This window comes from Brassica napus, chromosome C8 (assembly GCF_020379485.1).
Source record: "Brassica napus cultivar Da-Ae chromosome C8, Da-Ae, whole genome shotgun sequence".
Taxonomy (NCBI): Eukaryota; Viridiplantae; Streptophyta; class Magnoliopsida; order Brassicales; family Brassicaceae; genus Brassica; species Brassica napus.
Genome location: NC_063451.1, coordinates 26638659 through 26760554, shown reverse-complemented (window position 1 = coordinate 26760554; position 121896 = coordinate 26638659). Strand labels below are relative to the sequence as shown.

Here is a 121896-nt window from a genome sequence, read left to right as displayed (position 1 = left end):
TTCAATCATAAAAATCTATAAATTTAGATGCCAAAACTATGAAAATAACACATAATAAGTGTTTAGTATAGTATTAGATCGCAACCGTTCAAATATAACAACTCATTAAAATATTTATGTATGCATATCATTGTTTTCATAACATCTCATCTTAACATTATGTACTTATACAATCATATTTATATAAGCTTACACTACAAAAAATATTGTTGTGTAAAATCGTGTTATAAAACATTTTTATTGTTAAATCTTTATGCAAATACTATATATATTATCAAAGGTTTGGATTTTGCATTTAGAAACTTGAAAAGAACACCCTAAACACTAAGTCGTCGGAATTCCGTCGGAATATACCGACGGAATGTGTCCGTCGGAAAATACTGACGGACACGTTCCGTCGGAATTTCAATTAGCCCGGGAGAACCAAACCGCTTGAAAATTTTCGCGAATCGGCATTTGGTATATTTTAAATATACCGACGGAATACCGACGAACCCGTGTCCGTCGGAATCCACGGAAATAAAAACCCTTCTCCTTTCTTCTTCGTTATCTCCGCGGCCTCTCTCTCTCTCAAAACTCTCCGGCGATTTCGGCGATTTCGGCGACTCTCCGGCGATTCCGGCCTCTCTTCACCGGCGAATCCTCTCCTCACCCTCCTATCTCTTCCCCAAACCCCAAATCATGTAAGAATCATCCCAAACCTTTTTTTTTTCAATTGTTTAGGGTTTTGGAAGTTGATCTCGGATTTTAGGTTGTTTGATTGAACATTTTAGGATTGAATGGATAGTTTAGGATATATAAGTTAGGATTGTTGTTTTAGTTTTTTTTGGAACATTTTTTGATTTTTAAAAACGTTTTTTGATTTTTTAAAACGTTTTTTTTTTTTTAAAAACGTTTTTTGATTTTTAAAAACGTTTTTTGATTTTTAAAAACGTTTTTTGATTTTTAAAAAAGTTTTTTGATTTTTAAAAACGTTTTTTTTGAAAAAAATATAAATATTTAACACCATTTTTCTTCATTTATAAATTTTAACAACATTTTTCTATATTTATAAATTTTTTATAATTTTGTATACATATATATATATATGTAAATCATGTATAGTAAAAATTTTAAAATTTTAAAATTTTTATATTTTTTTTTAAGTTTCCACTAATAAATATTTAACAACATTTTTTTTTTAAAATATAAATATTTAACAACATTTTTCTTCATTTATAAATTTTTAACAACATTTTTCTATATTTATAAATTTTTTATAATTTTGTATACATATATATATATATATATATAAAAGGTTTAATAGTTTTTTTTAAAACGTTTATAAAACCTTTTGTAAATATATAAATGAAAATATGTTTGATGGGTTAATTTTTTTTTTTTAGGGCCGAGGATGAAGCCCGCCCCGCAGCCCGTCTTCGACGTAGTTCGGTGAGCGGTTCCCGTGCATCGGTATCGTCTCATGACTCGGTTCCCGCATATATTCCCGCTCCAGCTCCCTCTGCCCCTCACGCTGCCCCTCACGCTGCTGCTCAACAGGATCCGGGGGTCATGCCGGTTCATCTATTGGTTCAACAACCAGGTCGAGAGCATCTCCCGTTTCTCCAACTCAACCCACGACGAGGCCATAGCACTTGGTTAGTATTTTTTTTTATTTGTACCGTTATATTTTTTGCTTTAATTAACTTGCTAACTTGTATTTTTTTTTAAAGGTTCACCAAGTCGAAAAATGGCATTAGCCGGAGCATCAACCAGATGATGTACTCCATGCTCCGTTTTGGATATCCAAAGTGGAGTGTGATCCCTTCCGACGAACGAGAGTTGTGGTTTCGTCAGTTTGCGGTATAGTAACCCTTCATTTTTTTTAAGTTTTTACATTTTTTTACATATATTTACTTATTAAATTGTGTTTGTTTTGTAGCAAGAGTTCAACTGGCACTCCGATCTTACGGAAACAGTCCGTAAGAAATTCAACGAAAAGGCCATGGACTCTTACACAAAGCAGATAAACGCGTGGAAGACAGTTTGGCAGAAGAACAAGAAGCCACGGTTCATCAACGGGGGGGTGTGGGAGCAGTTGATAGCTCATTGGGAGAGGGAAGACACTGCAGAGACGTCTTCTAGGAACTCCAGGAACCGGAAGAGCGATCGTGGCGGGAAAGGTATGTATGTGCACAACCTCGGCGCTTGCTCCATGTCTACTAAGGAGGATGAACTTGTAAGTTTTTTATTATTATTTATCTTTATATTTTTTAAATAAATATTTTATATATTTTTTGGCTAATAATGGCGGTTTTTTTAGATCGAAGCAAATGACGGTAATCCCGTTGATCGTCTCCAACTCATTAAGGTGGCTCACACTAACAAGACGACGGGTCAAATTCAGGACCCCGTGATCAGAGGTGTAGTTGATTTGGTGGAAGCTGAGATAGTTTCTCAATCTCAGCCTCTCTCTGATGACGGCGACTCCACGGGAGCTTCAACCAACCTGTCTCTATTGCAAATAAATGAGATGGTTGAAAAGGTAATTTTTTTTATTAATATATTTTTTTTATAATGTCGATTACTTACTTGTCCATATTTACTTACTTTAAATATTTTTGTAGGCGGTTCCTAAAAGGAAAGGAGGCCGTTTAGTTGGGTTGGCCCGTCGTGCTTCTTCGTATCCGGCATCTTCTTCGCAAGCTCCGTATGCCGATCCCATGATTCTCGAGGAGCTACATGACAAAGATGAACGGATTGGGGCATTGGAGGAGCAGAACACCACTATCCTTTCGGAGAATGCCACTATCCGTTCGGAGAATGCCACTATCCTTGCTGAGTTGGCATCCCAGAAGAAGTTCAACACCGAGATTATGCAGAAGCTAGATCGTTTGATGTCTTCGAGTTCATCTTAGTTTATTTCGGCTTTATAAAACTTTCGGAATGTTTTTTTTTTCTATTTCGGTTTGTATGAATTTTAAACTTTATGAATGTTTTTTTCCTATTTCGGTTTTTATGAATTTAAATTTTATAATATTATTAGTTTTAAATTTCCAATTTTTTAAATTTATTAATATCAAAAAATATATAAAAATGCAAAATTAATTTGTAAAAAAAAAAGGGTATATACCGACGGACAACGGTCGTCGGAATATACCGACGGACATATATCCGTCGGAATTTACCGACAAACTCATTTCCGTCGGAATATACCGACGAACGTGGTTCGTCGGTATATTCCGACGACCGATGTCCGTCGGTAAATTCCGACGCCCAAAGTTCGTCGGAATAAACCGAGGAACCACGTTCGTCGGAATTGTAGTTTTCCGATGAACTCTGGTCTCGTGTAGCCGCATCGTAATATCGTCGGAAGTTCGTCAGAATGATGTTTCTCGGTATTCGTCAGAAAGTCGTCGGAATTTCTGACGAAATTCCGACGAATTTTTTTTTTCCGACGAAACGATACCGACGGACGGGTTCGTCGGAAATTCGTCGGAATAGACCGATTCCGACGAATTTCCGACGATTTCGGCCATCAGAATCCCCCTGTTTTCTTGTAGTGAAATGTGGTTGAAAAGTATAGTACGATACACAGTTGTTAATAAAACATACTCCTTCCGTTTCAAAAATATACATATTTTAAATTTTTCGCGCATATTAAGAAAACACATTAAAATTTGATTAAATGCATTGTTTTTATGAATAACATTTTTCATAATTTTTAGCTAATAGAAATACAATAAACACTATTAAATTTTTCGAAATTTACAAATTTTTATTAAATAATGCATTGAAAATATAAAAAATGTATCTTTTGAAACAAATTTTTTTTTCCAGAATATGGATCTTTACGTACGGAGTAATTAGTACACCTTGACCAACGAAGAGTTACTGTGAGTCTGTGACTAAAGTTAAATGATTAAAAAGAATAAATTGCATGATGAGCTCTTTCCAGAATTTTTTTTTTTGTCAACAAAGTCCAAATATCCTTTGTTGGTTTAATAGAAAAGTATACAAAATCTTATAAAGTAAGATGTGTGTTGATCGGTTTTACATTCTTTAAAAAATGGTGTCGATCTATGATGTTATTTATTTCATGAAATAGTTTTTTTCATGAAAAATAGTTTAGAAAATGGTTATAGCAGATAAACTTCCCTGGCATGACAATTTTAGCTTTGTTTTAGCCGCCTTTTAAGAAAATTAGTTTGGAAGAAAATAAAAAACCAGTTTAGATGCAGTAAAACATAACATATATACTAATACTGTATGTTTTTAACTTATGGTATTAAGGATAATTGATTTATGTATGGAAAGCTATGTTTCCAATTAAAAATTAATCTACTTTAAAAAAAATTAGTTTTTTACGTGCTAAGGGCAAAATAGATATTTTGACTTTTACTCGTCTCTTCCTTTTAAGCTTTTTTATTATCTTGTAAATAAAAAATAGACAATTTCGGTGAGTAGACACGGCAAAACCCCTTTATATAACAGCTCCTCAAAGCCAAGTAGCAGAACGATACACACTCGACAAAGAGAGAAAGAGAGTGAAGAGTCGTCAAGAAACATTCATATTCTCTTCCTTTTAGTAAATAAAATATAATTTCCAGGAATGGGTTCGGAAGCTGCCGTCACCGCCGTGGACAACCTCCAGCAACCATTACTTGAGCCAACGAAGTCGGAAGTTGACTTCAGGATGGAGAGTGTGTTAACAGACACTCATTTGCCTTATCTCCGGCGGCTATATTTCGCGGCGTTGATCGAGCTGAAATTTCTCTTCAACCTGGCGGCTCCAGCGATCTTTGTCTACGTCATTAATAATGGCATGTCTATGCTCACTCGTATCTTCGCCGGTCGTATTGGAAGTATGCAACTCGCCGCCGCTTCTCTAGGAAACAGCGGTTTCAATATGTTCACATTTGGTCTCATGGTAATTAATTACTACTTACGTTTTCTCTTTAAAACTAAACTCAAACTGTAAAGAAAAAAACTCAGCAAACAGAAACTAAGGGAAGTAACATGAAACCAGAGAGAAAAAAACATGAAACCGGAAAGTATATATATATTTACAAATAATTAATCTAATAACTTTGAATTTTATGTAGTATTTGTAAACGTTAAATACAATAAGCGACATTAAAAAATCAATATAAACCTTCAATCCAATAAGCTTTTTAAGTTTAGAGAAACAAACTAAAAGTTGAAACTAATATTTTTTTATCACTTTTAGTTGTTTGATAATTTTTTTGTTGTAAGTGAAAAAATCTTCTTGGTCCTTAAGAATATTAATTTTCTTCTCTTCATGGTGACACAGCTTGGAATGGGAAGTGCAGTGGAAACATTATGTGGACAAGCGCACGGAGCTCACAGATACGAGATGCTCGGAGTCTACCTACAAAGATCAACGGTGGTTCTATTCCTCACCGGACTTCCGATGACACTACTCTTTATCTTCTCCAAACCTCTCCTCACTTCACTCGGCGAGCCAGCTGATGTGGCATCAATGGCTTCCATATTCGTCTACGGTATGATCCCAATGATCTTCGCTTACGCCGTCAACTTCCCCATACAAAAGTTCCTCCAGTCACAGAGCATCGTCACGCCAAGCGCTTACATCTCAGCCGCCACGCTCGTCATCCACATATTCCTATCTTGGCTGGCCGTTTTCAAGCTCGGGTGGGGCTTACTTGGCCTCTCAGTGATTCACAGTCTCTCGTGGTGGATCATTGTTCTTGCTCAAGTTTTGTATATTAAGGTGAGTCCAAGATGTCGCCGGACTTGGACCGGGTTTAGCTGGAAAGCTTTTGATGGTCTTTGGGACTTTTTCCGGTTATCGGCGGCTTCTGCCGTCATGCTCTGCCTTGAGTCTTGGTACGCTCAGATTCTTGTTCTACTCGCTGGACTTCTCAAGAACCCTGAACTCGCCTTGGATTCTCTAGCTATCTGGTAAGTGGATCAAAACCTTTGATCTGCATTAAAATTTACCTTTAATTTTAATATAAAAATGAAAAAATGAATCATTTATATAATATTAATGAAGACTGAAGAACAATATGAATCTGAACACAGGATAATATTTTATGCTATAGTTTTAGTTTTTGACCTTATGAAACAAAGAATACTAATTACCGATAAACAAGGGCAAATCTCCAAAATAGCACATTTCTAAGTTTATATCACAAAAATAGCACTCAAAAACTAAAATGACCAAAATAGCACCTTTCTGAGTTTATCTTTTGAAAATTTTAATTTTTTTATTTTTCAAAATTTGAAATCTTATCCCCAAAACTTCATTTCTCAACTCTAAACCCTAAACCATAAATCCTAAACTCTAAATCCTAAACCCTAAACTCTAAACCCTAAACCCTAAAATCTAAACCCTAAACTCTAAACCCTAAACCCTAAATACTAAACCTCACCCTTTAACTCTAAACCCTAAGTTTGTGACTTTTGATAAAACATTAAGTGCTATTTTTGTGACTTTTGACCTTGAATGCTAGTTTGGAAACATAAACTTGATTTAGTGCTATTTTTGTCTTTTTCTCGATAAACAATTCTTTAGTATATACTTCCAAAACTCTTAGGATCCATCCATGAAATGTATTAACTGATAGTGAGAGTTGAGAACATTGAATCTGAACATATGATTAAATAATTGGTACGAATAGAAATACAATCAATATGACTGATCAAACTATTGAACTTTTTGTGGTTTCTGTAAAATAATAATTATTTATTTTTTTGGCTACTCTCTCCGTAATCACCTTTTTGAGAAACGCAAGTCACGTTAGTCTACTCAGAATGTAATGAGTGTTGTCGTATTATGGACTAGTAATAGCAATTAGAGTTCGCCACGTGTAGTTATCTTTTCCGTTAAAGTCTAATCTCAGCGTTTTTTTAACGTTTCTTGTGAGCCTAAACCGCGTGTCGTTTCCTTTGGTAAACAAACGGCATGCTTTCTTTTGGCGGAAAAAGGTGTTGATTACTCAACTCAACAAGTGTTGAATACTAAATTTTTTTTTTTTTTTTTTGGCAGCATGTCAATTTCTGCTATCTCTTTCATGGTCTCCGTTGGATTCAACGCAGCTGCAAGGTTGGTCAAAAATGATTTGACAATTTTAGTTATTTATGGAATTGTTTTCGTGCAAATGGTAACACATAAACGTAATATTTTAATTAATATCTGTCTTTTTTAATTACAGCGTGAGAGTTAGTAATGAATTAGGAGCTGGAAATCCAAGATCAGCAGCATTTTCAACCGCAGTAACTACAGGAGTGTCGTTTTTACTATCACTGTTTGAAGCCGTACTGATCCTCTCGTGGCGCAATGTCATCAGCTACCTTTTTACAGACAGCCCAGCTGTTGCTGAAGCTGTAGCCGAGCTCACTCCTTACTTGGCTATTACCATAGTTCTCAATGGAGTTCAACCTGTTTTATCTGGTATAATAAAGTAGATATATTATATCAAAACACCAAATAAATGAACTATTTGAAAAGTTATTAACAACAAAGGTAACTAAAACAGGCGTTGCCGTTGGATGTGGATGGCAAGCATTTGTGGCGTACGTTAACATAGGATGTTATTACATTGTGGGGATCCCTATTGGTTATGTTCTTGGTTTCACCTATGACATGGGAGCTAAGGTAAAATTTCTTTGATTGAAAGAATCTACATTCTAATCGACGATTAATGATTGATCGATGTAAAGTGAAAATATAATTAATTGGTTAATGATTTGCTGCAGGGAATATGGACAGGAATGATTGCGGGTACGCTCATGCAAACTATCATCTTACTCATTGTCACTTTCCGAACTGATTGGGATAAAGAGGTATATTACTCATTATCAATTTTAATAGTTACAACTTACAACACACACATATAGGAAGTATATCTTTGGCTAAAATTCATGTTTTTAATATTTTTAATGTCAGGTGGAGAAGGCTTCAAGACGATTGGACCAGTGGGAAGATACACAAGCGCCGCTTCTTAAGCAGTAAACAAAAATGATATTTTTAAAAAGAAAAATTATATTGGGGGAGATTTAGAGGTCAATTAAATACATTTTTTTCTTCTGGTCTTCTCCAAATTGATTTAAAAGGGATTAAAACCTCATTAGTTAATCAAGAGATCTGTTGATTAATGAATTGGAAAACCAATAGTTTTCTGAGGGGTTAGAGTGAAGAGAAGGGAGTCAATGTATATTTTTTTGTGAGATGAGTTTTTTTTTTGTCAAGTAAGATGAGTTAATATTGAGAAGTGAGAATGAAATGTTGAAATAAAAGATGATGTCTTGCGTGTAAAAGCGACTTTGTTGTAACCGTTTATTGAATGGGGGCAAATCAAGTAATGAATCATTGGTTATATGGTACACAACATTTTCCTTGGCCATCCTTCAAGATTTACAAGTTATAAGTTTACGAATTTACAGTTCATTAAACTTCAACGAATGATGTAATAGTTTGTAAAATACGACTCAACCTTTAGGTCAACAAATTGAAGAAGTAGCAACACTAACACCTTATGTGATAACGGTGTTTCCACTTAAACCACTCCAGATAAATAAATGCTAAGTGTGACTTATCAAGCTCAAGACCAAACAGATTCTTCAGCTTTTTCTTCACCCCCATAAGCTTCTTCTTCACCACCTGTTTCTTCAACACCTCTAGCAACTTGAGTAGCTAGGTAAAGCCTCAACAATAGGTAACACGATGGTAGAAGCATGTGTAACACAACATTAGCTGCTACAACAATTGCCTCGGCAGGTGCAATTGTTGTAGCAGCTAATGTTGTGTTACAGGCTGCTACAAAAAATTATAAACACGTAATGATGTGACCTCACAAACACTTCTCGCTTTAAACAATACTCTTTTGTAAAAGGAATAATAAAATGAAATAAAAAGGATGTATTGTAAGTGAATTTGTTGTAGCCGTTTCTTGTATGAAATAAAATCAAATAATGAATCATTGGTTTTATGGTATATAGCATTTTTTGGCTGAGAAATTTATAAATAAATTTATATCTTCACGGTTCATTTTGAACCGTATATATAATTGATTGTTCGGTAATATATCTGCTCATTTATTAACATACAAAATATGTTTTTTTTGTGTGGTGTGAATGTGTTTTTGCATGTAAAGTTAAGGTTAAATGAAAGATGTAATATTAAAATAATTGAACGAATGATATACTTGGTAAAGTAAAGTCAAAATTTTATTGTCTTTTTTTTTTTTTACGAATATCATTTTAGTGAACTAAATTTGTAACGGCCCGATCCCCCGGCGCCCGACCGGGGTTATCGAAAGGACGTTATGGACACGTGTCTACTCATTTAGACAACCCTACGTGTTCCGTTACTGGTCCCAAGAGTCAACAGACGCATAACTTTCTTTGAAATACCGTCACACCCACACCCATATACTTCTACTTACAGTCCTGCGCACAAGGAAATGGAAGAGAGGGATGAGCAACAAGTTACTCAGTGAAGTGACTCTAGACCAGCCTGCCCGCATGACACTCTATACTACTCTATGCGGGAATTAGGACTGACTAGCCACTACAATAAGTTAATGCAACTTAACATTTCATACCATCGTCATTACCAATTATTCACAATTCTCTACATTTCTAACAACCTAACGATCAACCAGTGCAATGATCTCACTCATTGCCCCACACATCAAACCATAGACTTAACCGACTCGACATACAAGACTGACTCCACCTTATGACACCTTTAACACCCAAACGTTTTTATATTCCGCCTCTCGCGGTTGGCACACTTTTTATATCCCGTCTCTCGCGGCTGGCTCTTCTTTCTTGCCCCGTAGGTAGCTCTCGCTAGACCACTACCCCATATTTCCTGTGGGTGCCCCAACGGGACACTACCCCACAATTCCTATAGGTGCCCAGCGTAGAGTTATTACCCAGCGGCTTATATAACCTAGACTCTAGACGCCCAGCCGTTCTCGGTGGCCCAAACAGGACTTCAAACAGGTTCATTGACACGTTCACCTTCTCATTCACCTTCTCATTCTCATTCTCTTTCACTTTCACATTCACTTAGACTCTTACTCATACACGTTCACTAGACGCCACCCGTTATCGGTGTCTCACACAATACACATCGCACTCAAGTTCTACTTACAATAACATTAACAATCAATACTCATCAATCATCTTAGCATTCGCTTCTTCTATCATCCTAGCTTTATTCACAATCAACCCATGGGACTACACATCCAATCATACAAGCATCATTCATCATCCAATCATCATCACAACAACATAAACCAGTTCATTAAGTCCCATTTATCAGTATGAGTGTTCTTATGCATCATGATCCATTCATCTATCATCCTAACAATAACATGTTCTATCAACCTAGCTCTCAAACATGGACTACTCAATCCTAACTCCAACATAAAGGAGTATACAGAATCATGAGAGAAAGTTGGGTTCAAGACACTCCACCTTAGCCTAGATCTGGATCCGGATCTGGAAACAAGAGATAAGGGAGAGGAGATCTGAACAGATCTGGAACAAGGAAACAAGAGAGCTGCGAGATCGGACCACCACCACCAATCGGCTGCAACAACCACCACCACCACTACACGGCACCGGCGAGGAGGAGGGAGAGAGGAGAGAGAAGAGAGAGACGGCACATGGGAGAGAGAGAGCTCGACGGCTAGGGTTTTCGGTCTCCGGGAATTCTCTGCAGAGCTTCGCTTCAGTTTCTGAATGAGACAAAACAAGGAGCTGCAACTTCTTTTATAGGAAAAGATTAGGAAAACCCTAACTCTTTGTCAAATGAGACGTAGAGAAACCCATTCTTTTATGAAAATTTTAGGGCCAGGAACCGGGCCGTTACAAAATTGCTCATAAGAAACTAACGAAAAAAGAAAAAAATGTGCATGAGATCAATGAATATCTTCATGCGAATGTTCAAAGCGAATGTCATTGAATTTGTCAATTTGGTTTTGATAGCTATTGAACAGGTTTGCTTGTCAATGTTCTCTTTTGTCAACAAAATGTTATTGTTGAGTATAATTTGGATTTGATTTGCTTATGTTTCATTTTTCTTAAATAAATTTGAGCTGTTTTTACGTCGCTATCACTCTTGTCTTCTAGTTGGAGATAACCACACCATGACCAAAAGAAGTCGTGAATATTGCTGTAGTGATATATAGCTTTTGAGTTTTGGGCTTGCCCCACTAGTTTTCCTCAATGGTTCCTAGCTGTCCGCTTGTTTTTAATCTTCAACTCCTGACATGCATCAGTGGTGTGAAGTTGTTTAATCAAAGATTCACAAAACGCCTCTTCCTTCTGACATAAATCCTTGTTGTTCTTCAAATTATCAAATGTTAAGATTAGGTAAGCGACTAATCTCTTATCCACTTGTTTAATTTTGTCAATAAACCTCTCTTAAATTTATTTTTACACCCAAAAGAAGAAATTAAATGAATAGAATTATCCAAAGATGACTAGATGATCCACATGCCATGCATATTATTAATGTTCCTATATAAAGTTTTAAAAGCGGTTTACTGTATGCATGCATATTATTTATATGGCCACTATAGATTTAAAGACCAACTATATGGTCAGTCGCTATTATTTATAGTATAGTGTTTGTTCCTACATGAGAAGAGTCAATATTACTTACTATATGTTTGGGTCTATCTTCTACTAAATCGGCTAGTTTTGTCTGGTGATGCAGAGACGTACTCTGACGAAAAAAAAAAAAAAAAAATTCCAACTTGTTCAACAAGAATTTAAAATGTTACTTGGTTGGATGCGTATGAGATTCGACCTCGTATGATTTGAGGGAGACAATATTGAACAGACGATAGAGACTGGGAATCATCTAAACTTGGGTATACGGATTCATTCACAATCATGCCTATTTGATATGGTGACCTCACCCTCCAACTTATTATTACTACTTAAAAATATACATTATGGCGAGTTCACGCCCCTAGCACCAAAATAAGATAATCAAGTCTACGATCTTTTATTTCTATATATTTTCTCAATTAACTAAAGGTAAAAAAAATACATCTAACGAATAATCAGTTCAAAAATATTTATTCAATTTGTTTTTTACAAGTTCCACTTGCTTATAGGTTTGTTGTCTTTGTTTTTGGTATTACTATTCTAATTTAGTTTAGTGCATGTGAGAATATTCTCGGAAAACCTAAAACAAATTAATTTTCCTCGAACAAGACCAAAGAGCTAGTTGATATTAACTATATTTATATATAAGAAACCACGTGATATATAGTTTACTGTTGCAATGAAACTTCTGCGGCTGTAAAACTAAAATTAGTCAACACTTTGGGTCTAAGAATATTATTAGAAAACATAATGCTTTACATATATGCGTTCCGGCTAAAATCCAAATAACCAAGTGGGGTCTATGGGCCATACGAAATGTCGTTCTGTATCTGTATTGAACATTTTTGCCCCAAAAAGGAAAAGTGTAATTAATTGTTATTTTTGCCATTTTTTCCTAGAACGAGAAATCACTCCACAGATATTTATACAAGAAATTTATAGTCATATTATGTTTTCATATTCAAAGCTTTATGAATGTAAATAAATTGGGAATTGATACTAATTAATCAAAATATTAAAGTATTTACATAGTTTCATATATTTCTCTAATAGAAATTAGTTGCACATGTCACAATCGGTCCAATTTATTCAAATATTAAACTGTTAGAAATATTCATTTTGTAGACAATGAAATTGAGAAAATTCCACATGCAGACAAATAAAAACAAAATTTTGTACAAATGGTGTAAAGTTGATTAGCGGGAAAAAGGATTCACAATAAGAAGGGAAAATTTCTGAAAAATCAAACCGGGAGAATAATTGTTTCTAACCGGTGACAGAAAATAAATAAAAGAAACCGAACATGAGAAATACAATGTGTGCCTTGGTGAAAAATCAATCAATCAAGCTCCATATCATCTGATCTACTTCCATGCGATCCGTTATTGCAGCCATTCGATTATCTGCAATAGTTTTCTGAAGATCTTTTGATGCTTGTATTCGCTCTTCTCAGCCTTTAAACCGGTTTTCAATAGGATCGATGAGCTGCTCAGAGTTGGAAGTCGTTAATTAGGAAATGAAGGTCTATCACCAGCGAACACTAGCCTTTATACAGAACTTGGAGATAGGGAGAGTTACCTTTCTGATATCATTTAACTTCTCGATGTAAGCATTTTCAGATTCATCATCACCATCTTCGTATAGCCACTCCTCTGTTTCTTGAAGATTTCTAACAATGCATTCCCGTTCTGACTCGGTTGCAGTGTTCCTATATGTATTTAACATCTGCCACCAATACACAATGTTAATTCTTGCAAGTGATGAGATTCTTGAAGAAGGAACAAGACCTTTTTTTTTTACCAAAATCTGAAATTGGAAGCTTCGAGTACCTTATCACGCATCTCATAAACAAAGGATTCAAGAGCATTTTTCTTATCCTTTGTCGATTCCATCTTCAGATCTTGCTCAGCTTTTGTGCAGATCACCAATCATCGATTATTTCAGAAATTAATGGAGATGCAATGATTCGAAATTAGTTTTTTTGTATGTCAGCTCGTCTTTAGACAGTGTTAAATCCTACTTACAGTAGAGCTTGAAGTGTCATCCTTTGTCGCAGAAGATTGATGGTTGTTTCTCTCTTCAGAAGTCATATTCTCCTTATGATCTTCTATTAGCTGTTGCTCAGAAAAAAAAGAAAGTTTAGCCTAAAGCTAGGTAGAAACATTAGGGCTATTTAATCTGCAGATGAATAGATATAAGAATGTACTCACAGAAGCTGAATCGATGCTGACGATCCCGTGGAGATTTAGCTGAACTCTTACATTGACACGTGCTGCTTCTCCGTGGGAAATTTGAAATGGACCAATCTACAAAACATCACACAACAGACTAAAGAGTTCCATAAAAATATGCAGAGTCTAACCATCCAAAGCATACAAAGAGCTACAAAGCCTGAGTGTAGATAACATACCGTAAAGCTGCCAATCTGACTTTGGCGAATCCGGAGACACTTCGTCATGGTTTGCGTAAAAAGGCTTCCAAATCCAACGTGTTTTCTCTACGTAAAGTAAGAACCTTAACACTTAGAAAGACTTGTCCTTTCGGAAAGAGCCTACCTCATAATCTCTAACTCGAAAAACTGGACTAAGCATTGCACACTGAAGCGCACATCCTCGAGCTACACACTCACTTGCATTAACAGTCCTGCCTAGCTCCCTCTTAAACAACGAGCTCAGCATCTTAGAAATAGCTGGGATTCTAGACCCCGAACCAACCAGCTCCACAGAATGAATCTGATCCAAACTTAAAACCAGAGTCATCCAAAGCCTTTTGACACGGAACAATCCAGACGACAACTTCTCAAACTCATCTCTCTTGATAAAGCTCCTCACATCTTTCTCCTCTATATTCAACGGAGCCTCTCAAAACCTTCTTCACTTTCTCACACGACGCCCTTAACCTCACACACGCCTTGGTGTTTGCATACACATCAATGAATCAATCTCAACGGTTTGTGAAGTAGGAAGGGATGCCGATGACGTTTTGAGACTCTCTTCTCTGCGACCTGCTTCAGATGTGAGAGCAGCATGGCTAGGATCTGAACCGAGGTGAATCTCTGCTTCTCGCCGAACGAAACCATGGCGGGATTCTCTCGGTTTGATTCGTCGTTTAACAGAACGTCGATCCCGCGCTGCTTCGCGACCGCGATTACGCAGTTCTCGTTCCCGAGATCGAGTCCCACCACACTCATTTTTTCCCAAGCAAATCTCAAACTGAGATGAAACTGGGATCAGTAGTGTGCGATAACTTATTCATAGGGAATTTTAACAAGGGATATTATATACGTACGATAAGCATTGTTAAATGTGTACCCGTCGAGGATCGAAACTTCGAGAACGTGATGACCTCCGATGACTTTGGACGATGGACAGCGTGGAGGAAGACGATGAGAAAAAATCTATATTTTGCTGATTTGTCAATGCTCTCCATAATTTTACTTTATTTGCTTATTTGCCATGTTTTCTATAATTTTAATTAATTTTGGTTATTTATCATATGCTTGACAATTCTTATTAATAGTTTTACTTAATAAATATATAATGTTGCTAGATTATAATATATATTTAACCAATTATTATTTTTTTATTCACTCAATAATATTATAAAAAAATACTATTCATCTCTTATCTTTTTAAATTTTAGTTTAGTTTATATCATATTAAGTGACGTCCTATTGCTTCGGATATCTTATGCATATTTTTTTATTATGTTATTCTTTCTGGTTTTGTTCATATTAAATCTTATATCCTATTTTTTCAATAGCTATGGAGATAGAAGAAGGATTATATTGTCTAGATAAATATAATTGTATTCTCTTATGTTTTTTGACTTGAGTTTCTTTTAGTCTGTAGCATCACAAATTTGTTATATGAATTTTTGGACTTTGGGCTTCGGTTGTCCAAGAACAAGAAAAAGAAGAAGATCTAAAATCGAGGAGCGTAAAAGACGTAGAAGATGTCGTCCAATCACGAGAAGGTTGAGTGATTAAATTGATGTAGTATTCCATTCACTTAGCTTTATGTTTATTAAGATATTTTATTTGTTTTTACCTAATTGAGTTATTGTTAGTTGTTTGATTTTACCTAAAGGTAAATTTTTACGTTTCTGGCCACCTTAATTCTCCATCTCAATAGCTAAAAAGAAAAACCTATAGCGTACAGTGTACATGTAAATTCTTGGTCTTATATACGTTATTTGTATGAATCATGAGTAAATAAAAATGTATGAGCTCAAAATTAAAACAAGGCCTGAACTTTTTTACCGACTTGATCAATTGGCTGATTATGGTAAATATACAAATTTACAGATTGTATTAGTTAGTTAATTAAACAAATATACTCTAATATAAAATTGTGATATTATTAGTTTCAAATTGATATTTTTGATCTGAAGTAACACATTAAAAATAGAGTAATTAGAGTCATTCTACATTTAATGAATAATTATCTTTATTTATAATGCTTGATAATTAGATAATTATATTTATTCATAATATAGATAGTTATATATTCATATACAACAATAAAATCACCCAAAAATAAAAGGTAAGCTTGCATAAATAATAATCGAGTAAAAGAAAATTTAATTATATATTATCATTATCTAAAAAATATTAATTAACCTGTTATTATCCAAAATCAATAAAAGCTGATATATATACATACATACATACATATATATATATATATATATATATCTTTATATATTTATCAAGGTAATATAATTGTAGTTACAAACAATAATCTTATCAGTTTTTAGTATAAAAATGTTTAGACAAAAAAATCATATCATATAGTTTCATTATGAGGAAAATATGTTTCTATGAAAGATATACTTAAATGTGACATATAAAATTTGGTGATTGTTATAAATCAATTGATGGATGTCCATAACCGGCCCGGTCCATAACCGGTCTATACACTTAGAGAGAGAGACGGCCCAACCCTAGAGAGAGAGAGAGAGGCGGCCATGACCTTAGGAGAGAGAGAGAGGCGGCTTATGCTTTGGAGAAAAAGAAACTCTATTTCCTTTTCCTTGTAATTGTTATCTTTCTATTATTATGTATTAGTAGTTTTCATAATCCTTGTTGGTTTAGGTTTTTGGATACTTTCCTTTTCTATGACTTGTAATCCTTATATAAAGGAACCCATGTTATGATTAATAAAACACAGAACTATTCAGTCTTTAATCTTCTAATTACAACACGTTATCAGCACGAACGTTCTCTAAACTCCCTGAGCCTAAATCGCCAACCACCTAAAACCTAACCTTGCCGACGATCGCACCTAAACCCTAACCCGATCGCATACCGTCCGTTCTAGCAAGCATTACCATCTCAGCCTCATCCGATCTCAGCTAAAGACGATCTCATCCGTCCTCAGCTTGCATCTCGGACATCTCCAGCTCGCAATCACAACCAGAAGCTTGCAAACCCGATAGAAAGCAGCTCGCGAACCCGATAGGAAGCAGACGCGTCCCGTTCCTGCTCGCGTCCAGTTCGAGGTTCATCCGTTCTCTTTGGTGGTCCGGTTTCAACCCTACAAACAAAGGTATATCGATTAAATCTAAGAACATAATGATCAAACCCTAAAACCTTAATCCATTATTATGGAAATCCTATGTTCTTGATCAAACCCTAAAAATTGGTATAACCTAAAACTGATCATCTTATAATCACTAGATTGAAACGATTCCATTAGAACTTGTTGATTGATTGTTCTGATCTGAATTATGAAAACCCTAAATCTTGGAATCGAAAACCCTAAAACCCTAAAGCTTGAAACCGATTTTAAATTGTCCTTGCTTGATTGAATGATTGATGATCTGAGTTTTAAGATTAATAGATTGATTGAATCTCGAAACTAAAATCTTAAGGCCTTGAAACCCTTAACCTCATGTTTAAAACCCTAAATCTCGTTTTAAATTCCTAAAGGCCTTGAAACCTTAAATCTCATATTGCTTAAAATTTGAATGATTGATTTGAGGTTTAGGATTGATTACATATTGCATGAGAGTTAGGTTGCTAGATTATTTGATTCTGAAACTCTAAATCCTAGCCGCATATTACCAGCCTTGAAATTGGTAAAACCCTAATTGATATGCAACCGAATGATAAGATTGAATGTATCTAAATTGATTATCCTTGTTTGCATTATATTCTGTTGTGGCCGTGTGATTTTGCTATGAACCATACCGAACGGCCGTGTGGCCTAACCATTCCGATGCATTGTTCATACTCGCGGCCTTGTGCCCTTGATAGATCACATTGTTTGCATCATGTGATTGAAAGTCGTGTGGCTTAATGCATCATAGCTTGGCCGTGTGGCCTAGAGAGACACCATATCTGAATGGTCGTGTGGCCTTGCTTGCATATCTCATGAACCGATCTCTAGGATTGTTGTATCACATTACATGGCCGTGTGGCCTAAGCATCACATATAGACCTAGCATTCTCGACTTGTTTCGCACCATGATCGAGTAGTAAAGTGTTTTGGTCGAGAGACTTATGAAATCATATGCACTGATTATTTTGAATTGGTTGCATCCTAAATCATGAATTGATTGATAATATGGTTTCAGATGCCGAGATTTGAGCCTTTGGATTATGTCATTCTAAATCCCTATGGAGAAAATTATCTAGAATGGGAAATGAACACTTCAGTTGTCCTGAAATCAAGAGGACTCGGAAGGAGTATCATTCAGGGTGATTATGCAACTGAAAGTGAAAAGTTAAGAACCATAACAATTATGCGCCATCATCTCACTTAGGATCTAAGAAATCAGTACCTAAATATTGAGAATCCTCGTGACCTTTGGACAAAATTAAAATCCAGATACACAATGGTGTTATTACCAAAGGCCATGCATGAATGGATGAGTCTCAGATTCCAGGACTTTGAGTGTGTGGATGAATATCATTTTGCTTTGTCCAAAATCGTTTACAAACTGAGACTATGTGGTGAAGTGGTAACAGAGGAGGATTTACTGGAAAAGACCCTCCTCACAGCCGATCCAAGAAATCTATTGTTACAACATATCTATAGAGAAAAAGGTTTCACTACCTATAATGATCCGCTCTCATGCCTAACTGAGCAGAGTAATCAGTTACTAAAAAGAAATAGTGAGATGAGATATCCTGAAGCAAATACTGATATGGATCAGGATGAATCCAAGGCAGCTGTGTCCAATGTAACTGATGGTGTGGCCGGCATGTCTATTGACTAAAGAAAGATTTGGACATGCTAATTGTGTTTTAAGTCTTTGATTTGTGTTTTGCTTTAAACCTAATTGTCATTCACGATTTTATATACAATAATAGAATTGATTTGAGTTCATTACTATTATATCTTGCCTGATCTTACTTGATAATGTGAATGATTGATAAAGAAATCACCTAAAAGGCATTATGGTACGGTATAGTAGCCTAGTAAGAAACCTATGGTTAAGGCATTGCCTAAAGGGCATTATATACACCCAAAAATATATGAACCATTGAGTTAATATGGTTTCCAAATAGAAACAATGGACAAAAGGAAACAAGTTCCTTTCAAATTTAAGAAAGAAAGAAAACGCCTAAGACCCTTTAAGAAAGTGGTCAAGACTATACCTATGTAATCTACTGATCAAAACCATGCTACAGATCAGTATGATAAGAGTCAAGAGCCGTGGTGATCATACTGATATATCCCACGAAAATTATACACTTTATGGCAAGACCGGATTAGCCATCCTAGTCTAAACTTGATGCAAAGATTGATATTGAGAAGACACAAAGAGTTATCCCATAAGATCTCCCGTTGTGAAACATGTACACAAAGGGAAACTCATTGGGATTTATTGTCCTAAGCATCACGAAACTATAGTATGTTCATGAAGGGGAGAGATGATAAACCCGTGATACATGATCAATACTACAAATTCGTGAACCATGGTCTATGACCATGATATAAACGGCTTGGCCGTGCAGTCCATTACCTATAAGGATCGGACATCCATCCTAAAGCTTAGGGATATCATGGATTTACATGTATATAAAGTAAAAATATATCAGGCCATATAAGTGAGCATAGATATTCCCATCTCAGATTGAATACGGGTCATAAACCAGACATACACCATCTTAAGAGACTTTGAATAAACCACCACATACATATGTGTCGTCTAAGATGGAACCTCAGAAGAGGATTGGGAATATATGTTGGATAAGAGTATGACTTTCTCCCACGACTTCTAAGAGACCTTGAGCCAAATATGGGTGATCAGAAAGTGGCCAGGTACACGGATTGTATGATCAATGAATCCGACTATCCAACATTAAAAGGAGAAAACTATAAGCTGGTAAAGAGTAAAAAATGATAAGAAACAGAATGGTATCAACCATCATTCTCTTGGCAAAGATCCTCGGATTAGAATTATAGACGTCTAAAGAAAGAAAAGATTATACATAGCTAGCTAATCGAGATGCCAGACACTGACCCGAAAAGAAAAGAAAAGAATGACTAAGTCATAACCAGCTTAGCACCAAACGAAATCTGATGTCCTAGAAAGAGACACAGTCAAGTTGCTACAGAGTCTATACAAGATAGACCAAAGTGTTCCATAAGATAAGGAACCTCGGAAAGAAAAAGAGAAAGGTGCATAGAATACAAATCCGAGGTCATAAGGAAACCAGACCAGACATTGAGAAAAGGCTGCGCAGCTAAACATCTAAGGTACCAAACCATGTAGTTTGGGACGCCAAGCTACTAGGTAACAAAGGTACTGGATAATGAAATCTCAAATCGATTAGATCATGTCTGGAACACAATGGAACCATATATAAGTGTCGACATATAAAGATATATTTGTACATAAGAGAGTAGCACTTGAACATAAAGATATAAACGAGGATCATAACCCACGAAAGAGTACTCATAAAGAATAAATATTAGATTGAAAAGATAAACGTGGAGTTTAAAGTATCTATAGAGAAAGATAGGCGTATTGGCCACATACATATATACAGAAACGCCATCTAATATAAACCAGTGAAATAGATGGGTCTTGTGAGGGAAAAGAAACCGTGAGATATGGTACATGATCACGAGGTCTAAAGGTGTTCATGTTTCCTACTAACAGCATTCGATCATAGCTTGTTACACAAGGATAGTCACAGAGACCATGAAACAAATTATAAGGAGATAAACTCCTATGTGGTGGATGCTGCTACATAATTTCGAAATTGACAAAGGTCTGGTCATAAGAAAGAAATTAGATTGACATATAAAGATGTAGTAAGCAGCATATGGATCACTGGATAAAGGACAACATTGTTCCTAAGCTGTTCATGGACTGAAACAAAGCAGCTGCATATAGTATATAATACTAGTAAAGGAGTTAAATAAGAACGATCAAATTCAGTCCATATGTAAACTAATAAAGAAATTCGAATTCCTTGTGTTTATACTAAACCAACCTAAAGAGAGGTTAAAAGGTTTATACAGATCTGTGACACTAGCATGGACCGACTAGATTGTAGTACGGGCTAGTGGAAAAGAAAGATCAGCCCAAAGAAAGGTAATTCAGATTGCCTTAGCTTGCTACCTCGGATAACATGTTCTCCGGATAGACCAATCCAACATCAGATCCCTTAGATAAGGATCCGGCATAGCAGAACAGTCTGCTGCTGCTGTGAGGTTGAGAGGAGACATTTAATCTATCCTTCTCGATCGGATACCAATAGGTTGCAGTCCATAAGAATGTGTGATCGAAGTCCATGACCTAATATATATTCATTGTGTGATATGATCCACAGCAACAAAGGTCATGAGACGACATCAATATAAGGATAGGACTGCAATGAAAAACGAATATGGCATTGCCTAAGGCAATAGAGATCGATGACCACATGTGAGATTCATGAGTGTATTTGGCCACAGTGCCATGGTTAGATAAGATTGTAAAATTCATTACAACAATGTTCATTGATCAAGTCATGATCTTGGACACTCATGAGACAAGTTATGAACATGTATAAAAGAAGTCTATGACTCAACATGGATCGATCAAATTAGTGCATAGTCGATGGTAGTATAGAGAAAACTCATACAGTCCGTTAACTATCAATCAACATTTTAACATCGTCATAGGCGGCTAATAGCCAAAGAGAGTATCCGTGAGGATGTTTTTGGTCGAGGACCATAGTCCTACATGTCTGACCAAAGTATAGAGTGGTCGACAGCAAATGTTCACTTCTTGACCATGTAACACACGATGTCAGAAGACATGAGAAAAGACCGGAAAGATCAAAATGGTCTAATTACGGTTCAGTAATAAACTTGGCCGATTTGATTACTCCCTTCCTGCACGTCCAGGAAAGATCACGCATCAGATGCGTAGACTAAAGAACCTACACTGAGGTTCACATCAGGGGGAGCAATACGTGTTGTACTCTTTTTCCTTCATCATGGTTTTGTCCCACTGGGTTTTCCTGATAAGGTTTTAATGAGGCAACATTAAGTGTATTACAATCCTTGAATGGTTATGGCATCCAAGGGAGAGTGTTATAAATCAATTGATGGATGTCCATAAACGGCTCGGTCCATAACCGGTCCATACACTTAGAGAGAGAGACGGCCCAACCCTAGAGAGAGAGAGAGAGATGCGGCCATGACCTTAGGAAAGAGAGAGAGAGAGGCGGCTTATGCTTTGGAGAAAATGAAACTCTATTTCCTTTTCTTTGTAATTGTTATCTTTCCATTATTATGTATTAGTAGTTTTCCTAATCCTTGTTGGTTTAGGTTTTTGGATACTTTCTTTTTCTATGACTTGTAATCCTTATATAAAGGAACTCATGTTATGATTAATAAAACACAGAACTATTCAGTCTTCAAACTTCTAATTACAACAGTGATAAGTTTAAGGTCGTTGAAGATTTTTGGAGATTTTCTTAAAATATAGTTGAAAGCAATATAATTGAAAAAGTGATGATTTTTAAATAAATAATGTAAGTTTAAATTTTATAAAATGCTTATGGCCGTACCGTAGTAAATAAATAAATCAGAAAGGCTAAAAGAGACAAGGGGAAAGGAGGAAGGAGAGATACGAAAACTAAATGTATTTTCATTTAGATCCTTAACTAAATGTATTTTCATTTAGATCCTTAACTAAATTTATTGTTCCTCCTCCGGTTCATTTTCATCGAGTCTCAAGCGTTTTATATGGTCATGGCTTCTTCTTCTTCTCTCGCTGCGTTTCCTTGTTTGAATCCTTGGCCTCTCACTCCTTCAAGATTCTCACAAACCCTGAATTCTCCTTTCCTCTCCTCCCCTTGTTCTGTTTTGAACCTAAAACACGCATCTTCGCTGCTTCTTAAATCGAGGATTCGAATCTCCTCCTCTCATCGCGTGCCGACAAAAACACTCGTTGTTTTGTCTGCCCAGACTAGTCTCCTGAAAGGTTTTATCTCATTCTCTCTTTGCGAATTTTGTGGTTTTTGATTGCTAAGTAGCAAACGGCTCACTGAGTTATCTTGAAAGAAAGAAAGAAAGAAGATATCCTTATGTATGATTGGATTAAGCGTTCATTGTTTTGTGCAACGAGTTTACTAATCATTATTAGAACAATTTTCGAATTGATTGTGTGCAGTTGAAATGCTTATTACCATAAAAATGATCTCGAAATAAACCAAGTTTATCTTCGTATGATTAGTAAAAATTTGATTGTTTGTACATTTCTAGTTCAGAGATGCATTGAGTATCTGCTAATGTTTGTATAAATAGTTCTTAAAACCGCATGGAATATTGGGAAAGATGGAATCGAAGCAGGAACCAACCTAGTACCTGTGAGCTCTCTCTTAGTCTTTGTCTTTGACCGTTGTTGGAATCTAAATGTTTTTTTTATTTTTAGTCACACTTATGGTTGTCATTTGCTTGCTTGGAAGGTTTCTGTGCCTAGACCTGTTGCTAGGATCTCAGTGACAATTGCAGCATTGGCGGTTTCATTGTTTGTTCTCAAGTCGTTTCTATCAACTGCTTTCTTTGTATTGGTATGTTTTTAACCCTCCCTCCCTTTTCTTATATAGCTGATTTTTTTTGTACAGTCTCTATCTAAAGCCAGCCTCCATTGAGTGTCTTTTTTCAGGGTACAATGGGATTTGCATATTTCTTATTCATAGCCTTCAACAAAGATGAAGCTCCTAAACAGAGAGGTGGAGAAGATAATATTTCTGGTTCCACACCAATGGATAATGATCCACTTGAAGAAGCAAAGAAAATTATGGACAAGTACAAGTAAGGAGCTTTATCAGTTCTTTTTTTTCTCATATGAGAGAGAGAGAGAGAATGTATACGGATATAAATAGATGGTTTAAGTTTTCTTTCCTCTTTAATGAGAGAAACAAAACTCAAGATATCTTCATATTACACCCTTAATTAGCTTTTGTAATAGAGATCAAGAGAAATTCACAAAAACAAGAAAATAAATATAAAATCAAACTTCGAGAGTGAAAATAGGCGGCCTAGATAATCCGGTTGTTGCACCACCGTGGAACATCTTCTTAAACACTTTTACACCGCCTAGTGAGTGCTTTCGGATTCCGCCAAATCTAATGGTGGATACGATGATGCGATGTAGATTACTCAACTCTTTTCCGATCATTGCTTTCAACCGGAAAAGCTTCATACGTAGAAACAACAACGACGTGGGAGGAGAACGACGAGAAATCAAGTCGGCTTCTTGAAGCTTTTTGTAGATCAAGAACTTGGCTCGCCGGTGAAGTACCTCCTCTGGATCTTCCTTGTTCATCTTTGAGTAATCGCATGGCCTTTTGAAGAGGGTCAATTTCATCCTTTCGTGTATTTTTGACGACGGTCTTTTTCTGAAGAGAGATATTAGATTGAGGAGATGAGTTGAACTAGGAAAGTATTTATAGTCATTGCATGAAACGGTGCTAGTGCACTAACTTGTAACTTGTATACGTGGTTTTTCTACAAAGTTATATGTTTCTTATTAAAATCTATATTATAATAAATCAGTTTTTGCTCACTCCTCAGCGTGTCACGTCATCGTTTTGTGGGCCATATTTTTAAAAAGTGTAAAAAAGTGTCAAGTCCATGGCTCGAACCCGTGTTATTGAGATATAAACACCAACATTTATACCACTAAGCTAACTGATACCTTTGTACATTGATGGCCGAACCTAATATATATTTATGAAGGTCGGAAGCCCTTGCTTTTTCGGCTTCCTCTGAGGGTCGGACCTACAAGTGTATTATGGGTTTCATTTTTAAATGGGATTCATCACGTTATATGAAAAAAAGCTTAAGTTTGCAACAATTATGGTTTTCCTATATTGTAAACTGTTGTAGTTTAATATGGGTTCTTTTCATTATTGTCTCAAACAAGTCTGAGTTACAGAGTTGCGCCGTGTGTATGTTCGTAATCTATTTTTTCACCGGTGAACTCTTCATGTCCCCATCTTAAATCGCTTGATCATAAATGTTCCTGATTTGTAGCCCCTCTGTAAACCATATATATATATGATTCTCATCTTTGATGAACCCAATCTGCATCTCCACAAAACTCATTGATTCCTCTTAGCTTTAACCATCTTCTAGAAAATGTTTCTCTCTGCTTCTCCAGTTCGTCAAACCGGCGTCCCGGCATCCGTCACTCAACCTTCGAGTCTCTCCGTCTTGGTCTTAGTAGTCAGAGCATAGCCTCTGGCTTCCTCCGCTTCTGGGATTCCCTGAACTTCAAGAAAAACAGAGAGTTTGTGGGAATCACGGTTCTTTTCCTCGATGAAAAGGTAAGTTAATCTTCGATCTATCACACTTATTTAACATAATTGTTTTAATTTATTTCCTGATTCTTTGTTGGATAATACTATTTGCAGATTCCGTGATTCATGGGTTTACTCCCGTCGGACGTGCTAATCATTCTATGTCATCTTTGAAAGCAGACTCCATTGTGAAAGTCGATCGTTTTGAGGTTGCTAGGTGCTCCAAGTGATTGCGAACACAAACCTAGAAATTGGTAAACATAGCATATTTGGCAGCTCCAAGCAAGATTACAATCAGACAAATTCAAGTGGAATGACATACCAACAATTGAAACTGATAATTAGTCAACAACTTATCCCATATTTTCCTTATCTGAAAAAAATCTACTGTGTTTCTGATCTATTTTTTCATCTACGCAACTTTAGCCTCTATCATGGATAGCTCTCTCCCAAGAATTGCATTGACTATGGTTTCTGGGAAGAAAAAGATCTTGCTCCTGAAAAAAGACCGTGACAACCCTGTTGTAAGATTTTAGTTTGTGCAGAACAAAAAACCTTGATTTATTTTCTATTTAGTATAGTGATAGTTGTTGACAATCATTAGTTATTTGCCAATATGTTTTTTATGCGGCATTTCAGAACTCTCCATTCCAAGCGGAACAACAGATGGAAGCTAATTTTTCCGGAAGCTCCTCGACTTCAAGACAGAATCAGAAGATAGATGTTGGTGGGAGGTTAATCAAGGGAATACTTCAGAGAAGTGAGACGGCCTAGCCAGACTTCATCTTTTGTACAGTCTGAGCAAAGAGTAGAACCCACAAAACACGAGAGAAGAAAAAACAAAACACGAAATTAACATATTCAGATCTTCTCTCTTGCATGTCTAACATCTGTCGCCGATGAAACTCAACACCCACGGCAGACGAAGATGATGCAAGTAAACCTCTCATCAATCATGCTTAAAATCAATCTACGCTTTTCAATCTCACAAACTAAGAAACAATTTTACCTACATGAATCGGGAAATTAGTGCCCACATTCCCGACATAGAGAAAAAAAGGTGTTGAAGTCCTAACAGTTTTTTCAGTATTAGACTAAACCACATATTCAATGCCCAGTTATTTTGAAACCCTAACATTTTAAATCCAAATTTATTATCTTTTCCATGCACGATTTGATTTATATACAAACAACTACCTAAGTAAACACTAACAAGTTCCATCACCCTCAACTTTGAACATATAAGATATAAAAATATCAACATATGACTTCGTCGTTCATTCTTATATCAAACTCATCAACCCATGTAATATCCAAAGTCCCATCAATCACATTATAGACAAAAAAACAATAAAATTCCGTAAACAAAACTATACAATACACCTATAATGTAGCCGACCCCGCGCGGAGACTATGCACCTAGTCTTTATAATAATACAATTTATTTATAAGTCAAATCACTATGATAATGAGATATGCTAAAATATTCAAATATACAAAGTCGTATCAGCTTATTTATAATCATTCAGTTACGAGCTTGCCGTCCATATTTTAATTTATTTTCTGAAAATGAGGTCATATAGTATATACAGTTACGCGATTCAAATTTTAACATTAGCATTTCAATTTACACGTTTGAGATCTGATCATCGGGAACAACTTAGTCTGTACAGGTGAAAAAGCAAGGAAGAATTAGAGATCTGGAACACTGATTTTATCACATTTCACACCAGTATTCACAGTACTTCTTTAGTTCTTTGCTTTTTCGATAAAAAAAAAGATCATGGCACTTATGCTTTTATCCTTATATGTTTCAATGTATGTTTCTATATTTTCCTATAAAATAAAAATCTCTATTATAGAGGTGAATTTGCTCAAATACATAACTCTATAATACAGTTCTTTTATTTTAGAAAAAATTATAGAAATAAAAATAGAAATGGGTTGGAGATGGTTTTAGAATAGCACATTTGAAACACAAGGAGAAATCACATTCAACGCAACAAAAGCTACAGGTTTCATGAAAACCCAGGTATACACATTATGTAGCCAATTAATTCGTATTAATCAAGTTTCTCATCTGAAACTGTAAAAAAACTAAGCAAACTTGGTGCGTCTTATCTTAAGAATTAAAAATTCTCTCAACATTGGGAATGAATCATGCTGCAAGTAAGTCAACTAGAAATAATTATACCCTCAGATTCCAATGGAAAACTAAAATATTTTACGTAAGCAACTAAACAAAGTTATATGTTGTCTCTTGTATTAGGATTAAGTCAATGAAAAAGAGTTATTAACTGCAATATGTACAAAGAGAATAGCCAAACTACAGGGAGGCTAAATCAACGAGTTTGGTCATCGCATTTTTGCTTAATTATATAATTTTCGTTATCAACCTATAGAAAACGTGCATCCAGCACAAGGCAACACATGGACTCTTCACGCCCCAGCAAGCCACATGTTTGTACCAAAACGTTCTTTTTAACAATAAGTTGAATATTCGTTGTATAATCAATAGTCGAGCCAATCAAAGTTGTGTTCTGCTAGAATGATTTTTTTTTTGCTGTTAATATCGTATAAATGAAAAAAGGATCCTACAAGAGTTTGAAAGTCCTATACTAATGTTTCCTAGGCAAAAAAATAAAAAAGGAAACATTACAAAAGAATTCTCCTAAGAGAATTTGATTACATCAGTCATTTGGCCATGAGTGGCATTAAATTCTTCTTTGATCTTCTCCCTAAGAGTGTGTTACGGATGTCTCTGTCGATCAGCCTGAAGACAGTGCTTGCTGGGATGAGGATATGATTGTGTAGCAGGTTTTTCTGTTGCCTCCATATGTGGTAGATCGTAGACTGAGTGGCGACCTTCCGTAAGAGAGAAGGAGCTGTGATGGAGTCGCTTCTTATCCAGAAAAGGAGCTCAGCCCAGTCAATGAAAACCTGTGTGATTTTACTTCAGTCTGGTCGTCACATATCTCCAAACTTCCGCAGCATAACCAAAATCTGCTAATGATTTTGAATTAATATATATTAATAAAAAATATAGAATGCGTTTAAAAATTTTAAAACAACACTAAAAATTTTAAAACAACACTAAAGATCATTGGATTCAGTATATAGAATATTTATCGAAAAACTTAATATTTTCGTAGGGGTGTTAACACATAGATTTTGAGAAAAATTCAAAAATATGAAAATACTGTTTTAATGCATAGTTGCATCATTCACTAGCATATGGTGAAGGTCAAAAAGGTTTGGAACCTTTGTTATCTCCGTTTTTCAATAGAATAGCGATTTTATAGTAGTTAGTCCATCAATTTAGAGAGTATTATGAGGTTTTACTAAATTAATTGACAAAAAATTAAAACGATGTCCATGTACCATGAAAGAGAGTTTAATATAAATTAATACAAATGTAGACTGTTTATAAATTTTTAAACAACACAAAAGATCATAGGCTTTAGTATATAGAGCATTTACCGAAAAATTCAAATTTTCGTTTAATGCACATAGATTTTGAGAAAAAATAAAAAATATGAAAATACTGTTTTAATGCATAGTTGCATCATTTACTGACATATGATGAAGGTCAAAGAGGTTTGGAACTTTTGTTGTCTCCGTTTCTCTAGAAAATAACGATTTTATAGTGGTTAGTCCACTAATTTAGAGAATATTATGAAGTTTTACTAAATTAATTGACTAAAAATTAAAACGATGCCCATGTACCATAAAAGAGAGTTTATTATGCATTAATAAAAAATGTAGAATGTGTTTAGAAATTTTAAAACAACACAAAAGATCATAGGCTTCAGTATATAGAACATTTACCGAAAAATTCAATATTTTTGTCGGGGGGTTACACATAGATTTTGAGAAAAATTCAAAAATAAGAAAATTCTGTTTTAATGCCTAGTTGCATTCTTCACTAACATATGATGAATGTCAAAGAGGTTTGGAACCTTTGCTGTCTCCGTTATTCTAGAAAATAGCGATATCCTAGTGGTTACTCCACCAATTTAGAGAGTATTATGAAGTTTTAATAAATTAATTGACAAAAAATTAAAACGATGTCCATGTACCATGAAAGAGAGTTTAATATGCATTAATAAAAAAATGTAGAATGTGTTTAGAAATTTTAAAACAACACTAAAGATCATAAGCTTCAGTATATAGAACAATTACCGAAAAAATTTATATTTTTGTAGGGGTTGTTAACACATAGATTTTGAGAAAAATTAAAAATATGAAAATTCTGTTTTAATGCCTAGTTGCATCATTCACTAACATATGATGAAGGTCAAAGAGGTTTGGAACCTTTGCTGTCTCTGTTATTCTAGAGAATAGCGATTTCATAGTGGTTACTCCACCAATTTAGAGAGTATTATGAAGTTTTAATAAATTAATTGACAAAAAATTAAAACGATGTCCATGCACCATGAAAGAGAGTTTAATATACATTAATACAAATGTAGAATGTGTTTAGAAATTTTAAAACAACACTAAAGATCATAGACTTCAGTATATAGAGCATTTACCAAAAAAATCAATATTTTCGTAGGTGTTAACACGTAGATTTTGAGAAAAATTCAAAAATATGAAAATATGGTTTTAATGCATAGTTGCATCCTTCACTAACATATGATGAAGGTCAAAGAGGTTTGGAACCTTTGTTGTCTCCATTTTTCTAGAGAGTAGCGATTTTATAGTGCTTACGCCACCAATTTAGAGAATATTATGAAGTTTTACTAAATTAGTTGACAAAAAATTGAAATGATGCCCATGTACCATAAAAATAGTTTAATATACATTAATACAAATTTATAATGTGGTTAGAAGTTTTAAAACAACACAAAAGATCATAGGCTTCAGTATATAGAACATTTACCGAAAAATTCAATATTTTTGTAGGGGGGCTACACATAGATTTTGAGAAAAATTCAAAAATATGAAAATTCTGTTTTAATGCCTAGTTGCATCCTTCACTAGCATATGATGAAGGTCAAAGAGGTTTGGAACCTTTTCTGTCTCCGTTATTCTAGAAAATAGCGATTTCATAGTGGTTACTCCACCAATTTAGAGAGTATTATGAAGTTTTAATAAATTAATTGACAAAAAATTAAAACGATGTCCATGTACCATTAAAGAGAGTTTAATATATATTAATACAAATGTAAAATGTATTTAGAAATTTTAAAACAACACTAAAGATCATAGGCTTCAGTATATAGAGCATTTACCGAAAAATTCAATATTTTAACATATAGATTTTGAGAAAAATTCAAAAATATGAAAATATTGTTTTAATGGATAATTGCATCCTTCACAAACATATGATGAATGTCAAAGAGTTTTAATGCATAGTTGCATTATTCACTAACATATGATGAAGGTCGAAGAGTTTGGAACCTTTGTTGTCTGCGGTTTTCTAGAGAATAGCGATTTTATAGTGGTTAGTACACCAATTTAGGGACTATTATATATTTTTACTAAATTAATTGACAAACAATGCCCATGTATTATGACAAAGAGTTTAATATACATTAATACAAATGTAAAATGTGTTTAGAAATTTTAAGACAACACTAAAGATCATTGGCTTCAGTATATAGAGAATTTACCGAAAAAATCAATATTTTCGTAGGGGGTTAACACATAGATTTTGAGAAAAATTCAAAAATATAGAAATATTGTTTTCATGCGTAGTTGCATCCTTCACTAACATATGATGAAGGTCAAAGAGGTTTGAAACCCTTGCCGTCTCTGTTTCTCTAGAAAATAGCGAGTTTATATTGGTCACTCCACTAATTTACGGAGTATTATGAAGTTTTACTAAATTAATTGACAAAAAATTAAAACGATGTCCATGTACCATGAAAGAGAGTTTAATATGCATTAATAAAAAATGTAGAATGTGTTTAGAAATTTTAAAACAACACTAAAGATCATAGGCTTCAGTATATAGAACATTTACCGAAAAATTCAATATTTTTGTAGGAGTTAACACATAGATTTTGAGAAAAATTCAAAAATATGAAAATTATGTTTTAATGCCTAGTTGCATCATTCACTAACATATGATGAAGGTCAAAGAGGTTTGGAACCTTTGCTGTCTCCGTTATTCTAGAGAATAGCGATTTCATAGTGGTTACTCCACTAATTTAGAGAGTATTATGAAGTTTTAATAAATTAATTGACAAAAAAATAAAACGATGTCCATGCACCATGAAAGAGAGTTTAATATACATTAATACAAATGTAGAATGTGTTTAGAAATTTTAAAACAACACTAAAGATCATAGGCTTCAGTATATAGAACATTTACCAAAAAATTCAATATTTTCGTAGGGGTTAACACGTAGATTTTGAGATAAATTCAAAAATATGAAAATATGGTTTTAATGCATAGTTGCATCCTTCACTAACATATGATGAAGGTTAAAGAGGTTTGGAACCTTTGTTGTCTCCGTTTTTCTAGAGAGTAGCGATTTTATAGTGCTTACGCCACCAATTTAGAGAATATTATGAAGTTTTACTAAATTAGTTGACAAAAAATTGAAATGATGCCCATGTACCATAAAAAGAGTTTAATATACATTAATAAAAATTTATAATGTGGTTAGAAGTTTTAAAACAACACAAAAGATCATAGGCTTCAGTATATAGAACATTTACCGAAAAATTCAATATTTTTGCAGGGGGCTACACATAGATTTTGAGAAAAATTCAAAAATATGAAAATTCTGTTTTAATGCCTAGTTGCATCCTTCACTAGCATATGATGAAGGTCGAAGAGGTTTGGAACCTTTGCTGTCTCCGTTATTCTAGAAAATAGCGATTTCATAGTAGTTACTCCACCAATTTAGAGAGTATTATGAAGTTTTAATAAATTAATTGACAAAAAATTAAAACGATGTCCATGTACCATGAAAGAGAGTTTAATATATATATTAATACAAATGTAGAATGTATTTAGAAATTTTAAAACAACACTAAAGATCATAGGCTTCAGTATATAGAGCATTTACCGAAAAATTCAATATTTTAACATATAGATTTTGAAAAAAATTCAAAAATATGAAAATATTGTTTTAATGGATAATTGCATCCTTCACAAACATATGATGAATGTCAAAGAGTTTTAATGCATAGTTGCATTATTCATTAACATATGATGAAGGTCGAAGAGGTTTGGAACCTTTGTTGTCTGCGGTTTTCTAGAGAATAACGATTTTATAGTGGTTAATCCACCAATTTAGGGACTATTATATAGTTTTACTAAATTAATTGACAAACAATGCCCTTGTATTATGACAAAGAGTTTAATATACATTAATACAAATGTAAAATGTGTTTAGAAATTTTAAGACAACACTAAAGATCATAGGCTTCAGTATATAGAGCATTTACCGAAAAATTCAATATTTTCGTAGGGGGTTAACGCATAGATTTTGAGAAAAAATCAAATTATAGAAATATTGTTTTCATGCGTAGTTGCATCCTTCACTAACATATGATGAAGGTCAAAGAGGTTTGAAACCTTTGTCGTCTCTGTTTCTCTAGAAAATAGCGAGTTTATATTGGTTACTCCACTAATTTACGGAGTATTATGAAGTTTTACTAAATTAATTGACAAAAAATTAAAACGATGTCCATGTATCAAGAAAGAGAGTTTTATATACATTAATACAAATATAGAATGTGTTTAGAAATTTTAAAACAATACTAAAGATGACAGGATTCAGTATATAGAGCATTTACCGAAAATTTAATATTTTCGTAGGGGGTTAACACATAGATTTTGAAAAAAAATTCAAAAATATGAAAATACTGGTTTAATGCATAGTTGCATCCTTCACTAACATATGATGAAGGTCAAAAAGGCTTGGAACCTTTGTTGTCTCCGTTTTTCTGGAAAATAGCGATTTTATAGTGGTTAGTCCACCAATTTAGAGAGTATTATGAAGTTTTACTAAATTAATTGACAAAAAAATTAAAATGATGCCCATGTATCATGAAAGAGAGTTTAATATACATTAATACAAATGTAGAATGTGTTTAGAAATTTTAAAACAATAGTAAATATGATAGGCTTCAGTATATAGAGCAATTAACGAAAAATTCAATATTTTCGTAACGATTAACACATAGATTTTGAACAAAATTCAAAAATATGAAAATATTGTTTTAATGCATAGCTGCATCATTCACTAAAAAGCTGTTGATAAAAAAATCTGAAAGAATACTAATCTATTCAAAAATATTTCTGTTATCCTAATTACTACTTCAAAATCCCAAATCTACAATCATCAAAATGAAAACATTAAAAAAATAGCATATTTTTAAAAAATATTAAAAAAATACAAGCTATAGATGAAAAATTCTGAAAGGATACTCTATCAACAAAGATTCTTATTATCCTAACTACTACTTCGGAATTCCAAATCTACAATAGTTCTCTACATAAATGAAAACTTTCCAAAAATAACAGATTTTAAAAATAATTATTTAAAAAATGCAATCGGCTAATAAAAAATTCTAAAAGAATATTCATATATCAACAAATTTTTTTGTTATCTTAACTGCTACATCAAAATCCCAAATCTACAATAGTTTTCTATAAAAATGAAAACATTCCCAAAAGAGAAATTCCCTTAGATAGCTCTTTTTAGTTTATTTTCACAAAAATAGATCTCAAGGAGAAAAATGACCAAAAGAGGTTTATTGAAGGGTAAATAAGTATTTATACTCTTATGGTTAACTAATTTAAGACTTAGGGTTTAGAGTTAAGGGGTTGGATTTTGGGGAAGGGTTCAAATTTTTAAAAACAAGAAATAAATATTAAAATTTTTAAAATAAAAAAAAGCTATTTTGGTCATTTTATTTTTTGAGGGATATTTTTGTGACAAAAATTTGAAAATGACTATTTGAGAGAATTTCCATTCCCAGAATAGCAGTTTTCAAAAAAATTATTTAAAAAATACAAGCGAGTGAAGAAAAATTCTAAAAGAATATTCATCTATCAAAAAATATTTTTTTTATCGTTATTGCTACATCAGAATCCCAAATCTGCAATAGTTCTCTATAAAAATGAAAACTTTCAAAAAAATACCAATTTAAAAAAGAATATTTAAAAAATAAAAGTTACTGATGAAAAATTCTGAAAAATATTCATCTATTAATAGAAATTCTTGTTGTCCTAATTGCTACACCATAATCCCAAATCTACAATAAGTCTCTATAAAAATGAAAACTTTCCCGAAATAGAAGTTTAAAAAGTTTATTTTAAAAATACAAGCTATTGATAAAAAATTCTCAAAGGATACTCATCTATCAACAAAAATTCTTGTTTTTTTTTTGTCAACCAACAAAAATTCTCGTTATCCTAATTACTATATCACGCTTCCCAAATCTACAATAGTTCTCTATAAAATTAAAAAAATTTCAAAAATAGCTATTTGAAAGATTATATTTAAAAAAATATAACCTATTGATGAAAAAATCTGAAAGAATACACATCTATCAACAAAAATTCTTGTTATCCTAATTTCTAAATCAGAATCTCAAATCTACAATATCTCTCTATAAAAATTAAAACTTTCCAAAAATAACAGGTTTTAAAAAATATTTTAAAAATACAATATATTGATGAAAAATTGTGAAAGAATACTCATCTATCAACAAAAGTTCTTGTTATCCTAATTACTACATCAGAATCCGAAATCTACAAAAATTATCTATAAAAATGAAAACTATCCAAAAATAGTAGTTTTTTTAAAAAAAATCATATAAAAATACAGCCTACAAACGAAAATTCTGAAAGAATACTTATCTATCACCAATTTTTTTTGCTATCCTAATTACTATATCACGCTTCCCAAATCTACAATAGTTTAGTTCTCTATAAAAATGAAAACTTTTAAAAAATGGGAGGTTTAAAATAATTATTTAAAAAATACAATCTATTGATGAAAAAATCCGAAAGAATACATATCTATCAACAAAATTATTGTTATCCTAACTGCTACATCAGAATTCCAAATCTACAATAGTTCTATATAAAAATAAAAATTTTCCAAAAATAGCACGTTTTAAAAAATACAAGCTATTGATGAAAAATTGTTAAATAATACTCATCTATCAGCAAAAATTCTTGTTATCCTAATTACTACAACATAATCCCAAAATGAAAACTATCTAAAAATAACATTTTTTACAAAAATCATTTAAAAATACAGTATATAGATGAAAAATTCTGAAAAAATAATTATCTATCAACAAATTGTTTTGCTATCCTAATTACTACACTACGCATCCCAAATCTTCAATAGTTCTCTATAAAAATGAAAACCTTTCAAAATAGCAGGTTTAAAAAAATTATTTTAAAAATACTAGCTATTGATGAAAAAATCTAAAAGAATACTCATCTATCATAAAAATTCTTGTTATCTTAATTACTACATCAGAATCCCAAGTCTACAATAGTTCTCTATAAAAAATGAAAACTTTCCAAAACTAGCAGGTTTTCAAAAAAATTACTTAAAAAATACAAACCATTGATGAAAAATTCCAAAAGAATATTCATTTATCAACAATTTTTTTTGTTATCCTAATTACTACTTCAGAATCCCAAATCTACAAGAGATCTCTATAAAAATGAAAAATTTCCAAAAATAGCAATTTTAAAAATACAAACTACTGATGAAAAATTATAAAAGAATACTCATCTATTAACAAAATTTATTGTTATCCTAATTACTACATCTTAATCTCAAATCTACAATAGCTGATTTTACAAAATAGCTGATTTTACAAAAATTATTTTAAAAAAAAGTCTATTGATGAAATTTTTTGAAAGAATAAACTCATCTATCAGGAAAAAATATTTTTATCCTAATTACGACTTCAGAATCCCAAATCTACAATAGTTCTCTACAAAAATGAAAATTTTCCAAAAATAAAAGTTTTAAAAATAATTATTTAAAAAATACAAGCTACTAATGAAAAATTTGAAAGAATACTCATCTATCAATAATAATTTTTTTTATCTTAATTAATGCATCAGAATCTAAAATCTAAATAGTTCTCTATAAAAAGGAAAAATTTCCAAAATAGCAGGGTTTAAAAAAATTATTTCAAAAATATAAGCTATTGGTGAAAAATTCTGAAAGAATATTCATCTATCAACAAAATTTTTTGTTATCTTAATTACTACATCAGAATCTCAAATCTATAATAGTTCTCTATAAAATTGAGAAGTTTCCTAAAATAACAGTTTTTAAAATATTATTTAAAAAATAAAAGTTATTGATGAAAAAATCTGAAAGAATACTCATTTATCGATAAAAATTCTTGTTATTATAATTGTTACATCAGAATCCCAACTCTACAATAATTCTCTATAAAAATGAAAACTTAAAAAAATAGCAATTTTTAAAAAGATTATTTTAAAACACAAGTTATTGATGAATTCTTTTGAACGAATACTCATATATCAACAAAAATTCTTGTTATACTAATTACTACATCAAAACCCTAAATTTACAATAATTCTCTTTAAAAATAAAACTTTCCAAAAATAGCAGTTTTTAAAAAAAATATTCTAAAAATACGATCTATTGATGAATTTTTTTGAAAGAATACTTATCTATCAACAGAAATTCGTGTTATCCTAATTACTACATCACGATTCCCAAATCTACAGTTGTTCTTATAAAAATGAAAACTTTGCAAAAATAGCAAGTTTTAGAAAATTATTTTAAAAAATATAAACTATTGATGAAAAAAATTGAAAAAATACTATCTATCAGAAAAATTCTTGTTATCCTAATTAATACATCAGAATCCCAAATCTACAATAATTTTTTATATAAATGAAAACTTTTCAAAAATAACATTTTTTACAATAATTATTTTTAAAATACAAGCTATTGTTGAAAAATTCTGAAAGAATACTCATATATCAACAAAAATTCTTGTGATCTTAATTACTACATTAGAATCCAAAATCTACAATAGTTCTCTATAAAATTTAAACTTTCCAAAATTAGCAATTTTTTATAAAAATATTTATAAAATAAAAACTATTGACGAAAAAATCTGAAAGAATACTCATCTATCAACAAAAATTCTTTTTATCCTAATTACTACATCGAAATCCAAAATCTACAATAGTTTTTTATAAAAATAAAAACTTTCCAAAAATAAAATTTTTAAAAATTTTATTTAAAAAAAATACAACTTGTTGATAAAAAATTATAAAATTATACTCATTTATCAATGAAATTTTTTGTTATCCTATTGATAAAAAAATTCTAAATCACAATCTCAAATCTACAGTAGTTCTCTATAAAAATGACAACTTTCTAAAAGTAGCATTTTAAAAAAGTTTATTTAAAAAGTCAACCTATTGATTAAAAATTCTAAAAGAATACTCATCTTTCAACAAAATTTTTTCTTATCCTAGTTTCTACATCACAATCTCAAATCTATAATAGTTCCCAATAAAAGTGATAACTTTCCAAAAATAACATTTTTGAAAAGTTTATTTAAAAAATACAACTTATTGATTAAAATACTTATCTATCAACAAAAGTTTTTGATATCCTAATTTCTAAATCACAATTATAAATCTACAATATTTCTCAATAAAAATGAAAACATTGAAAAGTTGATTTAAAAAATACAACCTATTGATCAAAAATTATAAAAGAATACTCATATATCAACAAATGTTTTTGTCATCCTAATTTCTAAATCACAATCCAAAAAATCTACAATAGTTCTCTACAAATTATAACTTTCCAAAATAGAATTTTTTAAAAAAGTTTATTTAAAAATACAACTTATAGATTAAAAATTGTGAAATTCCCTCAGATAACTTTTTTTAGTTTATTTTCACAAAAATAGAATTCAAGAAAGGTAAATATGCATTTATACCCAAGGGTTAACTAATCTATATTTAGGGTTTAGAGTTAAGGGGTGGAGTTTTATGAATATGATTTCAAATTTTAAAAAATAAAAAATAAATATTAAAATTTTCAAAATAAAAAGATATATTTTGGTCATTTTATTTTTTGAGTGTTATTTTTGTGAAATTTTTTTAAAAAAAACTATTTGAGAGAATTGCCCTTAAAAATTCTACTAGAATATTCATCTATCAACGAAAATTCTTGTTATCCTAATTTCTAAATTACAATCTCAAATCTACAATAGTTCTCTATGAAAATGATAACTTCCAAAAATATCATTTTAAAAAGTTTATTTTGAAAGTGCAATTTATTGATCAAAATTTCTAAAAGAATACTCTTCTATCAATAAAATTATTGTTATCATAATTTCTAAATCACAATCCCAAATCTACAATAGTTCCCAATAAAAATGATAACTTTCCGAATAACATTTTTTAAAAGTTTATTTAAAAATAAATTTATTGATTTAAAATTCTGAAAAATACTCATTTATCAACAAATATTCTTGTTATCCTAATATCTAAATCACAATCTCAAATCTACAATATTTTTCTATAAAAATGATAACTTTTCAAAAATTAAATTTTTTAAAAAGTTTATTTAAAAAATACAACTTATTGATCAAAATTTCTAAAAGAACACTCATCTATCAATAAAAATTCTTGTTATCCTAATTTATAAATCACAATCCTAAATCTACATTATTTCTATAAAAATGATGACTTTCCAAAAAATAGCATTTTTAAAAAAGTTTGTTTGAAAAATACAATACATTGATTAAAATTTGGGAGAATTGGCAAAAAGAGACCCTTTGAATTTTTGTTTGTCTAAATAAGATTTTTTCATACATTTGGTCATTTTGGACAAGTTTTACCCTTTTGTAATTTTAAAAATAGTAAACTAAATTTTAAAAATTGGAAAAAATATGAAAACCATTGGAAACATTAGCATGACTATTTATATGTTTAAATTTTATTTTTAAAAATAGTGGAATCATGTTTTATTTAATGTTCTAGCACATATATAATATTCATTCTAGCTATCTACCTAGTCTACAAATCGTATAGTAAGTATTACACACAGAATTATCCTGGGTAGAGAATACAAACAAAACTTTCTTCTATATTCTACTAGAGCTAGATTACGTCAGCTAGTATTCTAACGAGATGTCTTTAGTCTACTTGTTCTTTTATTACAACTTATAACCTCGACTCTGTGAAATACCTTTATTTTTTTATGTGTCATAACCTTTTCTGCCTTTTATGTTATCATACGCGTAGGGAAGAATAAACCTCATACCCTCTCTTAAGTGCTCTGCTATACATAGAATACATATTATAGGGAAATCACAAAAAATATGGAAACTTCCCTATTTCGATAAATATCTTTCCTGAATCAAAACTAAATCTACCATAAATCTCTCGTAGTATCTTCTCTCAGAAATCAAAAAAATCATCAAAACTGCTTTTTCCTTCACTCGAACCCGAGTTATTCAAGAGAAAAATACACACGCAAGCCACTAGACCACACATGATTTACGCTACTTTGATATGTATACCAGTTTATATACTATCAAGTATAATAAAAATCTTAAAAATGATCCTAGATTAATCCACAATTAATTTCTGACTTTTGTATATTTTGAATTTTCATATAATAGGGTCAAAAGTGCACGTTTGGAAGTTTAAGGCAAAATCATAAAGACATTTTTGTATATTTGGAAGATTGGGGAAAATATTACACAGAAAATTCGTGGACCAAAGCTGAAAATAGGAATACTGACTGGTCTAGATTGAACAACTGAAAGTTTTGGAATTAATTTAAGGAGCAATATGTACAAACAGAAAGTTATGGGACAAATCCGTGATTAGTCAGAAGTTTGAGGACATGTCTTGCAAAATTACCCAAACTGGCCATTGTTGCTTTTCGAGAAGCTTTCCTTCGATCCGTGACGGCAAGGGATGATTCCAATGTAACAGAGACAGTGGAGTGAAATAGAGAGCACGACGAGATTGGAGCCTTCGGATATGAAACGAAGGAGTGACATCACGAGTTGAAGCCATGGAGGAAGCTTGGTCGCAGCGATTGGAACAAAGCATGACCACGAAATCGACGAGACAAAACCGACACGAAGCACAAAGCACGTGGTGAGGAGCTAAAGAAAACGACCTCTGGTCGGGATGAGCAATATATCTTTCGTGGATGTTTTTTTTCTTTTTGTTTTTCCTTTATTCCTTTTTAATAAAAACTTAAATCAATTACAAATTATTAATACTAATTAGGTTAATTGAAGGGTATAATAGTATTAAAGAGAATATAAATCCTAATTACCTAAATAATCTTTTACAAGTTTTATTGAGACAAACCTAAGTTGAAAGTGTCTCTTTTTCCTAATTTTCCCTTAAAATTTCTGAAAGAATATTTATCTATCAACAATCCCAAATCTGACTAGACTACTCTCACTTTAATATGGACATCCCTTGAAAAGAAACTCTAACCCCTGGCTCCTAAATCTGCGGACGTAATAAAAAGATAAGCCAACATATAGCCTATAACTATATTTAATACACTACATTGGCATTAGTTTTTCACGTAATTAATGAACAATTATATACATAAAATGCATAATGTTATTATATATTTAACATTATACAGCAGAAGAAAAACTACTTTGGAATAAATATTAGAGAAGATAGTAACGAAGCATTCTATTAATAGATAATATCAATGCAACCAAACATGCATACAAAAGCATAACATATCACAAACCCGACGTGACCGCTCCAGTTCGAATATATCCATCAATCCCTTGATATGATCTGAGCTTTGAGCGAATTCTTCATCACAACGGTAAACGCGTAAGTTTCAGTCGGGTCGGGTGGAGAATCCGGAGCAGAGATCCATTTAAACGAATGGATCATCCTAGCAAGCATCAAGTTGATGTGTAGAATCCCTAAAGACCAAGCCGGGCAGATCCGACGACCCGCACCAAAAGGCAACATTGTCACGCCACGTGTTCCGGTCCAGTCAGCATTAACACCGTCTCCACCTGGTAAAAACCTCTCGGGTCGAAACTCACTCGGATCCGACCAAATCTCCGGGTTCTCAGTAACCCAAGCAGTGTAAAATTCCACATATGCCCCTGACGGAATATCATACCCGCCAAGCTCCGTATCTTTAACGGCGGCGTGAGAGAGAAGAAAATGTCCCGGAGGATGTCTCCGGAGAGTCTCTTTCACTATTGCTTCCAAGTAAGGCATTTTCGTCACGTCATCCTCTTCAACGACGCCGTTTTTGCCCACAGCTCCGACAACTTCCTCGTACAGCTTCTCTTGTATGTTTTGGTCGGTCACTAGATGAAGTAACGCCCACTCAAGCGTAGTAGCGCTAGTGTCCGTACCAGCCGAGACAATCTCCGAACATAAAGTCACAATCTCTTCATCTTTAAGCTCACCGCCTCTCTCAACAGGCTTCAAAGCGAACAGAGAATCCACGTAAGCTGCACCGATAGGACTCACCATCTCTTCGTTAGGACTCTCTTTCGCGTCAACAAATGCACGACGGTTTCTTATCAACGGCACGAGACACTCGAGCTGCGTCTTCCTTAGCTCTCTCGCTTCTCTAACTTGACGGCGAAATAACGGAGTTAAAACCGGTAAAAAGTCAGGTAACGTCGGAGAAGTTATCAGCATGACGTCCTTAAGAACGTTCTCTATGTTCTTGATCTTCTCCTCGCTGATCTTGGCTCCGAAGCAAAGACATATCAAGATGCTACAAATCGCTAGCCTACATTGACTCATAACTTCGACGTAACCTTTCTCAACACTCTCCTTTTGAATCCTCTTCATGTGATTCTCCATAGCCCACGTCCTTATCCACGAGCATTGCTTCACTCTCGTCGGAGTCACGAGCTCCGTCACAAAGTTTCTTCTAAGAGTCCGCCACAGTGGTCCGTACTCAGCCGAGTTTATAGCGCATTTTCCGACGCTAAACATGAGCCGGATAGGCGAGTCCGGAGGCCTGGAAGCGAATGTGGGGCCACGTTGGACTAAAGCCTCGTGGATGAGTTTTTCGTCCGTGACGATAATCATTGTACGTTGTCCCATTTGCATGGTGAATATTGGACCGTATTTTTTACGTAGGTCACGCATTAGGAAGACGAAATGGCGACGTTGGGATATGACTTGGAGTAGGTTTCCGACTAGTGGCCATCCTTTTGGTCCCGGCGGGATGTTGAGGCGGCATTGGCTGCTTCTGCCGGAGGAGTAACGGCGCCACCATAGGTTGAGGAAATAGAGAGCAAACAAGAATATGAAAACATCAGTAAGATCCATATTTGTTTACTTACTATCTGAGAGATATAGAGAGGGATGGGAGATAAATGAAGAAGACTTATAGATGGACTTTAGGGCAAGTTTATAGTGAAGGAAGATTTAGGGTTCTTTATATAGAGAAAGCATACATTCTATGTGTGATGAACGGATCAGCCACATGAACATAACGAGTAATTGGTCTCACCAACCATCTGGGTGCACTTACTTCAAACTGTACATAAGTGATATATGATGGTTCAAATTTGAAATGATATTTTAGCCTAACAAATGTTTAGTTATTAGTAGGAATGTATGACAGCATTATTTATCTAATCAAATTATGTTTTATATAATGACAGATATAATAGTATTAATTAGCAGGAAGGATTAATAGTATTATTTTATTTGCAAGCCTCCATCGTGTTGATATAGAATCCTGTTATTACTAGTTTCAACTTTCAACAAATGTCGACAAATGACAAATATAATAAAGTAGTTGGAACGCTATTTCAATATTCGTAAAATCTATATGCATATGAGTTGGTCTTTGTGTTAGAAGACAAAATGGTCTCTGGGTCTTGATTACCCTCTGTAGAATTAACAGAGACAGGTGGAAGTTAGTTGGCCAAGTGTTAATGTCATTATTGGGTCAATATCCGTATCCGTATCTATATTTATTTTGTTTTCATTTTCATTATGTACTTTTCATCTCTCATTTCTCAAAGATATAGCTAGCCTACATATCAAAATTAATGTTTGTAGTCCGTAGGTACATGGCACTGTGTACGTTTCCAAAATTATCAATTATTCACCCCGGGGAAATTCACCTACTTATATTGTTGAACGAAGACGACATTCAATACATATATTTTAAAAATTAATGGTGATATAGCTAGAATTGTAGCAACAGTACACATTTTCGTTGAAATGTTAATGTCTATGACCGTATTGTTTGCCATCATATGCATAGGCCTCGCAAGAACAATCCGCCTGACAGGTCGTGGCACATGTAGTAGTAGTAGTAGTAGTAGTAGTAACAAGACTTGTTGTTGGACCAGTGGCTAATTTCATGTTCTGAAAAGAAAGAAACTCTTTATTTTTCAGGTCAAACTGAAGCTTGGTGTTGGTTACACAAGTAACACAACGACCAACTAAATCATTCGAATCCGTTCTGTGAGGAAAAGCACATTTTCAGGAGAAGACTTCTGGCGAATTCTCGTTGCAAATTCCAAACGATCCACAGTAACCGTAACCATCACATCTCTCCTTGGGTGCAGTGCAGCCCATGGCAAGTACCACATCACCATTTTGGCCTGCATATTGTACTGCCTGAACTGTCCCGAAGCATCCATAGCTAAACGAAATGCTCGTCTGTCACGTACTGAATATGTGTATAGGACTCATGTACATTCATTTCGAAGGTCAAGTTACTCGTACGTACCTATAACTTCACTGAACGCTCCAAATCGGTCGCCCACTTGACCAATATGACTTGGAGCCATTCCAAACCATGATGTGAGAGTGAGGGTCAACCCTGAGTGAGTATTGACCAGGTGATGGATCTTCTGCCCTGTTCCTAGAAGTGAGACCTTGGCTTTCCGATGTGCTATTGTTAAACCAGATTTTAGCGCCAGGAAGCCAAGTATCTGAGGGATGATCAAAACTGGGCCACAACACGGCGGCAGATGAGCTGGACCCATCTCTCAGGACTAGGTTACCGTTATCATGTAGAACCGCTTGAACATTGGCGTTATTGTCGGTAGAATTTAGACCGGTGGACCAAACACTATTCTATAATCGAAACTATTATGAAGAACTAAGTTTCCGTTCAAGATTTTTAAGGAGATAGAAACCGTGTATAGAGCAGGAGATTGTGGATTTGCCACCCAAACTATAGTTCGTGGAGAGAACTGTTTGTATCACATGCCTCACCGTCAAATACAATGGTCTGGTCTCCTGAAAGAGATTCACTGATGGAGATTGTGTCAACTGCAGAGGAAACATGTGAAACTTGGAGAGACAAAAATATTACAAAAAATCCGTAGGAAGATATGAAGAACACATTCTCTTTGAAGGTGGCCATGTTCGTGTGGAACACAGAAAGAATTGTGGTGATTACACAATGAAAGAAGTGATGATCCACGAGTCAACTCAGTCAAACATGTTGAAAAGTATGAATAATAATTAAAGCCGAAGACTTTCTGTAGATAGAGATTGAAGGAAGCCAAATTACTCCATCTCAATATTTGTATTTTATTTTATAATTTTATAACGTCTCTTTCTTCTCTTATATTATCAGAGAATCAAAGGTTAATCGAACGAAAGTCTTTATCCAATAGAGAGATTTATTTTATTTTATTAGTAACAACAAATTTTAATACTTAAAGATACTAATTGACGATAATTGATAGATATCAAAAAGCCTCTAAAAATTACACTAGGTAACTGGTAGGTTGAAATAATAGATAGTATTTATATTTCATTCATAGTGATGGTTGTGATTGCATCCATTCGATTGCAAGTATAATGTGGCATTTCGGTGAATCAACAAAGAGAAGAAGGCATGCCTCGTTGATTGAGAGTGTCTAGATCTTTGTCACCACGGCCACTGCAATTCACGACCACTTTGGCACCATCGCGCAGAGTAGGAACAAGTTTGTCGAGGAACGCCAGCGCGTGAGATGCTTCTAAAGCTGGGATTATTCCCTCCAATCTGCTCAATAACATGCACGCTATAATAGAAGATTATGTAAGTAATTAATGAAATTCTTGTAAGAATTACAAAGAGAAAAAAAAAAATTACAAAGAGAGCATATTAGTAAGTAACATAAATAGAGAGGGACCTTGAACGGCTTCTTGGTCTGTTGCTGTGTAGAACTCGGCTCTTCCGCTTTCTTTCAGAAAGCTAATCTCTGGTCCAACTCCGGGATACTCTAATCTGCGACCAATCAAGCATATGTGAGGCTTAGTATGTAACATCTTCTCTTTGGTTCACATAATTAATTTGGTTATCCAACCGTATATAAACTTAGTTTGGAGATTTTGATGCGGCCAGGGCAAAAAAGGGTTCAATCAGACCGGTTCATAACCGCTTACGAGAGGTGACTTGCATGTGATAAACGTGTAAACCTTTTTAACGATAAACAGACGTACAAGTAACGTTAAACATGCAAAAGTACAAATACCAGTAGAAGATTTCTTATTTGCTACTCATGTCATGCTTTGACTATATATTAATTTATCTATAGAGTTAAAAGAAAATCAAGAACTATAATATACCAGACTTATTTATTTAGTTTCATCTTTCTTAAAAGACTAATTTATATACCTAGACATATTTATTTAATTTAGTTCATATTTCTTAAGAGATTTTTTAAAGACTTTCATCATCACTAAATAGTGGCTTTTAAGTCCAGGATTATAGTTTGAGCAGCTGTTTAAGACAACATATAGGACATAATTTAACCACTTACCCTACTCCTATGGAATGTGGTTTAAGTATCTGTCCTTGATCATCTTGTAATAAGTAGCTCATGGAGCCATGATACACACCAACATCTCCAACGGCCAAAGTAGCTGAATGTTTCCCTGAATCCAGACCCAGTCCCGCGGCCTCTACCCCGACTAGTCGCACATCCTCATCCCCAAACTCATGGAACAATCCCAATGCGTTTGAGCCACTCCCCACACAAGCCACCAACACATCAGGTTTACCACCCCATAGTTGTTTTGCTTGTCTTCTTGTCCCTTTCCCAATCACGGATTGAAACTCGCGTACCATTAACGGACTCGGGTGCGGTCCTACCACCGTCCCGGATAAGTAGTATGTGGTTTCTAGGTTTCCAACCCAATTTCGAATAGCCTCTGAACTTGCATCTTTAAATGTTCCTTCAACTGATTTCACCTATTAAAATCAGGATAAACGAATTTTATGTTCAGTTTGACCCCCAAAAATTAGTTCCGTGTTCCGCATATGTGAATATTTTGTTGTTTTGAGAGATTTATTTGAAATAAAACTCATGGTTTTAGTAATCAAAGAAAAATAGTGTTAGTTTATATTTTTCCGCGATTTTTGCATACACAATTTTATTGTTAATTATCGATATTAATTTCTTGCTCGATTATGTATAAGTTCATATTTAGAAAGGGAATGGACCCTCATTAGATTTAATACATGTGAATCTATAATGTGATATATATGTTATCAAATATTTTTTTAATGTATATATATGTTAAACAAACTATAATGTTTTTTTACCAAAAAAAAAACAATGATGATTTTTTTTTTTGAAATGACTCTATAATGTTTTTTCTGGATAAATAAAACAAGTTCCAGTTGCAAGCCCGGCTCCGGTTTCGGCTAGGTTATGAGTTTAATTATAGAGTAATCTTATATATTAAAACAGAAGTCACAACCTTAATTCATGTGTGATTTTTTTTAGAAATGGACTTATTCATAAAAAGTCATATTACATTTAATCACTAATCTTATCATTTAAATTTTGGGCCTACTAGAAATTTTTATTGGGCTATTAATAATTAAATTTAAACAATAACAGGTCCATTGGATTTATAGATAGTATAAATTAAATAGATATAATTTAATGTTGTAAACTATATCTCCATATGTTAATTATTTAAATATTTGTCAATGTTAACTTTAAAAATTATAATGATTTTTTTAAATAACAAAAATCATATTATCTAACAATGATTAATCTTTACTACCTTAAACCAATGAAAACAAATTTTAAACTATATAGTTTATTTTAAAAATTAAACAAAAACTAAATATTTAATTATTTACTCAATAATATAAATCTATGAAGCGAAAACTTTAATATTTTAAAAACTTTCTAATTTTGTGAAATGTTACAATATCTTTGAATATGACAATAAAACAATATTTTAGTAATCTTTATATATATAGTTACGATTTTAATAATAAAATAATAATCTGAAAATATATATATAGAAAAAGATAGAAATACATGTGAAAGTTTGAAATAATCTATTCAATGAAAAAAATATACCGTAAACTTATTATGTTTTAAAAATTGATAGACACATATATATTATAATATATATCAATTTAGAATTGAAAACAAAATGTTTATATAAAAATAAATGAAAACAAAAATCTGCGCGGTTGTGTGGATGAAGATCTAGTTACTAGTTATACCTGAGCACCAAGCAGTTTCATGGAAAGTACATTAGAGGATTGTTTCTCTATATCAGCGGTTCCCATGAAAACAGCATGGAGAACTTCGCACAAGCAGCCACCGTGGCGACCCCATGTTGACCGGCTCCTGTTGCTGCCACCACACGCTTGCAACCAAGCCGCCGGGCTATCATCGCTTGACCGAGAGCATTGTTGATTTTATGGGACCCACAGTGGCTAAGATCTTCCCTTTTCAGGTATATTTCGGGTCCACCTCCGGTGGTTTGAGATATGTTCTTGTAGTGTTCGGTTAAACGTCCGGCGAAGTAGAGCGGCGTTTCTCTTCCTACGTAGTCTCTTAACGCTGTGGTAAGCTCCTCCTAATTACAATTAAAAGCACACATAAGAAAACATTGCACTGATTAATTATCATGCTTAATTTAATACATGTGAAATTTACATGCTAAATGATGACGTCATTAAGTTATTTTCTTACATGTGACACTATGTTGCCTTTTTATTAATGAGATTATTGAAGGAGTTTCTCAAATTTTGAGAAATTAAAAGTATTATTTTATAAATATTTTATTTTGTAATTTTTTGATTTTTTTTGTGAGAGACACCATTGGTGCCTTATGTGAAAAGGAGGTAATGTGTCGGGATGTACGTTATTTTTATTGTTTGACAAGGACAATACTAAGTAGTCTCAACTGTAATGTTTCCAGTCCTCTTGTCTTTTTGGATTATGCCAGCTGATTTCGAATCTATAAACCATATATTTGTTCTATGATTATGTTTTCCGGTGTTGATAAAAAATGTCTACAAAAAAGATCTGTCTTTAGGTTATGTAAATTAATCTATTAACTTCATAACCTAAAGGTCAAATTATCAACGTTTGTTCTCATTCCTTTGATCCATTAATTTCTTTATAAAAAATGCTTGTTTCATAAAGACAAATTTTAATTTGTTTAGATTTGAAATGTGCAGTTTATTTGTAAAATATATGAATTTGATAGTTGACAATAAAATCTCTTTTCCAATATTCATACGATCAACAGCATGGAATAAGAGTTGTAAAATTTTCCTGTCGATTACAGTGACCTAATTGGTTACATTATGTAGTGCAAAGTGATGAATTTAGCCATTAAGCCTTGCAAAACCATGATATTTAATGAAATAGAGGTGGTGAGTTACGTTAATGTGATATAAATATATTATTGGGTTGAGATAAGCTTAATCAATATACGAGAAAGGCCAACCTGAAATTCATGATCGTTTAAAACAAAATTAAATTCATCTTCGAGATCTCTAAGGGGAGACATCAATGTCTCCGGTACAAACTTCCCACCGAACCTGCCGAATCTACCGTTACCGTCGCCACGAAGAAACTGGCTCTCGTCTGTTCTTGTTGGGACAGAACCCAACGGTGGATCACTCGTACGGAGGACATTGCTTACACGGTGGTGTCTTTTGATGGGAACTCCACAAACAACAGAGTTTATCATACCGTGGTTTCTTGTCAGAACCTTAGAAAGTGGCTGCCCTCGTATTTGGATTTTGGTCGACGACATGTTTATCTCTCTTTTTGTGTGTGGAAGTACTGATGTTTTATTATATTAGTGACTTTTCTTAAACATTTGTGTTGACGAGTACCTTTTTTATAGTGAGTAGAGGGGTATATGTTTTTTTTTTTGTTATGCATCCATTTGAATTTACATGTTTAACATGTTGTTAATCTTTACCACTCGCTCTCTTGATTTTTAAAAACAACGTTGTCAAAGTGAAAAAAGTGATTTCGAATGAACTAACTTTACGAAAATTAGTATACCATGTAGGCCCGCATTCTCAGCGATATGATACATTTCTACTAAGAGAGAAATTTATTTTAGATTTCCTAATCGAATCAGGGTTATCTATCCTATTAAAAGTGAAGTACAAATGTATAATCATCCTCGCTTCTTCTAATTATTTACAATAGATTGCTACTGGTTTTAATTATGGAGCTTCTACTTAATTATCCATCAACTATTTGACGTCAAACCTCATAAAAGAAGTCCATTCCGTTTTTTGTTCTACTTTTAAATGGGCTATGCAATGTTTTAAAAATGGGCTATGCTATTTCATGTCAAACGATCTTGAAATTTTTTTTAAAAAAATAAGATCAAGATTTTCGAAGATCTTCCTTGCACATATCATTTAAACAATACATCGGATAATATCAATTCAAAATCGTAACAAATCAACTAACTATCCTTTAAATCTTCATTATCTTAAATACTTAACATAAATAATCCTCTACATTTAAGGTTTCACATTTATAATATCCATCAAAATACTTGCTAATCACGATAATATAGGGTCGATTTATTACGATTTTTCGTAAATTTAAACATTCGTAATTGTGATTACGTGATAAAATTGTAACCACAAAATCTTTTAAAAAATATCCTCTTATTAAGTATATTCCTTATCGTGAACAACTTGCTCATCAAGTTTTTTAATAATTAGTTTTGATTTACCTATCATCAAAATATCACCTATATATCTATATATATCTCCTCTCTTACGTTCAATAACATCATTCATTTTGCGATCTAAACCAGAACACATAAAATGTCAAACAACGCAAGTCTCACGCCTGTCAAAGACTTGAAACCATTTAAGACTAAATGGCGATCTCAAGTGAAAGTGCTACATTCATGGCTGCAAAACACTGGTTTTGGTGGGGAGACTCTTCAAATGGTTCTGACTGATGAACAAGTAAGTTTCAAAATGCAATCAGTCATTTTTTTAGTGTTCCTTAATATGCATAACTTACATGATGTTGTTTTTCTTTTATAGGGTGAAAAGATTAGTGCTACGTGCAAAAGGAATCACATTTTAAGTGTCCAGCGAAAGCTACCCCTGGGAAAATGGCGTGTTCTCACAACGTTTTCTGTTTCGCAAGCATCAGGCCAATATCGGCCAACAAGCCATCCATACAAGATAACGATCAGTGACGAAACTGTGATATCAAATTCTGACCTAATTGAATATAGCATCTTCCTATCTCTTCCTAGATACGAGGACATCATTGATGGGACCTTAAAGACTAACTTCCTTATTGGTAATACCTATATATGAATGTTTTGGATATTTAGTTTCAGTTTCTGGTTTTGAATGTTCTTCTCTATACTAATGTGTTTTTTCATCTTAAAGATGTTATGGGGAAAATCGTAAGCCTTGAACCAGTTCAAACCATCCAAGTTAAAGGACAGGAACGCAAGAAAGTTCAATTTCGTTTGTTAGATGCAAAGTATGTTTTTATTGATATCTTGCATATTTGCATTGTTTTATCTATTCATCCATGTGCATTTTCATCATAGAGATTAGGATTTAGACATGTTTAGGTTGCATTTTGCATACATGAGTCTCTATTAGGTACTGGAGTGCCACATGGAGTTCTTAGGGACATTTGGATGCATTTGGAGCTCGAAGGAGGTGAAATAGGTGATCATTAAACGAGCAGAGCATGGGAGCGACCTCCCGGAGCGACATCACGAAGTCGCTGTGTCCCACCTCTCAGAGCGACCTTCCTAAAGCGACGCCATGAAGTCGCTTGCGTTCTCGTTACTCCGAACCGTCTTAGATGACCCTGGAGCGACCTCTCAGAGCGACCTACCAAGGTCGCTCCCGATCCAGAGCGACCCGTTGGAGCGACACACCAAAGTCGCTCGCGACCTCTCACCCGGAGACACCAAAAATCGGCTTTGGAGCGACTTCCCGGAGCGACACCTGCAAGTCGCTCCGCGTTACTTTGCTGCCGAAAATCATGATTTCCCGAGGACCTTTTTGCAATTTATTTTGGACGTTTTGCACTTGGAAAAACCTATGTTTTAAACATCTTTGGTAGCCACCAGAGAGATTATTTTTGGATCTATTGAGAAATACACAAAAAACTCTCTTGAGAAGTTTATCTCTTGGATTTTGATTGTTATGTTCTTGTGTTCTTGTTGATTTCTTATCTATTTCTCTACATGATTAATCTGAAATCCAATATGGGTTTAAGAGGAATCATGGAGATTAGTGAGTAATCACCTTTTGAATTCATGGGTTAGGGAGATTAAGGGTGATTAGGTTAGTTCTAGGATGTTTTAGTGTAGATCATTCTTGTTCCTTGCTAGTAGAGTATTCTTAATGCATCTTCTGAGTTGGCCACTCAAAAGTTGATCAATAGGCATTTCCCACCCGAAAGGTGTTTGATGAAATGCCTGAGACAACTCTCCTAAGCTTTTAGTATACTTTGCCAAAGACATTTGTTGTTAAAGATGCTAAGATAGCTAATAGACTTGTTAGTAATGATTGCTTTCATATTATTCAACCAAAGACATTTGATGTTTGAGATATGTTAGCAAATGAGTATTCATCTAGACATAGAGCTTGCTTAGAATTGTGTCTAGGCTTAAGGTTGATAGTTTGATTGATCATTTGCCATCCTTAGTTCGATACTTGATCACCCAAGGTCTAATCCCTATGCCCATGAGTTCTCTTTTCCCTTAGTCAAGAAAGTATCATTCTGTTATTGCTTTCTAGTTTTAGTCATAGCTTAAAACCCATCTAAATCATTGGTTGCACTTAGATTAAGTGAGTACTTGCATTCTCAGTGCTTTGATATCCCTCAGAACTGGTTCGACAATCACTATACTACAAGATTTGTCTTAGGAGCCTTGAAAACTCCTAACATCATTTATATAATTGATTTCGGCTTGCGAACACGATTTACTGATTTACTTGCGCTAATAGTTGTTCTTTTTTAGTGGTAAGGACCTTGCATGTTGTTTATGGGGAAAATATGCAGAGAAAATGGAGGCTTATGTTGAACGTGAGCAACCACTGATCTGTTTGATCAGGTTTGCCAAAATCAGTTTTTACAGAGGTATTTCTTTAAATGCGTTTTCAAATTATTGTATTCTTTTTATGTGCCTAATTCTATCAGGGTGTTAATAGGTGAGGTGCAAATCACAAATGCTTTTGATGCATCCATTGTTTATCTTGATCCAACTATGGAGAAAGCATTACAGTTCAAGGAGAAGTAAGTTTTGTTGAACTTATTTTTTTTGTTATATCTATATGTTAAGACAGTTGTGATTTTTTACATATATGTATTGGCTGCCGGAAGATGAGCTTCCTCTTGCTATTATTGAGAAGAAAAACGGTAGGAAAGAAATCGTTTTACAAGAAGATGACTGGAACAAGGTTGAGATCAAGATGATTTCCGAACTCTTTGTTTCGAATCAGGTTATATTTCTACAGAAGATTTATTATTTACTAAAGATTTTTATTAGTAGAGTGCCCCTAATATTATTGTAATATAAACGTGATCATATATTTCTAGGTGGAGAACTGCAAAATCATTTGTTCAATTGAAGCTGTTGACACTGATTGGTCATGGTTCTACTTTGGGCATAAAGGTTGCAAACATCGTGCCATCAAACTTCAATCAACCCATGATGATATCCAACTTTGGCGTTGTGAGAAGTGCCAAGTTAAAATCAATGAAGTGATACCTGTGTAAGAGCATATTTTCAAATCTTTAGTTCTTTATTCAAATTGCTAATATATTTTCACACCACTATATAAGAAATTTGTGCACTGTAATAGGTTCAAGCTTCATTTGATTGTGAGGGATGACACGGAAACATGTAAGTTGCTGTTGCTGAACACTGTTGCTAAGACCATTGTTGGACATGAAGCTGTTGATTTGTGGGATGACTCCTATGATGAGGTAAGTTTGGTTCCTGCTTTTAAGAATTTGATTTAATATGCGCAAACCCTATTTTATGTATAACACAGATTGAAGATCCAGAGCTCCTACCAGTACAAGTCAGAGCTTTAGAAGGAAAATCTTTTTGTTTTGGCATTTCTGTGAAATCTGACAATGTGAGGGATGGGGCAGCAACATTTAGAGTTCTTGAGGTCTGGTCTTGAGATCACATTCTTAAAGTGGAATCTCAATCCGAGCCAACCTCAATGATTGGCACATCATCTTTTACAGTGTCTTCTGGTGAAGTGAGTTTGTTATCTAGATTATACATACATTGTAATAACGTAAAGTTTATTATATTATAGTTTTGCTAACTGTATAATTATGTATATTAGGTGCTCATGCTGGAAGGAAACAGTCAGAATGATTCAGAAGAATGCAAAACACCTTCTGCAAAACGCAAAGAGGAAGATGCTGATCTCCCAGACATAACTTCTACTTTTAAAAAGTTGTGCACCTCCATCAAAGTGGAAAAAGGAAAAGGAAGAGTAACACTGCATAAGAAGAATGTTTTTCATTTTATGTTGGTTTTTTTCAATTTTTTAATCTTGGTTTTTGCATTGCTTTATTCAGAAACAATAATTTCTTTTCCTATTTATTTGTTTTATTTATTTTATCGATTTGAATAAGATGGACGAATGAGTTATAAGTTTGTGTTTTTATATTATAATATTCAGTTAAATAAATGTTTACAATCTTGCACTCTTCCTAATCTAATATATTAATATGAAAGAGTCTATATTAATTTAGATAAGATAATCTGGACACTAACCAAGTATCTCACTGAAACAAAATAGTTCCCCTTTCAGTCCTAGCAGTTTCTAACTATATACATAAATATAGACTCTTTTGACATACCTTATGCTCCTTAGTAGATTAGCTGATACAAGATGAAGCTTAACTCAAAATTCCTTAGTCCATTGATCTTCAACCTATTTTTTTAAAACATAAATATATTAGTACCTAACATGGATGCTCCAGCACAGAATATTTACGATTAATAATTAAAAACAACTAATTCTTAGCTATATTTCAAAGCAATACGTTTTATATACTTCTGTTAAAGAAAGATGTATCAATTATGTAAATTTCTGTTCAAGAATATTAACATATATATTTACTTCCTACATTTATATTATAAACAAAAAAATTATACTCCTAATTATTAGGTTATTGAAAATCGTATTTTGGATTTAGACACCAAAGAACGTATTGCTTTTAAACCTTCTCCTGCCTCTCCGTGTTTTCAATCGATTACATCTCAGTTTAACGTGAAAAAAAACCACGAAGTCACAGCATGAAGAGGAAAAAAACAGATTATCACAGTGGAGATCGAGCTAACCACAATATCACTCCAGAAACCTTGAAGGATAAAAGAACATTCAGCAATGCAAGTCAGTTTTGTTCAAATTCAATCACAAATCAGGACATTCCATTGCGATCAGTCTATTACAGGCTGTTTGAGGCTATGGAAGGAAGGAATGTTCCACCTAATACACATTCCTTATATCAGCAAATCAGCATGCTATCACCTCAGACACCACGAAATAAACGGAGATGTGTACTTGGTTAGTGTATCATCCTAACCTTTTTAGACTTTTTATAGATAATAGCTTTTTTGACAGGCTCTGACATGAAAGTTATATTCTGGATTTTCCTTTCAGGACTTGATATTTTGACTAACCAAACATCAGACTCACCAAAACAGAGCAGCTGTTTGACGAATTTGACATGTACGTGATGAAAAAGTACCTGTTGCTTTGTATAGAGAATGGCAATGCACTGATTTCAGGTATTGAAAAGATGACACCTTTTTTTATTCACTTGATCTCAGCTCCATTCCTGCAGCCACAGAAGCCATTCTCAACTGGCCTCTCATTTGAGCAGAGAAAACAAAACAACACACGTAAATATTCTGTTCTGGTCAATACTTGCAGGCTTTAGATTATTTTAAATGTAGCTGCAGGCTTTAAACTATTTTTTTTAAACGTGTATATATTTCTCTAGCTCGAGAATTTTGTGCAAAACAACTCTCAAAGAGATCAAGTCAGAAAAATTGTTTCAGAACTCCATCATGTAAGTTTGAACTATTACCTCTTTTGGTTTCTTTTGCCAAAGCTTTGCAGTAATCACTTCCATTCCCTTCATGCCTTTAGCATCTATCCTGCAAAAAACAAAAGAGAACTCATTTAAGAAGTTGCCTGATAAGCGTCAAAGGAAAGGGACATCAAATATTTTGAAAGACATTACAAATATTGACTTTTCTTTGGGTTATGAAAATCAAGAATCACCATCTCCTACGGTTATTCCAGAACCCGACTTTGGAGGTTTGTTTTCACGTTTTAATATATGTATATTTTTAATCAGTACTATAACAATTAACTTCATCTAAGCTACATTTGCATTTGTTTTCCAGCAATAGTCGATGAAACTGGTGAACTTGAGTTTGATTGTAGCTCTTTAGATACTACTGATTCAGAATATGAAACTGAAGATGTTGATGGACCTTCGTCTACAGCAGCTACAAAAGGACAAAACAAAGATGGTATTGTCTTTTTAAAATAAAAAAACTATTGATCATGATTGTATCATTTTTTTCAAGTGTGTGCCTAATTTCTCAGTTTTTTTTTGTAAATTCAGAATATACTGATGAAGGTGATCCAAAATATACATGTTCACATTGTGGTGCAATGATGTGGTATGGAGAAAGGTTGAATAAACGCCGGAATGCTAAGAATCCTACATTTTCACTATGTTGTATGCAAGGACAAGTGCAATTGCCTTTATTGAAAGAACCACCAAGTGTTCTAAAAAGGTTGATGGAAGGTGATGATTCAGAAAGCAAGCATTTCCAGAAGAATATGAGACCTTATAACATGATCTTTTCATTTTCTTCACTTGGTGAGAAAGTAAAGAGATCTGCTCAAAAGAGGAAAGGACCACCAGTGTTGGTTCTACAAGGTGAAAATTATCATCTTATGGGCAGCTTAACTCCTAATAATGACAGTCAAGCAAAGTTCGGACAGCTTTACATAGCTGACACAGAAAATGAAGTTGATAACCGAGCAAAATGTTTGAGGTAATAACTCTGTTATTTAACGTGGCTTAAATGAAATTTGTATTCAATATACAGTGTAGTTAGAATTCTGATCTTTTATTCATTGTTTTGCAGCTCTGGTAGACAGGGGTTACAGACCAATAAGAAGGATACTCTGAGGAAAGATATTATTGAGAAGTTGATTAAGATGTTGGATGAAGTGAATCCATATGTTAAGAAGTTTAGAACAGCGAGAGATCGATTTAAAATACAACCAGAAGATTCATTTCATATGAGGATTGTAAGTGATCGATCTAAGGATGGGAGGACATATAATACTCCCACAGCTTCTGAAGTTGTTGCTCTCATTCCAGGGGATTTCTCTCTAGATATGGATAACAGGGATATTGTACTACAACAAAAATCAGGAAACCTACTGCGAATAAACGAGATACATGCTTCTTATCTTGCCCTTCAATACCCTCTGTTATTTACTTATGGAGAAGATGGATTCAGACTTGGTATCAAGAAAGGTGTAACAAAAGCTACAATGAAACAGAAGAAGCCTAATATCAGTATGCGACAGTTCTTTGCTTTCCGCCTTCATGAACGTAAGAACGAGTCTCATTCTCTGTTGCATTCGAGGAGACTATTTCAGCAGTTCTTGGTGGATGCCTACACTACTATAGAGTCTAATCGCCTACGCTATCTGAGATTTAATCAACCTACTTTGCGATCTGATAGGTATGACTCTATCAAAAAGTCTGAGAATGCAGGAAAGGTCGATATGAGTGATCAAGGATCAGAGTTCGTGTTACCAGCATCATTCACAGGGAGTCCTAGATATATGAAGAATATTTACTTGGATGCTATGACAGTATGTAAGCATTTTGGATTTCCAGATTTTTTCATTACTTTCACTTGTAATCCGAAATGGCCGGAGATCACAAGATATGTTAAGTCTCAGAAGCTAAAGGCAGAAGATAGATCAGATATTGTTTGTAGGATCTTCAAGATGAAACTTGATTCATTGATGGATGACTTAACCAAAAAAAATCTTCTTGGAAAGACTGTTTCATGTAAGTTATAAATAGTGTTATTATTTTTAAACATGTTTTGACTTCGTTGATCATATGTCTAATAAGTATTTTTTTTTTACAGCTATGTACACAGTTGAGTTCCAGAAACGTGGTCTACCACACGCACACATTCTCTTATTCATGGATCCTTTGCACAAGTTTCCTACAATCAATGACATTGACAATATCATTTCTGCAGATATTCCTGATAAATCGGAAGAACCTGAGCTTTATGAAGTTATTAAGGATATGATGATTCATGGTCTTTGTGGAGCAGCTAATATGAATTCTCCATGTATGGAGAATGGTTTGTGCTCTAAGTCGTATCCTAAACCATTTGCTGAGAAGACCACTATTAATAAAGAAGGATTTCCCATTTATAGGAGGCGCGAACAGTCAGAGAACTTTGTCCTCAAGAATGGATTGAAATGTGACAATCGGTTTGTTATTCCATATAACAAGAGACTATCTCTACGTTTCCGAGCTCATATTAATGTGGAGTGGTGCAACCAAACTGGATCTATCAAGTACTTATTCAAGTACATAAATAAGGGACAAGATCGTGTGACTATTGCCGTGGAACCGCCAGATCACATTGTTGCTAACGAGTTAGGCAATGAAGAGATTACTGTGGAAAAGATAGAAAAGAAAAGAAATGAACTGAAGGACTTTTTCGATTGCAGGTATGTAATTAATAGAAAACGTTTTATAATTGTTAGATTTGATCATCATTTTTCAGTTTCTAATGAGTTTTTTTTGTTATGCAGATATGTGTCTTCTTGTGAATCAGCTTGGCGAATCTTCAAATTTCCTATTCACTATCGATCAACTGCTGTTGAGAAGCTTAGTTTTCATCTACCAAGAAAACAAGTGATTGATTACTCTTAAGGGAAAGGATAAGCTGAAAGCAGTGATCAGTCGTAAGCTCATTGAGAAGACAATGTTCTTAGCATGGTTCGAGTTGAATAAAATCGATGAGTTTGCAAGAACACTGACTTATGCTCAGATTCCTATCTTCTATATCTTTGACAAGCGGTCTAAGAAGTTCAAGAAGCGGAAAAGAGGTTTCTGTTTAGGAAGAATAAATTATGCTCCTCGGAAACAAGAAGCCGCTTATTACTTGCGCATATTGTTGAACATTGTCAGAGGGCCTACCAGTTATGATGACATTAAGACCTATGAGGGAGTTCTCTATCCTGAATACAAAGATGCGTGTTTTGCTCGTGGATTATTAGATGATGATCAGGAGTACATTGATGATCTTGTAAGGATAAGCTACGAATGCTCTGCAAGTGATCTACGAGAGGTGTTTGTTATTATGCTTATGAGTAACACACTCTCTCAGCCAAAGGTTGTATGGGAAAACACGTGGCAGTTTTTGGCTGAAGATATAGAGCATAATAGAAGAAAATATTTGAATAGGCCATGTATGAATATTCATTCCGAATTCATCTTTATATTAGTTTTACCTACAATTTCAATTCCTATTTTGGACTAACCATGTATCTTATATCTACAATTTTTTTCTGTAGGATTATTGTTGAGCGACGACAAAAAGAAGTATGCTTTGCTAGAGATTGAGAAGCTCTTGAGACGTAATGGTACGTCTCTACCAAGATTAACGAAGAAGCCAAAGCTGCCAAAGACAAGTGCTCAGGATTTCAATGTCCTGATAGTGGATGAGCGCAGTTATTCTCGAGAAACATTGTTAGAGACTCTTGATAGAGATATTCCGAAACTGACAGATGAGCAAAAGAAATTTATGATCAGATCCTTGCTGCTGTGAATGAAAGAAATGGTGGAATGTTTTTTGTTTATGGATTTGGTGGAACTGGGAAAACCTTTCTCTGGAAGTTACTTTCTGCAGCTATTAGATGTAGAGGAGATATTTTTCTAAACGTTGCATCAAGTGGCATTGCTTCTTTATTACTACCTGGTGGTAGGACTGCTCATTCAAGGTTTGGTATTTCGTTAAATCCAGACGAGTTTTCATCGTGCACTATGGAGCCTGGAACTGATCAAGCTAATTTGGTCAAAGAATCATCACTTATTATATGGGACGAAGCGCCGATGATGGGCAAACATTGTTTTGAAGCTTTGGATAGGAGCTTATCTGATATAGTTGGGAAGCATGCAAACCAACCTTTTGGTGGAAAAGGTTATTGTCTTTGGGGGTGACTTTAGGCAGGTTCTTCCTGTTATAAATGGAGCTGGTAGGGCTGAGATCGTCTTAGCTTCTCTGAATTCGTCATATCTTTGGGAGCACTGCAAAGTGCTGAAGCTCACCAAGAACATGCGTTTGTTATCAGATGGTTTGTCACCAGAAGAGGCTGCAGATCTTAGAGATTTTTCAGATTGGATATTAAAAATTGGGGATGGCAAAACTTGCAGAGCCTAATGATGGTGAAGCGGAGATCGATATTCCACCATAAATTCTTATTTCAGACTCTAAAGATCCTATAGAAGCAATCAGCTCAGCCATTTATGGCGATACTGCTTCTCTGCATGAAAAGAAAGAGGCCAAATTTTTTCAAGAGAGAGCTATCCTATGTCCAACTAATGAAGATGTCAATATGATTAATGAGTACATGCTGGATCGGTTGGATGGTAGGTTTATATTTTACATTCTTATTTTTTCCTACTTAGATGTATACAAGATATGTACTAATAATTTAGTTTCGATTTCAGGTGATGAGAAAATCTACTACAGTGCCGACAGTATAGACCCAAGAGACAAGGGTTCAGTAAACAATGAAGCACTAGGACCTGATTTTCTTAACACTATTAAGGTGTCTGGTTTACCGAATCATAGGCTTAGATTGAAGATTGGTTGTCCAGTTATGGTTCTGCGAAACTGTCAGCCTTCTGCTGGGTTAATGAACGGCACTAGACTACAGATCACTCAACTCATGGACTTTATGGTTCAAGCTAGGATTATAACTGGAGAAAAGGTTGGAAAATTAGTATACATTCCTAGATTGTTGATAACACCATCAGATACTCGACTGCCTTTTAAGATGCGCAGAAGGCAATTGCCTCTGGCAGTGGCTTTTGCTATTACAATAAACAAAAGCCAAGGACAATCCCTTTCCGAGGTTGGTATTTTTTCTACCAAGACCTGTGTTTTCACATGGACAACTCTACGATGCTGTTTCTAGGGTCACTTCTAAAAAAGGATTGAAAATTCTCGCTGTCGACAAAGATGGTAAACCTCAAAAGAAAACTACAAATGTTGTCTTCAAAGAAGTTTTTGCTAACCTGGAATAGTATCAGTGACTAGGTAAATTTTTCTTCTGGGTTGTCATCTATTTATTTCGTGAATTAGATATATATTCATCAGTAATTTTGTCTACTTTTTTTCGAATACAGGTTTCAGAGCTTTACAAACAAGACATGCGTATTTTCTGTTTCTCGAGACACCATCTAAACTAAGCACACTTTCTACTTATTTTCTGGTTTTGCAGAACAATAAAGAAACAGTTTCAATTGTTTTTTTCTTCATTTAAACGTTGATTATTATGATTTAGTTGGTGATAACACAATCATTCAAACAGCACACAGTTTATGAGAGCAGCAAATGAAAAAACTTCTTTTGTAAACGTGTCTAAGAAAATCTACATTTGTGACCAACGTTTGTTACGATCATTCTATATGTTAGTTAACTAAATGTTTACAATCTTGCACTCTTCCTAATCTGTTATATAAACATGAAAGCGTCTATATTAATATAGATAAGATTATCATGTCACTAACCAAGTATCGATCTCACTGAAACAAAATAGTTCCCCTTTCAGTCCTAGCAGTTTCTAACTATATACATAAATATATACTCTTTTGATATACCTTATGCTCCTTAATAGATTAGATGATACAAGATGAAGCTTAACTCGAAATTCCTTAGTCCATTGATCTTCGACCTGTTTTTTTTAAACATAAATATATTAGTACCTAACATGGATGCTCCAGCAAATATATTAGAATTAATAATTAAAAACAACTAATTATTAGCTATATTTCAAAGTAATACGTTTTATATACTTCTGTTAAAGAAAGATGTATCATCAATTTACTAATCTTGTGGTGTTTTAACTGATCTGTTGTCCGCTTCATTGCCCAGTTCGAAAATCAAAAAACTGATTTCTGTTACCTGAACACCATATATTCTGTTAAAGTTAATAAAATATAATCACCTTCTATGTATATTTAAGTAATATCAACTAGCCTTTCAGTAGTGTTTCAAAAAAAAAAAACTAGCATTTCAGTTAATAGCATAAATACATAACAAAGTATGTGGTCGATGATAAGTCTGACGTTGAAAAAATACCATGAGTGATTCTAAGGAAGGAGCTGGAAAATCAGGCTGGCATCTTTCGATCAAGTACAGAGTCTAGGGACAATGGTGCGGCCCTGATTGAATATTGCAACCTTCCCAATATTCTGGACTCATTTCTATATTCTTCCTCTTTCTTTGATTGATTAAAAACATACATCACCACTGAAACCAAGGAGATTGTTCTTCAATCCATCGTATCAATTGTTAAACAGAGATAAACAATTTAATTAGTACCTTGCAGAACATAGTGCCTCAGTGATTCTAAGGAAGGAGCTGAGAAATCCGTCTGGCATCTTTCGATCAAGCTAAGAGTCTCCGGACAATTGTTTATCTCTGATTCATTGCAACCTTTCCAATCTCCTGGAATCATCTCTATATGCTTCCCCTGATTGACTAAATAACATACATCACCACCGAAGCATGAGGCGTTTCTTCAATCCATCGTATCCATATCTACTTTTTCTTCTTCTATGTCTTGATTTCATAGACAATCAAGCAAACATATCTCCTGTTCTAAACAAAAAAAACGTTTTTTAATATCAAAAAGATTTAACAAGAGGTTATTAAACAGAGATAAACAATTGATGAATTGGTACCTTGCTTGTGTCTATTAATCCGTTCATTACTTCTTCTAAATCCAGATGTTAATCGCAAATCTTTTGAAGTTCTCCCACGAATTCGCTGAATTCCTCATCCGACCTAGACTCGCGCTTTCAATTCATCGAGTTTTTTTTCATCTCATAACTGTTTTTTTTCCTACGTAAAGTTGTTAATAATGTTTTTGGGCCTTTGTTCATTTTTCAGTAGAATTTGGGTTAGGAAATTTTATGATTATGTTTATATATCTATCACCAAAATTTACAAAGCCCATTTATAAATAATATAAATTGCTTTCAAATATATAAATTATTTAATATCTATCCTATTAAAAATGAGCATATTTTTAAAAACTATAAATTCAAATTTGAAAGTGGAAATAAAATCTGTCCAAATATAATTAGTCTATAACTAAATATGGTTAATAATTTAATATGAACTTATTCATTTCTTCATATGTTAACAAAATAATCCATGCAAGTGGATGAGTGAAAAAATACATATCAAATATTTGTTTTGTTGAATATAAAATTAACAAAAAACAACTTACAAACTATATACGTAACAAACATCTTTCTAACAATTTAGATATAAATAACTAATCTAATTCATCATTTAAACATTTTAAACCACCATATAATATAATATATATAATATCGAAAATTACATAAATTATAAAAATATCATTAATATCAAACCGAAACGAACCGTGGGTCCAGGTCTAGTTTATAACTTATATGAAAAGATCCAAAGGTTTATTAACAAGTTTTAATAAAAGAAACCCTTTACAGCACTTTCATATTGACAAAATATTTTTTTTATAACGGGATAAGTACATGTTAGTTTTATCCATGCTGTTTATTATTATTCGCTTTTTGTATGAATGTTAATTAAGAAATATATATTCGTTTTACCTGGTAGGTATCCGAAATCCGTATACGAGTCGTAATTATATAATTTATATGCCTTCTATTGTAAGACGTAAACGTAAAAGCAAGAAACATACGTAAACACCCCTTTCACAAAATAAATGACAGTAACAAGCAGTTTCTCTTGTCGAGATATAAGAAAAATAAGAGGTTGTAAATGCATGTTCACGATGCCCCTCTATAATCTTCGAAGATAAGAGTAGATTTTTCTTGTTTTATTTTGCACGTTTAAATAATGTTGCATGTTTTTTTTTTTTTTTTTTGTACTTACATGCATGTTGCATGTTGCTAAAGTAAAACCTGAGATCTAAAATTTTAAAAGATATCTACTGTACTAGGTTGTTTTCTGATTATTGTTTTGAGGGTGGGCTGCTTTATGTAAAAATATGTATACCAAGACCACCTCCAACAGGGTTTTTCCCTTTGGAATTCTTAAAATAAATATTATGTATATGTATATATATGTATAAATATTTGTAGGGTCCATAATTTTTGTGAAACCCCATAGGCAAATGTTCTAAAAATCTCATTTTAAAAATCTTTGCCTATGGAGTTCCACAAAAATTGTGGACCCCACAAATATTTATATCTATATGATATATACATACATATATATATACATAATACATATTTTAAAAGCATCTTTAACACATAAACCCCAAATGGGGTGCTTAAGATTTTTTTTGTCTGATTAAAAAAAAAAAACTAAAAACAAACCAATCGTGGGTCGCCACGTGTCAGTGGAGTCCGCGAAACAGTGCAAGCCTCGGTGCTTAATTTGGCATTTTTGGCACCACTTTTTCCTCTCTTATGGTGGGATCCACCCTTTAGCCCTCCCTTAAGCACTCCCATTAATGGTGCTCTAAGACCATCTCCAACCCAACTCCAAAACACTATTTTAGTGTGATTTTGACACAAAAACCTTCTCCAACCCAACACTAACAATCACACCATTTTAGTGCAACACTATAATTTCACACCAAATTTGGTGTTATACTATTTACGACACTAAAATACTATTCACCCCATTAAATACTATTCACTTAATTTATTAATAAAATAGACAATTAAATAAATAACAAATAAAAACATAAATACATATAATATTATAAAATAACTTTTAGTGTAAAGTTTAGTGTTATGGTTGGAGAAGAACTTTTTTTAGTGCTGAAATGACACTAAAATAATGTGATTTTGACACTAAAATAGTATTATAGGTTGGAGATACTCTAATGGCATCCGCAGCGGTATAAATTTTATCAAGTTTCTCTTAAATTCTATCAAGTTTTTCTGACAAAAAGTTTAATATTAGAAAAATATAGATCAATAAATAACAGACAAGTGGCCAACGCTTCTCATGATTTCGGACAAAATCTCTTCATAAAGAAACGTTTTCTTGTCTCTCTCATCTGTTTCTTTACCTTCTTTTTTTCATGTATTATTTTAATTACTGAGAGATCTATTGAAAATTGCACCAATGCTGATTGTCTAACTTGATAGAGATGCAGGTTTTTTTTTTTTTTTTTTTGTCAAATATAGAGATGCCAGGTTAGTATTAAAAAAAACTTGATAAAGATGCCACCATGACATTTTTTTCTTCTAACTAGCCAATCCTTTTCCAGTTAGTACATATTAGCTGTTTTTTGCTAATACATATTAGCTGTTTTTTGCTAATACATGTTGTATGTATGTACTTTGCTGATACATGTTAGATGTCTTAAGAAACTTTCTTCGGTACGTACCTTTTATATTTCTATCTACCTAACACGTTTTTTCGTTCTTTGTCCCCCTTTTACAAATGTATAATCACCTTTTTAATTATACCTAATTTATGATTTATTAATGAAAGAAAGAGAAGCTATATCTCAAGAATGATAATAATAAAGGTGATTTTGTGAAACACATAAATCGACTGATAAATAAGTTAGAACAAAATAGAGTAAAATAATTTATTTTTTGTTTTAGCATAGTTAGAAATTAGAATATAGTGAACTAAATACTAAACAGAGAACGGAACCTATAGATCACAGAATTCAATGGTATTTAGAATGGAACCAAGTTATATGCTCGGTTTCCAAGCCTGGCCAGTTGATGTATTAACCTTGGTCTATATTTTTTTTTGTATTAAAACATAATAATAAATAGAATTAAGGAATTTGACCCAAAAAAATAGAAGGATAACAATCTGCTCTTATTCTTTATCCCTGGTCTAATAATATTATAGGTTTTGGCCCGGAATTTTTGTAAAAACAATTATAGTCATGGATTTCCAACATAACTTTTGACAAGATGTATGGCTCTCGAGCGACACTTGTTCACTTGTGTGGCATATCCGTTCTGGTCGTGAGTAAAACTTCTGGATTACTCTTTTTATTTTCTCACGCAATTCACATGTTCTATGAAAGTAGTCCATAAGTTCAAGGTCTGAACAGATAACTTAATCATGATAACTGCAGTACATCACATTTTTAATAAGAGCATTTCGTCTTGTATAATATACATGTCTACAGTATTATACTATACTATACATGTATATGCAGATCATTTTCATATATATCCTGAATATTAGTTAAGATCATCCGATCAAGATTTTAAAGCTCCACATAATATTTGATATTGGATTGGATCTCGGAACTCATTTATTTTGAGTACTCGTAAAAACATGGTATTTAACATAGACTTATTCTTGGGTTCGGTTCACCAACCAATAGGATTGTGTTATTTCATATTCGATATCTTTTAAAAAAGGAAACAAAAATATTGTCAAATTATATTATCTTTCTAAAATTAAAAGGTAAAAAGAAATAAATAAAAAATAGTAATAATTAGAAAAAAAATATTTTTAACGTCGTCAGCAAAACATTAAACCCTAAATCCTAATCCCTAAACCCTAAATCCTAAACCCTTGGGTAAACCCTAAACTCTAGGATAAATCTTAAACTCTAAGACAAATCTTAAACTCTAAATCAAAATCACTAAACACGAAAACACTCGAGGGTTTAGGGTTTAGGATTCAGGGTTTAAAGTTTTAGGGTTTAGTGTTTTTATTTAGAGTTTAGGATTTATCCAAGGGTTTAGGGTTTACCCAAGGGTTTAGAGTTTATCCAAGGGTTTAGGGTTTATCCAAGGATTTAGGGTTTACCCAAGGGTTTAGGTTTACCCAAGGGTTTAGGGTTTATGATTTAGGGTTTAGGGATTAGGATTTAGGGTTTAGGGATTAGGATTTAAGGTTTAGTATTTTGCTGACGACGTTAAAAATATTTTTTTAATTCTTTTTTCTGTAGCTGCTATTTTTTTTTTTACTTTTTTATTTTAAAAACATAATATAACTTGATAATATTTTTTTTCCTTTTTTAAAAGATATCGAATTTGAAATAATGAAATCCTATTGGCTAGTGAATCTAGAGGTTCACCCTAGGGGGTGAACCCAAGAATAACTCTTTAATTACTAAGATGGACCAAAGCGTAACAATGTGATCGATCGATTAGATTATCCCATCGATCGATCGAGGATATCAAGTGTTCCTCGGAATTTCCTCGGAATATTTCGACGGAATTCCGAGGAAGAAAAGGGTTTCCTCGGAATTTCCTCGGAATATTCCAAGGAAATTCCGAGGAAATAGGGTTTTTAAACCGAAAACAACGTTTTACGGTTTGAATAACACCTATATAACCCTTATTAAGTGTCTTACGTTCATTATGAAGTCAAAACTAAGTTCAAAATTAACCGAAAAATAACACCTATAAGAAAAAAAATAAAAAAAAAACTAAGTTCAAAACTAAGTTCAAAATTAACCGAAAAAAAAAACATTGCTCCTACTCCTCGTCTCCTGCTCCAGATGTTCCTGCATCTTTGGGTCTCTTGGACCTCTTTCTTACCCTGTGTGTACCACTCGAATCCGAACCAGAGCTGGATGGAGAGTTGTCCCGATGAACTACATCATCCTTTTGGCAACGACACGGCCTGATACGTGAAATGGCAGCCCAGATCTTGTGTAGCATGTCGTTGTTTGTCTTTATGCTCTGATCTCTCCAATGTTGTTGCTGGCGCGAAGTGGCGTTCGGTGGAAGCTCTTGCAGCTTGTACTGGCTGGAGTCTGATGGGAGTAGCTGATGGGGTTGTGAATCATCTGGAATGGCTTGTGCAGCCTCATCTTCTCCTTCTTCATCATCCACGGCCTTGCCTTTGGTCTGATATTTTGGCGTGAAGAAGGATGGCTTGTCTACTAGTGCGGTAGCAGGGGGTAGGAACTCAACTGCAGCCTCTGAAAGTAGAGCAGTCAGGCCGATCTGAGGCAGGTGGCAGTAGAGTGTTTTCTTCGCTCGGTCCTGGAATACGTAGACGTAAGGACCATCCCGATCGATCCTCGAGTGGGGACCAGCTATGAACTCCTTACTTACTAGAGAAATGACATCCAGGTAGTTCCAAGCAATGTTGTTCGATCTGTCCAGTGCTACCTGATGGTTCTCGCAGTCTACACCCACATGTGTAAGGATCCGAGTAATCACTGCACCAAATCCACATGCACTGCTCTTGGATTTGGTTACTTTCCCCTTGTATCCTGCTAAGTTTGCGGCCAGCACCGCTCCCATGTTGAAGGCAGTAGCAGGTGGGAATGTAGAGTTTCCAAATGCCGGTAGCAAATGCCTCACACCTTGGTACATGAGGCACAACTCCCATTGCGTGACTGATGCGGCCGTGGTTGTCCCGTATAGCAATGAGCCAATGAGGCGTGTGGCATATCTCAGTACTGGGCTCCGGATAAGTGACTCCTTTGCCTGAGAAGATCTATAAACCCCTGTGCCAATCGTTTCCCAGAAGTTCAACAGCTCTGAAGTCCAATAAAGACCAGATGTCCTCTCCCCTGCACTCAATCCAAATAGTCCGCAGAGGTCTGTGAAAGATACCTCAAAGTATACTTTCTGCACTACGAATGCCAGAAAACTTTCCTGATGGCTATCATCGGGATGGCTGACGTATGTGGATGCTATGAACTGGCGTACCAACTCCGGATAAGTGGGTTCGTTGAGGTTGCATAGTTGGCCTAGACCCATGTTCTGGAACAGCCTTCAATGTCTGATTTGATTCCCAATATTGTCATCGTCTCAGGACATGCTAGTTGTGTAGCCGGAACGGCTACCTTCTTCATGTTGTTGTAGTGGGTGGTATCAGACTTATCCCACTTCTTTGGCCTTTGCTTCTCTCGCTGAGACGAACCCTCTTCTTGTGTGTTCTTCTTTGTTGATGTTTTCGTGCGCTTCATTCTCTACAAAATAGAATCTTTGAAACAAGTGAGTATGCAGTATATGTTTTGATAAAAAAACAAGCGAGTTGTGATAAAAAAAACCAAATTGAAAAAAATTCTCAATCCCTAAATCATCTCAAATCCTGTTCCAAACTCGTTGATCACAGACAATTGTGTTTTATTCCATGTTTAAACATCTGTTTCATGCATATTTGATCAAGGAATCAACACGGAAATAAGAAATTCACAAAACCCAAAAAATTGCTCAAGAACACGATTTGAGAATGTGGAGATTCGCGGAGTATACCTGTCTTAGGGTGAAAACGAGTGTAGGAATCAGGTAGAGCTCAAAAAATCAAGGGGAATAGAGCCCAAAATTGTTCAAATCGGATGATTATAGAGAGAGAAAAAGGGGGGGGGTCGAATTATAGGGGAAATCGGAGGGGATGAGAGTTCTGAGGTTTTGATCCAAAAAGTTTGGGTTTTGCCTTATAATTCTGTTTCCCGCACACGCATCGATCGATGCATTTTTGTACAAATACGGATCGATCGATGCGTTTAAAAAAAGGCTCCCGAGATTTTGTTCGATCGATCGATGGGACAATCTAATCGATCGATCACATTGTTACGCTTTGGTCCATCTTAGTGATCGATCGATGCGTTTTTGGATATATATACATCGATCGATCCGTTTATAAAAAATCGTACGAGATTTTCCGAGGACATTCCGAGGAACGCTTGAGATTCTCGATCGATCGATGGGATAATCTAATCGATCGATCACATTGTTACGCTTTGGTCCATCTTAGTGATCGATCGATGCGTTTTTGGATATATATACATCGATCGATCCGTTTATAAAAAAAAGTTGACGTATTGAAACCCCAAACACTAGTTCCTCGGAATTTCCTCGGAATATTCCGACGGAATTCCGAGGAAGAAAAGGGTTTCCTCGGAATTCCCTCGGAATAATCCGAGGAAATTCCGAGGAAATAAGGTTTTTAAACCGAAAACAACGTTTTGCGGTTTGAATAACACCTATATAACCCTTATTAAGTGTCTTACGTTCATTATGAAGTCAAAAATTTGTTCCTTACCGTATAATTAAAACTTTTCCGATTGTATGAACGAAATCCCACAACATAAGAGAAACACTTATACCTTTTAATGAACGGTAAAGGGAATACTTTCAATTAGTATTGAAATTTGTTATTTCATGGTTTATGCTCATCTATACAAAGAATCCTCAATGGTATGCATTACAATTTTATAAGAAATGAAATACGGCAAAAAAAAATTGATGTTTTGAAACACCAAACACTAGTTCCTCGGTATTTCCTCGGAATATTCCGAGGAAATTCCGATGGATATTTTACTATCCGTCGGAATTTCCTCGGAATATTTTCATTTTACCGGGCAAATATTTCGCGAAAATTGAAATTAGAATTCCGACGGAAAATGTCCGTCGGACCCTAGGTTTTATAACCACGAGCCCCTTCTTCTTCCCCATTTCTTTCTTCTTCCTCTGCGCGACTCCTCTCTTCTCTCCGGCGATTTCCCCCTGAAATCCGACGATATCTCCGGCGATCTCCCCCTTCTCTTACACAAATCATGTAAGGACCCTATCCCACTCTCTTAGGTTCTATTTGTTAGGTTTTTGTGTAGTTTTGATAGATTTTTGTTAGGCTGATTGGTTTGGATTGTGATTTGGTTGTATAATAGGTTTAGAATTGTGATTTGGTTGAATAATTTGTTTTGTTGAATTGATTTAGAATTTTTTTATATTTTTTTTATATTTTTTTTATTTTTTTTTGTATTTATAAAATCAATTTTTGTATATAAAATCGATTTTTGTATTTTACAAAATGATTTTTCTATATAAATTCGATTTTTTGGATTTTACAAAATCTTTTTTGTATATAAATTCGATTTTTTAGATTTTACAAAACATTTTTTAATATCTATAAAACTTTTTTTGTGATTAAAAACTATTATTTGGAATTTAAAAATATTTTTAATATATATATATATATATATATATATTATTAAAATTATTTTTTGTAATTATTAAACGATTTTTTATTTATTAAAACTATTTTTTGTTTATTAGAACTATTTTTATATATTTATTAAATATTTTTAATATCTATAAATCTTTTTTTGTGATTAAATTATTTGAGATTTTTTTTTACAAAAAAATTAATTTATATATTTCTGTATTTATTAAATATTTTTTTTTTAATTTACAGGTCTCATGATGATCAGACCCGGCCTCGACAGCGTCGTGGTCGTGGTGGTACGGGGAACCAGTCTCGGGATTCCAGCCATTTTCAGGATTCTCCTTCGCCCCACAGCTCCAACCATACATCTCCCTCTGCTGCACCCGCTCCTGCTCCTCTCGCTTCCGCTGCTGCATCCGCTCCTGCTCCTCCGGGTCCTCCGGGAGTGATGAGTGTTGCGGAGTTGGTTCAACAGCCCGGTCGTGACCATCTTCCGTATCTCACTCCGTATCCACATGGACGGGGTCAAACATGGTAATTAAACTTTTTTTTTCTTTAAATTTGGATTCATTATTAACCGTTTGTTCTTTTTATTAGGTTCAACCGATCCGGGAACGGGATCAGCGCATGGATCAACCGTATGATGTACTCGTCCCTCGACAGGGGACATCCGACTTTCACTCACTTCCCTACCGACAAGCAGGTTCTGTGGTTTCGTCAGTTTGCGGTAAGTATTCTAATTTTATTACTTATATTTTTAATCTTTAATATAAATTTTCTACTAATTATGTTTTTTTTTCAGCAAGAGTTCAACTGGAATTCCGATGAGACGCTCTTTATCTATCACCACTTCGTCCATAAAGTTATGGACAACTATGGGAAGCAGATCCACGAGTGGAAGAAGAAGTGGGAAATCAATAAGGTTCGATTTAATTTATTAAACAATTTTTTAATTTATTAAACTATTTTCTTTTTCTTTTTTATTAAAAGGTCCCAAAGTCGATGAACGACACGGTCTGGAAGGAGTTGTGTGCGCATTGGGATAAGGAAGAGACGAAAGAAACTTCTTCCACCAACTCCACCAACCGCAGGAGCGACCGTAAAGGGAAGGGCATCTACAAGCATAACTTGGGTGCTCAATCTATTGCCACTCTGGGAGATCGCATGGTAAGTTCAACCGTTTTTTCTTCAATTATTTGAGTTTCAGAATTTTAATTTATTGTGCATTTTTTCTAATTTCTAATGTTTCTTTAATTTATGTTTTTTTTCAAGGCGGAAGAAAATGATGGCGAGCCGGTTGATGATCTCGCCCTAATGAGGAGGGCGTATACCAACAAGAAGACCGGCCAGATTGATGACGGTCTTGTGAGGGACGTGGTCGACCTGGTCCAAACTCAGGTGGTAGACGAAGTGTCTCAGCTTCAAACCGAGGATGACGCTTCGACGGCTTCGACCAACTTGTCCCGGTTTCGAATCAACGAAATCGTTGAATCCGTAAGTTCTTTTTTTTAAAGTTCAATTCATTTATTTCTTGGTTTAAATTTGTAAATTTGGTTATTTTCTATTCAGTCGGTTCCAAAGAAAAAGGGACGTTTGGTCGGTTTGGGTCGTCGCACCCGGTCGGTTCCTCCTTCTTCTGCACCACCGCCCTTTGTTGATCCAGAAGTACTTACGGCTCAGTTGAAGGACAAGGATGATCGCATATCTTTGTTGGAGACCCAGATGCCGGCTCAACAGGCGGGCTATGAGGCACAGAGGAGGCTGAACCAGCAAATGATGGAGATGATGCAGAGGATGTACCCGAACGAGGTGTTCCCGGACGTGCCAGACCCGTAGTTTTTTTTTTCCAAAAACTCGGAATGTTTTATTTTTATTTGTGAAACTTTGAATATTAATTAATATGATTTCAATTTTAATTTTAATTTTATATTTTCGCATTTAAATTTCAAAAATTTTATTTTTTTTAAAAAATTAATATTTTTTACATTCCGAGGAAATTAATTATATTTTTTACTCGATCGATTGATGCGTTTTTGGACATATATCCATCGATCGATCTGTTTATAAAAAAACGTTCGGAATATACCGAGGGACATCTTCCTCGGAATATACCGAGGGACATCTTCCTCGGAATATACCGAGGGACACCTTTCCTCGGAATATACCGAGGGACATGTTCCTCGGAATATACCGAGGGACATGTTCCTCGGAATATCCCTTTGTATATTCCGAACGTTTTTTTATAAACGGATCGATCGATGGATATATGTCCAAAAACGCATCGATCGATGAACTTCCGAGGAAATATCCCGACGAAGTTCTCCCTCGGTATATTCCGAGGAAATTTCCGACAAATTAGTGATCCTCGGAATTTCCTCGGAAATTTGTTTCCTCAGAATTCCGTCGGAAAATTCCGAGGGATTTCCGAGGAAAGAAGAAATTCCGAGGAATTATTTCCGAGGACTTGTTTCGTCGGTATGTCGTCGGAATAACGTTATTCCGACGAAATTCTGACGATTTTTTCCCTCAGTATCCTTGCTGTTTTCCGACTATATAGTAACGAAGCATTCTATTAATAAATAATATCAATGCGACCAAACATGCATACAAAAGCATAACATATCACAAACCCGACGTGACCGCTCCAGTTCGAATATATCCATCAATCCCTTGATATGATCTGAGCTTTGAGCGAATTCTTCATCACAACGGTAAACGCGTAAGTTTCAGTCGGGTCGGGTGGAGAATCCGGAGCAGAGATCCATTTAAACGAATGGATCATCCTAGCAAGCATCAAGTTGATGTGTAGAATCCCTAAAGACCAAGCCGGGCAGATCCGACGACCCGCACCAAAACGCAACATTGTCACGCCACGTGTTCCGGTCCAGTCAGCATTAACACCGTCTCCACCTGGTAAAAACCTCTCGGGTCGAAACTCACTCGGATCCGACCAAATCTCCGGGTTCTCAGTAACCCAAGCAGTGTAAAATTCCACATATGCCCCTGACGGAATATCATACCCGCCAAGCTCCGTATCTTTAACGGCGGCGTGAGAGAGAAGAAAATGTCTCGGAGGATGTCTCCGGAGAGTCTCTTTCACTATTGCTTCCAAGTAAGGCATTTTCGTCACGTCATCCTCTTCAACGACGCCGTTTTTGCCCACAGCTCCGACAACTTCCTCGTACAGCTTCTCTTGTATGTTTTGGTCGGTCACTAGATGAAGTAACGCCCACTCAAGCGTAGTAGCGCTAGTGTCCGTACCAGCCGAGACAATCTCCGAACATAAAGTCACAATCTCTTCATCTTTAAGCTCACCGCCTCTCTCAACAGGCTTCAAAGCGAACAGAGAATCCACGTAAGCTGCACCGATAGGACTCACCATCTCTTCGTTAGGACTCTCATTCGCGTCAACAAATGCACGACGGTTTCTTATCAACGGCACGAGACACTCGAGCTGCGTCTTCCGTTCAAGATTTTTAAGGAGATAGAAATCGTGTATAGAGCAGGAGATTGTGGATTTGCCACCCAAACTATAGTTCGTGGAGAGAACTGTTTGTACCACATGCCTCTATAGTGGTAATAAGAAGTACCTGGTCTGAAAAGGCCGAGTTCAGAAAACATCACCGTCAAATACAATGGTCTGGTCTCCTGAAAGAGATTCACTGATGGAGATTGTGTCAACTGCAGAGGAAACATGTGAAACTTGGAGAGACAAAAATATTACAAAAAATCCGTAGGAAGATATGAAGAACACATTCTCTTTGAAGGTCGCCATGTTCGTGTGGAACACAGAAAGAATTGTGGTGATTACACAATGAAAGAAGTGATGATTCACGAGTCAACTCAGTCGAACATGTTGAAAAGTATGAACAATAATTAAAGCCGAAGACTTTCTGTAGATAGAGATTGAAGGAAGCCAAATTACTCCATCTCAATACTTGTATTTTATTTTATAATTTTATAACGTCTCTTTCTTCTCTTATATTATCAGAGAATCAAAGGTTAATCGAACGAAAGTCTTTATCCAATAGAGAGATTTATTTTATTTTATTAGTAACAACAAATTTTAATACTTAAAGATACTAATTGACGATAATTGATAGATATCAAAAAGCCTCTAAAAATTACACTAGGTAACTGGTAGGTTGAAATAATAGATAGTATTTATATTTCATTCATAGTGATGGTTGTGATTGCATCCATTCGATTGCAAGTATAATGTGGCATCTCGGTGAATCAACAAAGAGAAGAAGGCATGCCTCGTTGAATGAGAGTGTCTAGATCTTTGTCACCACGGCCACTGCAATTCACGACCACTTTGGCACCATCGCGCAGAGTAGGAACAAGTTTGTCGAGGAACGCCAGCGCGTGAGATGCTTCTAAAGCTGGGATTATTCCCTCCAATCTGCTCAATAACATGCACGCTATAATAGAAGATTATGTAAGTAATTAATGAAATTCTTGTAAGAATTACAAAGAGAAAAAAAAAATTACAAAGAAAGCATATTAAGTAACATAAATAGAGAGGGACCTTGAACGGCTTCTTGGTCTGTTGCTGTGTAGAACTCGGCTCTTCCGCTTTCTTTCAGAAAGCTAATCTCTGGTCCAACTCCGGGATACTCTAATCTGCGACGAATCAAGCATAATTAATGAGGCTTAGTATGTAACATCTTCTCTTTGGTTTAGTATGTAACATCTTCTCTTTGGTTCACATAATTAATTTGGTTATCCAACCGTATATAAACTTAGTTTGGCGATTTTGATGCGGCCAGGCAAAAAAAGGGTTCAATCAGACCGGTTCATAACCGCTTACGAGAGGTGACTTGCATGTGATAAACGTGTAAACCTTTTTAACGATAAAAAGACGTACAAGTTAACGTTAAACATGCAAAAGTACAAATACCAGTAGAAGATTTCTTATTCGCTACTCATGTCATGCCTTGACTATATATTAATTTATCTATAGAGTTAAAAGAAAATCAAGAACTATAATATACCAGACTTATTTATTTAGTTTCATCTTTCTTAAAAGACTAATTTATATACCTAGACATATTTATTTAATTTAGTTCATATTTCTTAAGAGATTTTTAAAGACTTTCATCATCACTAAATAGTGGCTTTTAACTCCAGGATTATAGTTTGAGCAGCTGTTTAAGACAACATATAGGACATAATTTAACCACTTACCCTACTCCTATGGAATGTGGTTTAAGTATCTGTCCTTGATCATCTTGCAATAAGTAGCTCATGGAGCCATGATACACACCAACATCTCCAACGGCCAAAGTAGCTGAATGTTTCCCTGAATCCAGACCCAGTCCCGCGGCCTCTACCCCGACTAGTCGCACATCCTCATCCCCAAGAAACTCATGGAACAATCCCAATGCGTTTGAGCCACTCCCCACACAAGCCACCAACACATCAGGTTTACCACCCCATAGTTGTTTTGCTTGTCTTCTTGTCTCTTTCCCAATCACGGATTGAAACTCACGTACCATTAACGGACTCGGGTGCGGTCCTACCACCGTCCCGGATAAGTAGTATGTGGTTTCTAGGTTTCCAACCCAATTTCGAATAGCCTCTGAACTTGCATCTTTAAATGTTCCTTCAACTGATTTCACCTATTAAAATCAGGATAAACGAATTTTATGTTCAGTTTGACCCCCAAAAATTAGTTCCGTGTTCCGCATATGTGAATATTTTGTTGTTTTGAGAGATTTATTTGATGTGAATATTTTGTTGTTTTGAGAGATTTATTTGAAATAAAACTCATGGTTTTAGTAATCAAAGAAAAATAGTGTTAGTTTATATTTTTCCGCGATTTTTGCATACACAATTTTATTGTTAATTATAGATATTAATTTCTTGCTCGATTATGTATAAGTTCATATTTAGAAAGGGAATGGACCCTCATTAGATTTAATACATGTGAATCTATAATGTGATATATATGTTATCAAATATTTTTTTAATGTATATATATGTTAAACAAACTATAATGTTTTTTTACCAAAAAAAAAACAATAATGATTTTTTTTTTGAAATGACTCTATAATGTTTTTTCTGGATAAATAAAACAAGTTCCAGTTGCAAGCCCGGCTCCGGTTTCGGCTAGGTTATGAGTTTAATTATAGAGTAATCTTATATATTAAAACAGAAGTCACAACCTTAATTCATGTGTGATTTTTTTTAGAAATGGACTTATTCATAAAAAGTCATATTACATTTAATCACTAATCTTATCATTTAAATTTTGGGCATACTAGAAATTTTTATTTGGCTATTAATAATTAAATTTAAACAATAGAAGGTTCATTGGATTTATAGATAGTATAAATTAAATAGATATAATTTAATGTTGTAAACTATATCTCCATATGTTAATTATTTAAATATTTGTCAATGCTAACTTTAAAAATTATAATAATTTTTTTAAATAACAAAAATCATATTATCTAACAATGATTAATCTTTACTACCTTAAACCAATTAAAACAAATTTTAAACTATATAGTTTATTTTAAAAATTAAACAAAAACTAAATATTTAATTATTTACTCGATAATATAAATCTATGAAGCGAAAACTTTAATATTTAAAAACTTTCTAATTTTGTGAAATGTTACAATATCTTTGAATATGACAATAAAATAATATTTACTAATCTTTATATATATAGTTACGATTTTAATAATAAAATAATAATCTGAAAATATATATATAGAAAAAGATAGAAATACATGTGAAAGTTTGAAATAATCTATTCAATGAAAAAAATATACCGTAAACTTATTATGTTTTAAAAATTGATAGACACATATATATTATAATATATATCAATTTAGAATTGAAAAAAAAATGTTTATATAAAAATAAATGAAAACAAAAATCCGCGCGGTTGTGTGGATGGAGATCTAGTTACTAGTTATACCTGAGCACCAAGCAGTTTCATGGAAAGTACATTAGAGGATTGTTTCTCTATATCAGCGGTTCCCATGAAAACAGTACACTCCATGGAGAACTTCGCACAAGCAGCCGCCGTGGCGACCCCATGTTGACCGGCTCCTGTTGCTGCCACCACACGCTTGCAACCAAGCCGCCGGGCTATCATCGCTTGACCGAGAGCATTGTTGATTTTATGGGACCCACAGTGGCTAAGATCTTCCCTTTTCAGGTATATTTCGGGTCCACCTCCGGTGGTTTGAGATATGTTCTTGTAGTGTTCGGTTAAACGTCCGGCGAAGTAGAGCGGCGTTTCTCTTCCTACGTAGTCTCTTAACGCTGTGGTAAGCTCCTCCTAATTACAATTAAAAGCACACATAAGAAAACATTGCACTGATTAATTATCATGCTTAATTTAATACATGTGAAATTTACATGCTAAATGATGACGTCATTAAGTTATTTTCTTACATGTGACACTATGTTGCCTTTTTATTAATGAGATTATTGAAGGAGTTTCTCAAATTTTGAGAAATTAAAAGTATTATTTTATAAATATTTTATTTTGTAATTTTTTGAATTTTTTTGTGAGAGACACCATTGGTGCCTTATGTGAAAAGGAGGTAATGTGTCGGGATGTACGTTATTTTTATTGTTTGACAAGGACAATACTAAGTAGTCTCAACCGTAATGTTTCCAGTCCTCTTGTCTTTTTGGATTATGCCAGCTGATTTCGAATCTATAAACCATATATTTGTTCTATGATTATGTTTTCCGGTGTTGATAAAAAATGTCTACAAAAAAGATCTGTCTTTAGGTTATGTAAATTAATCTATTATCTTCATAACCTAAAGGTCAAATTATCAACGTTTGTTCTCATTCCTTTGATCCATTAATTTCTTTATAAAAAAATGCTTGTTTCATAAAGACAAATATTAATTTGTTTAGATTTGAAATGTGCAGTTTATTTGTAAAATATATGAATTTGATAGTTGACAATAAAATCTCTTTTCCAATATTCATACGATCAACAGCATGGAATAAGAGTTGTAAAATTTTCCTGTCGATTTGACCTAATTGGTTACATTATGTAGTGCAAAGTGATGAATTTAGCCATTAAGCCTTGCAAAACCATGATATTTAATGAAATAGAGGTGGTGAGTTACGTTAATGTGATATAAATATATTATTGGATTGAGATAAGCTTAATCAATATACGAGAAAGGCCAACCTGAAATTCATGATCGTTTAAAACAAAATTAAATTCATCTTCGAGATCTCTAAGGGGAGACATCAATGTCTCCGGTACAAACTTTCCACCGAACCTGCCGAATCTACCGTTACCGTCGCCACGAAGAAACTGGCTCTCGTCTGTTCTTGTTGGGACAGAACCCAACGGTGGATCACTCGTACGGAGGACATTGCTTACACGGTGGTGTCTTTTGATGGGAACTCCACAAACAACAGAGTTTATCATACCGTGGTTTCTTGTCAGAACCTTAGAAAGTGGTTGCCCTCGTATTTGGATTTTGGTCGACGACATGTTTATCTCTCTTTTTGTGTGTGGAAGTACTGATGTTTTATTATATTAGTGACTTTTCTTAAACATTTGTGTTGACGAGTACCTTTTTTATAGTGAGTAGAGGGGTATATGTTTTTTTTTTTGTTATGCATCCATTTGAATTTACATGTTTAACATGTTGTTAATCTTTACCACTCGCTCTCTTGATTTTTAAAAACAACGTTGTCAAAGTGAAAAAAGTGATTTCGAATGAACTAACTTTACGAAAATTAGTATACCATGTAGGCCCGCATTCTCAGCGATATGATACATTTCTACTAAGAGAGAAATTTATTTTAGATTTCCTAATCGAATCAGGGTTATCTATCCTATTAAAAGTGAAGTACAAATGTATAATCATCCTCGCTTCTTCTAATTATTTACAATAGATTGCTACTGGTTTTAATTATGGAGCTTCTACTTAATTATCCATCAACTATTTCACGTCAAACCTCATAAAAGAAATCCATTTTGTTTTTTGTTATACTTTTAAATGGGCTATGCAATGTTTTAAAAATGGGCTATGCTATTTCATGTCAAACGATCTTGAAATTTTTTTTAAAAAAATAAGATCAAGATTTTCGAAGATCTCCCTTGCACATATCATTTAAACAATACATCGAATAATATCAATTCAAAATCGTAACAAATCAACTAACTATCCTTTAAATCTTCATTATCTTAAATACTTAACATAAATAATCCTCTACATTTAAGGTTTCACATTTATAATATCCATCAAAATACTTGCTAATCACGATAATATAGGGTCGATTTATTACGATTTTTCATAAATTTAAACATTCCTAATTGTGATTACGTGATAAAATTGTAACCACAAAATCTTTTAAAAAATATTCTCTTATTAAGTATATTCTTTATCGTGAACAACTTGCTCATCAAGTTTTTTAATAATTAGTTTTGATTTACCTATCATCAAAATATCACCTACATATCTATATATATCTCCTCTCCTACATTCAATAACATCATTCATTTTGCGATCTAAACAAGAACACATAAAATGTCAAACAACGCAAGTCTCACGCCTGTCAAAGACTTGAAACCATTTAAGACTAAATGGCGATCTCAAGTGAAAGTGCTACATTCATGGCTGCAAAACACTGGTTTTGGTGGGGGACTCTTCAAATGGTTTTGACTGATGAACAAGTAAGTTTCAAAATGCAATCAGTCATTTTTTTAGTGTTCCTTAATATGCGTAACTTACATGATGTTGTTTTTCTTTTGTAGGGTGAAAAGATTAGTGCTACGTGCAAAAGGAATCACATTTTGAGTGTCCAGCGAAAGCTACCCCTGGGAAAATGGCGTGTTCTCACAACGTTTTCTGTTTCGCAAGCATCAGGCCAATATCGGCCAACAAGCCATCCATACAAGATAACGATCAGTGACGAAACTGTGATATCAAATTCTGACCTAATTGTCCTATCTCTTCCTAGATACGAGGACATCATTGATGGGACCTTAAAGACTAACTTCCTTATTGGTAATACCTATATATAAATGTTTCGGATATTTAGTTTCAGTTTCTGGTTTTGAATGTTCTTCTCTATACTAATGTGTTTTTTCATCTTAAAGATGTTATGGGGAAAATCGTAAGCCTTGAACCAGTTCAAACCGTCCAAGTTGAAGGACAGGACCGCAAGAAAGTTCAATTTCGTTTGTTAGATGCAAAGTATGTTTTTATATAATTGATTTCGTCTTGCGAACACGATTTAGTGATTTACTTGCGCTAATAGTTGTTCTTTTTTAGTGGTAAGGACCTTGCATGTTGTTTATGGGGAAAATATGCAGAGAAAATGGAGGCTTGTGTTGAACGTGAGCAACCACTGATCTGTTTGATCAGGTTTGCCAAAATCAGTTTTGCCAAAATCAGTTTTTACAGAGGTATTTCTTTAAATGCGTTTTCAAATTATTGTATTCTTTTTATGTGCCTAATTCTATCAGGATGTTAATAGGTGAGGTGAAAATCACAAATGCTTTTGATGCATCCATTGTTTATCTTGATCCAACTATGGAGAAAGCATTACAGTTCAAGGAGAAGTAAGTTTTGTTGAACTTATTTTTTTTGCTATATCTATATGTTAAGACAGTTGTGATTTTTTACATATATGTATAGGCTGCTGGAAGATGAGCTTCCTCTTGCTATTATTGAGAAGAAAAACGGTAAGAAAGAAATCGTTTTACAAGAAGATGACTGGAACAAGGTTGAGATCAAGATGATTTCCGCACTCTTTATTTCGAATCAGGTTATATTCCTACAGAAGATTTATTATTTACTAAAGATTTTTATTAGTAGAGTGCCCCTAATATTATTGTAATATAAACGTGATCATATATTCCTAGGTGGAGAACTGCAAAATCATTTGTTCAATTGAAGTTGTTGACACTGATTGGTCATGGTTCTACTTTGGGCATAAAGGTTGCAAACATCGTGCCATCAAACTTCAATCAACCCATGATGATATCCAACTTTGGCGTTGTGAGAAGTGCCAAGTTAAAATCAATGAAGTGATACCTGTGTAAGAGCATATTTTCAAATCTTTAGTTCTTTATTCAAATTGCCAATATATTTTCACACCACTATATAAAAAATTTGTGCACTGTAATAGGTTCAAGCTTCATTTGATTGTGAGGGATGACACAGAAACATGTAAGTTGCTGTTGCTGAACACTGTTGCTAAGACCATTGTTGGACATGAAGCTGTTGATTTGTGGGATGACTCCTATGATGTGGTAAGTTTGGTTCCTGCTTTTAAGAATTTGATTTAATATGCGCAAACCCTATTTTATGTATAACACAGATTGAAGATCCAGAGCTCCTACCAGAACAAGTCAGAGCTTTAGAAGGAAAATCTTTTTGTTTTGGCATTTCTGTGAAATCTGACAATGTGAGGGATGGGGCAGCAACATTTAGAGTTCTTGAGGTCTGGTCTTGAGATCACATTCTTAAAGTGGAATCTCAATCCGAGCCAACCTCAATGATTGGCACATCATCTTCTACAGTGTCTTCTGGTGAAGTGAGTTTGTTATCTAGATTATACATACATTGTAATAACGTAAAGTTTATTATATTATAGTTTTGCTAACTGTATAATTCTGTATATTAGGTGCTCATGCTGGAAGGAAACAGCCAGAATGATTCAGAAGAATGCAAAACACCTTCTGCAAAACGCAAAGAGGAAGATGCTGATCTCCCAGACATAACTTCTACTTTTAAAAAGTTGTGCACCTCCATCAAAATGGAAAAAGGAAAGGGAAGAGTAACACTGCATAAGAAGAATGTTTTTCATTTTATGTTGGTTTTTTTCAATTTTTTAATCTTGGTTTTTGCATTGCTTTATTCAGAAACAATAATTTCTTTTCCTATTTATTTGTTTTATTTATTTTATCAAGAATCACCATCTCCTACGGTTATTCCAGAACCCGACTTTGGAGGTTTGTTTTCACGTTTTAATATATGTATATTTTTAATCAGTACTATAACAATTAACTTCATCTAAGCTACATTTGCATTTGTTTTCCAGCAATAGTCGATGAAACTGGTGAACTTGAGTTTGATTGTAGCTCTTTAGATACTACTGATTCAGAATATGAAACTGAAGATGTTGATGGACCTTCGTCTACAGCAGCTACAAAAGGAAAAAACAAAGATGGTATTGTCTTTTTAAAATAAAAAAACTATTGATCATGATTGTATCATTTTTTTCAAGTGTGTGCCTAATTTCTCAGTTTTTTTTTTGTAAATTCAGAATATACTGATGAAGGTGATCCAAAATATACATGTTCACATTGTGGTGCAATGATGTGGTATGGAGAAAGGTTGAACAAACGCCGGAATGCTAAGAATCCTACATTTTCACTATGTTGTATGCAAGGACAAGTGCAATTGCCTTTATTGAAAGAACCACCAAGTGTTCTAAAAAGGTTGATGGAAGGTGATGATTCAGAAAGCAAGCATTTCCAGAAGAATATGAGACCTTATAACATGATCTTTTCATTTTCTTCACTTGGTGGGAAAGTAGAGAGATCTGCTCAAAAGAGGAAAGGACCACCAGTGTTGGTTCTACAAGGTGAAAATTATCATCTTATGGGCAGCTTAACTCCTAATAATGACAGTCAAGCAAAGTTCGGACAGCTTTACATAGCTGACACAGAAAATGAAGTTGATAACCGAGCAAAATGTTTGCGGTAATAACTCTGTTATTTAACGTGGCTTAAATGAAATTTGTATTCAATATACAGTGTAGTTAGAATTCTGATCTTTTATTCATTGTTTTGCAGCTCTGGTAGACAGGGGTTACAGACCAATAAGAAGGATACTCTGAGGAAAGATATTATTGAGAAGTTGATTAAGATGTTGGATGAAGTGAATCCATATGTTAAGAAGTTTAGAACAGCGAGAGATTGATTTAAAATACAACCAGAAGATTCATTTCATATGAGGATTGTAAGTGATCGATCTAAGGATGGGAGGACATATAATACTCCCACAGCTTCTGAAGTTGTTGCTCTCATTCCAGGGGATTTCTCTCTAGATATGGATAACAGGGATATTGTACTACAAAAAAAATCAGGAAACCTACTGCGAATAAACGAGATACATGCTTCTTATCTTGCCCTTCAATACTCTCTGTTATTTACTTATGGAGAAGATGGATTCAGACTTGGTATCAAGAAAGGTGTAACAAAAGCTACAAAGAAACAGAAGAAGCCTAATATCAGTATGCGACAGTTCTTTGCTTTCCGCCTTCATGAACGTAAGAACGAGTCTCATTCTCTGTTGCATTCGAGGAGACTATTTCAGCGGTTCTTGGTGGATGCCTACACTACTATAGAGTCTAATCGCCTACGCTATCTGAGATTTAATCAACCTACTTTGCGATCTGATAGTTATGACTCTATCAAAAAGTCTGAGAATGCAGGAAAGGTCGATATGAGTGATCAAGGATCAGAGTTCGTGTTACCAGCATCATTCACAGGGAGTCCTAGATATATGAAGAATATTTACTTGGATGCTATGACAGTATGTAAGCATTTTGGATTTCCAGATTTTTTCATTACTTTCACTTGTAATCCGAAATGGCCGGAGATCACAAGATATGTTAAGTCTCAGAAGCTAAAGGCAGAAGATGGATCAGATATTGTTTGTAGGATCTTCAAGATGAAACTTGATTCATTGATGGATGACTTAACCAAAAAAAATCTTCTTGGAAAGACTGTTTCATGTAAGTTATAAATAGTGTTATTATTTTTTAAACATGTTTTGACTTCGTTGATCATATGTCTAATAAGTATTTTTTTTTTACAGCTATGTACACAGTTGAGTTCCAGAAACGTGGTCTACCACACGCACACATTCTCTTATTCATGGATCCTTTGCACAAGTTTCCTACAATCAATGACATTGACAATATCATTTCTGCAGATATTCCTGATAAATCGGAAGAACCTGAGCTTTATGAAGTTATTAAGGATATGATGATTCATGGTCTTTGTGGAGCAGCTAATATGAATTCTCCATGTATGGAGAATGGTTTGTGCTCTAAGTCGTATCCTAAACCATTTGCTGAGAAGACCACTATTAATAAAGAAGGATTTCCCATTTATAGGAGGCGCGAACAGTCAGAGAACTTTGTCCTCAAGAATGGATTGAAATGTGACAATCGGTTTGTTATTCCATATAACAAGAGACTATCTCTACGTTTCCGAGCTCATATTAATGTGGAGTGGTGCAACCAAACTGGATCTATCAAGTACTTATTCAAGTACATAAATAAGGGACAAGATCGTGTGACTATTGCCGTGGAACCGCCAGATCACATTGTTGCTAACGAGTTAGGCAATGAAGAGATTACTGTGGAAAAGATAGAAAAGAAAAGAAATGAACTGAAGGACTTTTTCGATTGCAGGTATGTAATTAATACAAAACGTTTTATAATTGTTAGATTTGATCATCATTTTTCAGTTTCTAATGAGTTTTTTCTGTTATGCAGATATGTGTCTTCTTGTGAATCAGCTTGGCGAATCTTCAAATTTCCTATTCACTATCGATCAACTGCTGTTGAGAAGCTTAGTTTTCATCTACCAAGAAAACAAGTGATTGATTACTTTTAAGGGAAAGGACAAGCTGAAAGCAGTGATCAGTCGTAAGCTCATTGAGAAGACAATGTTCTTAGCATGGTTCGAGTTGAATAAAATCGATGAGTTTGCAAGAACATTGACTTATGCTCAGATTCCTATCTTCTATATCTTTGACAAGCGGTCTAAGAAGTTCAAGAAGCGGAAAAGAGGTTTCTGTTTAGGAAGAATAAATTATGCTCCTTGGAAACAAGAAGCCGCTTATTACTTGCGCATATTGTTGAACATTGTCAGAGGGCCTACCAGTTATGATGACATTAAGACCTATGAGGGAGTTCTCTATCCTGAATACAAAGATGCGTGTTTTGCTCGTGGATTATTAGATGATGATCAGGAGTACATTGATGATCTTGTAAGGAGAAGCTACGAATGCTCTGCAAGTGATCTACGAGAGGTGTTTGTTATTATGCTTATGAGTAGCACACTCTCTCAGCCAAAGGTTGTATGGGAAAACACGTGGCAGTTTTTGTCTGAAGATATAGAGCATAATAGAAGAAAATATTTGAATAGGCCAGGTATGAATATTCATTCCGAATTCATCTTTATATTAGTTTTACCTACAATTTCAATTCCTATTTTGGACTAACCATGTATCTTATATCTACAATTTTTTTCTGTAGGATTATTGTTGAGCGACGACAAAAAGAAGTATGCTTTGCTAGAGATTGAGAAGCTCTTGAGACGTAATGGTACGTCTCTACCAAGATTAACGAAGAAGCCAAAGCTGCCAAAGACAAGTGCTCAGGATTTCAATGTCCTGATAGTGGATGAGCGCAGTTATTCTCGAGAAACATTGTTAGAGACTCTTGATAGAGATATTCCGAAACTGACAGATGAGCAAAAGAAATTTATGATCAGATCCTTGCTGCTGTGAATGAAAGAAATGGTGGAATGTTTTTTGTTTATGGATTTGGTGGAACTGGGAAAACCTTTCTCTGGAAGTTACTTTCTGCAGCTATTAGATGTAGAGGAGATATTTTTCTAAACGTTGCATCAAGTGGCATTGCTTCTTTATTACTACCTGGTGGTAGGACTGCTCATTCAAGGTTTGGTATTTCATTAAATCCAGACGAGTTTTCATCGTGCACTATGGAGCCTGGAACTGATCAAGCTAATTTGGTCAAAGAATCATCACTTATTATATGGGACGAAGCGCCGATGATGGGCAAACATTGTTTTGAAGCTTTGGATATGAGCTTATCTGATATAGTTGGGAAGCATGTAAACCAGCCTTTTGGTGGAAAGGTTATTGTCTTTGGGGGTGACTTTAGGCAGGTTCTTCCTGTTATAAATGGAGCTGGTAGGGCTGAGATCGTCTTAGCTTCTCTGAATTCGTCATATCTTTGGGAGCACTGCAAAGTGCTGAAGCTCACCAAGAACATGCGTTTGTTATCAGATGGTTTGTCACCAGAAGAGGCTGCGGATCTTAGAGATTTTTCGGATTGGATATTAAAAATTGGGGATGGCAAACTTGCAGAGCCTAATGATGGTGAAGCGGAGATCGATATTCCACCATAAATTCTTATTTCAGACTCTAAAGATCCTATAGAAGCAATCAGCTCAGCCATTTATGGCGATACTGCTTCTCTGCATGAAAAGAAAGAGGCCAAATTTTTTCAAGAGAGAGCTATCCTATGTCCAATTAATGAAGATGTCAATATGATTAATGAGTACATGCTGGATCGGTTGGATGGTAAGTTTATATTTTACATTCTTATTTTTTCCTACTTAGATGTATACAAGATATGTACTAATAATTTAGTTTCGATTTCAGGTTATGAGAAAATCTACTACAGTGCCGACAGTATAGACCCAAGAGACAAGGGTTCAGTAAACAATGAAGCACTAGGACCTGATTTTCTTAACACTATTAAGGTGTCTGGTTTACCGAATCACAGGCTTAGACTGAAGATTGGTTGTCCAGTTATGGTTCTGCGAAACCGTCAGCCTTCTGCTGGGTTAATGAACGGCACTAGACTACAGATCACTCAACTCATGGACTTTATGGTTCAAGCTAGGATTATAACTGGAGAAAAGGTTGGAAAATTAGTATACATTCCTAGATTGTTGATAACACCATCAGATACTCGACTGCCTTTTAAAATGCGCAGAAGGCAATTGCCTCTGGCAGTGGCTTTTGCTATTACAATAAACAAAAGCCAAGGACAATCCCTTTCCGAGGTTGGTATTTTTTCTACCAAGACCTGTGTTTTCACATGGACAACTCTACGATGCTGTTTCTAGGGTCACTTCTAAAAAAGGATTGAAAATTCTCGCTGTCGACAAAGATGGTAAACCTCAAAAGAAAACTACAAATGTTGTCTTCAAAGAAGTTTTTGCTAACCTGGAATAGTATCAGTGACTAGGTAAATTTTTCTTCTGAGTTGTCATCTATTTATTTCGTGAATTAGATATATATTCATCAGTAATTTTGTCTACTTTTTTCGAATACAGGTTTCAGAGCTTTAAACAAGACATGCATATTTTCTGTTTCTCGAGACACCATCTAAACTAAGCACACTTTCTACTTATTTTCTGGTTTTGCAGAACAATAAAGAAACAGTTTCAATTGTTTTTTTCTTCATTTAAACGTTTATTATTATGATTTAGTTGGTGATAACACAATCATTCAAACAGCACACAGTTTATGAGAGCAGCAAATGAAAAAACTTCTTTTGTAAACGTGTCTAAGAAAATCTACATTTGTGACCAACGTTTGTTACGATCATTCTATATGTTAGTTAACTAAATGTTTACAATCTTGCACTCTTCCTAATCTGTTATATAAACATGAAAGCGTCTATATTAATATAGATAAGATTATCATGTCACTAACCAAGTATCGATCTCACTGAAACAAAATAGTTCCCCTTTCAGTCCTAGCAGTTTCTAACTATATACATAAATATATACTCTTTTGATATACCTTATGCTCCTTAATAGATTAGATGATACAAGATGAAGCTTAACTCGAAATTCCTTAGTCCATTGATCTTCGACCTGTTTTTTTTAAACATAAATATATTAGTACCTAACATGGATGCTCCAGCAAATATATTAGAATTAATAATTAAAAACAACTAATTATTAGCTATATTTCAAAGCAATACGTTTTATATACTTCTGTTAAAGAAAGATGTATCATCAATTTACTAATCTTGTGGTGTTTTAACTGATCTGTTGTCCGCTTCATTGCCAGTTCGAAAATCAAAAAACTGATTTCTGTTACCTGAACACCATATATTCTGTTAAAGTTAATAAAATATAATCACCTTCTATGTATATTTAAGTAATATCAACTAGCCTTTCAGTTAATAGCATAAATACATAACAAAGTATGTGGTCGATGATAAGTCTGACGTTGAAAAAATACCATGAGTGATTCTAAGGAAGGAGCTGGAAAATCAGGCTGGCATCTTTGGATCAAGTACAGAGTCTAGGGACAATGGTGCGGCCCTGATTGAATATTGCAACCTTCCCAATATTCTGGACTCATTTCTATATTCTTCCTCTTTCTTTGATTGATTAAAAACATACATCACCACTGAAACCAAGGAGATTGTTCTTCAATCCATCGTATCAATTGTTAAACAGAGATAAACAATTTAATTAGTACCTTGCAGAACATAGTGCCTCAGTGATTCTAAGGAAGGAGCTGAGAAATCCGTCTGGCATCTTTCGATCAAGCTAAGAGTCTCCGGACAATTGTTTATCTCTGATTCATTGCAACCTTTCCAATCTCCTGGAATCATCTCTATATGCTTCCCCTTTCTTTGATTGACTAAATAACATATATCACCACCGAAGCTTGAGGCGTTTCTTCAATCCATCGTATCCATATCTACTTTTTCTTCTTCTATGTCTTGATTTCATAGACAATCAAGCAAACATATCTCCTGTTCTAAAAAAAAAAAACGTTTTTTAATATCAAAAAGATTTAACAAGAGGTTATTAAACAGAGATAAACAATTGATGAATTGGTACCTTGCTTGTGTCTATTAATCCGTTCATTACTTCTTCTAAATCCAGATGTTAATCGCAAATCTTTTGAAGTTCTCCCACGAATTCGCTGAATTCCTCATCCGACCTAGACTCGCGCTTTCAATTCATCGAGTTTTTTTTCATCGCATAACTGTTTTTTTTTTCCTACGTAAAGTTGTTAATAATGTTTTTGGGCCTTTGTTCATTTTTCAGTAGAATTTGGGTTAGGAAATTTTATGATTATGTTTATATATCTATCACCAGAATTTACAAAGCCCATTTATAAATAATATAAATTGCTTTCAAATATATAAATTATTTAATATCTATCCTATTAAAAATGAGCATATTTTTAAAAACTATAAATTCAAATTTGAAAGTGGAAATAAAATCTGTCCAAATATATTTAATCTATAACTAAATATGGTTAATAATTTAATATGAACTTATTCATTTCTTCATATGTTAACAAAATAATCCATGCAAGTGGATGAGTGAAAAAATACATATCAAATATTTGTTTTGTTGAATATAAAATTAACAAAAAACAACTTACAAACTATATACGTAACAAACATCTTTCTAACAATTTAGATATAAATAACTAATCTAATTCATCATTTAAACATTTTAGACCACCATATAATATAATATATATAATATCGAAAATTACATAAATTATAAAAATATCATTAATATCAACCGAAACGAACCGCGGGTCCAGGTCTAGTTTATAACTTATATGAAAAGATCCAAAGGTTTATTAACAAGTTTTAAAAAGAAACCCTTTACAGCACTTTCATATTGACAAAATATTTTTTTTATAACGGGATAAGTACATGTTAGTTTTATCCATGCTGTTTATTATTATTCGCTTTTTGTATGAATGTTAATTAAGAAATATATATTCGTTTTACCTGGTAGGTATCCGAAATCCGTATACGAGTCGTAATTATATAATTTATATGCCTTCTATTGTAAGACGTAAACGTAAAAGCAAGAAACATACGTAAACACTCCTTTCACAAAATAAATGACAGTAACAAGCAGTTTCTCTTGTCGAGATATAAGAAAAATAAGAGGTTGTAAATGCATGTTCACGATGCCCCTCTATAATCTTCGAAGATAAGAGTAGATTTTTCTTGTTTTATTTTGCACGTTTAAATAATGTTGCATGTTTTTTTTTTTTTTTTTTTTTTGTACTTACATGCATGTTGCATGTTGCTAGCGTAAAACCTGAGATCTAAAATTTTAAAAGATATCTACTGTACTAGGTTGTTTTCTGATTATTGTTTTGAGGGTGGGCTGCTTTATGTAAAAATATGTATACCAAGACCACCTCCAACAGGGTTTTTCCCTTTGGAATTCTTAAATTAAGTATTATGTATATGTATATATATGTATAAATATTTGTGTGGTCCATAAATATTTGTATATATCATATAGATATAAATATCTGTGGGGTCCATAATTTTTGTGGAACCCCATAGGCAAATGTTCTAAAAATCTCATTTTAAGAATCTTTGCCCATGGAGTTCCACAAAAAATTGGACCCCACAAATATTTATATCTATATGATATATACATACATATATATATACATAATACATATTTTAAGAGCATCTTTAACACATAAACCCCAAATGGGGTGCTTAAGATTTTTTTTGTCTGATTAAAAAAAAAAAAAAAAAAAAAACGAACAACGCAGATCGCCACGTGTCAGTGGGGTCCGTGAAACAGTGCAAGCCTCGGTGCTTAATTTGGCATTTTTGGCACCGCTTTTTCCTCTCTTATGGTGAGATCCACCCTTTAGCCCTCCTTTAAGCACTCCCATTAATGGTGCTCTAAGACCATCTCCAACCCAACTCCAAAAACTATTTTAGTGTGATTTTGACACAAAAACCTTCTCCAACCCAACACTAACAATCACACTATTTTAGTGCAACACTATAATTTCACACCAAATTTGGTGTTATACTATTTACGACACTAAAACACTATTCACCCCATTAAATACTATTCACTTAATTTATTAATAAAATAGACAATTAAATAAATAACAAATAAAAACATAAATACATATAATATTATAAAATAACTTTTAGTGTGAAGTTTAGTGTTATGGTTGGAGAAGAACTTTTTTAGTGCTGAAATGACACTAAAATAATGTGATTTTGACACTAAATAGTATTATAGGTTGGAGATACTCTAATGGCATCCGCAGCGGTATAAATTCTATCAAGTTTCTCTTAAATTCTATCAAGTTTCTCTGACAAAAAGTTTAATATTAGAAAATATAGATCAATAAATAACAGACAAGTGGCCAACGCTTCTCATGATTTCGGACAAAATCTCTTCATAAAGAAACGTGTTCTTGTCTCTCTCATCTGTTTCTTTACCTTCTTTTTTTCATGTATTATTTTAATTACTGAGAGATCTATTGAGAATTGCACCAATACTGATGGTCTAACTTGATAGAGATGCAAGGTTTTTTTTTTTTTTTTTGGGTCAAATATAGAGATGCCAGGTTAGTATTAAAAAAACTTGATAAAGATGCCACCATGACATTTTTTTCTTCTAACTAGCCAATCCTTTTCCAGTTAGTACATATTAGCTGTTTTTTGCTAATACATATTAGCTGTTTTTTTGCTAATACATGTTGTATGTATGTACTTTGCTGATACATGTTAGATGTCTTAAGAAACTTTCTTCGGTACGTACCTTTTATATTTCTATCTACCTAACACGTTTTTTCGTTCTTTGTCCCCCTTTTACAAATGTATAATCACCTTTTTAATTATACCTAATTTATGATTTATTAATGAAAGAAAGAGAAGCTATATCTCAAGAATGATAATAATAAAGGTGATTTTGTGAAACACATAAATCGACTGATAAATAAGTTAGAACAAAATAGAGTAAAATAATTTATTTTTTGTTTTAGCATAGTTAGAAATTAGAATATAGTGAACTAAATACTAAACAGAGAACGGAACTATAGATCACAGAATTCAATGGTATTTAGAATGGAACCAAGTTATATGCTCGGTTTCCAAGCCCGGCCAGTTGATGGATTAACCTTGGTCTATATATTTTTTTGTATTAAAACATAATAATAAATAGAATTAAGGAATTTGACCCAAAAAAATAGAAGGATAACAATCTGCTCTTATTCTTTATCCCTGGTCTAATAATATTATAGGTTTTGGCCCGGAATTTTTGTAAAAACAATTATAGTCATGGATTTCCAACATAACTTTTGACAAGATGTATGGCTCTCGAGCGACACTTGTTCACTTGTGTGGCATATCCGTTCTGGTCGTGAGTAAAACTTCTGGATTACTCTTTTTATTTTCTCACGCAATTCACATATTCTATGAAAGTAGTCCATAAGTTCAAGGTCTGAACAGATAACTTAATCATGATAACTGCAGTACATCACATTTTTAATAAGAGCATTTCGTCTTCTATAATATACATGTCTACAATATTATACTATACTATACATGTATATACAGATCATTTTCATATATATCCTGAATATTAGTTAAGATCATCCGATCAAGATTTTAAAGCTCCACATAATATTTGATATTGGATTGGATCTCGGAACTCATTTATTTTGAGTACTCGTAAAAACATGGTATTTAACATAGACTTATTTTGGGTTCGGTTCACCAACCAATAGGATTGTGTTATTTCATATTCGATATATTTTAAAAAAGAAAACAAAAATATTGTCAAATTATATTATCTTTTTAAAATTAAAAGGTAAAAAGAAATAAATAAAAAATAGCAATAATTACAAAAAAAAATATTTTTAACGTCGTCAGCAAAACATTAAACCCTAAATCCTAATCCCTAAACCCTAATCCTAAACCCTAAACCCTTGGGTAAACCCTAAACTCTAGGATAAATCTTAAACTCTAAGATAAATCTTAAACTCTAAATCAAATCACTAAACAAAAACACGAAACACTCGAGGGTTTAGAGTTTAGGATTTAGGGTTTAAAGTTTTAGGGTTTAGTGTTTTTATTTAGAGTTTAAGATTTATCCAAGGGTTTAGGGTTTACCTAAGGGTTTAGGGTTTACCTAAGGGTTTAGAGTTTATCCAAGGGTTTAGGGTTTATCCAAGGGTTTAGGATTTACCCAAGAGTTTAGGTTTACCCAAGGGTTTAGGGTTTATGATTTAGGGTTTAGGGATTAGGATTTAGGGTTTAGGGATTAGGATTTAGGGTTTAATATTTACTGACGACGTTAAAAATTTTTTTTAATTTTTTTTTCTGTAGCTGCTTTTTTTTTTTTTACTTTTTTATTTTAAAAACATAATATAACTTGATAATATTTTGTTTCCTTTTTTAAAAAATATCGAATTTGAAATAATGAAATTCTATTGGCTGGTGAATCTAGAGGTTCACCCTAGAGGGTGAACCCAAGAATAACTCTTTAACATAGCTCCAATTTTTTTTTTTTCTTAGTTCAACCAATGTTCCATTTCCACGTAATAGTACAACGAAAAGGAAAGTTCTATCCTTTCTACGTGTTCTCTATTCCCTCCGCAACGACGAATTTCAAAACCCATTTATCACTATATTGCTGATTTGACAAAAACCCAATTACCTACATTACCAAGCAGTACACGCACTACAAGAATTCATCGAAATAGCTACACACTGGCGAAAGAATTTTCGTAGCCAAATTCATTAGCTACAGATATAGCGACAGAACGTAAAATTTAAATTTTGTAGCTAAATCTGTAGCTAACTGTAGCAATCCGTAGCTATATAGTTAGAGATTGATTTTGTTGCTGATCTGTAGCTAAATAGCTACGCTTTGGCTATGAATAAGCGGTTGCTATAACTGTTCTATATAGCGACCATTAGCTACAATTGTTTCTATTGCTATATAGCAACGATGTCTCTATCCTCACCATTCCGTCGCTTTGATAACAATACTATATATAGTATAAATAACAAGATAATAAAAACTATAATATTTCATATATATATATATATACATATGAATATATAAAAATGTTATATCATCTATTAATTTTCAATGCAAATACAAATTATGATTTAATATATATTTTTAATCCACATGTATTGAAACAGATTAGTGTAGTGGAAGTAAGAGTAGACGCATTTGTTGGTTTAAGTTTAGTCACTCATAGTAATTATCAAGCATTTTTTTGTTAGGTATGCAGTGAACATTATTTCTCGCTGTGTATATTAATTGTGGGCATTGATCAGTTTATATAATGAGGTCAGTAGTGATTCTTCTTTCATCACTCTTGTCAAATACATGTTTAATTCTTTGACTACAAAACTAGTTTAAGCCTCGTAACAAGAAAAAGTAGTTCATGAGACAAATTATTGAATTATCAAGGATTCAAAACGTAACGTATGGATGTATGCACGCATGTCTTTTGTAAATCTCCTAAACAAAATTTGATTTTGTTTTGGTATGGTAAATTTCTGAAAGAATTTTCATCTATCAAAAATTATTCTTTTTAACGTAATTGCTACATCAGAATCCCAAATCTACAATAGTTCTCTATAAAAAAGAAAACTTTCCAAAAAATAACAATTTTAAAAAAGAATATTTAAAAATAAAAGTTACTGATGAAAAATTCTGAAAAATATTCATCTATTAACAAAAATTCTTGTTGTCCTAATTGCTACAACACCTAATCCCAAATCTACAATAGTTCTCTATAAAAATTAAAACTTTCAAAAATAGAAGTTTAAAAAGTTTATTTTAAAAATACAAGCTATTGATAAAAATTCTGAAAGGATACTCATCTATCAACAAAAATTCTTGTTTTTTTTTTGTCAATCAACAAAAATTCTTGTTATCCTAATTACTATATCACGTTTCCCAAATCTACAATAGTTCTCTATAAAAATAAAAAATTTTCAAAAATAACAATTTAAAAAATAACAATTTAAAAAATAATATTTTAAAAAATATAACCTATTGATGAAAAAATCTGAAAGAATACACATCTATCAACAAAAATTCTTGTTATCCTAATTTCTACATCAGAATCCCAAATCTACAATATCTCTCTATAAAAATTAAAACTTTCCAAAAATAGCAAGTTTTAAGAAATATTTTAAAAATACAATATATTGATCGAAAATGGTGAAAGAATACTCATCTATCAACAAAATTTCTTGTTATCCTAATTACTACATGAGAATCCAAAATCTACAAAAATTATCTATAAAAATGAAAATTATCCAAAAATAGCAGTTTTTTAAAAAAAATCATATAAAAATACAGTGTACAGATGGAAATTTTGAAAGAATACTTATCTATCACCAATTTTTTTTGCTATCCTAATTACTACATCACGCTTCCCAAATCTACAATAGTTTAGTTCTCTATAAAAATGAAAACTTTTCAAAAATAAGAGTTTAAAATAATTATTTAAAAATTACAATCTATTGATGAAAAAATCCGAAAGAATACATATCTATCAACAAAATTATTGTTATCCTAAATGCTACATCAGAATTCCAAATCTACAATAGTTCTATATAAAAATGAAAACTTTCCAAAATAGTACGTTTTAAAAAAATACAAGCTTGATGAAAAATTGTTAAAGAATACTCATCTATCAACAAAAATTATTGTTATCCTTATTACTACAGCAAAATCCCAAATCTACGAAAGTTCTCTATAAAAATGAAAACTATCCAAAATAACAGTTTTTACAAAAAATCATTTAAAAAAAAACAGTATATAGATGAAAAATTCTGAAAAAATAATTATCCATCAACAAATTTTTTTTGCTATCCTAATTACTACACTACGCGCATCCCAAATCTTCAATAGTTCTCTATAAAAATGAAAACTTTAAAAATAGCATGTTTTAAAAATTATTTAAAAAATACTAGCTATTGATGAAAAAATCTAAAGAATACTCATCTATCATAAAAATTCTTGTTATCTTAATTACTACATCAGAATCCCAAGTCCTACAATAGTTTCTCTATAAAGATGAAACTTTGATCGATCGATGCGTTTTTGGATATATATACATCGACATCGATCGATCGTTTAGAAAAAAAAGTTGACGTTTGAAACCCCAAACACTAATTCCGTTTTCCTCGGAATTTCCTCCATCGAATATTCCGACGGAATTCCGAGGAAAAAAAGGGATTTCCCCTCGGAATTCCCTCGGAATAATCCGAGGAAATTCCGAGGAAAAAAGGGTTTAAACCGAAAACCGAGGGGACTTTTGCGGTTTGAATAACACCTATATAACCCTTATTAAGTGTCTTACGTTCATTATGAAGTCAAAAATTTGTTCCTTACCGTATAATTAAAACTTTTCCGATTATGAACGAAATCCCACAACATAAGAGAAACACTTATACCTTTTAATGAACGGTAAAGGGAATACTTTCAATTAGTTTTGAAATTTGTTATTTCATGGTTTATGCTCATCTATACAAAGAATCCTCATGGTATGCATTACAATTGTATAAGAAATGAAATACGGCAAAAAAAATTGATGTTTTGAAACCCCAAACACTAGTTCCTCGGTATTTCCTCGGAATATTCCGAGGAAATTCCGATGGATATTTTACTATCCGTCGGAAATTTCCTCGGAATATTTTCATTTTACCGGGCAAATATTTCGCGAAAATTGAAATTAGAATTCCGACGGATAATGTCCGTCGGACCCTAGGTTTTATAACCACGAGCCCCTTCTTCTTCCCCATTTCTTTCTTCTTCCTCTGCGCGACTCCTCTCTTCTCTCCGGCGATTTCCCCCTGAAATCCGACGATATCTCCGGCGATCTCCCCCTTCTCTTACACAAATCATGTAAGGACCCTATCCCACTCTCTTAGGTTCTATTTGTTAGGTTTTTGTGTAGTTTTGATAGATTTTTGTTTAGGCTGATTGGTTTGGATTGTGATTTGGTTGTATAATAGGTTTAAAATTGTGATTTGGTTGAATATTTGTTTTTGTTGAATTGATTTAGAATTTTTTTATATTTTATTTTTTTTGTATTTATAAATCGATTTTTGTATATAAAATCGATTTTTGTATTTTTCAAACGATTTTTTCTATATAAATTTGATTTTTTGGATTTTACAAAATCTTTTTTGTATATAATTCGATTTTTTGGATTTTACAAAACATTTTTAATATCTATAAATTTTTTTTGTGATTAAAAACTATTATTTGGGAATTTAAAATATTTTTAATAATATATATATATATATATATTATTAAAACTATTTTTTGTAATTATTAAACGATTTTTTATTTATTAAAACTATTTTTTGTTTATTAGAACTTTTTTTATATATTTATTAAATTTTTAATATCTATAAATCTTTTTGTGATTAAATTATTGGGATTTTTTAACAAAAAATTAATTTATATATTTCTGTATTTATTAAATATTTTTTTTTAATTTACAGGTCTCATGATGATTAGACCCGGCCTCGACAGCGTCGTGGTCGTGGTGGTACGGGGAGCCGGTCTCGGGATTCCAGCCATTTTCAGATTCTCCTTGCCCCACAGCTCCAACCATACATCTCCCTCCTGCACCCGCTCCTGCTCCTCTCGCTTCCGCTGCTGCATCCGCTCCTGCTCCTCCGGGTCCTCCGGAGTGATGAGTGTTGCGGAGTTGGTTCAACAGCCCGGTCGTGACCATCTTCCGTATCTCACTCCGTATCCACATGGACGGGGTCAAACGTGGTAATTAAACTTTTTTTTTTCTTTAAATTTGGATTCATTATTAACCGTTTGTTCTTTTTATTAGGTTCAACCGATCCGGGAACGGGATCAGCGCATGGATCAACCGTATGATGTACTCGTCCCCTCGACAGGGGACATCCGACTTTCACTCACTTCCCTACCGACAAGCAGGTTCTGTGGTTTCGTCAGTTTGCGGTAAGTATTCTAATTTTTACTTGTATTTTTAATCTTTAATATAAATTTTCTACTAATTATGTTTTTTTTTCAGCAAGAGTTCAACTGGAATTCCGATGAGACGCTCTTTATCTATCACCACTTCGTCCATAAAGTTATGGACAACTATGGGAAGCAGATCCACGAGTGGAAGAAGAAGTGGGAAATCAATAAGGTTCGATTTAATTTATTAAACAATTTTTAATTTATTAAACTATTTTCTTTTTTTTCTATTAAAAGGTCCCAAAGTCGATGAACGACACGGTCTGGAAGAGTTGTGTGCGCATTGGGATAAGGAAGAGACGAAAGAAACTTCTTCCACCAACTCCACCAACCGCAGGAGCGACCGTAAAGGGAAGGACATCTACAAGCATAACTTGGGTGCTCAATCTATTGCCACTCTGGGAGATCGCATGGTAAGTTCAACCGCTTTTTCTTCAATTATTTGAGTTTCAGAATTTTAATTTATTGTGCATTTCTTCTAATTTCTAATGTTTCTTTAATTTATGTTTTTTTTCAATGCGAAAAAAAATAATGGCGAGCCGGTTGATGATCTCGCCCTAATGAGGAGGGCGTATACCAACAAGAAGACCGGCCAGATTGATGACGGTCTTGTGAGGGACGTGGTCGACCTGGTCCAAACTCAGGTGGTAGACGAAGTGTCTCAGCTTCAAACCGAGGATGACGCTTCGACGGCTTCGACCAACTTGTCCCGGTTTCGAATCAACGAAATCGTTGAATCCGTAAGTTCTTTTTTTTTTAAAGTTCAATTCATTTATTTCTTGGTTTAAATTTGTAAATTTGGCTATTTTCTATTCAGTCAGTTCCAAAGAAAAAGGGACGTTTGGTCGGTTTGGGTCGTCGCACCCGGTCGGTTCCTCCTTCTTCTGCACCACCGCCCTTTGTTGATCCAGAAGTACTTACGGCTCAGTTGAAGGACAAGGATGATCGCATATCTTTGTTGGAGACCCAGATGCCGGCTCAACAGGCGGGCTATGAGGCATAGAGGAGGCTGAACCAGCAAATGATGGAGATGATGCAGAGGATGTACCCGAACGAGGTGTTCCCGGACGTGCCAGACCCGTAGTTTTTTTTTTCCAAAACTCGGAATGTTTTATTTTTATTTGTGAAACTTTGAATATTAATTAATATGATTTCAATTTTAATTTTAATTTTATATTTTCGAATTAAAATTTCAAAAATTTTATTTTTTAAAAAAAATTAATATTTTTTACATTCTGAGGAAATTAATTATATTTTTTACTCGATCGATCGATGCGTTTTTGGACATATATCCATCGATCGATCTGTTTATAAAAAAACATTCAGAATATATACCGAGGGACATGTTCCTCGGAATATACCGAGGGACATGTTCCTCGGAATATCCCTCGGTATATCCGAACGTTTTTTTATAAACGGATCGATCGATGGATATATGTCCAAAAACGCATCGATCGATGAACTTCCGAGGAAATATCCCGACGAAGTTCTCCCTCGGTATATTTCGAGGAGATTTCCGACAAACTAGTGATCCTCGGAATTTCCTCGGAAATTTGTTTCCTCAGAATTCCGTCGGAAAATTCCGAGGGATTTCCGAGGAAAGAAGAATTCCGAGGATTATTTCCGATGACTTGTTTCGTCGGTATGTCGTCGGAATAACGTTATTCCGACGAAATTCCGACGATTTTTTCCCTCAGTATCCTTGATGTTTTCCGACTATATAGTAACGAAGCATTCTATTAATAGATAATATCAATGCGACCAAACATGCATACAAAAGCATAACATATCACAAACCCGACGTGACCGCTCCAGTTCGAATATATCCATCAATCTCTTGATATGATCTGAGCTTTGAGCGAATTCTTCATCACAACGGTAAACGCGTAAGTTTCCGGGTCGGGTGGAGAATCCGGAGCAGAGATCCATTTAAACGAATGGATCATCCTAGCAAGCATCAAGTTGATGTGTAGAATCCCTAAAGACCAAGCCGGGCAGATCCGACGACCCGCACCAAAAGGCAACATTGTCACGCCACGTGTTCCGGTCCAGTCAGCATTAACACCGTCTCCACCTGGTAAAAACCTCTCGGGTCGAAACTCACTCGGATCCGACCAAATCTCCGGGTTCTCAGTAACCCAAGCAGTGTAAAATTCCACATATGCCCCTGACGGAATATCATACCCGCCAAGCTCCGTATCTTTAACGGCGGCGTGAGAGAGAAGAAATGTCTCGGAGGATGTCTCCGGAGAGTCTCTTTCACTATTGCTTCCAAGTAAGGCATTTTCGTCACGTCATCCTCTTCAACGACGCCGTTTTTGCCCACAGCTCCGACAACTTCCTCGTACAGCTTCTCTTGTATGTTTTGGTCGGTCACTAGATGAAGTAACGCCCACTCAAGCGTAGTAGCGCTAGTGTCCGTACCAGCCGAGACAATCTCCGAACATAAAGTCACAATCTCTTCATCTTTAAGCTCACCGCCTCTCTCAACAGGCTTCAAAGCGAACAGAGAATCCACGTAAGCTGCACCGATAGGACTCACCATCTCTTCGTTAGGACTCTCATTCGCGTCAACAAATGCACGACGGTTTCTTATCAACGGCACGAGACACTCGAGCTGCGTCTTCCGTTCAAGATTTTTAAGGAGATAGAAATCGTGTATAGAGCAGGAGATTGTGGATTTGCCACCCAAACTATAGTTCGTGGAGAGAACTGTTTGTACCACATGCCTCTATAGTGGTAATAAGAAGTACCTGGTCTGAAAAGGCCGAGTTCAGAAAACATCACCGTCAAATACAATGGTCTGGTCTCCTGAAAGAGATTCACTGATGGAGATTGTGTCAACTGCAGAGGAAACATGTGAAACTTGGAGAGACAAAAATATTACAAAAAATCCGTAGGAAGATATGAAGAACACATTCTCTTTGAAGGTCGCCATGTTCGTGTGGAACACAGAAAGAATTGTGGTGATTACACAATGAAAGAAGTGATGATTCACGAGTCAACTCAGTCGAACATGTTGAAAAGTATGAACAATAATTAAAGCCGAAGACTTTCTGTAGATAGAGATTGAAGGAAGCCAAATTACTCCATCTCAATACTTGTATTTTATTTTATAATTTTATAACGTCTCTTTCTTCTCTTATATTATCAGAGAATCAAAGGTTAATCGAACGAAAGTCTTTATCCAATAGAGAGATTTATTTTATTTTATTAGTAACAACAAATTTTAATACTTAAAGATACTAATTGACGATAATTGATAGATATCAAAAAGCCTCTAAAATTACACTAGGTAACTGGTAGGTTGAAATAATAGATAGTATTTATATTTCATTCATAGTGATGGTTGTGATTGCATCCATTCGATTGCAAGTATAATGTGGCATCTCGGTGAATCAACAAAGAGAAGAAGGCATGCCTCGTTGAATGAGAGTGTCTAGATCTTTGTCACCACGGCCACTGCAATTCACGACCACTTTGGCACCATCGCGCAGAGTAGGAACAAGTTGTCGAGGAACGCCAGCGCGTGAGATGCTTCTAAAGCTGGGATTATTCCCTCCAATCTGCTCAATAACATGCACGCTATAATAGAAGATTATGTAAGTAATTAATGAAATTCTTGTAAGAATTACAAAGAGAAAAAAAAAATTACAAAGAAAGCATATTAAGTAACATAAATAGAGAGGGACCTTGAACGGCTTCTTGGTCTGTTGCTGTGTAGAACTCGGCTCTTCCGCTTTCTTTCAGAAAGCTAATCTCTGGTCCAACTCCGGGATACTCTAATCTGCGACGAATCAAGCATAATTAATGAGGCTTAGTATGTAACATCTTCTCTTTGGTTTAGTATGTAACATCTTCTCTTTGGTTCACATAATTAATTTGGTTATCCAACCGTATATAAACTTAGTTTGGCGATTTTGATGCGGCCAGGCAAAAAAAGGGTTCAATCAGACCGGTTCATAACCGCTTACGAGAGGTGACTTGCATGTGATAAACGTGTAAACTTTTTAACGATAAAAAGACGTACAAGTTAACGTTAAACATGCAAAAGTACAAATACAGTAGAAGATTTCTTATTCGCTACTCATGTCATGCTTTGACTATATATTAATTTATCTATAGAGTTAAAAGAAAAGAAAGAACTATAATATACCAGACTTATTTATTTAGTTTCATCTTTCTTAAAAGACTAATTTATATACCTAGACATATTTATTTAATTTAGTTCATATTTCTTAAGAGATTTTAAAGACTTTCATCATCACTAAATAGTGGCTTTTAACTCCAGGATTATAGTTTGAGCAGCTGTTTAAGACAACATATAGGACATAATTTAACCACTTACCCTACTCCTATGGAATGTGGTTTAAGTATCTGTCCTTGATCATCTTGCAATAAGTAGCTCATGGAGCCATGATACACACCAACATCTCCAACGGCCAAAGTAGCTGAATGTTTCCCTGAATCCAAACCCAGTCCCGCGGCCTCTACCCCGACTAGTCGCACATCCTCATCCCCAAGAAACTCATGGAACAATCCCAATGCGTTTGAGCCACTCCCCACACAAGCCACCAACACATCAGGTTTACCACCCCATAGTTGTTTTGCTTGTCTTCTTGTCTCTTTCCCAATCACGGATTGAAACTCACGTACCATTAACGGACTCGGGTGCGGTCCTACCACCGTCCCGGATAAGTAGTATGTGGTTTCTAGGTTTCCAACCCAATTTCGAATAGCCTCTGAAATTGCATCTTTAAATGTTCCTTCAACTGATTTCACCTATTAAAATCAGGATAAACGAATTTTATGTTCAGTTTGACCCCCAAAAATTAGTTCTGTGTTCCGCATATGTGAATATTTTGTTGTTTTGAGAGATTTATTTGATGTGAATATTTTGTTGTTTTGAGAGATTTATTTGAAATAAAACTCATGGTTTTAGTAATCAAAGAAAAATAGTGTTAGTTTATATTTTTCCGCGATTTTTGCATACACAATTTTATTGTTAATTATAGATATTAATTTCTTGCTCGATTATGTATAAGTTCATATTTAGAAAGGGAATGGACCCTCATTAGATTTAATACATGTGAATCTATAATGTGATATATATGTTATCAAATATTTTTTTAATGTATATATATGTAAACAAACTATAATGTTTTTTTACCAAAAAAAAAACAAATGATTTTTTTTTTTTGAAATGACTCTATAATGTTTTTTCTGGATAAATAAAACAAGTTCCAGTTGCAAGCCCGGCTCCGGTTTCGGCTAGGTTATGAGTTTAATTATAGAGTAATCTTATATATTAAAACAGAAGTCACAACCTTAATTCATGTGTGATTTTTTTAGAAATGGACTTATTCATAAAAAGTCATATTACATTTAATCACTAATCTTATCATTTAAATTTTGGGCATACTAGAAATTTTTATTTGGCTATTAATAATTAAATTTAAACAATAGAAGGTTCATTGGATTTATATAGTATAAATTAAATAGATATAATTTAATGTTGTAAACTATATCTCCATATGTTAATTATTTAAATATTTGTCAATGCTAACTTTAAAAATTATAATAATTTTTTTAAATAACAAAAATTATATTATCTAACAATGATTAATCTTTACTACCTTAAACCAATTAAAACAAATTTTAAACTATATAGATTATTTTAAAAATTAAACAAAAACTAAATATTTAATTATTTACTCGATAATATAAATCTATGAAGCGAAAACTTTAATATTTTAAAAACTTTCTAATTTTGTGAAATGTTACAATATCTTTGAATATGACAATAAAATAATATTTACTAATCTTTATATATATAGTTACGATTTTAATAATAAAATAATAATCTGAAAATATATATATAGAAAAAGATAGAAATACATGTGAAAGTTTGAAATAATCTATTCAATGAAAAAAATATACCGTAAACTTATTATGTTTTAAAAATTGATAGACACATATATATTATAATATATATCAATTTAGAATTGAAAACAAAATGTTTATATAAAAATAAATGAAAACAAAAATCCGCGCGGTTGTGTGGATGGAGATCTAGTTACTAGTTATACCTGAGCACCAAGCAATTTCATGGAAAGTACATTAGAGGATTGTTTCTCTATATCAGCGGTTCCCATGAAAACAGTACACTCCATGGAGAACTTCGCACAAGCAGCCGCCGTGGCGACCCCATGTTGACCGGCTCCTGTTGCTGCCACCACACGCTTGCAACCAAGCCGCCGGGCTATCATCGCTTGACCGAGAGCATTGTTGATTTTATGGGACCCACAGTGGCTAAGATCTTCCCTTTTCAGGTATATTTCGGGTCCACCTCCGGTGGTTTGAGATATGTTCTTGTAGTGTTCGGTTAAACGTCCGGCGAAGTAGAGCGGCGTTTCTCTTCCTACGTAGTCTCTTAACGCTGTGGTAAGCTCCTCCTAATTACAATTAAAAGCACACATAAGAAAACATTGCACTGATTAATTATCATGCTTAATTTAATACATGTGAAATTTACATGCTAAATGATGACGTCATTAAGTTATTTTCTTACATGTGACACTATGTTGCCTTTTTATTAATGAGATTATTGAAGGAGTTTCTCAAATTTTGAGAAATTAAAAGTATTATTTTATAAATATTTTATTTTGTAATTTTTTGAATATTTTTGTGAGAGACACCATTGGTGCCTTATGTGAAAAGGAGGTAATGTGTCGGGATGTACGTTATTTTTATTGTTTGACAAGGACAATACTAAGTAGTCTCAACCGTAATGTTTCCAGTCCTCTTGTCTTTTTGGATTATGCCAGCTGATTTCGAATCTATAAACCATATATTTGTTCTATGATTATGTTTTCCGGTGTTGATAAAAAATGTCTACAAAAAAGATCTGTCTTTAGGTTATGTAAATTAATCTATTATCTTCATAACCTAAAGGTCAAATTATCAACGTTTGTTCTCATTCCTTTGATCCATTAATTTCTTTATAAAAAAATGCTTGTTTCATAAAGACAAATATTAATTTGTTTAGATTTGAAATGTGCAGTTTATTTGTAAAATATATGAATTTGATAGTTGACAATAAAATCTCTTTTCCAATATTCATACGATCAACAGCATGGAATAAGAGTTGTAAAATTTTCCTGTCGATTTGACCTAATTGGTTACATTATGTAGTGCAAAGTGATGAATTTAGCCATTAAGCCTTGCAAAACCATGATATTTAATGAAATAGAGGTGGTGAGTTACGTTAATGTGAAACTGAGCCAAACACAAGATAATAATCAAAAGCAAAACACCATTGTCTAATCAAATTTAAATTTAGAAACACAGTAGATCGATTAATCAAATAAGACAAGTCAATCTCCATCTCGCAATCAAATCAGCAAATTAAGACAATTAACAGTCAAATACACACAAACTTTGTTCAGCGAAATCAGTATCGTAACACTCATAAAGACAAACACAAACACTAACATTGTTCACCAAAATCGGTTCACATAATCAAAAAGTCAATTCAGACAAGCAAACAAATATTGATCCAAGTCAAAGTAACAAACTTAATAATGAAACAAAGACTAAGACAAATCAAAGAAACAAACCGTTCACAAATTGAGACCAGATAGCCGGATGAGAGAGGCGGAGAAGGGGAGAGAAGCCGAAAGGTGGAGAGAAATGGAGAGAAGCGACGAGAAGCAGAGAGGCGGAGAGTAGCGGAGAGGTGAAGAGAATCAGAGAGAAGCGCCGAGAAGCGGAGAGGCAGAGAGGCGGATAAGCTCGATTTTGCCTTTGATTTCACTGGTTCGTCCACAAGATCGCCATCTTCAAAGTCTCAATTTTTGGCCATCAGAGAGAGGCGGTGAAACAAAAACGAAATTAGTTCAGAGGTGGAGGCAAACAGAGAGAAGCAGCGAGCAGCAGAGAGGCGGAGAAGCTTGATTTCGCCGTTGAATTCACCGGTTATTACACAGGATCGCCATTTTCAAAGTCTCGATTGTTTTTCTTGAGAGAGAGGCGGAGAAACCAACAAGAAATTAGGGTTACGTGTTTTGTTCCCTTTTTGTTTTAACTTTTTTAATATATCTTTGTAACACGTTTTTAAAAAAAAAAAAATTACTTAGCACATGAAACAAACACAATTAAATTATGTTTAATTAGATTAATTCAAGGTTAGTTTTGGAATTTTGGAAAATTTTATACTAAAGGGACAATTTAATGATGGATTTATACCATAGGGACAACTATGTTGTTTTCTTGTTCTCTTTTGGCAATTTTCCCATTAATCTATTATCTTCATAACCTAAAGGTCAAATTATCAACGTTTGTTCTCATTCCTTTGATCCATTAATTTCTTTATAAAAAAATGCTTGTTTCATAAAGACAAATATTAATTTGTTTAGATTTGAAATGTGCAGTTTATTTGTAAAATATATGAATTTGATAGTTGACAATAAAATCTCTTTTCCAATATTCATACGATCAACAGCATGGAATAAGAGTTGTAAAATTTTCCTGTCGATTTGACCTAATTGGTTACATTATGTAGTGCAAAGTGATGAATTTAGCCATTAAGCCTTGCAAAACCATGATATTTAATGAAATAGAGGTGGTGAGTTACGTTAATATGATATAAATATATTATTGGATTGAGATAAGCTTAATCAATATACGAGAAAGGCCAACCTGAAATTCATGATCGTTTAAAACAAAATTAAATTCATCTTCGAGATCTCTAAGGGGAGACATCAATGTCTCCGGTACAAACTTTCCACCGAACCTGCCGAATCTACCGTTACCGTCGCCACGAAGAAACTGGCTCTCGTCTGTTCTTGTTGGGACAGAACCCAACGGTGGATCACTCGTACGGAGGACATTGCTTACACGGTGGTGTCTTTTGATGGGAACTCCACAAACAACAGAGTTTATCATACCGTGGTTTCTTGTCAGAACCTTAGAAAGTGGTTGCCCTCGTATTTGGATTTTGGTCGACGACATGTTTATCTCTCTTTTTGTGTGTGGAAGTACTGATGTTTTATTATATTAGTGACTTTTCTTAAACATTTGTGTTGACGAGTACCTTTTTTATAGTGAGTAGAGGGGTATATGTTTTTTTTTTTGTTATGCATCCATTTGAATTTACATGTTTAACATGTTGTTAATCTTTACCACTCGCTCTCTTGATTTTTAAAAACAACGTTGTCAAAGTGAAAAAAGTGATTTCGAATGAACTAACTTTACGAAAATTAGTATACCATGTAGGCCCGCATTCTCAGCGATATGATACATTTCTACTAAGAGAGAAATTTATTTTAGATTTCCTAATCGAATCAGGGTTATCTATCCTATTAAAAGTGAAGTACAAATGTATAATCATCCTCGCTTCTTCTAATTATTTACAATAGATTGCTACTGGTTTTAATTATGGAGCTTCTACTTAATTATCCATCAACTATTTCACGTCAAACCTCATAAAAGAAGTCCATTTTGTTTTTTGTTATACTTTTAAATGGGCTATGCAATGTTTTAAAAATGGGCTATGCTATTTCATGTCAAACGATCTTGAAATTTTTTTTAAAAAAATAAGATCAAGATTTTCGAAAATCTCCCTTCCACATATCATTTAAACAATACATCGAATAATATCAATTCAAAATCGTAACAAATCAACTAACTATCCTTTAAATCTTCATTATCTTAAATACTTAACATAAATAATCCTCTACATTTAAGGTTTCACATTTATAATATCCATCAAAATACTTGCTAATCACGATAATATAGGGTCGATTTATTACGATTTTTCATAAATTTAAACATTCCTAATTGTGATTACGTGATAAAATTGTAACCACAAAATCTTTTAAAAAATATTCTCTTATTAAGTATATTCTTTATCGTGAACAACTTGCTCATCAAGTTTTTTAATAATTAGTTTTGATTTACCTATCATCAAAATATCACCTACATATCTATATATATCTCCTCTCCTACATTCAATAACATCATTCATTTTGCGATCTAAACAAGAACACATAAAATGTCAAACAACGCAAGTCTCACGCCTGTCAAAGACTTGAAACCATTTAAGACTAAATGGCGATCTCAAGTGAAAGTGCTACATTCATGGCTGCAAAACACTGGTTTTGGTGGGGAGACTCTTCAAATGGTTTTGACTGATGAACAAGTAAGTTTCAAAATGCAATCAGTCATTTTTTTAGTGTTCCTTAATATGCGTAACTTACATGATGTTGTTTTTCTTTTGTAGGGTGAAAAGATTAGTGCTACGTGCAAAAGGAATAACATTTTGAGTGTCCAGCGAAAGCTACCCCTGGGAAAATGGCGTGTTCTCACAACGTTTTCTGTTTCGCAAGCATCAGGCCAATATCGGCCAACAAGCCATCCATACAAGATAACGATCAGTGACGAAACTGTGATATCAAATTCTGACCTAATTGTCCTATCTCTTCCTAGATACGAGGACATCATTGATGGGACCTTAAAGACTAACTTCCTTATTGGTAATACCTATATATAAATGTTTCGGATATTTAGTTTCAGTTTCTGGTTTTGAATGTTCTTCTCTATACTAATGTGTTTTTTCATCTTAAAGATGTTATGGGGAAAATCGTAAGCCTTGAACCAGTTCAAACCGTCCAAGTTGAAGGACAGGACCGCAAGAAAGTTCAATTTCGTTTGTTAGATGCAAAGTATGTTTTTATATAATTGATTTCGTCTTGCGAACACGATTTACTGATTTACTTGCGCTAATAGTTGTTCTTTTTTAGTGGTAAGGACCTTGCATGTTGTTTATGGGGAAAATATGCAGAGAAAATGGAGGCTTGTGTTGAACGTGAGCAACCACTGATCTGTTTGATCAGGTTTGCCAAAATCAGTTTTGCCAAAATCAGTTTTTACAGAGGTATTTCTTTAAATGCGTTTTCAAATTATTGTATTCTTTTTATGTGCCTAATTCTATCAGGGTGTTAATAGGTGAGGTGAAAATCACAAATGCTTTTGATGCATCCATTGTTTATCTTGATCCAACTATGGAGAAAGCATTACAGTTCAAGGAGAAGTAAGTTTTGTTGAACTTATTTTTTTTGCTATATCTATATGTTAAGACAGTTGTGATTTTTTACATATATGTATAGGCTGCTGGAAGATGAGCTTCCTCTTGCTATTATTTAGAAGAAAAACGGTAAGAAAGAAATCGTTTTACAAGAAGATGACTGGAACAAGGTTGAGATCAAGATGATTTCCGAACTCTTTATTTCGAATCAGGTTATATTCCTACAGAAGATTTATTATTTACTAAAGATTTTTATTAGTAGAGTGCCCCTAATATTATTGTAATATAAACGTGATCATATATTCCTAGGTGGAGAACTGCAAAATCATTTGTTCAATTGAAGTTGTTGACACTGATTGGTCATGGTTCTACTTTGGGCATAAAGGTTGCAAACATCGTGCCATCAAACTTCAATCAACCCATGATGATATCCAACTTTGGCGTTGTGAGAAGTGCCAAGTTAAAATCAATGAAGTGATACCTGTGTAAGAGCATATTTTCAAATCTTTAGTTCTTTATTCAAATTGCTAATATATTTTCACACCACTATATAAAAAATTTGTGCACTGTAATAGGTTCAAGCTTCATTTGATTGTGAGGGATGACACAGAAACATGTAAGTTGCTGTTGCTGAACACTGTTGCTAAGACCATTGTTGGACATGAAGCTGTTGATTTGTGGGATGACTCCTATGATGTGGTAAGTTTGGTTCCTGCTTTTAAGAATTTGATTTAATATGCGCAAACCCTATTTTATGTATAACACAGATTGAAGATCCAGAGCTCCTACCAGAACAAGTCAGAGCTTTAGAAGGAAAATCTTTTTGTTTTGGCATTTTTGTGAAATCTGACAATGTGAGGGATGGGGCAGCAACATTTAGAGTTCTTGAGGTCTGGTCTTGAGATCACATTCTTAAAGTGGAATCTCAATCCGAGCCAACCTCAATGATTGGCACATCATCTTCTACAGTGTCTTCTGGTGAAGTGAGTTTGTTATCTAGATTATACATACATTGTAATAACGTAAAGTTTATTATATTATAGTTTTGCTAACTGTATAATTCTGTATATTAGGTGCTCATGCTGGAAGGAAACAGCCAGAATGATTCAGAAGAATGCAAAACACCTTCTGCAAAACGCAAAGAGGAAGATGCTGATCTCCCAGACATAACTTCTACTTTTAAAAAGTTGTGCACCTCCATCAAAATGGAAAAAGGAAAGGGAAGAGTAACACTGCATAAGAAGAATGTTTTTCATTTTATGTTGGTTTTTTTCAATTTTTTAATCTTAGTTTTTGCATTGCTTTATTCAGAAACAATAATTTCTTTTCCTATTTATTTGTTTTATTTATTTTATCAAGAATCACCATCTCCTACGGTTATTCCAGAACCCGACTTTGGAGGTTTGTTTTCACGTTTTAATATATGTATATTTTTAATCAGTACTATAACAATTAACTTCATCTAAGCTACATTTGCATTTGTTTTCCAGCAATAGTCGATGAAACTGGTGAACTTGAGTTTGATTGTAGCTCTTTAGATACTACTGATTCAGAATATGAAACTGAAGATGTTGATGGACCTTCGTCTACAGCAGCTACAAAAGGAAAAAACAAAGATGGTATTGTCTTTTTAAAATAAAAAAACTATTGATCATGATTGTATCATTTTTTTCAAGTGTGTGCCTAATTTCTCAGTTTTTTTTTTGTAAATTCAGAATATACTGATGAAGGTGATCCAAAATATACATGTTCACATTGTGGTGCAATGATGTGGTATGGAGAAAGGTTGAACAAACGCCGGAATGCTAAGAATCCTACATTTTCACTATGTTGTATGCAAGGACAAGTGCAATTGCCTTTATTGAAAGAACCACCAAGTGTTCTAAAAAGGTTGATGGAAGGTGATGATTCAGAAAGCAAGCATTTCCAGAAGAATATGAGACCTTATAACATGATCTTTTCATTTTCTTCACTTGGTGGGAAAGTAGAGAGATCTGCTCAAAAGAGGAAAGGACCACCAGTGTTGGTTCTACAAGGTGAAAATTATCATCTTATGGGCAGCTTAACTCCTAATAATGACAGTCAAGCAAAGTTCGGACAGCTTTACATAGCTGACACAGAAAATGAAGTTGATAACCGAGCAAAATGTTTGCGGTAATAACTCTGTTATTTAACGTGGCTTAAATGAAATTTGTATTCAATATACAGTGTAGTTAGAATTCTGATCTTTTATTCATTGTTTTGCAGCTCTGGTAGACAGGGGTTACAGACCAATAAGAAGGATACTCTGAGGAAAGATATTATTGAGAAGTTGATTAAGATGTTGGATGAAGTGAATCCATATGTTAAGAAGTTTAGAACAGCGAGAGATTGATTTAAAATACAACCAGAAGATTCATTTCATATGAGGATTGTAAGTGATCGATCTAAGGATGGGAGGACATATAATACTCCCACAGCTTCTGAAGTTGTTGCTCTCATTCCAGGGGATTTCTCTCTAGATATGGATAACAGGGATATTGTACTACAACAAAAATCAGGAAACCTACTGCGAATAAACGAGATACATGCTTCTTATCTTGCCCTTCAATACTCTCTGTTATTTACTTATGGAGAAGATGGATTCAGACTTGGTATCAAGAAAGGTGTAACAAAAGCTACAAAGAAACAGAAGAAGCCTAATATCAGTATGCGACAGTTCTTTGCTTTCCGCCTTCATGAACGTAAGAACGAGTCTCATTCTCTGTTGCATTCGAGGAGACTATTTCAGCGGTTCTTGGTGGATGCCTACACTACTATAGAGTCTAATCGCCTACGCTATCTGAGATTTAATCAACCTACTTTGCGATCTGATAGTTATGACTCTATCAAAAAGTCTGAGAATGCAGGAAAGGTCGATATGAGTGATCAAGGATCAGAGTTCGTGTTACCAGCATCATTCACAGGGAGTCCTAGATATATGAAGAATATTTACTTGGATGCTATGACAGTATGTAAGCATTTTGGATTTCCAGATTTTTTCATTACTTTCACTTGTAATCCGAAATGGCCGGAGATCACAAGATATGTTAAGTCTCAGAAGCTAAAGGCAGAAGATGGATCAGATATTGTTTGTAGGATCTTCAAGATGAAACTTGATTCATTGATGGATGACTTAACCAAAAAAAATCTTCTTGGAAAGACTGTTTCATGTAAGTTATAAATAGTGTTATTATTTTTTAAACATGTTTTGACTTCGTTGATCATATGTCTAATAAGTATTTTTTTTTTACAGCTATGTACACAGTTGAGTTCCAGAAACGTGGTCTACCACACGCACACATTCTCTTATTCATGGATCCTTTGCACAAGTTTCCTACAATCGATGACATTGACAATATCATTTCTGCAGAGATTCCTGATAAATCGGAAGAACCTGAGCTTTATGAAGCTATTAAGGATATGATGATTCATGGTCCTTGTGGAGAAGCTAATATGAATTCTCCATGTATGGAGAATGGTTTGTGCTCTAAGTCGTATCCTAAACCATTTGCTGAGAAGACCACTATTAATAAAGAAGGATTTCCCATTTATAGGAGGCGCGAACAGTCAGAGAACTTTGTCCTCAAGAATGGATTGAAATGTGACAATCGGTTTGTTATTCCATATAACAAGAGACTATCTCTACGTTTCCGAGCTCATATTAATGTGGAGTGGTGCAACCAAACTGGATCTATCAAGTACTTATTCAAGTACATAAATAAGGGACAAGATCGTGTGACTATTGCCGTGGAACCGCCAGATCACATTGTTGCTAACGAGTTAGGCAATGAAGAGATTACTGTGGAAAAGATAGAAAAGAAAAGAAATGAACTGAAGGACTTTTTCGATTGCAGGTATGTAATTAATACAAAACGTTTTATAATTGTTAGATTTGATCATCATTTTTCAGTTTCTAATGAGTTTTTTCTGTTATGCAGATATGTGTCTTCTTGTGAATCAGCTTGGCGAATCTTCAAATTTCCTATTCACTATCGATCAACTGCTGTTGAGAAGCTTAGTTTTCATCTACCAAGAAAACAAGTGATTGATTACTTTTAAGGGAAAGGACAAGCTGAAAGCAGTGATCAGTCGTAAGCTCATTGAGAAGACAATGTTCTTAGCATGGTTCGAGTTGAATAAAATCGATGAGTTTGCAAGAACATTGACTTATGCTCAGATTCCTATCTTCTATATCTTTGACAAGCGGTCTAAGAAGTTCAAGAAGCGGAAAAGAGGTTTCTGTTTAGGAAGAATAAATTATGCTCCTTGGAAACAAGAAGCCGCTTATTACTTGCGCATATTGTTGAACATTGTCAGAGGGCCTACCAGTTATGATGACATTAAGACCTATGAGGGAGTTCTCTATCCTGAATACAAAGATGCGTGTTTTGCTCGTGGATTATTAGATGATGATCAGGAGTACATTGATGATCTTGTAAGGAGAAGCTACGAATGCTCTGCAAGTGATCTACGAGAGGTGTTTGTTATTATGCTTATGAGTAGCACACTCTCTCAGCCAAAGGTTGTATGGGAAAACACGTGGCAGTTTTTGTCTGAAGATATAGAGCATAATAGAAGAAAATATTTGAATAGGCCAGGTATGAATATTCATTCCGAATTCATCTTTATATTAGTTTTACCTACAATTTCAATTCCTATTTTGGACTAACCATGTATCTTATATCTACAATTTTTTTCTGTAGGATTATTGTTGAGCGACGACAAAAAGAAGTATGCTTTGCTAGAGATTGAGAAGCTCTTGAGACGTAATGGTACGTCTCTACCAAGATTAACGAAGAAGCCAAAGCTGCCAAAGACAAGTGCTCAGGATTTCAATGTCCTGATAGTGGATGAGCGCAGTTATTCTCGAGAAACATTGTTAGAGACTCTTGATAGAGATATTCCGAAACTGACAGATGAGCAAAAGAAATTTATGATCAGATCCTTGCTGCTGTGAATGAAAGAAATGGTGGAATGTTTTTTGTTTATGGATTTGGTGGAACTGGGAAAACCTTTCTCTGGAAGTTACTTTCTGCAGCTATTAGATGTAGAGGAGATATTTTTCTAAACGTTGCATCAAGTGGCATTGCTTCTTTATTACTACCTGGTGGTAGGACTGCTCATTCAAGGTTTGGTATTTCATTAAATCCAGACGAGTTTTCATCGTGCACTATGGAGCCTGGAACTGATCAAGCTAATTTGGTCAAAGAATCATCACTTATTATATGGGACGAAGCGCCGATGATGGGCAAACATTGTTTTGAAGCTTTGGATATGAGCTTATCTGATATAGTTGGGAAGCATGTAAACCAGCCTTTTGGTGGAAAGGTTATTGTCTTTGGGGGTGACTTTAGGCAGGTTCTTCCTGTTATAAATGGAGCTGGTAGGGCTGAGATCGTCTTAGCTTCTCTGAATTCGTCATATCTTTGGGAGCACTGCAAAGTGCTGAAGCTCACCAAGAACATGCGTTTGTTATCAGATGGTTTGTCACCAGAAGAGGCTGCGGATCTTAGAGATTTTTCGGATTGGATATTAAAAATTGGGGATGGCAAACTTGCAGAGCCTAATGATGGTGAAGCGGAGATCGATATTCCACCATAAATTCTTATTTCAGACTCTAAAGATCCTATAGAAGCAATCAGCTCAGCCATTTATGGCGATACTGCTTCTCTGCATGAAAAGAAAGAGGCCAAATTTTTTCAAGAGAGAGCTATCCTATGTCCAATTAATGAAGATGTCAATATGATTAATGAGTACATGCTGGATCGGTTGGATGGTAAGTTTATATTTTACATTCTTATTTTTTCCTACTTAGATGTATACAAGATATGTACTAATAATTTAGTTTCGATTTCAGGTGATGAGAAAATCTACTACAGTGCCGACAGTATAGACCCAAGAGACAAGGGTTCAGTAAACAATGAAGCACTAGGACCTGATTTTCTTAACACTATTAAGGTGTCTGGTTTACCGAATCACAGGCTTAGACTGAAGATTGGTTGTCCAGTTATGGTTCTGCGAAACCGTCAGCCTTCTGCTGGGTTAATGAACGGCACTAGACTACAGATCACTCAACTCATGGACTTTATGGTTCAAGCTAGGATTATAACTGGAGAAAAGGTTGGAAAATTAGTATACATTCCTAGATTGTTGATAACACCATCAGATACTCGACTGCCTTTTAAAATGCGCAGAAGGCAATTGCCTCTGGCAGTGGCTTTTGCTATTACAATAAACAAAAGCCAAGGACAATCCCTTTCCGAGGTTGGTATTTTTTCTACCAAGACCTGTGTTTTCACATGGACAACTCTACGATGCTGTTTCTAGGGTCACTTCTAAAAAAGGATTGAAAATTCTCGCTGTCGACAAAGATGGTAAACCTCAAAAGAAAACTACAAATGTTGTCTTCAAAGAAGTTTTTGCTAACCTGGAATAGTATCAGTGACTAGGTAAATTTTTCTTCTTAGTTGTCATCTATTTATTTCGTGAATTAGATATATATTCATCAGTAATTTTGTCTACTTTTTTTCGAATACAGGTTTCAGAGCTTTACAAACAAGACATGCATATTTTCTGTTTCTCGAGACACCATCTAAACTAAGCACACTTTCTACTTATTTTCTGGTTTTGCAGAACAATAAAGAAACAGTTTCAATTGTTTTTTTCTTCATTTAAACGTTTATTATTATGATTTAGTTGGTGATAACACAATCATTCAAACAGCACACAGTTTATGAGAGCAGCAAATGAAAAAACTTCTTTTGTAAACGTGTCTAAGAAAATCTACATTTGTGACCAACGTTTGTTACGATCATTCTATATGTTAGTTAACTAAATGTTTACAATCTTGCACTCTTCCTAATCTGTTATATAAACATGAAAGCGTCTATATTAATATAGATAAGATTATCATGTCACTAACCAAGTATCGATCTCACTGAAACAAAATAGTTCCCCTTTCAGTCCTAGCAGTTTCTAACTATATACATAAATATATACTCTTTTGATATACCTTATGCTCCTTAATAGATTAGATGATACAAGATGAAGCTTAACTCGAAATTCCTTAGTCCATTGATCTTCGACCTGTTTTTTTTAAACATAAATATATTAGTACCTAACATGGATGCTCCAGCAAATATATTAGAATTAATAATTAAAAACAACTAATTATTAGCTATATTTCAAAGCAATACGTTTTATATACTTCTGTTAAAGAAAGATGTATCATCAATTTACTAATCTTGTGGTGTTTTAACTGATCTGTTGTCCGCTTCATTGCCAGTTCGAAAATCAAAAAACTGATTTCTGTTACCTGAACACCATATATTCTGTTAAAGTTAATAAAATATAATCACCTTCTATGTATATTTAAGTAATATCAACTAGCCTTTCAGTTAATAGCATAAATACATAACAAAGTATGTGGTCGATGATAAGTCTGACGTTGAAAAAATACCATGAGTGATTCTAAGGAAGGAGCTGGAAAATCAGGCTGGCATCTTTGGATCAAGTACAGAGTCTAGGGACAATGGTGCGGCCCTGATTGAATATTGCAACCTTCCCAATATTCTGGACTCATTTCTATATTCTTCCTCTTTCTTTGATTGATTAAAAACATACATCACCACTGAAACCAAGGAGATTGTTCTTCAATCCATCGTATCAATTGTTAAACAGAGATAAACAATTTAATTAGTACCTTGCAGAACATAGTGCCTCAGTGATTCTAAGGAAGGAGCTGAGAAATCCGTCTGGCATCTTTCGATCAAGCTAAGAGTCTCCGGACAATTGTTTATCTCTGATTCATTGCAACCTTTCCAATCTCCTGGAATCATCTCTATATGCTTCCCCTTTCTTTGATTGACTAAATAACATATATCACCACCGAAGCTTGAGGCGTTTCTTCAATCCATCGTATCCATATCTACTTTTTCTTCTTCTATGTCTTGATTTCATAGACAATCAAGCAAACATATCTCCTGTTCTAAAAAAAAAACGTTTTTTAATATCAAAAAGATTTAACAAGAGGTTATTAAACAGAGATAAACAATTGATGAATTGGTACCTTGCTTGTGTCTATTAATCCGTTCATTACTTCTTCTAAATCCAGATGTTAATCGCAAATCTTTTGAAGTTCTCCCACGAATTCGCTGAATTCCTCATCCGACCTAGACTCGCGCTTTCAATTCATCGAGTTTTTTTTCATCGCATAACTGTTTTTTTTTTCCTACGTAAAGTTGTTAATAATGTTTTTGGGCCTTTGTTCATTTTTCAGTAGAATTTGGGTTAGGAAATTTTATGATTATGTTTATATATCTATCACCAGAATTTACAAAGCCCATTTATAAATAATATAAATTGCTTTCAAATATATAAATTATTTAATATCTATCCTATTAAAAATGAGCATATTTTTAAAAACTATAAATTCAAATTTGAAAGTGGAAATAAAATCTGTCCAAATATATTTAATCTATAACTAAATATGGTTAATAATTTAATATGAACTTATTCATTTCTTCATATGTTAACAAAATAATCCATGCAAGTGGATGAGTGAAAAAATACATATCAAATATTTGTTTTGTTGAATATAAAATTAACAAAAAACAACTTACAAACTATATACGTAACAAACATCTTTCTAACAATTTAGATATAAATAACTAATCTAATTCATCATTTAAACATTTTAGACCACCATATAATATAATATATATAATATCGAAAATTACATAAATTATAAAAATATCATTAATATCAAACCGAAACGAACCGCGGGTCCAGGTCTAGTTTATAACTTATATGAAAAGATCCAAAGGTTTATTAACAAGTTTTAATAAAAGAAACCCTTTACAGCACTTTCATATTGACAAAATATTTTTTTTATAACGGGATAAGTACATGTTAGTTTTATCCATGCTGTTTATTATTATTCGCTTTTTGTATGAATGTTAATTAAGAAATATATATTCGTTTTACCTGGTAGGTATCCGAAATCCGTATACGAGTCGTAATTATATAATTTATATGCCTTCTATTGTAAGACGTAAACGTAAAAGCAAGAAACATACGTAAACACTCCTTTCACAAAATAAATGACAGTAACAAGCAGTTTCTCTTGTCGAGATATAAGAAAAATAAGAGGTTGTAAATGCATGTTCACGATGCCCCTCTATAATCTTCGAAGATAAGAGTAGATTTTTCTTGTTTTATTTTGCACGTTTAAATAATGTTGCATGTTTTTTTTTTTTTTTTTTTTTTGTACTTACATGCATGTTGCATGTTGCTAGCGTAAAACCTGAGATCTAAAATTTTAAAAGATATCTACTGTACTAGGTTGTTTTCTGATTATTGTTTTGAGGGTGGGCTGCTTTATGTAAAAATATGTATACCAAGACCACCTCCAACAGGGTTTTTCCCTTTGGAATTCTTAAATTAAGTATTATGTATATGTATATATATGTATAAATATTTGTGTGGTCCATAAATATTTGTATATATCATATAGATATAAATATCTGTGGGGTCCATAATTTTTGTGGAACCCCATAGGCAAATGTTCTAAAAATCTCATTTTAAGAATCTTTGCCCATGGAGTTCCACAAAAATTATGGACCCCACAAATATTTATATCTATATGATATATACATACATATATATATACATAATACATATTTTAAGAGCATCTTTAACACATAAACCCCAAATGGGGTGCTTAAGATTTTTTTTGTCTGATTAAAAAAAAAAATAAAAACGAACCAATCGCAGATCGCCACGTGTCAGTGGGGTCCGTGAAACAGTGCAAGCCTCGGTGCTTAATTTGGCATTTTTGGCACCGCTTTTTCCTCTCTTATGGTGAGATCCACCCTTTAGCCCTCCTTTAAGCACTCCCATTAATGGTGCTCTAAGACCATCTCCAACCCAACTCCAAAACACTATTTTAGTGTGATTTTGACACAAAAACCTTCTCCAACCCAACACTAACAATCACACTATTTTAGTGCAACACTATAATTTCACACCAAATTTGGTGTTATACTATTTACGACACTAAAACACTATTCACCCCATTAAATACTATTCACTTAATTTATTAATAAAATAGACAATTAAATAAATAACAAATAAAAACATAAATACATATAATATTATAAAATAACTTTTAGTGTGAAGTTTAGTGTTATGGTTGGAGAAGAACTTTTTTTAGTGCTGAAATGACACTAAAATAATGTGATTTTGACACTAAAATAGTATTATAGGTTGGAGATACTCTAATGGCATCCGCAGCGGTATAAATTCTATCAAGTTTCTCTTAAATTCTATCAAGTTTCTCTGACAAAAAGTTTAATATTAGAAAAATATAGATCAATAAATAACAGACAAGTGGCCAACGCTTCTCATGATTTCGGACAAAATCTCTTCATAAAGAAACGTTTTCTTGTCTCTCTCATCTGTTTCTTTACCTTCTTTTTTTCATGTATTATTTTAATTACTGAGAGATCTATTGAGAATTGCACCAATACTGATTGTCTAACTTGATAGAGATGCAAGGTTTTTTTTTTTTTTTGGTCAAATATAGAGATGCCAGGTTAGTATTAAAAAAACTTGATAAAGATGCCACCATGACATTTTTTTCTTCTAACTAGCCAATCCTTTTCCAGTTAGTACATATTAGCTGTTTTTTGCTAATACATATTAGCTGTTTTTTTGCTAATACATGTTGTATGTATGTACTTTGCTGATACATGTTAGATGTCTTAAGAAACTTTCTTCGGTACGTACCTTTTATATTTCTATCTACCTAACACGTTTTTTCGTTCTTTGTCCCCCTTTTACAAATGTATAATCACCTTTTTAATTATACCTAATTTATGATTTATTAATGAAAGAAAGAGAAGCTATATCTCAAGAATGATAATAATAAAGGTGATTTTGTGAAACACATAAATCGACTGATAAATAAGTTAGAACAAAATAGAGTAAAATAATTTATTTTTTGTTTTAGCATAGTTAGAAATTAGAATATAGTGAACTAAATACTAAACAGAGAACGGAACCTATAGATCACAGAATTCAATGGTATTTAGAATGGAACCAAGTTATATGCTCGGTTTCCAAGCCCGGCCAGTTGATGGATTAACCTTAGTCTATATATTTTTTTGTATTAAAACATAATAATAAATAGAATTAAGGAATTTGACCCAAAAAAATAGAAGGATAACAATCTGCTCTTATTCTTTATCCCTGGTCTAATAATATTATAGGTTTTGGCCCGGAATTTTTGTAAAAACAATTATAGTCATGGATTTCCAACATAACTTTTGACAAGATGTATGGCTCTCGAGCGACACTTGTTCACTTGTGTGGCATATCCGTTCTGGTCGTGAGTAAAACTTCTGGATTACTCTTTTTATTTTCTCACGCAATTCACATATTCTATGAAAGTAGTCCATAAGTTCAAGGTCTGAACAGATAACTTAATCATGATAACTGCAGTACATCACATTTTTAATAAGAGCATTTCGTCTTCTATAATATACATGTCTACAATATTATACTATACTATACATGTATATACAGATCATTTTCATATATATCCTGAATATTAGTTAAGATCATCCGATCAAGATTTTAAAGCTCCACATAATATTTGATATTGGATTGGATCTCGGAACTCATTTATTTTGAGTACTCGTAAAAACATGGTATTTAACATAGACTTATTTTGGGTTCGGTTCACCAACCAATAGGATTGTGTTATTTCATATTCGATATATTTTAAAAAAGAAAACAAAAATATTGTCAAATTATATTATCTTTTTAAAATTAAAAGGTAAAAAGAAATAAATAAAAAATAGCAATAATTACAAAAAAAAATATTTTTAACGTCGTCAGCAAAACATTAAACCCTAAATCCTAATCCCTAAACCCTAAATCCTAAACCCTAAACCCTTGGGTAAACCCTAAACTCTAGGATAAATCTTAAACTCTAAGATAAATCTTAAACTCTAAATCAAAATCACTAAACACGAAAACACTCGAGGGTTTAGAGTTTAGGATTTAGGGTTTAAAGTTTTAGGGTTTAGTGTTTTTATTTAGAGTTTAAGATTTATCCAAGGGTTTAGGGTTTACCTAAGGGTTTAGGGTTTACCTAAGGGTTTAGAGTTTATCCAAGGGTTTAGGGTTTATCCAAGGGTTTAGGATTTACCCAAGGGTTTAGGTTTACCCAAGGGTTTAGGGTTTATGATTTAGGGTTTATGGATTAGGATTTAGGGTTTAGGGATTAGGATTTAGGGTTTAATATTTTGCTGACGACGTTAAAAATATTTTTTTAATTTTTTTTTCTGTAGCTGCTATTTTTTTTTTTACTTTTT

General features: G+C 33.8%; 10 protein-coding genes and 9 pseudogenes across 10 annotated transcripts; 11 read left to right on the top strand and 8 right to left on the bottom strand.

The window, feature by feature from the left end:
• The first annotated feature begins 4480 nt into the window (after positions 1-4480).
• On the top strand, positions 4481-7998 carry LOC106423127 (protein DETOXIFICATION 36). Its single transcript, XM_013863911.3, has 7 exons — positions 4481-4909; positions 5294-5925; positions 7016-7072; positions 7182-7420; positions 7506-7624; positions 7726-7812; positions 7916-7998. Exons 1-7 carry the CDS (start codon positions 4592-4594, stop codon positions 7979-7981), a joined length of 1518 nt encoding a protein of 505 aa, XP_013719365.2. The 5' UTR covers positions 4481-4591; the 3' UTR covers positions 7982-7998.
• A 4667-nt stretch (positions 7999-12665) lies between these two features.
• On the bottom strand, positions 12666-14788 carry LOC106363068 (annotated as a pseudogene).
• A 7922-nt stretch (positions 14789-22710) lies between these two features.
• Positions 22711-24008, top strand: LOC106366995. The gene is made up of 4 exons (XM_013806677.3): positions 22711-23034; positions 23358-23419; positions 23519-23623; positions 23719-24008. The coding sequence occupies exons 1-4, from the start codon at positions 22797-22799 to the stop codon at positions 23869-23871; spliced, it is 558 nt and encodes a 185-aa protein (XP_013662131.1). The 5' UTR covers positions 22711-22796; the 3' UTR covers positions 23872-24008.
• Positions 23718-26697, bottom strand: LOC106366996. Its single transcript, XM_048766354.1, has one exon. The coding sequence runs from the start codon at positions 24421-24423 to the stop codon at positions 24067-24069; it is 357 nt and encodes a 118-aa protein (XP_048622311.1). The 5' UTR covers positions 24424-26697; the 3' UTR covers positions 23718-24066.
• Positions 26698-41016: 14319 nt separating this feature from the next.
• LOC106364522 (cytochrome P450 77A3) lies at positions 41017-42855 on the bottom strand. The gene has a single exon (XM_013804074.3). It carries the CDS (start codon positions 42657-42659, stop codon positions 41127-41129), a length of 1533 nt encoding a protein of 510 aa, XP_013659528.1. The 5' UTR covers positions 42660-42855; the 3' UTR covers positions 41017-41126.
• Positions 42856-44965: 2110 nt separating this feature from the next.
• On the bottom strand, positions 44966-49825 carry LOC106423126 (annotated as a pseudogene).
• A 587-nt stretch (positions 49826-50412) lies between these two features.
• LOC106363069 (replication protein A 70 kDa DNA-binding subunit-like) lies at positions 50413-52874 on the top strand. The gene is made up of 5 exons (XM_013802875.1): positions 50413-50559; positions 50641-50905; positions 50998-51094; positions 52596-52688; positions 52775-52874. The coding sequence occupies exons 1-5, from the start codon at positions 50413-50415 to the stop codon at positions 52872-52874; spliced, it is 702 nt and encodes a 233-aa protein (XP_013658329.1).
• Positions 52535-59216, top strand: LOC125591698 (annotated as a pseudogene).
• Positions 52939-54184, top strand: LOC106363070. The gene is made up of 6 exons (XM_013802876.1): positions 52939-53076; positions 53174-53349; positions 53440-53563; positions 53632-53754; positions 53938-54090; positions 54176-54184. The coding sequence occupies exons 1-6, from the start codon at positions 52939-52941 to the stop codon at positions 54182-54184; spliced, it is 723 nt and encodes a 240-aa protein (XP_013658330.1).
• Positions 59217-60248: 1032 nt separating the features above from the next.
• Positions 60249-64991, top strand: LOC125591696 (annotated as a pseudogene).
• Positions 64992-73377: 8386 nt separating this feature from the next.
• LOC125591952 (cytochrome P450 77A3-like) lies at positions 73378-74598 on the bottom strand. The gene is made up of 2 exons (XM_048766885.1): positions 74458-74598; positions 73378-74391 (listed from the first exon to the last, which is right to left on the bottom strand). Exons 1-2 carry the CDS (start codon positions 74596-74598, stop codon positions 73486-73488), a joined length of 1047 nt encoding a protein of 348 aa, XP_048622842.1. The 3' UTR covers positions 73378-73485.
• A 227-nt stretch (positions 74599-74825) lies between these two features.
• LOC106366997 (tryptophan synthase beta chain 1-like) lies at positions 74826-79375 on the bottom strand. The gene is made up of 5 exons (XM_048766352.1): positions 79000-79375; positions 77758-78123; positions 76014-76447; positions 75355-75449; positions 74826-75247 (listed from the first exon to the last, which is right to left on the bottom strand). Exons 1-5 carry the CDS (start codon positions 79309-79311, stop codon positions 75060-75062), a joined length of 1395 nt encoding a protein of 464 aa, XP_048622309.1. The 5' UTR covers positions 79312-79375; the 3' UTR covers positions 74826-75059.
• A 1034-nt stretch (positions 79376-80409) lies between these two features.
• LOC106423137 lies at positions 80410-86074 on the top strand (annotated as a pseudogene).
• Positions 86075-86379: 305 nt separating this feature from the next.
• On the top strand, positions 86380-87006 carry LOC125591697 (ATP-dependent DNA helicase PIF4-like). Its single transcript, XM_048766353.1, has one exon. The coding sequence runs from the start codon at positions 86380-86382 to the stop codon at positions 87004-87006; it is 627 nt and encodes a 208-aa protein (XP_048622310.1).
• Positions 87007-100156: 13150 nt separating this feature from the next.
• Positions 100157-101347, bottom strand: LOC125591951 (annotated as a pseudogene).
• A 166-nt stretch (positions 101348-101513) lies between these two features.
• On the bottom strand, positions 101514-107781 carry LOC125591694 (annotated as a pseudogene).
• Positions 107782-108463: 682 nt separating this feature from the next.
• LOC106423136 lies at positions 108464-114185 on the top strand (annotated as a pseudogene).
• A 305-nt stretch (positions 114186-114490) lies between these two features.
• On the top strand, positions 114491-115117 carry LOC125575542 (ATP-dependent DNA helicase PIF4-like). Its single transcript, XM_048766351.1, has one exon. It carries the CDS (start codon positions 114491-114493, stop codon positions 115115-115117), a length of 627 nt encoding a protein of 208 aa, XP_048622308.1.
• Positions 115118-115251: 134 nt separating this feature from the next.
• Positions 115252-118777, top strand: LOC125591695 (annotated as a pseudogene).
• The last annotated feature ends 3119 nt before the right edge of the window (positions 118778-121896 follow it).

What these genes read in the sequence shown, in the direction of transcription:
- LOC106423127 (XM_013863911.3), top strand. Translation starts at nt 4,592, where the DNA reads ATGGGTTCGGAAGCTGCCGTCACCGCCGTGGACAACCTCCAGCAACCA. An exon ending in TTGGATTCTCTAGCTATCTG is followed by an intron (nt 5,926 to 7,015) that starts GTAAGTGGATCA and finishes TTTTTTTGGCAG; the next exon opens with CATGTCAATTTCTGCTATCT. An exon ending in AGTTCAACCTGTTTTATCTG is followed by an intron (nt 7,421 to 7,505) that starts GTATAATAAAGT and finishes TAACTAAAACAG; the next exon opens with GCGTTGCCGTTGGATGTGGA.
- LOC106366995 (XM_013806677.3), top strand. Translation starts at nt 22,797, where the DNA reads ATGGTCATGGCTTCTTCTTCTTCTCTCGCTGCGTTTCCTTGTTTGAAT. An exon ending in CCAGACTAGTCTCCTGAAAG is followed by an intron (nt 23,035 to 23,357) that starts GTTTTATCTCAT and finishes TTGTATAAATAG; the next exon opens with TTCTTAAAACCGCATGGAAT. An exon ending in CAACTGCTTTCTTTGTATTG is followed by an intron (nt 23,624 to 23,718) that starts GTATGTTTTTAA and finishes GTCTTTTTTCAG; the next exon opens with GGTACAATGGGATTTGCATA.
- LOC106366996 (XM_048766354.1), bottom strand. Translation starts at nt 24,423, where the DNA reads ATGAAATTGACCCTCTTCAAAAGGCCATGCGATTACTCAAAGATGAAC.
- LOC106364522 (XM_013804074.3), bottom strand. Translation starts at nt 42,659, where the DNA reads ATGGATCTTACTGATGTTTTCATATTCTTGTTTGCTCTCTATTTCCTC.
- LOC106363069 (XM_013802875.1), top strand. Translation starts at nt 50,413, where the DNA reads ATGTCAAACAACGCAAGTCTCACGCCTGTCAAAGACTTGAAACCATTT. An exon ending in AAAGACTAACTTCCTTATTG is followed by an intron (nt 50,906 to 50,997) that starts GTAATACCTATA and finishes TTCATCTTAAAG; the next exon opens with ATGTTATGGGGAAAATCGTA. An exon ending in TTTCGTTTGTTAGATGCAAA is followed by an intron (nt 51,095 to 52,595) that starts GTATGTTTTTAT and finishes GTTCTTTTTTAG; the next exon opens with TGGTAAGGACCTTGCATGTT.
- LOC106363070 (XM_013802876.1), top strand. Translation starts at nt 52,939, where the DNA reads ATGTATTGGCTGCCGGAAGATGAGCTTCCTCTTGCTATTATTGAGAAG. An exon ending in AACTCTTTGTTTCGAATCAG is followed by an intron (nt 53,077 to 53,173) that starts GTTATATTTCTA and finishes ATATATTTCTAG; the next exon opens with GTGGAGAACTGCAAAATCAT. An exon ending in GGGATGACTCCTATGATGAG is followed by an intron (nt 53,564 to 53,631) that starts GTAAGTTTGGTT and finishes TGTATAACACAG; the next exon opens with ATTGAAGATCCAGAGCTCCT.
- LOC125591952 (XM_048766885.1), bottom strand. Translation starts at nt 74,598, where the DNA reads ATGGCGACCTTCAAAGAGAATGTGTTCTTCATATCTTCCTACGGATTT. An exon ending in TTTCAGGAGACCAGACCATT is followed by an intron (nt 74,392 to 74,457) that starts GTATTTGACGGT and finishes TTACCACTATAG; the next exon opens with AGGCATGTGGTACAAACAGT.
- LOC106366997 (XM_048766352.1), bottom strand. Translation starts at nt 79,311, where the DNA reads ATGTCGTCGACCAAAATCCAAATACGAGGGCAACCACTTTCTAAGGTT. An exon ending in TGAAACTGCTTGGTGCTCAG is followed by an intron (nt 76,448 to 77,757) that starts GTATAACTAGTA and finishes TGATTTTAATAG; the next exon opens with GTGAAATCAGTTGAAGGAAC. An exon ending in CCACATTCCATAGGAGTAGG is followed by an intron (nt 75,450 to 76,013) that starts GTAAGTGGTTAA and finishes GATTCGTCGCAG; the next exon opens with ATTAGAGTATCCCGGAGTTG.
- LOC125591697 (XM_048766353.1), top strand. Translation starts at nt 86,380, where the DNA reads ATGTTTTTTGTTTATGGATTTGGTGGAACTGGGAAAACCTTTCTCTGG.
- LOC125575542 (XM_048766351.1), top strand. Translation starts at nt 114,491, where the DNA reads ATGTTTTTTGTTTATGGATTTGGTGGAACTGGGAAAACCTTTCTCTGG.